At 42.4% G+C, this 104,070-nt stretch overlaps 8 protein-coding genes across 13 annotated transcripts; 3 read left to right on the top strand and 5 right to left on the bottom strand.

Moving 5' to 3' along the window:
- Nucleotides 1-6,308: 6,308 nt before the first annotated feature.
- On the bottom strand, nt 6,309-8,460 carry org (oogenesis-related gene). Of its 3 annotated transcripts, XM_006790345.2 has the most exons (7): nt 8,399-8,448; nt 8,183-8,281; nt 7,993-8,064; nt 7,705-7,924; nt 6,810-6,973; nt 6,508-6,612; nt 6,309-6,429 (listed from the first exon to the last, which is right to left on the bottom strand). In XM_006790345.2, exons 2-7 carry the CDS (start codon nt 8,255-8,257, stop codon nt 6,385-6,387), a joined length of 681 nt encoding a protein of 226 aa, XP_006790408.2. In that variant the 5' UTR covers nt 8,258-8,281; nt 8,399-8,448; the 3' UTR covers nt 6,309-6,384. The 3 variants fall into 3 exon arrangements, with proteins under 3 accessions (XP_006790408.2, XP_087692392.1, XP_006790409.2); XM_087836266.1 differs by having other exon boundaries at nt 6,309-6,446; nt 8,183-8,460; XM_006790346.2 differs by having other exon boundaries at nt 7,705-7,879; nt 8,183-8,460.
- Nucleotides 8,461-9,867: 1,407 nt separating this feature from the next.
- LOC148096018 (uncharacterized) lies at nt 9,868-10,746 on the top strand. Its single transcript, XM_087836298.1, has one exon. It carries the CDS (start codon nt 9,868-9,870, stop codon nt 10,744-10,746), a length of 879 nt encoding a protein of 292 aa, XP_087692424.1.
- A 3,496-nt stretch (nt 10,747-14,242) lies between these two features.
- On the top strand, nt 14,243-17,329 carry peak3 (PEAK family member 3). Its single transcript, XM_035907565.2, has 4 exons — nt 14,243-14,355; nt 14,516-14,640; nt 15,240-15,793; nt 16,096-17,329. Exons 1-4 carry the CDS (start codon nt 14,291-14,293, stop codon nt 17,164-17,166), a joined length of 1,815 nt encoding a protein of 604 aa, XP_035763458.2. The 5' UTR covers nt 14,243-14,290; the 3' UTR covers nt 17,167-17,329.
- A 357-nt stretch (nt 17,330-17,686) lies between these two features.
- Nucleotides 17,687-22,873, bottom strand: oaz1a (ornithine decarboxylase antizyme 1a). The gene is given in 6 exon segments (XM_006790343.3): nt 17,687-18,287; nt 18,888-18,973; nt 19,282-19,457; nt 19,550-19,636; nt 19,638-19,704; nt 22,673-22,873. Coding segments are annotated over 6 exon segments (666 nt in total). The 5' UTR covers nt 22,792-22,873; the 3' UTR covers nt 17,687-18,156.
- Nucleotides 22,874-24,194: 1,321 nt separating this feature from the next.
- On the top strand, nt 24,195-27,911 carry LOC148096017 (uncharacterized). 2 transcript variants are annotated; one of them, XM_087836242.1, is made up of 5 exons: nt 24,195-24,296; nt 24,600-24,639; nt 24,724-24,858; nt 24,995-25,071; nt 27,501-27,911. In XM_087836242.1, coding segments are annotated over exons 2-5 (330 nt in total). In that variant the 5' UTR covers nt 24,195-24,296; nt 24,600-24,638; the 3' UTR covers nt 27,618-27,911. The 2 variants fall into 2 exon arrangements, with proteins under 2 accessions (XP_087692368.1, XP_087692369.1); XM_087836243.1 differs by having other exon boundaries at nt 24,587-24,639.
- amh (anti-Mullerian hormone) lies at nt 27,393-31,141 on the bottom strand. Its single transcript, XM_087836241.1, has 7 exons — nt 31,006-31,141; nt 30,636-30,887; nt 30,394-30,563; nt 29,870-29,981; nt 29,692-29,791; nt 29,191-29,612; nt 27,393-28,423 (listed from the first exon to the last, which is right to left on the bottom strand). Exons 1-7 carry the CDS (start codon nt 31,085-31,087, stop codon nt 28,017-28,019), a joined length of 1,545 nt encoding a protein of 514 aa, XP_087692367.1. The 5' UTR covers nt 31,088-31,141; the 3' UTR covers nt 27,393-28,016.
- A 3,920-nt stretch (nt 31,142-35,061) lies between these two features.
- dot1l (DOT1-like histone H3K79 methyltransferase) lies at nt 35,062-63,606 on the bottom strand. 3 transcript variants are annotated; one of them, XM_035907438.2, is made up of 29 exons: nt 63,239-63,606; nt 56,948-56,991; nt 56,781-56,855; nt 56,463-56,526; nt 54,800-55,028; nt 54,467-54,561; nt 53,691-53,753; nt 53,508-53,563; nt 53,218-53,297; nt 52,422-52,490; nt 52,225-52,331; nt 51,550-51,591; nt 51,370-51,465; nt 51,042-51,261; nt 50,820-50,933; nt 49,486-49,577; nt 49,284-49,385; nt 45,109-45,246; nt 44,824-44,949; nt 44,155-44,594; nt 43,974-44,070; nt 43,713-43,862; nt 43,468-43,510; nt 42,471-43,084; nt 41,934-42,139; nt 41,646-41,719; nt 40,859-41,539; nt 39,485-40,279; nt 35,062-39,355 (listed from the first exon to the last, which is right to left on the bottom strand). In XM_035907438.2, exons 1-28 carry the CDS (start codon nt 63,317-63,319, stop codon nt 39,639-39,641), a joined length of 4,839 nt encoding a protein of 1,612 aa, XP_035763331.2. In that variant the 5' UTR covers nt 63,320-63,606; the 3' UTR covers nt 35,062-39,355; nt 39,485-39,638. The 3 variants fall into 3 exon arrangements, with proteins under 3 accessions (XP_035763331.2, XP_006790403.2, XP_006790404.2); XM_006790340.2 differs by having other exon boundaries at nt 35,063-39,355; nt 51,042-51,264; XM_006790341.2 differs by lacking the exon at nt 39,485-40,279 and having other exon boundaries at nt 35,123-39,355; nt 51,042-51,264.
- A 4,971-nt stretch (nt 63,607-68,577) lies between these two features.
- ell (elongation factor RNA polymerase II) lies at nt 68,578-103,379 on the bottom strand. Its single transcript, XM_006790339.3, has 12 exons — nt 103,154-103,379; nt 88,468-88,512; nt 80,595-80,716; nt 79,103-79,266; nt 77,841-78,091; nt 77,628-77,752; nt 75,058-75,133; nt 72,688-73,270; nt 72,304-72,370; nt 71,316-71,487; nt 71,150-71,194; nt 68,578-71,066 (listed from the first exon to the last, which is right to left on the bottom strand). The coding sequence occupies exons 1-12, from the start codon at nt 103,286-103,288 to the stop codon at nt 70,962-70,964; spliced, it is 1,890 nt and encodes a 629-aa protein (XP_006790402.1). The 5' UTR covers nt 103,289-103,379; the 3' UTR covers nt 68,578-70,961.
- Nucleotides 103,380-104,070: the final 691 nt, after the last annotated feature.

Here is a 104,070-nt window from a genome sequence, read left to right as displayed (position 1 = left end):
TGACACACAATGACACAAAACCACATTCTAATGGGGGAAAGGGGTAACCCTCCCCTCCTGCAGAATTTAATGCTCTTTAAACGGATCGTCAGGTGTCTGGTTTCATAATTCATGCAGCAGGTGCGATGGGGTATGAGTGTGAAAGGAAAACCGCTTTTCCCCTTCTGATTTCTTATCTTTTCTACATTTGTCACACTTTCATGTTTCAAGTTAAACAGGTTTTAATATTACAGGAACATAATTTGAGTAAATACAAAATGCTGATTTTTTTTAAAACAATTTCATTTTTAAAATAAATTCAAACCTAACTGTGTGAAAAGGTAACTAAACATGGTAACAGCTGTGCCGCCCTTCGCTGCCAGAACTGCAATCAAGTGTTTGTGATACCTTCTTTCACATCACTGTGGAGGAATTGCAGCAATTTTCTTTGCAGAATTTAATTCAGCCACACTGATGAAGTTTCTTTTGAATTGAACCGAAGCGTGCTTGAGCTTCAGGACATAGGGTGATGGCCGGACATCCTCCTTCAGGGTTTTCTGATATGGAGCAGAATTCATGGTTCCCTCAGTTACAGCGAGTCATCCTGAAGCAGCAGAGCAGCCCAGACCATCACACTACCACCACCCTGTCCACCTGCTGCTGGGATGTTCTCTTTATGAAACGCTGTTTGTTTGATGCAGATGTAACGGTACTCAAACCTTCCAGAAAGTTCAGCTTCTGTCTCGTCAGTCTACAGAAGATTTTCCAAAAAGTCTTAGGGACCTTTAAGCCTTGTTAAATCACTAATAAACTGTGGCCTGATCACTGTCAGACCTGCTGAATCACTTAAATAGAAGCTGTCTCACAAAGTGAAGCAGGCTAAAAGGTTTAAAGAAACAGCTGAGAAACAAAGTCACTGACATCCATCAGTCTGGAAAAAATTAGAGACATTCCTGAGGCTCTGGGACTCCAGTGAACCACAGTGAGATCCATTATCCGCACATGGAGAAACTGGGAACAGTGCTGAACCTTCCCAGGAGTGACCGGCCAACCAAAATTCACCCAGGAGGTCACAGAAGAACCAGAACAACATCTGATGACCTGCAGGCCTCGTCTGGCTTTGTTAAGGTCAGAGGTCATGACTCAACCATAAGAAAGAGACTGTGCAAAAATGGCCAAAACATATTTTAAGCACATAAAAACATATTACTAGAGGTGAAATCAGACAGAGCAAAAAAGTATCACCACATAATATTTTACTTACTATTCTTAACATTTAATGCAGAATAATTATTTAATGAATTTATGGATATTGCTTTAAGCAGCTGTTTGAGCAGTAATCTCACCATTAGTGATCAGTCTGTTTCAAATTCAGAAATCAAGCGAAAGTAACTTAAAAACATCTGTGTACATAATATGTGAACAGGTGGAGTCAATGTTGGCAGCATCAGAGGAAGCAGCTGTCCCTTTTCTAACCTGGTAGAATATAAATCCCATGTGTCTGTCTCGAAACCAGAAGCCGAGGTTATAGTTGACTGGCAGCAGAGAGGAGCGAATAGAAGGAGTTCACCCTCAGAGCTGAAGAAGCACACGCTCACAAAACCTGATTTTACAAACATGAAATAAATTTGGTGCAATGATATCAACGTTGGGAACGCAGCAATTTTTTTCTTTTGAGAGTTTTTCAGCCCAGAAACTCCAGTTTGTACCTTTACGCTCTCTGCTCTCTTCTTAAAATCACAAAGATAACCCTGCTCGTGGCGCTGAGGGGACCAATGCGGGGTTTAAAAGCTGCTAAGTTAGAATCTCAGTGTGAACGTGGAGCCGCGACCTCTGCTGCCGTTCAGGATAACGGTGGGTGGAAAGTGTCAGAGCGTCTTTATTCAAGAGCTGTGCCTACTGTCAGTACAGGTTTGAGATGCTGACATTTAGGGGTAAGAAGATTTTATACTATTCAGCTTTGACTTTGACAGAGTTTCTTACTCCCACTCACAACATGCTACGAATTTTATATTCCCAAGTAGCCCAAAATGCAGTCATACCGTTTATTTTAACAATATTTTAAATCCTTCTTCTTCACTTACTGGCCTTTTTCTAAAGAAAAATAGACTTGGTAGAAATAGGCAATCAAATTAATTTTAAAAGATATTCAATACAAATACCAAAAGTTTTATATTTGCAACATTTGGGAGCAGCTTACAGCACTGCTCAGTGTCAACAATAGAGACAGAACACATAAAAAAAGCTACTTCTAATATCCTCTAAGTCTGTAACGAGTCTAACACGAAAACAGAGCTACAGTATCTATGCTGCATTGTTGTTATTCTGTATCTACCTGCTAATAAAGTTTATCCAATACATTCACTGAGGAAGTGCAGGTTTGACACCGTGCCCGGGTCCATGAATAATTGAAATCTGCTGTATAAACTCTTCATGGTTATACTTCATATTCAAAACGTTACTCTGGCTTTGCAAAATCACGTCCAGACAAAAAACGGGGTTTTACAAAAAACCATCAGAGCGCAACAAGTGATAAATTCATTTAAAAAATGGATCTGAAAACTTTTCATCAAAGCTCAAATCACTGTTTTCCATCTCGTGATTCTTACAGTTTGGTACAAACTGCCTGATAAAAATTTGATGTTTGACCTTTTCAACTCCATCCGGCTTTTTGCGAGCCGAAAACGCCACGACTCCTGCAGCTGGTGCGAACAAACTGAATAAAAGAGTCAAAGGTCAAACCACTCAGAGCAGGAAGTCGTCTGCACTGCAGATCCCGATCGTGAATTAAGATCTACAAGCTGTCAAACTGAACCCCCTCTGCACACATACCACGAATCCACCAGTGGTCACGTGTCTTGTTGGTCTCTGTGCTCAGAATAGCATCCTAAATGTGTAAATGGATTTGCTCACTGCCATCAGCGGGGGCTGGCATCACACACTTCGGAGGCCCGATACAATTTGCTGGTGTGACTCAGAGGTGTAACCGACCTCCAGACAGACAAGGACAATCGCAACACAGATAGAAGCAGAGGCTTTAACTCCAGCCGGACTGTTCGAGAGGCACAGGGAGAACTAAAATACTATGATCCAGATGATAAGATGTGGTGAAGCTACCCGGTGACTCCGGTGGACTTGGAGGATAAGCTGGCCTCTGACGGTTCGGGGCACCAGATTATGATGTAAAATTATGTGAGGGGGATAAAACAGCATTAAGGAAATGAAAAATGCTGCCATGTCACATTATCCTTACTGGATTGTTTTGTTCCAGAAAGCTGACTTGATTTTGAGCGACAGCTCCCCAAGGCGGGAGCAAAAGTCGGCCCTTCGCTCATCCATCAGCAGATCAACGCCGCTTTTACAAAATCAAAATCTGCTCTTTTCTCTTACTTTGAAACTTTTTGAGAACCCTCACAGTCCTGGGCATCAAAGTGTACGACTAACTAAAGGCTCTGTCTGTCTGCTTCATTTTTCATGCCTCTTTTCTTCCTCTGCTGCTCTGAAGATGATGGATGCTCCTGAAATCTACGGGGACAGCCGGTCATTAGGCTTGAGGTAAAGTGAATCACGCTGCATGACTGTGCTGCGGAGGGTGCAGAGGGCCAGTAAAGAACGCTACAGAGAAAAAGTAAGAGACAAGGGAGTTGGTTTGAGCAGTCTTGTTGGCTGACATTACAGAGTCACATTGTAATGTGGCAGATAATAGCCCGCAGGTCAGGCTAGAGGCATGGAGAGCAGCCGGCACCTGCTGCCATTCACTCAAGGTGACAATAAGCCAATGTCGTCAAGTCCTAGATACGGCTCTGCAGTGCTCTGCCTCTAGGTTTGTGCATTTCAGAGAGGTTTTCGAACCATCTGTGCTGCTCACATAAATCCGGTAAAAATAAAAACAAAAAAAAAATAAGAAAGCACCTACCGCCTGCAACACAGCCACCCTGCATCTGAACTGATCTTCTCTACAAATCATACTGCATGCAACCACCCGTTACAGAACAAAAGCCCCACTATATTCTCTGCATGAGGCAAAAAGTCTTTGTTCCACAGCAGGTTTGGATATGCGAATGCATTTTTTTTTTTTTGTCCCTTCCAGACTTCATGATTTTTACCTTGCACTTGAAAGGCAAAGGCAGAGCTTGTGCTTTAAAAGCAGGTCTCCAGCTGGCTACAAACAGCAGAGATAGAGGTCGATGCTCTCTAGTGCTGCCTCCGCTGAGCGGTCTACCCTTCAAACGTTCAGACAGCCATGAGAGCCCCAAGAGACCATAAGTTCCTGTTCTGTAGCCAGCTCTCACTGCTGCTGCCCTTCCTGCAAACGCGCACACACACACTAAGCGTTTAATTCACATCAGTATGTGAAACTTCAATGAAGCTGCTTTTGCACCCCAGCATCACAGGGTGAAAAACACCTCTGAGGGAAGGAAAAAAGGAAGTCACAAACTTTCCTGTCAAAACAACCTCATGTGTTTTTAGGAATTAATTGAAGGCAGCTGGATTTTTTGGCACCAACAAGCAAATAACTAACTGATCTACCCTGGATCTGGCACCTCCCTACAAGTAATTTAACTGTAGCACAGGTCACTGCAAGAGGGGAGAAAGAACTTAAATGTTTACTGCTGTTTATTTTTTAACTTGCAAATGATAAATTTAAAGTGAAGAATACCTGCCCTCTCTAATAATCATTAGACCTCAATGAGCTCCAAAAAAAGATCAATTTAAAAAATAAAAAAAAAAAAAAGAGGCGGCAGCTTCGCAAACTGAATTTTCAACAGCCAAACATACAGTAAAAACTTAAGAGACATTTGTTGAGAGGCTGTTTTATCAGATGCAATATACACTTGGATCATTGGTCTTTCAAGTGCTCAGAAAATAATTCAACAATTGCGTAAACACCATCTGTTGAGGACGATCATGTGATATGACCGAAAGCTCCAGAGCAGTTGCAAAAATGAGCAGTGTGGTGAGACGTGAGGGACACCCTGAAACAGAGAGGAGGCAAAAATCAGAGCAGAAAGGGCCAGGACATCCTCACTTCTAGCACGGGTTCAGTGCGCTACAGTGCACTCCAAGTCTGTTAAAATTTCCAGGTCAGGCTTTTACTTTCCCTCATCAAAGCAGACACTGAAACTGAAAGAGCAAGAATTCAGTTGTTTTCCAAAGTGAATTCTTTATATGACTAATAAGTGACCTTTATGAAGAAAACAGGCGGAGTTCCCCATTTCAAATTACAGCACAATAACAGTTCAACACAGTGTTACTTTGAAGAGTGCTCCTTCCTCCAGCCTTGTTCGCATTCATCTGCAATTCAGGGAATGAAAACTGGATAAAACCCAAAAGCACAAAAATAAATGAAACCATTAGCGAGCTGATCCGCTCCCCCATTACTGACTATGCAAAATCAGTACAGCGGCAGCTCATCCGCGTGGGAGCAGATTGTTGAACAAGTACCGGTTCAGTCATTTTTCAAGAGGTTTTTCAGGGCTCTTTACAGCAGCTTCTGTCAGTACACCTCACACTCAGCAGTATACAGAGGGACCGTGCGTGCACACGGATAGACGAGGTTCGGCTCTGTGGGCAGCAGAAAATTACACTCATCAGCCTCTTGTGAGCCACATGACAGCAGCCGTCCCCCTCACCGGCAGCAGTCAGATGTGAGCGCTGTGGTAACAGCACTTTTTTGCTTGGATGAACTCGAGTCAAACTGCTGAAAGTCACCTGCTTTAATTCAAAAATAGTCCTGGTTCATCCGCCGTCACGGTTTGAGAGTGTCACACCTTTGATGTGCATGTCAGACATGAATTTCTGAAACCAAAGCTAAAATCCTTGTCTTTAAATACATGCATAACAGTAAGACTGCACACAATTTGTGCTAAGACAAACTAAGCCAACAGCTCAAAGGCTGATCAGAACCTCACTCGCGGCGAGCCCTATATAAAAGACTCTAGCACAATGATTCCAGAGCCCTCAACCTTCAGCTTGCCCATTGTTTGCAATGTTGAGTACTGATCTTGAAGAGGAGAAATATTTTAAAATACACCTGCACAACTGAAGCGCCTTAGATGTTTACAGATACGACATCAACATGAGGCTGAAAGATTTGAAGACAAGTGTGAGCATCTTATAAGTGCAAGCTACCAGCTGCAGAAAACCTACCCTACTAATATTCTTCAAATTTAGTGCAGAACATTTGCAAACCTGCAAAGTTTGTGTTCATGTTGTGTCGTACATGAACAGTAACATGTCCAAGCTGAAGTCCAGTTCCCCTTATGCTCCCAACTCTAGTTTTATGTAGCACTACTGCCATCTAGTGGTAACACACAAGCAGGCCGAGGCAAAGGGATAAAGTTTTATTGAATTATGAAATATAAACATACAGGAACCTGCAACAAAGACACTCAATATGACACGCTAAACAGCAGGGCAGGAGAGTTCAGGAGTGGGCACATCAACTCCCTGTAGAGACAAGAAAGCTGAGCTGATTCAGCCGTTCAACATAATTCGTTTACAGAACTGTGCCGCCACTCAGCTCACCGTGTTCACGTCGTCAATGACGACACCCTTCTCCGAAACCTCAAGGTCACTTTCTGTGTCATTGTGCGAGCGGTATTCTTCACTCTCCGTCTCTACAGAGCTGGGCTTTAAAAAGAAAGGAAGCGGCCATGTTTTAAGATGCACTTCATGTCTGTAACTAAAATTAAAGCCACAGGCTAAAGAAACCAAGCATGTGGTCTCTGGAGTGAGTTTTACAACTTTAAATTTACAGCTCAGCATAAAATGGGGGAGAAAAATACACAGCAAAGTTTCCTTCTTTGTCTCCCCCCCACAATACCAACCTCATAGTCAGGGTCAACCTCAGGTCCATCATCGTCAGCAAGCTCCTGAGAGAGCGCCTCCACCCAAGTCTGCTGCTCCTCCACATCGTCATCCTCGTCATCTACGTCATCCTGTTTTCTCTTACTGCCCTTGCCACAGGGCTTTGCAGGAGACACTCTGATTTCTGTTCACAAAGCATGATCTTTCATGACGCAGTGTTCACTCAGTTTCAGAGAAAACTGTAAAACCCACAAGTTCATTTATATTTAAACCTTCAAGCAGGAGAACACCACTTTAATTAAATCATGTACAAGAGTGTCCTGCTCAGAGGGGACAACAGTACAATCATAAGTTCCATATACTGTATGGCACATCCAAACACTACTCAAGTACAACCAACAATATAACACTTATAAACTTCAGGATCAAAGAATGAATACCTAGTGAAAGTAAACTGAACTTGCCACAAGTGTCTGAAATTCTTAGGTTTTGTTCAGTAAGTGACTGCAGAAGGCCAGACAATTTTTTTTATTAGACATAAGGCTGCTTAGTCAATCAGCTTTTTAAACAAGAGGTTCAGATAAACATTGTTTAGAATAATCATGAAACAAACGGTTTGAGCAATTCAGCAGTAAAACAGAGTCCCTCAGTAACTCTAAAACATAAATAATCTGTAGGCAAAGCTGCAAGCCAGCAGTTATTCACATTATCAGTTAAAGAGTCTTAAAGGTAAACGTAGAGCCAGTACAAGTACATTTGGCCCCAGTTTCAAATTGTTTTCTCTACTAATGTCACAAACTGTCATCTAATTGTCTCCACTGACTTATTTTAAGTATCAGCCATGTCTGTGTGTGTCAGTGGTATCAGTCCGTGTCCTGTTCATATTATTCGACAAAATAAACAACATGCACCTACCTGGGGACAGGGACAGTCCGATTCTGCTGGACACCGGATAGCCGAGGGCACTCTGCATCCAGCGGGGCAGGACGGACAGCAGCAGGCGGGTGACCCGGCTCAGGCGCTTGCGGCCTGTGAGGCTCTGGCGCCCAGGGCTGGAAACCGTGGGGTTAACGAGGACGTTTTCCTTTGTCTGCCGTAAGCCCAGCACCCACCAAAAGCCGCGGTATGCACGCACCTGCAAATCAGAGCAATGTTACTTTAGCTAAAGCTGGAGAGAGGGGTGTAACTTTGTCAGCTACGTACAACGATGCCAAAGGGCCAGAAGAGGCCGCGCAGCAGGGAGGGAAGCACCCAGTCTCTCCTCACAACTCTGTCCTGCAGGTAAGGAGACACGACCGGTGAAAAAAAACAAAACAAAAACACAAACAGCCTTCCAGCTAGTGCGAGAGGACCCGAGCAGATAGCAAAAGCGAGCAGTCCCCCTCTCCTTTACCTCAGTATTGTTAGTCTGGACCCGGACCTGATCCCGCTCCACCTCCACAACTTCGCTGACGCCCTCAAGACTCATTCTTCTGCGGGCTAAAACCTGAAGCTGGAGGGCTGCGATAGACACAGGACGAACTAAGAAACAACAGCTTGTGAAGGAGTTACAGCATGAAATGTACCCTGAAGCGTCAACGCTGCAGCCAATCAATGCAGACAAATGCACCTGCTGCAATCAGCGCGAGCCAATGAGCAAATCCCGCCAATTAACCTCCATCAGGCCAAAAAAGGCGGGCAAAACGGTTTGGGCTGGGAGGGATCACAAACGGGTAATGGAAAACTTAAAACGCAGTGCTCTGAAGCCATGAAATACACGCGTGTCTCTACAACTGAAAAATATATGTTTTCTATCAGCGCTTAAACATGCGGTCTGTAAGTCAAAGTTTTGGGTTTTGGGTTTCTGCTACATAACTTGATTTTCGGGGAGCCAACTTCTTGTTATTTTTACGTTACTAAGTCTAAGACCAACGCTAAAACTTACTTCAAACCCAGTTTAGTTAGAAAGTTGAAATGTATTATTTTATTTATTTATTTTTTAAATTTATTATTCATATATATCTCTGTCGATATAAAGCGGTCAGGGGGTGAAGGCCGGGTTCTTGAAAGATGGGAATAAACCATACTGGCCCCGTTAACAAAGACTGCCTCCAGACTGCAGGGAACTGTGCTACTGTTGGTAGAAGAGTGGATGTAAGATTGGGGACTCTAAATGTAGGGACAGTGCAGAAGGTTGGATGTCAATGATGGCAGGTGAAGCACTGTGGTGAGTCCTAAATAGAGCAGCTGAAAGAAGGAGAAGGCTAACATTTGTAATATAAAGTTATTTTCTAAAAAAAAAAATGTTTTATTGTCACAGAAGCTTGCTTTCTGCCCACCTCTGATCAGATCAGCCGGGTGACCTGTGTGTGCTGTTTTACCGACAGGGACGTTGCAGAGCGCCCCCTGGTGGACAAACATTCCAACATCAACAATCATAAAATACAAGTGTTTGTGTTTTCATTTTCATTTATCGGCCATTATAATTGTAGATACCGATGTATCAGCTAAAATCAGCCCCACTTATATACTGGGTGGGTTTTACAGTTTATTAATCAACAGAACAGTTTCCTAGAACCTTTTAAATATCACAGATAAATATTTACTTTGTAGAATTCATACATATATGCAGCTTAGCTGTTTGTTTTTAAACATCTTTTTTGCAAAAGCTGCAATTTTACAAAATCTAATTTATAAGGGAGCGACGGGTACTCTTCACTGTTTTATTAGTCACTAATAAAATATGCAATAGCACCTGCGCCACTGCAAATAAAAAACTGTGCAAATCTTAAAATGTTAAACAAGTTTCTTTTCAAAATCTAAACCCTTCATGTAGTTATGCAACATCTGCCCTGCGTGCTCCTTGGCACACAAAGAGGTTTAAAAAAGAGGCCCATCATTAAGCTTCCATACTTGACAGTTTTCCCTAAATGGAAACTGTTTCCGCTACCTGTCTTCGTCACATTTACACACCCTTTGATGCATTTGCTGGAGGACAAAGGGATGTGGAAAAGTATAAAAGGTGCCTCTCCCCACTCCTATTTCAAAATCTACAGACGCTCCAAGCCTGTTTGCAGAGAGGGTTAAAGAGATTTAAACATGAATAAGAATCCCGTCACCAGAACGTTCACCATTGGAGCTATCTGCAGTGGAAGCAAAGCTTCAGATGATTTCCCCACAGGACGTAGACACAGCAGTGCAGGGATCCAAGTGCTTTTGTGGGCTACCGGCACCGCAAAGTCCTTCGATTCCCATGAGAACATTTTTCCGAATATCCTGACTCCTGACAGCATCCCACAGTTCACCATTCCAAGTCTGTCTGTGCAGACTGGCTTCAGATCACTGGACAAGGAAAGTAACAAAGAGAGAGAAGGGGGCTCAGAGATGACGCCAGAGTCCTCTGTTTCTTCAGCTTGCGCCACGGTCTCATCATCTGCATCATTCTCCAGCTTTGCTTTAGTTCGGTCAGAGCGCAAAGCTGAGCGGTGTGCTTCAGACCCTTTAACCAAGAGGAGATCTCTCCTTCAGAGGGAGCTGCACTCTCCTTGCTCCTACAGTGAGACCCAGCATTGCCTTGACCCCGCAAGCAAAGATGCTCTCTCCCTGCCGCACTTGACCAAAATCACCACCCCCTACGGCTTCGTCACCTTAAGTCAGAGCCCCCAGATGGCGAGCGAGGAGGCACTTCTCTGCCAAGCAGGCCCGCACCGCTTAAATAAAGATGACAAGAATTCATACTGGCTCAGCAGAGCTCCCGGGAAAAGCACAGAAGACATTAAAGGCGAGTCCTCCCACCTGTCAGGGCCGGAGAAGAGGCTATCCAAACACTTGGCTGACTCACAGTCTAAGAGAGCACTACAGGCTTCTTCTGCCTCCTCCACCACAGTTTCATCGTCTCCACCACCAAGTAAACCAGATGAGAGGTGTAAACCCCGCTTCTACGAGGTCATAAAGAAACACTTCATCTCCCGCCATTAGAAACATCACTATATATTTGACTGTGTGGTAACAATGCCAAGAAAATATGCTATGTATTTATTTAAATTTGCATGTAAAAATAAAAGTATTTCTCCCGTGTAAAACACTGAAAACTAATTAAATTGTACCAGATTTTGTCACTACTCTGGTGTCACTTTCATATATCGATTTAATATTGAAGCACCTGGTTCTGGTTAACCAAATTTCAGAACCCGTTGGGACATTTTTTCAGGTCTTCTGGTATACCCACCACACGTCTGGTAAACACTTCCTCTTCTGTCTGCTTGTCATTGCACACATTGAATACACAGAATTTTTTTAAAAGCTTATCACACCGTCACAAGGTTTCGAGACAGTTTGTCCGTATACCTGCATGCGACTAAAACTCAGACATGATTGGTTAATACAACCAGACACAAAGCAGAAGTGGTTTGTTTCGCAAAGAGTTCAAAGTCTAGAGCTGAGCACAGAGGAAGATCACCTTTAAGATTCACTGATGATATTCCACATCACCCGTGAGGTTAAGGTTAATGGATTTCTCTACCGCTTAAATGTCAGTCACTCTCAGTTTGCCTGCTCCTATTCACTTCCTCGCTGAACACGTATTTATGAGCCCTGAGTCCTGCAGCGCTGAATGCGTCCTTCTGCCAGATGAACCAAGCGCTTGCTCTTTAGCATATGAAGAGACCGCCGGTCGCCTAATACATCCTTGGAGCATGCGTCCTTAACCCTCCCACACACTGAAATTAAGCAGGTAAATATCATTATGGCCCAGAGTACCCTTATCTAAGCCGAGGGCGAGGGAAACACAAAGCTGACCCTTGAACACGGGAAAAGATAAAGGTGATCTAAATTTAAAATCACCCGCCGTGCTGTTTCTGTGCATGATTTAGGCCGTTCCTCGTGGCAAACAGGGGTTTCAGCTTTAATGAAAGTAAAACAGGAGGAGATGAAAGAAAAAAGACATGCAGAACATCTGTGTTGATTAAAATAAAACAAGTTGGAGAGGTTCATATCGCAGTCCATCTGAATGTATTTTTATTGTGTTGTTATTGTATGTTCCTTAAATTGGACTCCACTGGTCAATATAACAATACAAGCAAAAGCTGAATATTATTAGTTGAATTTTTTATTTTTTTGCTTTATTTTAACATGTGCTGACTGTGGAGTTTGCATGTTGTCCCTGTGCGTGGGTTAAAGTCACCTTATGCAGATGCAAGAGATATGTTTGTATTTCCCGTCTCAGAGCAATGCCGAGAAACACGCATTCATTACTTCTAGGCTGAACTATTCATTTTATCAGGTCAATCCAAAACACCACAGTGAGTTTACTGACAGGGAGAAGAAGGAGACATATAGACAGACCTCATGGTACCTTATTATCCCAACAGAGCTCTTCGGTTTACTTGTCGTTTGTATGACATTTAAAAGTAAAATGAGAACCTGCTCCCAGTTTTGATTCAAGATACAGACAACTTCTCTACTTTCAAGAGACTTTAAACCTTCATGTTTGATAAAGCAACCTAGAAACCAAGAAACCTAAAAGATTCAGAGAGTTTCTCTCATCCCAACCGGTCGCAGCAGATGGCCGCCCCTCCCTGAGCCTGGTTCTGCCGGAGGTTTCTTCCTGTTAAAAGGGAGTTTTTCCTTCCCACTGTTGCCAAAGTGCTTGCTCATAGGGGGTCATATTATTGTTGGGTTTTTCTCTGTATGTATTATTGCAATAATAACAGTGTGCAATACAAATACACTTATTCTTCTTTTTTTATTACTAAGTTATTATACTGTGTTGTGTTGTTTGTGTTGCGTTGTGATGTGTCATATCGTGTCGTGTTGTGTTATATGTAGTGCCGACGTAGGACAGTTTTCCAATTTCATTGTACTACTGTACTATGTATGACTGTGCAATGACAATAAAGAGTTATCTTATCTTATCTTATCTTATCTTATCTTATCTTATCTTATCTTATTGTAAGGTCTACCTTACAATATAAAGCACCTTGAGGTGACTGTTGTTGTGATTTGGTGCTGTATAAATAAAATTGAACTGATTTAAAGAGGAGTGGGCCAACCAGATGTGCACAGTGACATCTGGATTTTGGGTTGAGTTGGGAGATTTAAAAGAAATCAAACCAGAAGATATTTTAATCCAGATGAGCTCAGATATTTTGGGCATTCTCGTTTTGACACTGTGTAAGTACACTGGCTTTAAAGTTAAATGTCAGCTGAGGAGTGTTAGTTTGGCAGGAATGAGGCAGCGTGACCCACATTGTATTTGTGACCCTCTGATGTGCGCGTCCTTCTTCATTTCAGTTCTCAGACAGAAGTGAAAATTCAAAAGAAATTGGTCTGGTTACTTTCCCTGAAAACACAGAAAGAGATTCAGCACTAACGTCCTTCGTCACCGCCACCGTGCTGAAAGTCTCCACGGACTCCACAGTCAGCCACGATTACACGCTTTTACATGTGTTTATCAGTGACCTGCTGACTGCTGCAGTGAGTGTAAATATAACAGATACTGAAAAACTGCTTTAAGCCAGAGGCATTCTGGGATAGGACTATGTTAAGGCAGCTTCATGGTGCAGAAACCAGCTGCACACAGAGATTAAAATATCATACAGCAACCTGTGTGTGTGCATGTGTGTGCATGTGAGGAGGTGTCTCCGTTTATCAGTTGCATCACACACGTTTCATCACGCCTACCTAAATAATCAAACCTTGTCCCCTGTAGTCAGGTGTTGATGCTGTCACACGGTTGTTTTTCTGTGCTGGCAGCGTGCGGTTGTAAGATTAAACTTTCTGCAGTCATTCATGTAATCAGAATATGAATATGAATTTCCTGTGTTTCCTGTTGCACTAATGCTTTCTCTTCAGGTGCACTGTAGTGTCAGTATTTGTGATCAGTAAACTATCCCTGGATCAAGTTAAGATTATATTCCAGACATTCATTCAAAGAGGTTTAAGGAACACCAACAGAAACACCGGCAGATGTTTATCAGAAGGCAGTTATTTGGTGTTTCCACCTGCACAAATATGTTTTCCTTCCATTTAAACCAGCGGTAGCAAGTGTTTCAGAGAACAGTGCGTGCATGAAAGCTACAAGTGCATCGGGCACATGAGAAAGCCTAAACAGCACATGCAGATCAACTGCAACTGACAGAAGGGAGCAAAAATGAGTGCATGCTGAAGGGGCTCCGCTGTAACTGCTCTTCCCCATTTTGACAAGCTGAGGTTAGCTCAGAGAACAGCTTTGCCCTCAGAACAGACATAACTTTTCCGGTGCCAACCTCAAAGTCTAACTAGAAACGATTAGAACGAAAGATAAGCAGGGCAGCCTCAAGAAGACACAAGTTTGCTTTAAAAATGTGCCACTACACGTGTGTGACTGTGAGAGGCAGCGAAACGCAGCAGGGGGAGTAACTGAAGCGGATGGGAAGTGTTTTATACTGACTGAGCTGGCCCCCTGAGCTTCACATGCACTCAGTTCAGTGACAGAAGCAAAGTGTGAGAGAAGTGGAAGAGCGGGTTAGGTGTTAGATTCCCAATGGCGTCTGCTTCAAGCAGCAGAGTGGACGAGCAGCCGCCGGCACTGCCTGTCAAACAGCACAGGTAAGCATTATCTTTCTGTGAGAAGGAGAAACTTTTATGGCTCCTTTTGACATGTTTTTTGTTGAATTTTAACAATATTTTCACTCCACACCCAAACATGACAATGGAGCAGCAGGCAGCTTTTGCTGTGCATATATTGCAATTGCATGTATTTCCTCAGGCATTCCAGCGTGGAGTCTGACTGCAGCCCTGTGGTACCACAGCATCAAAGTTCCGCATACAACGATGTCTTTCCTGAACCCACCGACTGCAATGCAGCCCAGTGCCCCATACACCAACGCTACGGTAGGTTTGGAGAACGATGACACCAAAATATCTCTGCAACAACAAATTAGGCAAATATCACTGTGGTTTACTGATTACTGAATATATGGCTCGCTGTGATGGGAAAAAAAATACTATTACATCTGGTTCTTTTTTCTCAGTTCGCCTTTCAGTTCATGAGAACTCGAGAGGAAGTCACCTTACAAAACTTTTACTTTCACTGAAAAGGCAAACAGGGTAAATGTCCTTATACTGAATGACTCCTTTGGAGGTGTGATTGTACTATGCAAGCAAGTTCCTCTCAAATAGGAGTGTCAAACTTTCTCTGGGCCACATGCATTCAGTTTCATATTACGTAGGCTGCACCAGAAAAAGAAACTACTACTAAACAATTAATAATGAAGTACATTCTTAAAATATTCCCATTTATTGAGCCAACCCTTACCGATCAGCTCATGAACAGTCAGTGTTGTTTTTGTAAACATAAGTGCAGTTTCAGCAGTTTGTCTGTTTTACAAAACTATTTTACCTCAGTGTGTCTCTGTATTGTGTTTAAACTACTTCCCCTTCTTTGCCTGCTGTTGTTGTCTGACTTTAATTCCTCTGATGGTGTTGCTCAGATCCGTGCAGACACCTGGAGAGATTTTACTCTGATATCAACCCACCGCCTGTCCCGAAGAAGAGGTTACATCGTGCTTTATCCCTCCCGCCCACCCATGTGCCTTCGTTGCCTCACACGTCACCCTTTTCTCCTCTGCAAAGATTCCCCCAGAACTTTGACAATCCGCTGTACATGATGGCACCCAAACAAGATCTTTTTTTCTCAGAGGAGCTAGAAGAGTTTAAACCATCCACGAGCAGTCCTGTCTCCGTGGTGTCCTTCTCCCAGCTGTCGTTTGACACTCCGGACGAAGATCTTCCCTACATCTTCCACAGCTTTGTCGACCAGGGGGTTGTTTCTCATGGGATTCAGCATCGCCATCTACTCTTTCTTAGAAGCATGGCACAGACTGTGGAGGCAAGGAATCTGCTAGAGGGCTCTAGAAGGGATGTGAGCTCATTAGAGCCTCAGGATTTCCTCTTGCATGAGGGCAGCCAGCCAAAGCAGATTGGAAACATGACTTACTACAGCCTGCACAGCCCAAAGTTCCCACAGAGAGTGCTCGGTTTAAGGGTAATGTTGCATGTCTTTTATTCATTTTGCATAGTTTACAACCAGCTCTGTGTGCATGTTGTGATTTGTAGTTGTTACATTTCCCTTGAAATTGTCTGCAAAACCAAGTGGTAGGAATGTTGTTCATAGCAACCAGTAAAACAAATATGATCTTTATCGGCACTTGCAAGTGCTACAATGGCTTGTGGTGGCAAAAACGCTTCCTCTGAACTATAGTATACCCACGGCTGCAGCAGAATCGACTTTTTTGACACATTTATCACTCTGCACTTCAGTGGTTTGATTGCTGCTTCTCTGTGCAGGTACACAAACACACCGATGAGGTTTTCTCCGCTCAAATCCAGCGGCAGCCGCCACACGTCAACGTGCGAGATGTTATTACTTATTTCCCATCCAGCAACAGCTACAGAACCAGTGAAACTCGAGATCCCGCAGCAGGCTCTCCTAACCCAAGGTCAGACTGCACTCCTGCTAATCTACCAGGTGGAAGCAGCACTGAGCATGCAGCAGAAGCCACGAACCTCTGCAAGCTCACAGTTCAGTCTTTCCTCCAGAAAGGTCAGGCCGTGAGCGTGGAAAGAGACCTGCCACACGCCAGCCTGGACGATTTTGTTAAAGACAGCAGCTCGCTGCAGAGCACAGACTCTGTGCGTTATTATAGACAGGTGTGTGCTCTGTTGCTGCAGATATTAATGGGTACGCACCATCTATACAGTAAGAGAGGCACTGCAGCTGAGCTCAAACCCCAGGAGATCCTTCTAGTGTGGCCCGATGGGAAGAGGGATGAGGCAGAAAACAACTTGAATAAGGACGCCTCTGAGGAGAAGGAAGAAACGGAGTGGGTGAACACTCCAGAAAAAGGGAGGATTCAGACGTTATGGAGGACAAGAGGCTGCCCTCGTGTGGTGCTAAAGCCACAGACTTTCGCTCAACCCCTCACCTCCATCAAATCTCAAATTACAGCTTTAATCCAGGCCTGCTGGCAAGAGAGTGCGACATCTCCGGGTTCAGTACCAGATGTTTGCAAATCCTCCTACCAAAAAGGGCTTCTTCATCTGTCCTCTCTGCTTGAGAGCGACAGCGGGGCTCAGATGGTGGACATGGTAGCCATGCTTCAGGTGCTCCTCTGGGGCCCACACGTCTCTATCTTCAACCAAGGAGGCCCTGCAACCACCGTTATACATAACTGGCTGACAGTCAAGCGGGCGCTGCTGGTTATGAAGTTGGCCGAAAAGGGGCTGATCGAGGATCGGTCTCTTCTGGACTGGGAGGACTGTATGTGCTTGCAGTATCTGTCCTTTACAGACTCTGAAACAGTTGCGAGTGTGGCCAATGAGCTCTGGCACAGAGTGAATGCTGAGCAAAGTTTATAGTCGATATCAAAGGAGTCTGCCGTTATCACCCGACTGAAAGTGAAAAACAGTCCAGATTGAGGAATAATCCACTTCAGTGCATTCTCCTTTATCAGCTGTTCATGTGCTGCACTTCATAATGTAAAACTAGTCTATTAAAAAGACCCCACTGGTTTAAAAAAAAAAAAAAGGCTGTTTTGTCAGCTTCATCTGACTCTTGTGTAAGTTTTTGTCTGTACACTTTACTTCTCTCTAGTTATTGGGTGGGTTTCAAGTTTTTAAAAAAAGGTGTGAAGGTGGGGCATGGTTTCTGTTCTCAAGACCTTCACAAAAATACTGTGTGTAAATGAATGCGACTTCATGCAAGTTGTTGACTTTCTGAAGGGGATCGACCTTATTCCCCGTATCCCAAATCAAGATGTTACGAAATGCAGCCAGGAGCTTACACAACTACTATTGGCTCTAGCTTTGGCTAACACAACTAAATGCTTTCTCCTTTTAGAGAGTGTAATTATGTTTCATGACACCACAGAAACCACAGTTTAAGGTGAGCACTTTTATTTAGTACAGTTACAACATGCACATCTCTATCAAGTGTATCGAAACAAATTAAAATCATGCACACATTAAAAAAAAAATCAACAGGAGAATCAACTGAAATCTAAATTTCTAATTACATGAGTAAGCTCAATATAACTCATAAATATATTTGAGATGATGAGGGTTTAGAGAGAACGAGCAGGAAGCCAACACTACACATCGGGGAAAGTATCACAGCAGTAAGGATGCATTGCCCAAATATTACGTGTCGCTTGATTTACATTCCTGACATATTAACATCTTACCCTAGTGCAAATCGTAATGAAACACAGCACGTGGCAGGTAAAACACACCTCAACCATACTGAGCTTGGATGACATTTTTATAAACAAAATTATAAAGATGTGGTTGTGGATTGAAATAAAAACAACAACAACAAAAAAAAAAGATTTGTAACTGCTCGGCGTAATTTTAATCATCATCTGAAGAGTCACGCTCGATGCTGTAAGCCATGAAGAAAGCGTCAGGGCGGGAAGGGACGAGGGGATGACCTGGTCTCACAATCTCAAAGCCCAGGAAACTGAATGTACGCAGCAGGGATGCTATGGAGGACGACACAAGGAGAGATGTCATCAGCAAGGCTTTCTGACCAGAACAGAGCAAAAGCAGCTCATCTTCCATGAACATATAGACACGACACTGCCGCTGTGAGTGTGATGAAAAGCCCCGTGCAGAGAAAAGCTCTCAGCACTGTAAACAGAGCAGTATGGACTTGGACCAGATGTTAGAATCAACACACTCGTGACATTTCATAATCACACTGTTCACTAACAGCATCTGTGGTGGTACGGTGGACATTAGTCTGCATAACATGAGTAAGTTAGTTAATTATTAGATAAATCAGCAAGACTGTGCTCAGAAACATCCGGCACGTGTTGCAACATCTGAGCTCTTTAACGAAGAGTCTGGCCTGAGTCCAGTGCTACTTATATTTGAAGTCGTGAGCAGTACATCACACATTTATTACAGGTCTGGAAACTAGTGTGAGGAGGTAATGAGGTTCATAACATCTGCAGGCAGTATGCATTTAAAACATGCTTAACAACAAAAACGTTACTCGGTTTCCTGATATAGCTCAGTATTTTATACAAAGCGTTAACAGTTTTAATTTGCATCAAAGAAAAAACAAACAAAACCCTCACCTCTATCATCACGGCTCTTATGAAAACAGATGAAAACGTGGTCAACCTGCAGCTGCTCTTCTGCAAACTCCAGCAGAAGGGCAAAACTGGAAAGAAACAGAGCAAACAAGAAGGGTTAATGATTTGTCAGAGGGTTGTTAATAATTTGAGGCAGAGCACATTTCACCCAAAGATGGAGACCCTTTGTTTATTTACTTATTTATTTCCAAATACCATTTTTTGCTTTTAAGATTTTTTTTCCAGTGTGGATGTGAATATTATTATACCTGCCTGTATACTGCATCAGGAAACACGAGTAGATGTGTGTTTCTGCTTTAGCAGTTACCAGTAAGTAAAAGTGTCTGGTCTACTTCCTCTTACTTGAATCACTTGCAAACAAGTTTTGCCTGCTCACCTGTCTTTGCTGCCCTCGGGCAAAGCTCCAGGAGGGATTTCAACGTACAGGTTTCCTCCTTTCAGCGCTGCCCTCCATACACAGTGCTTTCCTTCGGAGCGCCGGGGCTCAAAGAGTAAGAAGCGCACTCTGCTATTGGCAGGGGAAGGCTCCTCAAGAACCAGCAACTGAGCATCCTGGGAAAGTGTAGTTTAGGTTATGTTAAAAATGAAATTGCACATACCAGCAGGGAAATTTCTGTATTTCTTTTTAAGCTTTCATCACTTACAGAATAGAACAGCTTAGCTGAAAGATTGCGATCCCGTTGGTCATTCCCTCGCCCACCTGGGATCTTCAGGGGTGGGAGAGGGGCATCAGGAGCACCACAGAGGCCCCGGACACGGGTTACTGCAACAGCGGGAGCACCTCAAAGGACTGGAGATACTGGATAGCAAAACAAACGCACACACAGATGGAGCCATCATGAGCTGGGTATTCAGTCGAGATTCTGCTACCAAACACAAACCAAACTCTTTATGAGCAGCACGTTCAGCACACATTGAACCGCCGAGTGACTCATCTGCGATACTGCAGTAAAACATTTGCTAACCCCGAGTGAGTCTTCAGACACAAAAGCACAAGACTGGGGGAACCAGTTCAATCAATAACCGTTCCTATGTTGAGCACAGATGCGTGCATGACGTGCCGACGGATGAGGAACACGTAACGGAAAGGAGAAGTGGTTTATGTCACACCACCACATCACTGATGCCTCACTTAAACTGTTAGCAATTTTATGTCAGCTCTCAGTCAAATATTGACCACCAACTATGAGAAATTGTTTGCTTTTGTCTCACAAAGACACATCGAGGCTACGGCTCATGTGGGAAAGGAAGCAAACTTCAGAAAGCTAACGTTTGTCAGGCACACTTCTGCTGCGGTCACTTTAAGCTTGTTCCACGGTTCTCACAGGAAACCTGCCAGAAGAACGGGCTATTTTTTCCTCTAGCCACTAGCCTACTTTAGCCCTTCACTCACTGTGTAGCTCCAGTTTAAGAGACAGGGATAAACAATACTCAACAGCCGTTATAATCCAGCGCTGTGTCACAGCACTCCTCAGATTTAGCTTGCTGTGACTGCATACATTTACAGCTTTGAGCAAAGGCCTGTTTACTGGGATTCTATTAGGAACAAAAATAACAGCACCGCAAACACCATCACACACAGAGATGCTTCTCTTACGCAAATGCCACCAATGCGCTACATGCTGAGCAGAGGTGTGGAAACCAGTGTCATTCGCAGTGTGTAATATTCAACTTATGATCTCACAGAGGATTGGGGATTTTAACCAAATGCAGTTACTCCCTAAATCCAGTAATCAGATTAGGAAAGGAAGCCACTTGCCATCCTTGCAGAACCCCGTGTTCTCTTTAAATCGCCTCCTCTCTGGGATTTAAAAAGAACACGAAGTTCTCAGTCAGTTTCTGCCTTTAGCGTTCTTTGAGACTGACATGTGAACAGTAGGCAGCACCGCACAATGACACCCTGGGGGTCATCTTAATAAAAACAGCTGCCGTGAATAGTGTTTGTAGGAGAGTCTGTTGTAAATGAACATCATTGTAAAGGACATCTGCACTAAATCTCATGCATCCATCTAGCAGAGAATCATCTTTAATCTCATGTTCTAGCCTGCACTGTTATAATGAGACTCTTTAATGTAGTATGACATTTGCAATGTGGGTTTTGTTTTAGCTCACCTAACACGTTCTGGCTTTCAACAAAAGAAAAATTAGCAGGTTAAAACGGTAACAGTCTTTAATGCGGGGTTAAGTTTACACAAGTTTAAATACATTTGATTTAATCAGGTGGTCAAAGATGAAAAGAAAAGGCCTAGCCTTCTCTTAAGGTAACAGACTTTTTTACCTTAGGAGGGGGGGGGAGGCTATTAGCTGCTATAATAGATGTTATTTTAATGCATGCTTTAATGCTTTATTATTGGAATTTGTGGATGTTAAACCAGTCTTATCGTACATGATAGCTCTGTGTCAGCATATTTATAAAGGCATTTTTTTCAAGCTTTGGCTTAAAGAGAAACACTATTATATAATATACATACATAATATCTAACCATGACAATTACATAACTATATCCAACTTACAACCAACTAGTTGCCACGATAAGCAAAAATACATTAAGATTTGTGTGTAGGCCGTAACTTCCAAAATTCCCCACACAGCACCCACCCTGCCCCCCTCCGTCCCTCCTCCCCCGCAGTGGAAATTTCCTATGAGCGCCTTAAACACTATAGATCAGCACAAACAGAGCGCGTCAACAAATCCTGTCAGGGCACGAGTGGTGCAACCACAACCGACCACCAGACCGGGTTAATCGCTAACAACCAGTTTCGAGGCATCCACCCCTACCAGTCTCCTCACTTCCAGTCAATCGGTACTTTAACTGCACCCAAACAGGCACACGGCTGGCTGAAGAATGGCCCCGCAGCAGCTCGCATAAATCAAACCGAATCTGATTAAAAACATTACAAAGGTTCTTCTGAACGTCGGTAAAACGTATTCCCTGTCCGCCCACCTGAAACCCGTGTTTCCAGAAGTTACTGGGTGTCTTATCGTGGGTTCAGAAGGGCAAAAAGAAAAAAATAAAATAAAATAAAATATATAAATAAATAAGAAAATCCCTGAAACCACGAATTAATCCGTACAGCCATCATTTTAACTACATGGTTAGCTAACTTTATATAACCCCGCGCAAAAATTTTCGTACTACTTCTACATCACAAAAGCCACATCAAAAAAGATAGTAACGTGGTTTCAAAGCCATTGATCATTTTCATTGCCAAGGACGAAAATATGAACGCATCCGTCAGATTACCTAATGCTAAAGAGCTAGCATTTAGCTTAAATGTCTACGCTAATATGTAAGGGGGAAACACACCTAGTAACGATAAAACACTCTTATTCCGCGTTTTAACACGCAAAATTTGTATTTTAAAATGTTATAAATTACAATTCTAGTCGCTACCAGGTCTTAATAGAAAACCTTACGACACGTTAGCCCAGCCATCGATAACGCGAACCTGTGGCGTTTGACATATTAGCTGACGCGTTAGCATCTGAAGCTACCAAAGCAGCGCTGTCACTTCTAACATTTTGCTCATAATCCCGGTACTGCGGTGTATTTTAAGGTGATTAATATGCATCTTTTATGGAATTGAAATAAGCTGCCCGTGATTAATAATGTTCTCTAGAAATGTCAACTGAAATAAGTGTCGCTGTTATGTAAACATGAAGGGCTGTGCTAGTCGCCCCACAGCGTATGCGAAAGCTAGGCCGCGGTTTTTAAACGTAGCTTAGCTTAGCTCACTGAGAGCAGCTGACACGGACCACAACATACCTTTCACTTTCAGGTTTATTACTGGACTTCTCGATAACAGGCATCTCGGGTAAGTTTCTCTCTTTTTCTCTAGCAAAACAGTGACTATTCAAAATCGTCTGTAGGTTAGATTTAACCATCCGGCCAGCGTCCACACCAGCTGCTCCCTCTGTCCTCTCCTCGTCACCGTATTCTGGGCTAACAAGCGGGGAGCTGCGGTATTTGGCGGAGGCGTGTTCTGTCACTCTGACGTTTACCGTCGAAATGTGACGCAGTTACTCAGCACCGTCACTTCACAGTGTGATAAAATATACAACAATAAAACAACGCGTTCAGTATAAAACGATTTATATCACAAAAGAATATCTAAGTACTAATACATTGGGCTTTAGATTTGGATTTAGATTGGGCACATCTTTTAAAAACAGCTAAAGACATTTTTATATAGAAAAGTTTTTGATTAATTTGTTCTTACGTTGTTTTAATTGTTTTTTCATTGTTTTACCTTGCTGTTTTATTTACTGTTACATTGTTTCGTATTTCCATTTCTTGTACTGTAAATCACATAGTGATTTTTTTTTATCTATGAAAAGCGCTATATAAATAAATTTTACTTACTGCGTACCCCTGGTACAGACGGTCTTGTTTTGTGTAGAATTAGCATAGCTTTTTCTATTTGTCTTTTGTTTTATATATATATATATATATATATATATATATATATATATATATATATATATATATATATATATATATATATATAATTTATGCCAAAAATTAGAATTGAGTTGTATAATTTTTGCCAAGTCAAATGGCTTTATTGTCATTTCAACCATGTGCAGTGGTACAGTAGACCATGGTTTAGCTGAGTACATATTTGAGTAATAGGTTATTATTGCTGATCAAAAAGACTGGACTGCTCCGGTTGAGTAATTTTTTCAGACAAAGTTTGGACGTGTGCAGAGCAGGGATATGGATATACTGGACAAAGGCTGTTAAAAATGGAGCTGCCAGGCCGGAGGAAGGCCTGCAGGGAGTTGATGTGACAGGACGATGGTAGGTAAAGGATGAAATGGATGCAGATGATGTGCTGTGGTGACCCCTGAAGGGAGCAGCCAAAAGAAGAATTGAAAGAAGAAGGAGAAGTTATTACTGCTGATGATGCCTTTATTGACACTATATACAGCGATACACTGAGACTGCAGGTTCCCAATCATACACATCAGTGTCATGTGAATTTAGTAACATACAGAATCACTGAGGGTGTGGGTGGCTCTGGGGATGACACTGTTAGTGCCTGCTTTAATTTGAATTGGGACTCATTTATTATGTGATGAACTTTTAACAATGTGTTGTGTTTTAGGACCTCCTCATAATTAAGTAAACTTTTTAACCACCCTGGTAACTCTGGCTTATCTGCCTCTGAGCTGTGGAGGAGTAGGAGTGTTCATGGCACTGGAAGGCGGGTGTTGCTAATCCTCGTTCACCTACTGGCTTACTGCTATTAAGTTTGAGTGTCCCTTTCCCTGTTTTCACACCTGTGCCTGTCAATCAAGCAAAGAAGCAGGTGCAGAGCGTGTACGCAACCGCAGCAGCACAGCTCTACTATCCCTCACCTCTGTGGTTAAGCACAACTGAAAATCAGGTAAGCATATTTTTCTGTCCAGAGGTTCATATCAAACTAAACACTGAGCTCCATATTTGTCTTTCTAAAGAGCTGCGTGTGCCTATTTTAAGCTGTGTTAGTGTCACATGTTAGTGTGTGGCTTGGAAGAGGGTGCAAAAGGCAGTACAGGGGAAAGTGGAATATGATCACAGATATAAGATATCGAGGATTATACAAACCCCACGTGTGATCATTCTGTGTATTCTGTGTACTGCTATTTTACTAAATCTCAACCACACAGTCCTACCGAATCTTTCCTCATCTTGCAGTGTTATTTTTCAGCCTTAAGAAGCTGGAGCAGGCCTGTCTGAAGGCTTCACGAGTAAGACACATGTTTCACTAAACAGCCACCAGACTGATGAAACTGAGCATGGACTAAATGCGTCTGACTCGTGTCTGTCTGCAGTGTCTTATGAGCGGATTCTGTGCATTGAAAATCTGAGCGATGTTCCAAATCCGTGGAAAGGATTCACTGTGAACCGCTGTTTAGTGGCGGCACTGGTTGTGCTACTGGTGAGCTCAGGAGTTAACGAAGTGCATGGTGAGTGCCAGTGCGCTGTCTCTTTACCCACATCAGACATGTTTTGAGCTTGTTTCTGACAGATTGCTGCGATTTGTAACAGCCGACAGCTTCTGTGTAACACGCTCTCAGTCTTTCGTGCGATTGTGTTTTCTAGATGCTCTGGACTATTTTGTTGACGAGACAGGTGTGTGGTCTGTCTTTGGAAGTCTGCAGAGTGCTTCAATAACACAGGTATGGTTTCTCGTGATTCTGTCAGTTAGCCTGCAACTGTTCTTGTTTAAAGACTGAGGGTGATTTTATGTGTAATTTACAGATACAGTAAAGTTTTCCTCCTTTCGATGTGGAGGAGCAGCTGCTCCTCCACATCGAAAGGAGCCAATTGAGGTAGTTCAGGCATCTGACAAGGATGCCCCCTGGGCGCCTCCTGGGCGAGATTTCCGGGCATGTCCCACAGGAAGGAGGCCCCGAGGCAGACCCAGGACACGCTGGAGAGATTATATCTCTCGGCTGGCCTGGGAACGCCTTGGTGTTCCCCTGGATAAGCTGGAGGAGGTGGCTGGGGAGAGGGAGTTCTGGGATTCTCTGCTTGGGCTGCTGCCCCCGCGACCCAGCCCCAGTTAAGCGGAGGAAAATGGTTGGATGGATCGACAGTAAAGTTTTTTACTGTTTTCTGGATCAGCCACAGCTGAATACAGAGTCGTGTTCATTTCCAGCTCGGCATTTTAGTACTTGGACTTTTAGTCATATATCTTAAACATTATCCTTTAATGGGGGCAACCCTTCAGTTCATCCGCTGTGTGAAATGAGCCATTTTAGCTTTTCTGCCTTTAAAGCCGTAATCCATCTTCTCTTGGTGTTCAAGCATCTCAGTGACAAGCTATCAGTCTGAGAGGGCCATATTAGTGATATCTGCTTCTCCTGGCATCATAAAGCAACAACAGTAGGATAAACAGGGAAAAATGGAGAATAATGGGCCTGCTGTAAGTTCACAGAGATTTTGAGAAAGTCTTTGTCAGATTTGGAAATAAGGGAACCGTAAAGTGTCCGTTTGTATGGCTGAGAATTAACAAATACCCGGTCAACACACAGCTGATGAACCACTGGATGGTTCCGTAATCCCCTTACATGTAATCTTACTGGTTTAAACAATTTTATTCCTCTTTTTTAAAGACTGAATGAGCAAACCTACCCTCTCATGGCTGAAAAAATAAAGTTTTGCGAGACTGACAACAGCAGTATCTGTTCAACCCAAAGCATAAAGCATGAAACACTGTGTAAGGTGCACGTGTTGGTGTACTGAGCAGGGCTGCCTGGTGATCCTGTAGACTAGAGCAGTGAACAGCATTTGGAGCTTCTGTGTGTTAAAAAAACAACATTAGAAGTGTATCTTATAGTGCGTCTTATTTTACATACATCGAGATTGCTATGTTCTATAATCAAGGTCACATGTTTCTGATTCTTCTACATGTTTTTAAGCGTTAAAGACATCAGAGTGCATCCCGTGTCTAGATGACATCATCTGTGCACCCATCTGGACTATTTCGGTGTGATTTTCCCATTTTTGGAGATGTATGACTTAATGAGACTGTTGTGAGCAGTTTCATGCTGAAAGTATTTTCCTTTGAGAGAATTACAAATACCAACCAAAAGAGGTTTGCAGCTAGCTGCGGTTCAGCTGAAGGGGGGCGCCACGATTACATCCTGTCACCAGAGTTCTTATAGTTTTTTGTATTCTCTAATAAGTTTTTATTTTATTTTGACTTTTTGTTTTTACTGCTCGAAAATGTTTAGTTTAGTTTTTATTCGGTGCAGTGTTAGTTTTTATCTTCTATTGTATGTCAGAGGTAAGATTTAGAAAAAGCAGAGCATCTATTTCAATCAAACTAAAAGTTTTTGTCTGGTAAAGATCCAAAGTCTCAAACCCGTTTGTCAAAACCTCATAAACTTACAGGTTGAACAAGATTAACAGATGCTAAAACTCCACAATATTTCCTCTAGATTTTAATTTTAGTTATGTTACGAGCCAGCTCAAAAGCTGTAACATAAATATGGAGACCAACACCAGAATTTCACAGAGAAGATTTTATTTTTTTATTTTAAATTATATGATAAGTTAGCTAAAATAGCCGGTACCACTAAGACAAAGACTAGTGCACCTCCATGAAAACTTGCCTCAAGTATGTCTTTGTCCACACCGGATTAGGTGTGGTCAATTAGCAACAGGTGAACATTCTTGCACTGCCACTGCAAAGAGATCAGGGGCTGCAAACAAGTTAGTTTTAGTTAACAGTAATAACCTTGCCTATCACAGGTTAGTGTATACTTCTTTGGGTGATGGATGCCGAACCTTTCGCAGCTATTTTTGAGAGTAACAGAGTCATTATTGTATTTTTGGTACTGCAAGATGTGTGCTTAATAATTTTCATAAATGTTCCAAAGACAGCAGAAACGATACAGCCGGTTTCTCAAGCTGGACAAACAGCTCTACAGCTCAGAGGACCAAAAATAAACTGGACTTTGGATCATCTCTTTAAATATCATGTGCTCAAATATTATTATAAATGAGAATTTTTATTATGCAACAGTATAGGATTTCCACAGTGTTTAGGGCTGGTTGATATGGAATCACACGTGTCTTGTCTCCCATTGTTTGCCTCCAGATTTCCATATGGGACAGCTTCACCCAGTGGTGGGGATCTGAAGAAGTCGGAGCGATTAGAAGAAGGAAGAAGCCAGTTGCTAATAAAGCAATCCTGAAACCCAAAATCAAAGCATAAAACATATACTGTAGCTTATGTAGCTGTATGGCTACGAATACAGAACTTTAAACACACTTTGCATTTAATTATCACAAGTTTGAGAAGGCTATATTTCAACCTTTTAACAGTTTAACTTTAACACTCAGAAACATTATTCCAATTAAAAATATTTTCAAAATGACAAAATCTGATTCATTTTAGCATCACTAATTATCAAATATCTTAACATGAATAGCATTCACATTAACTTTGTAATCTTAAGACTTGTGATCTTTAATAAAGCATAAAAGTAGTTATATTTCATTAAAAGTACATGTGGTGTATTGTAATTGATATTTCATAACTGAAACATGCACATAACTAATCAGTTGTGTGAAAGTTATAAATGCTGGGGTAAAGTAGCAGTAGAGAACAGCTCTAGCGGCATCCACACTCTCTCGCAACCGCATCTGGCTTGATTGAGATGAAGGTCCCATCTGCGTTCCAGTCCACCACCTCCAGGGCTTCGTAGGCCACGGGCACGCAGCAGGGCGAACGCTCATCCGCGTTGCCGCTCTCGATGTGGGAGTTGAGCAGGATGGCGTGGTTGTTGCCGTTGGTCAGAGGGAACGCGCAGGAGCCGTGGCAATTGTTAATGTTTGCGCTGCTTGGGCCGACGAGAAGCTTTGTCAGGGACACGGTGAGAGCCCTCAGCCCACAGACGCTGCCTCTCACTGACGAACTGGGGTCTGCTCTGGTGGCCCGCAGTTTTCTTTGCGCGTCGTACGTTTGGGCCACCGTCTGCAGAGCCTTCAGCAGAAGAAACGCACGGAACTGACTCCCTCCTGGCGGACGCAGAAAGAAAACACACGCAGCACTTAAAAAGGGGATATACGTGACCTTTAGAGCGGTGACGACAAAATTCACGCTAAGCAAAAAGCAAAAGTGGAAATGAGTCCCAATTTGTAGAGTCTGTGGAGCTGATAAACTGATGAACACAGCAGAGCAAAATGACAAAATAACACAATCTAATCAAATTAAATTTAATATAGTTGCTCATCTATATATGTCAAAGGTCACTGGTTAATATAGATCCAAATTTTACCACTGACAAAACAGCAAATGATATAATAATAGAAACGAACGTCAGCCAAGCTCACACACACTCACATGATTAGTTTTCTTAAAGACATCTGCTGATATCTATCTAAATATTTCATGTCCAGGTTTTTAGTTCTTTTGATGAATGAGATCTAATTTATTTATTTTTTTAATCTGCCGTCTTCAGAACTCTTAAAATTTGAATAATAGGAATCTGTTTGTGCACAAGACTTAAAATAATCTGAACTCATAGGTCACTGGAGCCGCTGTAGAACTGAACAGACAGTCTGCAGCATGATTACTGTTTTCGGCCCATAAACCTTTGACTGTAAGGCCTGTTATAAATGGGGTTTAGAGAATCCGTGGCCACTCCCTCCACCCAACATCTCCTAAAGCTGGAAGCTGGAAGCTGCGGAGGGATACTTAAATGCACCCGACTGTGCAGCTGGGTGTTGTTTCATTAAAAAAAAGATGCTTCCTATGTAACTATAACTGTTCTTGCACATGTCACCTGTGGCATGTTCTTTCTTCTGTAACGCACTCAGTTCTTTGAGCCTCCCCAGGCTCTCCTTGGCTCCCGGTGAAACCTCTTCCTCTCTGATTATATCTGTCATTTGCACCAAAGTCTGGTCCAGTCTCTGTCTGAGCTCCTCTAACAGTGCAGCAGACAGGGCCAGCTCTCCGTGGCACACCGGCAACACAGAGCCCCAGCTCCTGAAGCCAAAGACTGTGGGAGCTGTGGAGTTGATCATTACTGCCAGCAGGGTCTCGCTGGAGGTTAAGCCAAGCGAGAGTGGAGGCAGAGACTGTAAGGAGTCCAGAGGAAGTGGAGGGGATGCAAAGTGTTCCTGAGGCAGAACAGCACCCAGGAAGCGTTTCATCTCACAAAGGAAGGAGGTTTGCAGAGATGCCGGGGGCGAGCCTGAAGCACATCTGGGAAAGCAAACAAAAAAACAAAGCTGAGCGCGTCTCTGACGACAGTGAATGTCAGCAGAAAGAAAGCCGGCCCGACCTCATATCAGTTCCCGTTCCCCCGGAGAAAAACAGAAGTGGACTCATGCTGATGTTACTTCCTGATTTTTCACCAATCAAGATGCTTTTTAGGTTTTGCTCTACAATGAGAGGAAATGTAAGGAGGGTACACAATGAACCAGAGATGGGGAAATAAAATGAAGAAGATGATATCTCACTCATATGAGGGGGTTTTGTCTCAGCAGTAATCTGCCACCTGTCATTAACGCTCCCCTCTGATGATTTTCCTGTCAGCAGTACATACTGCGTGTCTCCTGAAATGCACACAGCCTGGAAAACAAAGCAACACAAAAACCCAGAGTTAGAGATCTGCAAACCTTTCATTACATTTTATCACCTAAGGCAGGGATTGATGTAGTAGATGTGCTCCTTGATGCAGCTCGATGTGATCTTAAGTGAAACTCCTCTTTCAGTGAGTGTGAGAAGTTTAGCTGCACATTTCATCACTGAGACATCTTAATGTGAAAAAAACAAGTGCAATTTGTACACCAAGCCTCAGTTTTTGTGCATGACAGAGAAAAGTTTCGGTAGTAAATGAAGGAAATAAATGTGCAAAATTACAGAAAAACTTTCAGTAGCTCAAAGCCGTCTAGTGTGAAGTCTTTGCTGGGCCCATTCTGGCTCCCGGGCCTTATGTTTGACAGCAGCCTTGAAGCAGCGTTTGCACCTGAGCTCTCTTTACCTGCGTGTTTGGCTGCAGAGACCGACTAGTGAAAGCAACTTCCAGGTCTCCTCGTGCCAGTGGACTTTCAAAGGCCAAGAGCAGCACGGGGTTCGTCATGAGTGAAGGAGACCGTGGGAGGTCAAAGGTCAGCGTGATTGTTCCTTGCTCCTCTTCCTCTGATACATGCACTAAAAGAACAAAACCAAACAATTTACAAAGTGAAGAAAGAAAAATAGCAAGAATGCGGTTTCGCCTTTTACCTGCAGCTGGGTGCAGAACCTCCAAGCTGCTCTTCTTGTTAGCGAGGTCTAACGAGACCGAGGCTGACGAGTGGGCAGACTGCGAGCAGAATCCAAACAGAACCAAACTGCTGTTTGTCAGTTCGCCGCTGTCCCCCACACCCTCACGCAACACTGCAAAGATGTCCTCCACGAAGCATGGTGCAGCATGAGGCGCTGCTGCTGCTGCTGCTGATGGTGATGATGGGGTCTTCGCTGATGGGAGTGAGTACTCTGAAACGGACAAATTACTTCACACACTAAAGAACCAGTCTGAAGCAATAACCACATGCACGCATTTTTCCATTCAAAGTTAACGAGTTATTAATTAATCAGCCAAGCGGCGTCTGACCGGTTACTGTGGGGTCCTGGGCCGGTTGCAGGGTCCAGCAGAGCGTCAGCGCCTCGCTGTAAAGAACGAGCAGACCCAACATGTTTGCAGTGTCTGCGCGTGCGTCTATGTGGTCAGATCTCTCACAGGATGGGAGTTACATCCTCGGACCTCCCATTCTCACCACCTGGGGTCCCCTTTCTGCCAAAATAGCAGCACTGTGTGTCCTTGAGGACTGAGATTGTCAGTATTTGAGATATTTTAACCTGCCTGTAGAGAACATTCTAATATCAGACAGCAAACCGGACATGGATGCAAACAGAAGATGACTTTGGACACACTGAACATCCTTATCTAGCAGACACAAACAGGTTTGAGAAAGAAAGTTTCTCACAAACCTTTCACAGAACACGCCAGGCTGAAAGATGAAGAGTGTTGTTTAATGTTTCGTGGCTGCAGAGCTAATATGCACGCTGCTTCCATCACGTCGACAACAAAGGTCAAAAAAACTTTAAAGAAACACTTTGCAGTTTTGGTATATCTGCTTACTTGTTGCTTTGGACTGATGGCTCTTCCTCTTAGAGAGACTGCTGGCAGAAAGCCTTGAAGAGAAACTTCAGCCACATCCACTGTTTTTCATCTTTCTGTTTCTCTAAGCGGGGGATGTCCAACATCAGTCCAGAATCACCCACCAATGACTCCAAGCCAGCTTGCTTGAAGGATGGCATAAATTTTGGACGTTTAACTGTATTTTCTTAAATTTTATGGCTTTTCCTGCTCTGCCACAGCTGCTCATGCTACACCAAAGTGATTAACAATTACATGACAAAAAAGTTCCTGTTTTCTTTTCGCCATCTGCTCCAGAAATTAGTTTTTTTTTCTGTAATATTACACATTTATTTATTTATGATGGAACATTTCTTTGATTTCAAGATTCAAGATTCAACGTGTTTATTGCTATGTGTCCAAAGAAAAAAGGTATTTGTCTTTGTCTTTGCTGTCCACCCACAGATGACGATTAATATATACAATACAATACAAATAGTACAAATAAATAAATGAAGACAGAAAAGGAGACAATATAGTGAAGTGTGAAACAGAGATGTATGCAAAAGAGCTACAGCTTAATATGCAGGATGACCTGATGTGCAAAAAATTATTCATGTTCAAAAATAGGTCAGCTTGTTCAAGAGTCTGATCGCAGAGGGGAAGAAGGAGTTGTTGAGTCTGGATGTTCTGGATTTCACACTTCTAAACCTCTGTCCCGAGGGCAGAAGCGTGAACAGTCCGTGTTGGGGGTGTGTGGGGTCTTTGAGGATGGAGGCAGCTCTCCTTTGGACTCTGCGATGGTAGATGCTCTGCAGAGAGGGCAGCGGAGTCCTGATTATCTTCCCTGCAGTTGTTATCACTCTCTGCAGGTGTTTGCGGTCCATGGCAGTAGTGCTGCCGTACCATGCAGTGACGCAGCTGTAGAACCTGCTGAGGATCTTGGCCGACATGCCAAATTTCCTCAGCCTCCTCAGGAAATACAGCCGCTGCTGAGCCTTCTTGACCAGCTGTGTGGTGTTCAGTGTCCAGGTGAGGTCCTCAGAGATGTAGACGCCCAGGTATCTAAAACTGCTCACCCTCTCCACTTCAAGGCCCCGGATAAACAGCGGCTGGTGAGGCCTCCTCTTCTTCCTCGTGTCCACTATCATCTCCTTTGTCTTTTCAGTGTTGAGGGTGAGGTTGTTGTCCTCACACCATGACACCAGACTGGCCACCTCTCTTGTAAGCCACTTAGTCCCCTCCAGTGACGCGACTGATCACTGCAGTGTCGTCCACGAATTTCAAAATTATGTTATCTTTGTTGGAGATGACACAGTCGTGGGCGTACAGGGTGTAGAGGATGGGACTGAGGACATTTGACATTATATATGGAAAAACTGAGACGCAGAGTTGAAGTTGCGCTTTCTTATATTGAGATTCACATGTAGTTAAGCTTCTTTACTCTGACAGAGCGGGGCATTTCACTGGTCAGGGACACTTAAGACCAAAGTGGGCTGAATGTGGCCCACAATCCACAATCAGTTGGATATCCTTGCTTCAGGCTAACCATCTCCTGCCCCCAGCTCCGTGTGTACATGTATGATCACTAGTGACACTACTAAACACTGTTAAAAGGTTTTTATTCTACTCTAAATAAAAATCTGATCTGTTTCTATAAGACATATTATGAGTATAATAAAGAGTAGCGGACCAAGAACAGATCCCTGAGGAACTCCGACTGAATTTTGATTTGATCAACTAAAACATGAAACCTTCAGTACTTTCAGAGTCCATTTTTTTTTTAAAACTGAAGAAATTAACTATTACAGCTCATGAAAACATTACAGCAGTACCCAGAGTCATTTTAACATTTCTAAAATTACAACAACAATAACTATTGCAAACCGGGAAATAATCTGGTTTATAAGGACTGCAGTCTTTTAACACTTTTTATATTAATGTTTTCTAAGTACAAAATATAATGTCATTTGTTTTATTTTGCTTAATTTTCATTCAGTTAATATCTTTTTCTAATTTTTAGAGAAGCTTTGTGGAAAAGAAATCGTTCGGGAGCAAAATATTTCACAGTTCCAATCTGTTTTAGTTTGTTTCATAACTGAAATGCCATTCATTTATTTTCATCTATGTCAGATGAGAAACAACTGTTCATCAACTGTGTGGTCTGCCTACATTTTGGGTGAACTTACCATTAAAGGTCATGGGAAGAGAATGGGTTATCTTAATGAACCCACACCGGAGATCTGGAAGCATTCGCGCTGGAAGACGAACAGGAAACATGTTGTCAGAGGGAGACCTGAGCGGCTTCGAGGAGCTGTTACTCCCCTCAGCATTTTCACAGCTGCAGGCTTGTTGTGCAGACAGTCAAGGTCTCGGAGCCATTTGTGGACGTTTTCCCCCGGTGATAAAGCCAAGGTTCACCATACCTTATAAATCATCAGTGAGGAATGGCAGGAAATGTTCATTGTATCAAGGCGGTGTTTGAAGCACACCAGCTTGGATGTTTTCAGTCACACTTGTGGGAAACAAGAATTGCACTTTGATGAAAAAGTAATCAACATCTACACTCCTGTTTCTCCCCATCGTGTATTCACCTCTCTACAGTAGTACACTTAAGTTTTCCAGGTTGGAAAAAGGACAAAAACACAGAAGACATACATTTCTGAGGAATCTCATCTGTCCATGTTGTAAGGTTGTATCCTCATTGCCCCGAAGCCACAGGCGGTAACCGGGGAACTCCACAAGCCTGGCTTCAGGTGGAAAGCTTCAGTGCATGGGCCTTTTGGGAGGCTTTCTCTGAGGCATCACAGGCATTTGACATGGAATAAGGTAACACGTCTGTGAAGTGAAGCAGCAGAAGCTGTTGGTTTTTACAGACCTCACCGGACCATTAATCCTCAAGTGTCCAAGTTAGTGACTGAAGCGGCTCTCTTATGCAGGACTACATTTTTATTTACGTTTTTCTTCATTTATGCTTATTATAACGTTCTCCATTTCTTTTGAAAGCTGACATATTTTTAAAAACAATGTCATTAATTGTGGTTTTTAATCACCCATCAATTTCATATCCATCTCTCTGACTCAGGCTTGCAGGAGGGCAGGACCACAGTGAACAGGCTGTTAGTCTTTCTCGGGGCTGACACACACACACACACACATCACTAATGATGCTGACTTCTCAAAAACTTCAGTATCTTATACAGAGACACATTTTTTATCAAGTTATTTTACATCGCGGGCCACATGCAGGCCACTTTGAACTTACGTGAACCGGACCAGTGAAGCTTCACTATCCGTCTCTGAAGAGATTTACCTACAAATTTGATCTCAGAGACGTGTGGAAACAGGAAGCGCAGTTTCAACCACATATCTGTTTTTCTGCACGATAAAGAAATGCTGCTGTAATGAACTGAAGAAATCTGTCAGCACAACAGATACTGTGGACCAGCTGTAAAAAAAAGGAAACTGCAACAGTAGATAGAAAAAAGAAAACAGAATTTTCTTTAAGGGTTTATTTATTTGTTGGTTATTTTGTCTTTTCATTAGGAAAAACTACCAAACTTGTGAAAGTTCATATTTTGCCGTCGAGCGGGCCAGATTGGAGTCTTTGCCAGGCCAACTCGGCATTACAAGGTAAATGCCGCCGACATGTGAAGTCTACTAACTTAGGATTTAGGTAACGGGGCTCCAAACATGGTTCAGGTATGAAGATGTCAGCATGAAACCCTCTTCCGTCACAGCAAACCAAATGGACAAAGTTCACTCCAAACGCAAACTCAATATTATAAGAAACAATTTATTAATAATCATAAATTGCAGGGGAGAAAAAAACCATTAATTCCATTTTTTCATCATAACATCTTAGGATAAAAGCACCAACATCAAACAGTAACAATGTTTCCATGAAAAACCGAGGGCCTTTTGGAAAGTAGGTTTGCCATTATTGCACCTCAAACCTGCCCTGGCTTCACCAATCAGAGAGCACTATACACATCCTGTAGGTCACGCGTGTCCTTGAAGGTTAACCCCAATTCAACGAGGGATTCAAACAAGACACCGAACCTCCTCCTTAGAGACGCAAATCTAGACAGAGGCATTTGTGAGATGAGGAAGATGCTGAATGTTGTAGCCATTTCACAGCTTCTCGAGATCAGATCGCTCATAAAGCTCGGACTGATTGTCGGGGGTTGGGGTGTACGTGCCAGCAGGACTGCGTCTGAGGAGATCTGATGAGGGCAGCTGATACATTTTACCTTGAAATACACTGACTGAATGGTGGCCCTGGTCCTGAGTTGGGTCGTAGAGGGACTTTGTCATGCCACCTGAAGATAAATTAACATAAGATGCAGCAGATTACGAAACTTGTTCTTTCAAGCAGTGTGGGGAGTTCCTGAGTTAAGACCTTTGGCAGGATTTCGAGTAAACAGCCTTGACTGCAAAGCTCTCAAAGATTATCTACGAATAATGTACCAGGATGCAGTATCATGCAGAACTGCACAGCTTTAAAGCCAAATCACACCCCAGAAATACATTTAAAAACTATAAAACTGCTTAAAATCTGTATGTAATGAATGGAATCCCTGCCACCTTCCTCAAAGTGCTCTGACAGGCACGTACACCCCCCTCCGCCCGCCAGTGTCCCTCCAGATTAAAGATTGAAAGGTTAGACTGGGCTGTGAGAAAAGCCACCAGGTGAGCTTGTGTGTAAGATTCTTAAACCATAAAACCCTGCAGCACAACAGGAGGAGTAGTATTCATCAATAGCTGCAATTTCCTTGTTTTAAGTGAAGGAGAGCACCGTGCTGTCTGACTAGTAGTATTAAAAACTGACAGAAATCTGAAGACACAATCAAAAGCATAACATGTAACTGCAATCTTATCAAACACCAAGAATAAGAAAATCAAAACGCCATCAACAATAATTACAAAACACCTCTCAGTGCTGGTAACAAATGGACTAGTCTAATTCTAAAATGACTTTTTCTCTTCACTTGCACACAAGTGCACGGGACAGGAGTTTTATTTTTCTATAAAGCTTTGATTATTACACTAATATTCCCTTAGATATGCGCTGGCAAGTGAAAAATAAAAAAAAAACAAAAAAACAAAAACACACACGTACAAACTGAGCTTTAGTGTAATCCCACTATCAGAGGAAAAAAGGAAGCCTGTCTGATATCACGCACACTCACACACACACACACTAAGACAAGTGTTTCACATCAGCTCACGCGGCAAGGTACGGCCTCGTCTACAGGCGGTGTGTGTAAAGAGGCTGACGCGCAGTTCTGTATGCACCAGTGAAGATTTCGATTCTAAGGTCTGAACTGCCCTCGCTTGGAAACAGAAGCACCATTTTTCATGCAGAATCTGGGTTGGTAAAAAAAAAAAAATTAACGCCAAAAACAAACCAAAAAACAACAACAACAAATCAAAGAAGTGAAAATACCTGAAAAAAGTGATAACAGTTCTAGTACTGGAATCTGGTGGCGTTCGAGCCGTCGCACCTTTGTGTAATAAACACACAGCCTCTGAGTTTGTGGCTGCGGGGTGTGTGTGTGTGTGTTTTCAGGTGCTGATGTGCAGCCATGTTAAGGTCCTCTGGTGGCAATGCTTTGCTCTGCTTCAAGCCTCCTGTTACAGGGTGAATTTAAGGGTCACAATGCCAGCACCAAAACACCCCTTTCACATATATATATGTATATATATTTATATACTTATATATATTTATATAGACTGTATATAGTTACTTATTTTATATACCTTTCTGTTTATGACAGAGATGTACAATTAAAGAAAACTTATGTACAAAAACAGTGTGTCTTGTTCACCAACAGCGGGCCGATGTATGTTTAAAACATTAACAGGGGCCCCCGTGGCCGTCGCTCGGACCCCGAGCCGGCTGCACGAGAGCACTTTCATCCAAAGGTGGCGTCTACAGTTGTACACGATGCATTCAAAGAACGAGACAATAGCATATTAAATATGAGAAAGGAAATGCCAAAAAACGGCTTTACAAATGTCCCTGTGTACAGCACCAAGTACTCGACTTGTTTTTGATGTTTTCATTACAGAATAAATAAGATCAGGCATAGTCCAAACTTAGCACCATTGTTTTCAGACTGTGAGTCAAGTACACACACACTAATGCATTCTACAATGTCAACACAATTCAGGATTTAAAAAAAAAAAAAAAAAAAAAAAAAAAGGCAAATGGAAAGATCGACAGCATAAATATAATCATCTAAATTATCCACAACTATACAGTCAGAGAATGAATCACATTCACAGTACAAACATCGTTTACAAAAACAAATGACACCGTTTTTAAAAGCAAACAAAGAGGTGTGAAAAAAGTCCAGTAGTTTGTTGTGGTTATGGTCAACTATGTTTTCCCAGTGTGTGAGGATTTGCATGCATGACTCTGTGTGTGTGTGTGTTTAAACTAAACGCAGTAAAATTTCACATATCAGTCCACTTTCATTTAAACCTGCTTTTCCTAACAGCACGGATAAATATGAATGCATGGATCTCTACTGTTAAGCTTAGCTTACAAAGAGGAATATTTCTGTTGCCGTTTGTGTGACTTCACAACCCGACGGGAAAGAAACAGTTAATAAATACACGCAAACTGTTGTTCTTGGACACGTGGATTCAGCTGTTTGCTGAACCTTAACAGAGCAGCCACAGTGACGAGTGGCTGAAGAGCACCATTTCATTATTTTTTTTTTTTTAAACAAATGTTAACGTACTCGGCGCTGCGTTGCATTACTGGCACCCAAAGGCATGTTATTAATTTACCTTATCCTCAAAATAAGGCCAAAATCAACATCCGCAGATGTTTTCCTCATTCCTCTCATCCTTCGAGAGATTTGTCTGATTATTGCTAACATTAAATATCTGACATTAGCAGAAAAACAGATACAACTTAACTTTAAGGAAATAGCTACAAAATATTTAGTATTTTTTGAGACAGAAGGAGTCAGAGCAAGCCAAACAGACACAATCTAATTTATTCTTTGGCTTTGAATTAAGCACCAACAACTCATTGCAGTTTGTCACAAATTTAAATATGAAAACACAGTAAATACAGTAAATCATGAACATGGCACGGGTGCCAACTAACACAAGCAAGGGCTTGTACATCTTCTGCTACGTGAGCTTAATATCCAGTGCGAAGTTAGACCAAAATACGAAGTTCCTCATTTTGTTACGCAACCAAATATATTGCAGCAAATACAGAATTTCACCGAGGGAGGAAATAACGCATGCACGCAAAAGCAAAGGTGCTTGACGTCTGAGCAGAGTTCAATGAACCGGCTCTGTGTGTGTGTCTGAGTGTGTGTGTGCGTGACTCGTGAAGTGAAACTTTGGGGGGGAAGTAGACCCTGGTTTATCCGGTCGTTAAATGATAATTCTTTTTTTTTTTCTGATTTTGCTGAATCCCGGTTGCTATAATTGGCACCAGAACAAAGAAACTACATATGAACAGATTAGATAGCACCTTAAAGTCAAACACGATATTTAAGTTCACTCAGAGCTGGACAACACTACTCCACACACAAACATGACCAGTACCTATGAATTCTGCTCAGGGTGACCATAGTGGTGGTTAGTGTGTGTGTGTGTGTGTGTGTGTGTGTGCGCATGTGTGTGCGTGTGTGTGTGTGTAAGAGAGAGAGACAAAGATCCCAGTACAGAAGCCGGTCTTGGAGGCGATTGGGTAGTGCAGAGTTTGAAGCACCAGTGAATGAGGAGAGTGCCTTGGTCCACACCTGGACATTTGCATAGTTTATTTAATGTTGAGGTAGTTTCCATCAATTACCTGAAACATTCAAAGACAGACGAGGACATCATGAGTGATTCTAAGGCTTCCAGAAATAACACAGCAAAAACACAGACAGCTGATTGAGCATTGAGCCTTTACTTTTAATCTAACACCTACTTCTCTTACCTTGTTCAATCAGACAAACAGCTTGCAGAAGCACATGGAAAACAGGCATCCTGTCTCTCTCACTCCCTACCAGCCTCTCTCGCTCACCCTCTATCCACCCTCAGATTGTTCTCCGCCCTTCCCCTCTCCTCGCCCTTCCCCTCAGCCCCAAACCCTATCTAGGTCGGGAGCTGGGGAGCTGGGAGGTGGTGTAGGTACCATGCATGCTCTGAGTCCTCCACATGCTCCCAGCACCACCAGAACTGCTGGTCGGTGGCGGAGGGGGCAGACGGGGGGAGTAGTGCACTGCAAATGGACGAGAGGAGGAGGCAGAGGAGGCTGAGAGAGAGGAAGAGGAAAGGGGTGCAGCAGCAGAGACAGAAGCAGCAGAGGTAGAGGATGAGATGGAGAGGGATGATTGTGCTCTCTGGTGGTGGAGAGAGGAGAGGGACAGACGCGAGGAGTGGAGGGAGTCTGATCGAGAAGACGCTGGGGAGTCAGAGTGCGTGGATGTCGACGAGGAGGGGACGCTATGCAGGGGTGGAGGAGGGGGCAGGGAGAGCGTGGGAGGAGAGGGGCTATGCAGGACCGACTGCGTGCGGCTGTGCTGGGCCTGGGATAACGAGAGGGGCATAGGCGAGGACACGGGCGCCAGGCGCGTGGAGGCTGGCTGGGGAGTGGTGTGTTGCTGGGTTTGGGAGGAGGTAGAGGAAGAGGAGGAGGGGAGACTGAGCAGAGAGTTGAGGCCTCCTGAGGTGGGGAGCGTTGCCCCAAACTGATGGGAGGACACTGAGGGAACCACGTGGTGAAATATACCTGCAAATCATACAGCAGAAATGGAGGGAGGAGGAGGAGGAGGGCGAGAGAGTGGAGACAAGAGAGAGCAGCGGCAAAAAGAGCAGGGGGTGGGGGTGGGGGGACAGAGAGAGAAGCAAGGGCTGAGCCAGGTTGTGCAAAGCGCCAAGCAAGTCTGAGACAAGCACATAGAGAGCAAACAGAGTCAGTCCACTGGAAATGTAACGGAGCCAATTCAGCGCAGCCAGCGTAACGCTGCAGGAAGTGAAATGACTCTGATGCACTAACACACCCGGGGAAAACGCATGCGCAACAACGTGACCTCCATGAAATCAAACGGTCACTCACGCTTTGTTATTAAGGATTTCAATGAAAGTTTTGTGAAAAATGGCACATTTTCCGAGGGTGTTTCCAACTGCATCACCTAAGCGGCCAGTCCACGTCAAAGCAGGGCAGCACAGAGAGTCAGTCGAGAACACTTACCTGGCTCTTTCTCTTGCACGATTGGATATCAAGATGACCCCAAATACACAACCAAGCCCTCCCTCCAACTATTCGCTAATCCCTAGATAACATTGGCTATTAATCAGTGGTTCTCACCTCCAGCTGCTCCCCCTGTCAACCCAGCACTGGAGAAGCTTCCTAGGGCAGAGTGTCCGTTGACAAGCCGAGGGGTCCCAGTCACCGTGGATCCGCCAGTCTGGGCCCCAAACAAAGATTGCAAGACTGAGGTCCCTCCAAGTGGGAACTGGGCCCCCAGGTACTGCCCCACAGATGACCCAGTGCTCGAGGAAACAGCTACAGGACTGCCTCCCACTTTCCCACTAAGAATGCCCCCTCCACTGCTGGCGGCAGCAGAAATGAAGAGGTTCTGACTGGCCAGATTGCCGCTGTTCTTCAGCTCCCAGTCACGGGAGGCCTTCTGCTTCTGGAGGGTCTGGCGCTGGTCTGAACTGCTTCCTCCTTGAGCACTACCAGCACTGCTGCTTCCAACCCTGGTACTTGCCTCCTGACTGAGGAAAGGGTTTGGATTGCTGTAGCTGGACTCTCCATCGCTCCCTTTCCTCACCTGCTGCTGTTTGTGGTCAGAATCTGAGTCTGTGCCCCGACCCGAACCCCCGATGCCAAACGGAGAGCCCCCCTGTCTCAGGTCAGAGTTGGGTTGTTTGGGATCAGAAATGGGCGAAAAGGTGGATTTCCATTTGCTGGTAGAGGACAAAGATGACGATGAGGAGGCTTCACTGCCAGTGCTGTTACCACTGCTGCTTCCTGATTTTCTCCCTAGTGGAGGAGAAAGGAAAAAAACAAACAAACACACAGCTCTCATCATCTAGCAGAAAGGCAGAGAATGATGATGATTATTTCTTAATGTATTCATCATTTCTACCTCGTTCACCATCTCCGAGTCTACCAGATCCATCTCTGCTCTCCAACGATATAGTGGCTATTTTTCTTTCAATTCTGCAAAAACAAACAAAAATCTAAATCAAAATAAGCAGTAACAATATTATAAATATATAAATTTTCAACAGAGCTGACTGAGTCATATTTATAACGGTACAACTTGTGATTAAAATAAAAGCACAAACAGGAAATGCTGAATCACACGGTTATTCAGCAAGGACATTTAAATGACTTCCGATCGATGAAGACACCATCATAAGCTTCATATTACCGAGAACTGGAGCTGTCAACAGGATAACCAGAGTCCTCATCGTCTGAGCTGGGTGCTGTGGAATATCGACCCGTGCCGTTCATCTCCAGGGGGCGCTCTCTCTTCAAGATGGGAGGTTGGTCTAGGTCAGGCCCAACGGGGCTGCGGCTTGATTGCTCTGGAGAGGAGATGGCAGAGATCTCCAGAGGTTGGTTGATGTTGTTCACCTGTTGGCGAAAATAATCACAGTTTACAGTGACGCTGGCGACATCTGTGAAAAACAAAACAGACGGATGGTTACGCTGGAGCAGCAGAAGGTTGTCTGTACGATGGCTAAAGAGGATGTGGCATTGTTATTACGCTATTATTACATTTGTTGTACAGTTTCAAGATCATGCCGCAAAGTGTGCCTCTATTGAACTTTTAAGACTGATGAATTAGCAGTGTGCAGGAGCCTTTAAAACTGCTTATAATATTGAGTATATACTTAATATAGTACAATACTCATAATGTAACTTCAAAGAATCTCATATATGCTCTTTCGTCTCCAGTGCTCACCATGGAGTTGATATTGAGTGGCGATCCTGAGGAGTGGTTGCTGGAGCTGAGCCCAGGGAATGATCTTCTCTTTGGGGATCCACTGGCCATAACAGGCCCTGGGTTGCCACGTTTCCGTCTCCCCCGCTTGCGTCCCTCTTGAGAGCAGAGGCTGTGAGAGGAGTGCGATGACGACGTATGTGTGGGTGTGTGCGCGTGCTGCGTGCTGGGCGATTGGTGGTGGTGGTTTCCATGGTTACTGTGGTATCCCTGCTTGGCCGGGTTGCCGGTGTGGTGGTGGAGGCGAGATCCTCCGGCTGCGCTGCCCCCGCTGCCTGACGAAGAGGAAGACGAGGATGAAGAAGAAGAGGAGGAGAAAAAGATCCTCCTTCGCAGTTCACTTTCCTGGGCTTCTGCGTCCGATTCACCTCCTTGGCCCTCCGGTCCATCTTCTGGAACAATCCTCGGGGGTCCGTCGGCATACTGGAGCACCCCCCCAGTGCTGAGAGGGGGGCTCTGGATCGGACCGCCTCGGCCCACTGTTAAAGTGTTGCTGTGTGGAGGAGGTGAAGAAGTGCCATTGTGGTCCTCGGGGTGCAGACCTCCATTCATCATGCTGGAGATGGATGAATATCCTAACAAACACCAAACAGTTCATGAAGCTTCACAGGAAGATCAGACTAATATAAAACAGCCTCAATTCACATATTTAACCTTAAGTAAGCAGCAGTAAGTTTTTTCCCAGAGGAATTTTTAGCAGCACCCCAAGGAATATACTCACCCATTTTTAAAGCTGTAATAAAATAAAACCAGCTTTTTTTCTTTGCAAGGAGTTTATTTTGGTAATTATGCTTTATTTGTGAAATGGACAAAAATAATTGGAAAATGCATATTATTCCATGAAATCAGCAAACACAGAATCATCCCCTTTACTGTATGTGGTGACCATGCTTACGCTGCATAGTCAGAGGGCAAAACCGTGAACCGTAAAAGTGAAAAATAAAGAGTCCATCCTTACCATTGGTCTGACCGGTCTGTGACACAGGACTCGGAGTACTTCTCTGAAATCATGAATGCAGAGAATTTATCATTATGAAATCTGAAGGTATGGATTTATTTTGAACTTTAGACAATTACATTAATTAATTGACTAGATAAAAACCTAACCTACACATCTTAATCTTTAAACATAATATTTTTATCGTGCAGCGTTTCACAAGAGGTGCATCAGTGATGTACTATAGGAAAAGTCAGCACACTCACCAGTCTCTCAGCACGACTGGGTAGCACCACACTGGCCAGTGGGATGCTAACTGGTAATTTACTTGGGTGAACAGTGCTCAGTGGGATACTAATAGGAAGGCTTGTAATGCTGTTGTCTCCCTGAACAGATGGACTCCTCTCTTTAATGCCCTGTGTCACAGCACAAATGGGAAAATTACAGCAGTGAAAGACTCAAGGTGTGCTTAAATAAATCGCAAATAAATCGCAGTGAAAATGACACAGGGAAAGATGAAAATTCACCCTCTCTGAGCTTTTGAGGTTATTCTGAGCATCACATCCGTTGGGAGAGGGGCAGTTCTGTTTGGCTCCAAGTGGAGAGTTAACACCACCCAGATCCCTAAAAAGATAAATGATGCTTTAGGATTCAATCTGCAGACAGCAGAAATAAAAATGTTCATACATGTTTGTAGTAGGAACAAACCTATGTGTCGTCAGCCCTGGACCTCTTAAGTGAGCAGAGGCAGTAGGATCCTGGTTAAGGTGCCTACGCAAGGCAATCTTGGCAGGGGAGAAGCGCGTGTAGTCAGGAAGAGCATGAGAGAAGCTTTGCTGCCTCTGTCGAGCATCAGGGGTGGCAGCCACTAATTCATGGTCCGGGGATATGGGCAGGTACCGAGAAAGAAGCTCACCCTTGGAGTTAACACGGTCAAAACAAGGTGAGCTGGTGCCGTTGATAGTAAACTCTGGGCTAACACCGTTGAGAACTGGGGCTGAAGACAGGCCAAGCTTAGAAGAATCCACATCTGTGGAAGCGCGAGACTCCAGGTTTTTTCTATACGGGGAACCTTCGCCCGGGCTGTAGGATTTCAGCTGAAGTAGCTCCTGCTGCCTTTGACTTTTCTCCAGCTCCACAATGCTTATCTACAAACAGACACCAGGGGGAACTATTACACAGGTAAACAGGCTATACCGATGTTAAAATATTGGAAAATGTTTGTCACAATAGCTCATACACTCTTCCTGAAAACCACAGAGCAGTGAGGTGGATTAAAGGGTGGTGAGATGATAGCGGTAGCCGGGCACGCCTCAGAAAAGAGAGACCAAAACACCTGGATATAGATCCAACAATCTGAAGATGTCAGCTGTGTACCTGCAACTCCAAGCAATGTCTCTGCTTCTCGGAGATCTGTTTGCGCAGGGCCTGCTTCTCTTTCAACAAACTCTCCAGACACAAAGAGCCCCAGTCCAGCTTCAACTCCTCACATCGAGACTTCAGCTGAAAAATAACAAGTTACTGTTACTCACACTCTCTCTCCCATAATGCCGCCAGCCTGTTCGTCCAGCATTGCGCAAAAGTTAAACAGCAGGTACGATGACAGGTGAGAACCGCTGGAGACAATGCTGTAATTAAGGGCTGGAGGATCTGAAGCCTCACCAGCAGCAAGCTGTGGTCTCTCAGCAAAGCCATATCTCTCTCAAGTTGCTTGGTTTGCTCCTTCAGCTGAAGGTTATGGGCTGATATCTCCTTCTGGGCCTGAAGGAGGTCCTCCACAGTCAGGGCTTTTACTCCCAGCTATTCAGCACACACAAAAAAAACACATAATTTTATCAGATGATGATAAAAGAACTGCTCAAAAGAACTGCGTCTAAGTGAGTCTTTGCAGACATCTACTGGCTGAAGAGCTTTCCCTGCTGCAGTAATGTCAAAGTGCATTTTACATTCTAAGTGTTCATATACAGTCACACCTGATGCAGGTGTGCATCCACTCCCCGTTTCTTTTACTCAATTTTTATTATAATTTACAACATTGCAACTTGTACTTGTCAATGTTCACAAGTAGGACAGTTACAGGAACCGCAATGCAGAAATACAGATTAAAATAAGAACTGCAATTAGGAAGCACAAAACAAAACTGGGAAGCAAAACAAAACCCAAGCAAGCCAGCAAACAAACAACAACAAAAAAACCCCAAAAAACTTTATGTAATATTAAATAACATGTGACAATCTTAGCCATAAATGAACAAAACAAAACAGACCTATGCTAAATTATTGAAACAGTAAAGCATGTATGGGTCGCCAACGCTCAGTAAACAATTCTCTCTGAATTCACAGAGCATATGTTATTTCCTCCATTTGGTAGGTGGATCAAGATTCAGCCATTTAATAGTAATACACTTTAGTGCTGCTGTAAGCAAGATTCTTAAGAGATACTTTTTATTGTTTCCCGCAAAACCATTTGGTAATACCCCTAAATTGGCTAGCTGTTGGTCTTTTGTTAATGGTTGTTGGAAAACTGCATTGATTTAAATATGTCATTCCAAAATGAGCAGATTTTTGTGCATGACCAGAATATATGTGAGTGGGTTCCTAAATAAGTACCACAATTTTGCCAGCAGGTATTAGGATTTGTAGGCTTCATTTTGGCAATTATCTCTGGGGTTCTAAAATATCTCATGACCACCTTCCATTTAAATTCTCTCCACAGCCCAGAATTAGTCACAAGATGGGCTTCACTGAACACCTCTTCCCAGGTGTCCTCTGAGATTTGAGTGCCAGTCTCGGCTTCCCACCTTGCCTTAATATCCAAAGTTGCACTTGTATTGAAACTCATAAATGCGTTATAAAAATTGCTGATTAATTTTGGGGAGGAATTACTTTGAAATATTTTTAGAAATTTTCCTCAATGGGTGAGGGCTCTAAAACTTGCCTCCATTCTTTATGTTTTGTCAAAAATCTTCTTAGCTGCAGAAATCTAAAAAAGTCAGATGAAGGAAGCCGAAACTGACCTCTCAACTGTTCAAATGAGCTCAAGTGCCCATTCCTCACAACATGACAAAATTTATGAAGCCCATTATTTGACCATGCTCTGAAGCCAGAGTCTTCCACAATAGGAGAAAAACCCTGCAGGGAGGAAACTTGATCAAATTGAAATTTCTTTTGGAAAACCAAATGATTGTTTGATTCTACGCCAAATCTTTAGTGTGACCCTTGTCCATTCCCCCATATGCAAATTTTTAATTGAAATGTTAGAAAAAAGCAGGGATTCCAATGATCTTTCACACATTGTCTTCTCAATGTTTAGCCACTGAGTTTCAGACAAATCCCACACCCATACAATCAGGGGTCTCATCTGAGCTGCCCAGAAATAATATTTCAGATTTGGAACAGCCAACCCCCCTTGCAGTTTTGACAGTTTTAATGTTTGGAACTTGATCCCTTGGGCGTTTGCCTTGCCATATAAATAAAAAGTTTATCTAAATTATCAAATGTAGAGTTGGGAATGTTAATAGGCAGCATTTGAAAAAGGTATAGAAGTCTTGGCAATACATTCATACGTATACTCTCGATCCGACCCAAGAAAGACAGAGGCAGGACTGTCCATCTCTCTAAATCTTTTTTTATTTTTGCAACTATAACTTCATAATTTACTTTAAACAAGTCTGATAATGAGTGAGGAATTTGAATTCCTAAATACTTGATACCTTCGTTTGGCCATTTAAAGCCACATCGCTCCTTGAATGTTTGTGAAATGTTTCCTCCTATATCCATTGCCAATGTTTTGTCAATGTTAACTTTGTAACCAGAGACGTAACCGCATTTACTAATAATTTCTTTTAAATGAGGTACACCGACTGCAGGATTAGAAATGTATAAAAGTACATCGTCTGCATAGATGGACAATTTATGCTGTTCTCCATTAATTGAAAGGCCCTGAATTTCATGTTCACCTCTAATCAACTGCGCCAGAGGCTCAATACTTATATCAAACAGCAGGGGCGACAGTGGGCATCCTTGTCTACACCCACGTTCCAGTGGAAATCTGGCTGATATTGTTCCATTTACCCGTACAGTCGCCATTGGGTTGGAATAAAGAATCTGTATCCACTTAATTAAGTTTGGCCCAAATTTGAATCTTTCAAGTGTATGGCCCAAGTACTGCCAGGAAACCCTGTCGAATGCTTTTTGCGCATCAAGAGACAGAATCATTGTTTCTTCTTGTTTAGTTTTAAGTTCAACAATCTACAAACATTGTCCCCATAGTGCCTTCCTGAACCCCGTTTGATCTGGATTTATAACATGTGTAATAATTTTACTAAATCTTTTGGCTAAAATTGTGGTGAGAATGCGCAAATGAGTATTAAGTAATGAGATTGGCCTGTATGATTGACAATTTGTGGGGTCCTTGCCCTCTTTATGGATTACGACAATTGTAGCATCGTTCCGTGACGGCGCCATAGTCCCAGTCTCCAGAGCGCAGTGGTAAGCTTTCAGTAATAAGGGTGCGACTTTGTCCTTAAGTTTTTTATAGAATTCGTTAATAAAACCATCAGGGCCAGGACTTTTTTTAGTTTTAAGGTTTGAAATCACCTGTAAAATTTCTTGTTCTCGAATTGGTTCATCTAACTCCTTTGCTACAGATTCTGGCAGTGTTTTTAAATTGATCTTTTCTAAGAAATCAGATAGTGTATTTTCATCTTTACATGTATCTGAAGTTTTATATGACTCGAAAAAATTGGCAAAGCAACTTGCAGTTTGATTTGGTTTAGTAATTAGGGTTTGATCTGACTTCAACTTTTGGATCATATTACAAGTTTGCTGTTTCCTGAGTCTTACTGCCAGTAATCTACTAGCCCTACTACCCTGTTCATAGTACTTTTGTTTAATGAATCTTAAATTGCCCTCAATTTTCTCGTTTATTAAACTATTAAGCTCCCGACGTAATATTTTAAGATCGGAAAGCAAATTGGCTGTCTGTGCTTTTTTGTGTTGTTGCTCTAGGTGTTTTATTATGGCCTCCAATTCACCCCGCCTAGCCTCTTTTCTTTTTTTCCTGGCACTTGCAAATGATATTATGCAACCTCTAATGTATGCCTTGGCGCAATCCCAGAGGGTTAAAGGCGATATCTCTGGAGTTGTATTCAACTCCAAGTAAGTATTTAGTTCAGTATGTATGAACTCACAAAACTGGCTATCATTTAGGAGTGAGGCATTTAATCGCCAAAGTTTTAGTTTTGGTGTCAAGTCCCATGAGAATGATAACGGTGCATGGTCAGATAGTGTAATTGGTAAGATTTCAATATTGTCAATTCTATGCTCTTCTGGGGGAAACCAGTACTCCATCAATAGAGCCGTTGACCATAATGTACCTCCCATGTGGGTCTCTATATGTAGTGAGTGGGGTGAAGTTTATCGGTCTGTGTACTAGGATAGCCACACCTCTTTTCCTGCCAGAATTGTGAGATGAAGGAACTTCATCTCACAAATCCATAGGAACTCTGTTTAAAAGTTTAAGATTGTCTTTGAGAGCAGATTGGTAACTTAAGTGCCTATTATTGATGCAAATTAAGCTGGAATGTGCAGAGGCTCTGAAGTAAGCGTGTTCACTCCATCGCGCTCGCTAGCGCCCCCCCGTTTCTTTTGACCATGTTTATCCTCAGGTGGGACAGAGACGGCATGAGTTTTAAGCCCGTCTACAATTCCCATCCGTTTGATAATCTGCAGTTTTTGAATATACATGCTATAAAAAGTTGAATGAAGCATTTTCTGTAGATTTCTACTAAAAAGTGTTACTGCATCAGGTGGGAGCAACATAGCATCACTTCTTACCTCATCCAGTTTAGTCTGAAAGAGACCTTTGATCTTCTCCTTGTGAGACTGACAGACCAAATGGAGCTGCTCCGCCTGCCCTGATAGGTCCCTGTGTTTTTGCTAGAGTGAGTGGAAAGCAGATATAATAATATAAATGTATATACAGAATTTAGCGAGGTGAAGATGACCTCACTATGCAGTCTGTTGAGACAATAATTACCTTCTCTTGGTCTAAAAGTTGTTGCAGGTTGGAGCGGTACTGAGGAGTCTTCATGTAGGCCATAAACTGGAGGTACTGAATTTTGATATTGTCTGTAAAAGAAGATCAAAGTTGGAGACAGAGAGAGACAGACAGTTTAACAAATATGTTTGCTGTTGATTGGAGAACTGCAGAACTGTTGTTTTGTTTGCCTCTTCACGTTTTGGCCTCATTCTATAACGTGTGCCTAGAAATATTCTGACCCTGTGCACAAAAAAAGTGCACATGCAAAAATGACTGCTAGAAATAATGAAACATGCACACCAGCTAATTTTCTTCTTGTCACAGTTTAAAATGTGGATGAGGCTCAACATGTTTGTTCGTTTGTTTATTTCTGTAAACACGGCTCATATCAGTCTCTGGTGTTAGCTGGTCACGTAAAAGAACAACAAAGATGCAATAAATGCTGACATGCAACTGAAGTTGAGGATGTGGAGAAAGCCCACCAACGCTTTTATTTTTTATTTTTAGTGTTCTGTGGTGAAATGGCTGCCACTTATTTCTGATTACTGTTCTTTTGTCAGGGACCACAGACAAAAACAATGATGGCATCAGAGTGAAACAGGCCAGGTACCAGACTTAGAGAAAAGCTTATTTTCATTTGCACATTTACAACACAAGTATAATAATATCAAAGACCATTCATGCAAATCCTAAAAACTCAATTTTTTCAAGGGATTAAATAAAAAAGGAGAACTGTGCAAAAGCAGAGCTTCTTTAGGAGCCCTCCACTCATCCTCAGTGGCGACCTTAAAGCTAAGTTCTTACAAAGTTCTTACAAAACCTTTCCCAGTTGGACGTTCAGTATTGTGAACTAGTTTGACAAGATTACCATTTGAGTACAAAATCTGGTTCTCAAAAATAAATATTCTGTACTTCCAATACACCTCTGTATGTAGGTGTGTGTGGAGGCGGAGTCACAGCTATGAGTGGATAGCTCACGATGTGAATGTATTCACTGAAAAAGATCTCATCCAAAAGTTCAGCACAACGAGAATCATCCTAACCAGCAGGCAACACACAAAAGTCAGATCAAGTTCTCTTTTATTAAGTCTTTAGTTCACAACCACAAACAGAAGTGGCGTTAAAAAGCTTTAGGCTTTGTTAAATTTCCTTATAGATCCATCACACCACACTTCCCAGAACTTCTGTCCATACTGATATATAAAAGCTGTTGCTTAAATCAGTAACCTGCATTTCATATAACCATGTGTATATCTGGTATGGTGCATGTGGTTTTTCAGCATCGCAGTTAAAGAAAAAAAAAAAATCAATCGGTGTCTTCATTGACTTACCTAGCAGTTTTTCCAAACCAGGGGGAGTTGGGCTCAGCAGAAGTTGACTAGGGGTATAGTGCTGGACCTTGGGAGGTAGCTGGTAGAAGGGACTCTGAGGTGGTCGGTATGCATCTGTACGCATAGTAATATTTTCATTAGTAACATCAATAAAAGTCCTGTTTAGGAAATAATACAGACAGCATATTGTGTGTGTGTGTGTGTGTGTGTTAGCGCTCTTACCCTGAGGGGGTGCTGCAGAAAGGGTCTTGGCATGCAGCAAATCCAATGCACTCTGATTCTTCTTATTTTTCTTCTCAGCAGCTGGGGTAGCTTTCTTGGGTCGACCACGTTTCTTATTGTTCAGCTTGCGACCTTTGGCCAGGAGTCGCGTTCTTCTCGGTTTAGCGGAGGGCTTGACCACAGTCACCAAGCTAGGACGCTCCTCTTCACCACAGGAGTCCTGCTTTATTACACAAAGAGATAACAGTCACATAGAGAACACAGAGACCTGTCTCACAACGCTGACCGGCTCGTCCGGGTTTACAGAAATTAATTCTCATTCTTGTACCTTGTTTGGTTCCTTGGGTTTTGTAGGCGTGGTACTATTGCTTTTACTGTCCTTCGTGTCCTTCTGCTGACGTCTTCTAGCTGCCTCTTGCTCCTCCTAACAGAAGATGAATCAATTTACTAGTCTGATCCAAAAAACGTAGTAAATACAGGGACTGTCAACACACTGAAGAAGACTCACCCTGAGTTTAGGATTTTTGAGACTAGCAAAGTAGTTTTCAAGCTGGAAGATGAGAAAAGGAAAATGTGGGTATTAGATTAAGAGTCCTTATTTACACGTTTGTAACAACACTTAAAGAATCAGGTGCATGCTCGTTTCACACTTCTGACTGAAAAAAGCAAACACACTAAATAATTAAATTTAGTACAATTGGTACGTAAAATGTGTTTTGTGTCATCGCCAAATAAAACTTCATAAAGAGTGAGACGGAGAGGGCAAACGGCATCAGGTGGTGACAAGAAACACATCTGCATAATGAGACTGTCACAAGCATTTTCCAGGCAGCCTGCCAGTTTTCTCACTGGGATTTCAACAGGTAACCAGGGATTACTTTCACCAGTTACTGGGATGACACATATGTCACGGTAATCTAATAAGCACATGTCTGCCTGTGAAACCTCAGATTGCTTACTCTCAAGATACACTACTCATTAAGATGATACCAGCTGTTATTATGGCAGCTTATCTCTTGAGTTTAGGTTACGGTTCGTCTCTAATGGATAATTTATTTGTGTTGCTTTAGTAGTCAATTATTTTTTATTGAGCTGACGAGATCCTCTCTGTTAGGATTTCACGTGTGGGCGCCTGGGATCACTTCCTCTCATTACAGAAACAAAGAGAAGCATGGGTGCTTACTATGGTGCGGTCTATGGTATGCAGGTAGTAGGAAACTGGCTTTCCAGTCCAGGAAACAGAGCCTCTGAGTGGAGAAAGCTCCACCACACGCATAATTGTGCCAATATCTGCAGGACAGAAGAGAGGAATATCACACGGAAGTCTAATTGACCCTTAAATAATATTTATTTATTTTTTTAAATAAATTGGGTGCTTACCACTCAAGTTTCGACTGTTGATTCTGAAGTTTAAAGGTGCAAAGGGTTTGGAGGATACAATTTTCCCTCCTGGGGAAATAGAAAAACAAATGCACATAAATTCCTTACATGTGTTGTACACACCACAGCTTTTTCAGCTCATTACTTGACGCACGCATGGTAATTTACACAATCACTTTAACTATCTATGGATGGATCTCATGAGCCATTTTTAGCTTAATTAACAATGAGAACAGCTGAAGAATTAATCACTACCAACACTACAAAAACATGATGCTTTATATAAACAAAATACTACATGCACCTGCTTTCAAACTGTTTTTCTATCTTTGATTAATTTTCTCTAGTTTTCAATAAAGGGTTTCAATTTAGTTTTGCTGGGAAATTTGAAAATACCAAATTAACAGAGAGCAGATTGTGGAGATTAAAGAAAAAGTGGACACATCTCCTCAAATGATTTTTAAAATAATGCTCTGATCCAAACATGACATACAAAAAGTGGTGGGTCTGAATATAATGCAGAAATTGTATGTTTGTGACTTTGAAGCTGAAACATTGTTGACTCTATAGAACACAAATTCATCAATGTGCCTAACAGACCATCAGTGCAACATAATTTATGCTCAATTTTTCTGATAATTCTGATCAGAATTTAGTGATGATCTATATATTTTCCAATTTAAGAGCCTTGTGTATGTCTGAGTCTTTTTTAACTGAAAGATAAAATAACGCAGATGTTTTAAAGTACAAACAAATAATGAGTAAGTAGTGTAGTCATTAGCTGAAAAGTACTAACCTTCCTTCATGTTAGCAAAGCGCTCCTTCAGCTGGTGATCTACCTCTGGACCAAAGGCAAAGTTATTCACAAAAATAATACTGGAAAACAGACAAGAGGAAATACTTCACAGTTCAATTCACAGTAAAAATGGTTACCTCAGGATGTAATGAATGACAAAAACAGTTAAGGAGGCGATTTTCTGATTATATTTTGATTAGATTCAGATTCTAAACGGCCTTATTTGCAGAAAAGCATAAATGGAGATTTTGTCTTTCAGTCTGTCACTGTGATCAGGCTTTGTACACCACCTTGTGTTGGCGATTCTTTCTTTCCACTCTTCAGACAGAAAATCACCTCTTTCCAGCTGAAACAAATTGTACGGTTATGGAAAAAGTCCTGAACACCTGTGAATCTACAGAGCACCTGAATTGGTTTCTTCTGAACGTGTGCGCAATGAAAGTGCAACTTGTGTCACACAAGAACCAACTTACTGTGTACTCCCCATGTTTCTTCCCATACCATTTCATCCATTTTTTAAACTCTTTATCCATGGTCTGAAACAAAGAACAGAAACAATATCAGAACACTTGATACAAAAATTCAAGTTTTTAAAAGTCAAAATGATGATAATGCGAGAGCTGTGGAGGCATTTCTAGAAAGAGAGGAAGTAAACAAATAGCCCCCAGTTAAAGTTTGGATACTGGGTTCTAAAAAAACGCCCTTTCAGTTACCAGAATGACTCGAGCATGAGTTTCACACTTACGATTAAAACTAAGACTTTGAGTTGAATTTCCACCCAGTCGGGAGACATTAATTCAAAGCAGGGATGTCTATCTGAAGCTGGGGCACTACTCACCAGTCTGTTATCTGCTATATAGTCAAACCGGCACTGATTGCAGTCAGACACTACAGTCACATTATGATAGAGCTGCTGGAAGTTTGAAGACCGCTTAAGGTTCAATCCAGCTGCGTCAGACATTTACAATCTTAATTGAACTCAGTTTAGTGCTTTAGTGCAAGTGTGGAACAGGTTTATGCACCTTGTTTGGTGCAGCGCGACAGGGCAAACAAATGCTAACAAAGAAACCAGTTTGAAGGCTGATCTGAAGAGGAAATAAACAGCAGGTGCTCTTTCTGCTAGACTACGCTCTAGTTTAGAGCTGTCTATAGTAATCGGTGGCTTTTCACTAAAACAAATTTAAACGCAGTGATTTTCAATCCCGTGCTGCTGGGTCTGTATATCTGTCATGTGAGATAATGGAGTTACCTCTGCATAGGTAGCTGGAATGTCTGCTTTCTCTACACCGTAGTAGTGTTTACAGTTGGTTGCTGCTGCAACCTGCAGCACCACCTGCCCTACTCCTGCAAATATGAAACAATTTCTTTAAAAATACATAAACACACCAAAGCTGCCAGACTTGCTATTTATGCTGGAGTTCTGAATCTTACAATTTCAGACATTTTCATAGTTCTTAATTAGCATTTTTATCCAAGTAACCCCAAACACACTTTACTGGAGTACTTTTAAGAAACAAAGACAAACCTCAGGTGCTTCTACTAAGTGGTTAGTATAGAATGAAATGTATAACAGCAAACTAACCACTGCCAAGGTCAACAAAGGTGTCTTCTTCCATCATTTCCATTTCATCAATAATCTGGGCCACCAGGTCGAAAGAGGTCTCTCCGTAAACCTCGGGGGAGAAGGGTTCATAGTTGTTGAGTTTCTCTGGGTCGGTCACTGAGTGGTTGTACACCTGCTGTAAGATATGTCTCAGCAGCCCATTGGAAGGACGCTTGTTTAGCTTCATGGGCTGGGTGGTCCCTTTCCACTGTAAAACAGGATTTGCATCAATTACATAGCGCCCCCAGAGAGTGCACTCCATCCCTTTTTATACCTTTTAGGAGTTTTCAGACTCATTTTAAACAGTATCATCTTAACGTATTCAATTATTTTTCACAATTAACCTGCACACATGATAAATACAGGCTTTTTGAGTGGTTTGTACAACTGTTAAAAATAAAAGACTAAAATATCCCATTTCAATAAATATGTGAAGCATTCACTTAATACTTTTGCAAAAAAAGAAAAATTCTTTTGGGAAAGATTCCACAAAGTTGGCAAACCTGTCCTTTAGATGTTTCTCCATTTTTATGGTACAGTTATTTGAGCTTAATCCCGGTGGATGGCAAGTATCAGTGAACATTTTACGTTTCTGTTTGTTTTATGTAGTTCGGGTCCATAATTACCAAAAAGCAAAGGATGCACATCCACCATTTTTTAATTGAATAATAAATTTGATAAATTGCTTCTCTGCACTTTGACACTGACATAAAAAATACATTATTGAAAAATATGTTCAGCTGCCTTTCTAAGGGGTTACGAGTCTCATGGACAGGATCCAGCTTGGCTGACTTTGACCACAAGTGCTGAGAATAAACCTTGTTCTTCTCAATGAGCAGCTCCTCCTCACAGGTGGTTTCAACTGCCAAAAAACAGCTACCATAGCCTATGTCAGTCCAAGACAGTGGTGTTGGAGTATGACGGGCGAAGAGACTACTTGGAGAGGCAGCAAAATGATTTCGAGGGCTGCCAGAAAGGCACCCTGGTCTGCATGTTGGCAGGCAAAGATAAGACAGGAAAGGCCCGGGCTTAATTAAATAGCAGAGACTACAGTTTACTAGTTTTTACTCTAATATTCATCAGCAGCTGTAAGACCTTACACAGACACATATCATATTTATGACCAGCTGATTTCAATAGCCCTGTGTTAGCCTTAAGATGGGCTTGTGAGGGTATGTACTCTGACTTCTACCTTTCAACAGCTGGAATGGGCTCCAGCTCTCGAGGAATAAGCGGTTAGGGAAATGTACTGTTGTATGGACAGATGATTTAATTAGTGCCAGGTAGACTCCAGACAATCTTTAGAAGTTCCTAAGTGATCTCTGACAAAAGTAGCATGCACCAGAAATCAATAGCAAAAGGTCTGAATACCTGTGTAAGTGGAATATTTCTTTAATTACTGCAGTGGAATGTAGATAGGACAGCGCACTAAAGAGTTCTTACCAATATCCAATAATTGAAGGACAAAGATAGACCACCTTAGAGAACACTGGCTCTGATATCCTACTATAAATACTCAAAACCAGAATAAACAGTTAGGAAAAATGATTCACAAAGGGCACAGATTCAAAAGAACCAGGTTTGTGACTAATGTGTAGCCTTCTCCTACAAAACAGCAAGGAACTTTCACATATGGACTCACCAGCTGATGAATGCTGTCAATGGCCCTGTTGTACTTGTCACAAAGTCTCTGCATGCTCTCAAAGCTGGGAGAGAGAGGCAACACATATTAAATATGATCTCTATAATTTAATTTAAGTAATAACAGCACATTTCTGAGTGAAATAATACAGCTCACATGGGTTAACTCTAACTATCATGACCTAATTTGTTATCATGGCTGGGTGAAATTAATCAAGTCTTTAAATCTGACTCATAAACTAATTATCAGAGACATCAATCGAACCTTCTGTCTGACTCACAGACTTTGATTTTACAGATACTGATGACATTATTTTACCTCTTGGTGTCATAGTCAATGAGTACGTAATTTTCCATTGCCAGTTTGAGGTCTGGGATTTCCTCACACACCCACCTATTAAATAAACAAACATAAAATCACTACTAAATCAGGTCTTTGACAGTCATGTGCATGTATGAGTATCGCAGGACGGAAACATCGCTTACCGAATGGTCTCGATGATTTCATGAGCAGCATCATGGTGTTTATCCTTAAAAGGGAGGGAGAAAATATTACAAAAACCACACCGAGAATAAAACATTTCACTCAGCAGCACCACAAATTACAGCTTTTAGATGTCCTTAAACTCCAAACACGACCACTCAAAACCAGTCTAAACAAAACCTCAACACTGCTGAAGCCTTGATAGTTTTAGAAGACTGATGTTTAACTGGGGTGTATATAATAAACTGACAGCTGAAAATAAAATACCCTAAACTGTCTTCACATCTGACCTTAAAATACCACAGCTCAGTAAATCATAGGTCAAAACACTAAGACAATCTCATCAACTGGCAATCATGGGAGGGATGAACTCCCTTTTAGCAGAAAAAAACCGTCAGAATCAGGCTCAGGTAGGGACAAACACCTACAGCGACCAGAGGGAGTGTGAGGGGAAAGAGAAGACAAATATTTAAATGGACTGATTCTTATATGGCGCTTTTCTACTGTCCGGGAATACTCAAATACTAAAATAATACTCAAATATTACTCTATACAACATGCCACATTCACCCATTCACACAAGTACTGTCATCTATGCTGTTATGTGCTTACTACCACTCACTCATTCATACCCTGACGCATGCATCAGAGAGGAACTTGGGGTTAATATCTTGCCCAAGGATATTTAGGGGGAGCCAGGGATCAAACCACCAACCTTCCGATCAGTAGATGACCTGCTCTACCTTCCTGAGTTACAGCCATTTACTACACTGAGTATTGTCGTAGTGATCATAAAAAGAAGGAGGAAGTTCCTCAGATGGTTCAAGGTCACCTGATTTAAGCTACATTAAACATTTTATGATGTAGCCTAAATCAGGCCTAATTTCAGAAGCACAGAGTCTCTGTCTCCTGAACCCAAAATGTTAGCTGGTTCCACAGTAGAAAGACATGATAGGATGAAAGGTGGTGCTACATGTAGGCAAATTGCTGACTGGCTGAAAAGCAGACCTGAACAGGAAAAAGAGTGAATGGACTGGTACTCATATAGTGCTTTTGTACTGTGCACTTTTTACTACAAAGCTCCTTCACCCATTCCCACACACAATCATACAACATCTAATCACACTGATCGAAGCACTGGGTAAACACACGACGCCAGTATCTTGCACAAGGATGTTTCAACATGCAGCCAGATATTGAACCACGAACCATCTCGCTGACAGATGACCTGTCCTACCTCCTAAGCCACTACCACCACCACTCAGTTTTTTATTGTTTGGGAGATTCTGAATGTGGATTAGGAGGATTATGTGAATGCCATCGCAGAGAAACAGGGGTATTGCTTCATCACAGTAGCTAACCGCAGGGAAAAACTCCTGATATGTTTATGGGGAAATAATCAGTTTAACAGAGTGCTTGCAGAGCCAGTATTGTACCGAGCATGCATTTTGTGTTAGTATAAACAACATGTGTGTAAATATATGTTATGTCTGGTGATGTGCGTATGCAATGAAATGCTGATTAGCCATGTGCACATGCTGCTTATGTTAATTAGCCACGAGGAACTGTTCTGGTTATTAATGCATGTTAGTCTGGAGAACGGTGTAATGTTTAATGTTCAGAGTTTCCTTTAACCAAATCATGATCCTGTGTGCAACCCTGCAGCAAATGCATTTATAGCCCCTAAACATATTTTATGACTCATGAGTCTTGTGCTGCATTTTGCTGCATTAGCTCTGCAACGGATTGTGTAACAGACCCTGGAAAGGTCGGATTACCTGCTGAGCGACAGTGCCTGTTAAAACAGCATTTCCAAATCCAGCAGGAATTTTAATTAAACCGTTTTCTATTAAAAAAAAGACATCGAGTGGAGGGAAAGTAAATATACCATGCACACTAATATGTGTGAAGGTAAGGTATAAAACTGCTGAATGGGAGTTTTGATCATTATAAATATAATTAAAGAGAAATTACAACAAAGAAGAAGAGAAAGAGATATTGATTGCTCTCTTATTTCTTATTTCTTGTCTCCACAGCATGTTTGATTTGAAACTAAGGATATTTCACATGTAAGGCAAATGTCCTAAACATTACACCACAGAGCCACAAAAAGACCTTATAAAGTATTTGAATCTTACTACCCAGTTAACGTGTGTTTAAAATAAATTAGTATATGTATCTGTCTTAATGTACTGTTCTAAGATGAGTTTTTATGAATTTCAATAACATCTGTTTGAGATGTTAATGCAGATTGTATGTGTCTATTTGAATGTATATAGGAACTTGAAAAAAAATAGCTGATGCTAATGGGAACCCTAATGAAACTGGAGAGGCTGAAGCTATGCTCATGCTACATCCCGTGTCTCTGAAAATCACCCTAAGTTAGTCAGAAGCAAACTTGAATAAGATAAAATCTATTGTATTTTACACATGCAGGGAAATTATATTCATTAATTTTAGCAGGAGTGCCTGAGCAGCTCTCTGTGAGTAACAGGACTCAAGTTGCATCCAGCACACAGGCTGCCTAAGCCTGTTGCCTGAGCTGACCCACTGACCCACTTTCCGTCTCCTACTTTGCCAAAGAGAGCCTCTGCTGGAGAGAAAGAAAGTAGAAAGGGGAAAAAAAAGAAATCTGAAGGTGAAAGAGGACAAAGGCAGGGAAAGTGAAAGCGAGAAGCGAAAAAAGAACTGCGAAAGGAAAGGGGGCCTGAGAGAGGAGACCCTGCTATTTGTCAGCTGTTTGAGGCCTGGCACAGCAGCATGAGCTAACGGCTCTCAGCCCACAGCTTCCAGCTTCCCGCTCAATACTACCCGCCAATACTACGCAAACTTCCGCCAAAACTAAAACATGCATGCGCACACCCTGAAAGAACCATGGCTAGACAGGAGATCTGTTAGCGGAGCACGGCAGTTAACTACATTATGGAGCTAACTGTTAATGATAATGAGCTACAAATCTTCCTAAAACACACATGAGCAAAGCACTGTGTAGCTCTTAATATGGAAGCTATACAGAGTATGAAGTGAGCGAATCAGATGCAGCAGGGGGAGGTCACCTGCTCACACAAAGACGGCACACAGCAACACCAGTACAGAGCTGCTGCTAAAAATAAACGCCGTCTGAAAGCTAGACTCAGACAAAAAGAACAGAGGACCCTCCTCTCCTCCCCACTGTGGGTTCAAGTGACGCACGTACTACTCCTCCTCTCCACGCTACCTCTCCTCACAGACGCACCGTGGGTGTAGGGGTTTTACCCAAAACACTGCTCAACTATCTACACCTCAGCACCCAATGAGAACAAATGACCAAAGTCAGGCTTTGTATAGAAATTTGAATACATTTTATTTATCAAATGGCAAAAAAAGTAGTAAGATGAAAGAGCCTTTTTGTTTTAGCTATATCTAGACTAATCAAGCTTATTTATACCTCCATTTATGCACATAAGAATTATGCTCAGTCACCACTGATTTTGTAACAAAGAAGATCAAACAGATATATGAGTCAGATGTCAGTATCAGCATTTACTGCCTAAGAGCAAAAGAGATTAGAGCTACAAATTTCTATGACCAATCTTTATCTGTTGTGTCACATCAATTTTGTGCTGGCTAAATACTCAGATGATGCGACAAAGAGCTGAAAAGCTTTAAAACAGCTTGGTCATTTTTTTAAATGACATTTGTTTTGTTTTCCCAGCACAAAAGGGCCAATGAATAAAAGCTACTTTAGTCTGCTCCCTTATTCACAAGGGGTTGCCACAGCAGGTAGCTCTACATGTTTGATTTAGCAGTTGTTTTACGCCAGACACCCTTCCTGGCACAATTTTAAAGGCATCTGTGTCTCCTCTGAGAATCAAACTGGTGATCTTTCACTTATTAGGCAAATGTCTAAACCACTACAAAAAGGGCAATGAATTAGAAATAAAATAAAAACTGGTGCCAGTACTCCTCACGAGTATAGACAGCATAACAGTTGGAAATAGCCACCTCAATGTCATCCACTGGTTTGTGAAGTCCTGTTATGAAGCCTCCAGCTGAGCTTTTTCACCGTCGCCATCTTGGTGTTTTGAAGCCAGATGTGACGAGCAAGAGGTGAATATGACTGATCCTTGATATGCTCATAGCTTATCATGGCCCTGTCTGACTCTAAATCAATTTTTATAAATTAGGCTCAAAATGAATCAGTTGAAACTAGACACTGAAGCCATCAGTCTGATCAGCACAGTGTGTACCGAGCTTCTCAATGGAGAAGGAACCCATTTCTTCCAATCTTTTCTGGTATTTTTGCAACCAGACTTAGCCCCCTGGTGTTACAAAGAACACAGGCTTAAGGCACTCTAGCATCACACTTTAGACAAGGCAGGCGTGTCCATCTTTGATAACATCTGTGGATATCAGCCAAACTCTTAATAATGATATCAGTGGTGATACAGAATTAAACATTCCACACATTCCTACTGATCATACACCAAAAGTACTTAAAACACCAGCGTATCTCTTAAAAGTGTTGTGTGGGGCTGCTTAGTACCAATACCTAGAACCAGATGGATAAAGAGCGGCACCACACCAGAGGTGCTCTTCATATGGAAGCATTTACAGATGCACAGATGTGGGGATTTAGTGAGCAAACAGCAGATGAAAGACTAAACAAAAGAGATCAGAGAACATCTTCTTTGGATTTTTTCTATGGGCTTGGTTCACTAAAGCACAACTTACACATCAAAAGCCTGTAACAGCAGCCATGTTGTGTCTATCATACACAGATAGCAATGTGCTCATGCTCTGTAGGTGTGATAAGCAATCCTAATGTGGTGCAATGTAGGAGTGAAGAGTAAATGGAGTGGGATCTGCTATTACCACCAAAAAGTTCAACAAAGGGAAAACACAATGAGTTTTAAACGTGACTGGGAACACATACTGGTATGTGAATTCTAATAATACAGCATTGCTGAACAGGGGCAGGCTCATATCTTCCTCCCTGCAGACTTGACCATATGGTCAAGAGAGGAAGGGAGAGGAGAGGGGAAGTGTTTCCCCCTTTGAAAACAGGAGGAGAGCACCGCATGAATGGGCTCCATATCACACAACTCCACATGCATCAGCTGTTTCTAATTCAACACATGACAGTATAAATAGCTCACGCAGCCCAATGATGTATTAAATTCCTGACATGTTTGTCCTCCTGTTTATCTTTGCAGACCATAACATAAGGAAATGGGAGGAAGAGAGGGAGGAACTGTGCGTGTTATCAGAGTCTGGCATAGTGCAAAAAGGGAGGGTCAGCTCTGTCAGGCAAAGCAGGGAGGGAGTGCCTGATTACATCGACAAGCAACTCTGACTCAACAGAGACTGAAACGGGTGATGGGACAAACACACTATGATGGAAGTGAAATAACCAGACTGACAGACACAGTGCAGCGTGGGGGTGGGGGAAAGCGCCACAAAGAGACCCCACACACGCATTCTCCTAAACTCCGCTATCTTCTCACCGCAATTACTATAAATGAGAAAGATAGTTCAAACTAACTACACATCACTGAAAAGGACCACAGAACTTACAACCGCTTCCCCTTCCGCTTATACTGAATGAGTCAACTGCAGGCACTGACGTGCTGACAGCTACATGGAAATAAAATTAAGAGAAGAGAGAGAGACGTGTCTCTACCAGGCATGATTGCTATCACTGCACAGAGCAGACTGACTGATGGGGATGGGGGTGGTGGGTCCACCTCACGTACAGAGTTAACCCGAGCAAACACAAGTCAGCTGCTCTCGCTCCTAAAACTATGCTAGGATAACACACATACACACACAGAAGGCACTCTAGGAATGCCAACACTGCTATTCAGATGTGTACAGACAGGAGTTCAAAAACCTACTGTGTAACCATCGGAGATATGGTGTGGTCTATGTGAGCAGGGAAAAAATGTTCGGCCATAAAATAAGTTAGGGACAGACTAACAAAACGGTGGTCCAATTTCAAAACAACCTCCGATCAGTGGCTGTCACTGTTAGTTTTACTAGATACGGTCAAATGTGCCGTAGGATCTAAGTGTCTACAGTGTGACAAGGAAAGAACGGATTGAAATAATCCAGGTATGCCATCAGCCATGGCAGAAGGCTGATACAGCACGTCTGTCACCATCCCAACCAGTATGACCCGATTCTCCGGACGAGCGTGCCACGGCTCTTTCTGCTAGCTAGAGTTAGCGCACAGCTAACGCGGCTAACAAAGACTAAAACAAAAGGCAAAGCTTAAAAGCTACAAAAATTACGTTTTAAAGTTTAACACTTACATATACTGGTAACGGCCACGGATACCCAGCGGGTTCTGCTCCAACCGGCGATTTGAGCTTGAGCTCCAGCTTTTCTCCCATCCTACACTTCACGGCGGCTTGGCTGTGGTGGATAGCTAGCTAGTAACTGCTCTCTGTTAGCCAGCTGGTCGGTTAGCGAGGGACTTACAACGAGAACATTTTGTAAGAAAAACGTTCAAACGCGTAAAATTAAAAAAGACGTCGACGCTGGTTACGTGGCAGATACACTCACGATGCGTTCAAGTGTATAACTGGATATGACTCGCTGTTCTATTTTAAATAAAATGCCTTTTTTATGCCCACTGGCAATAACACCGATTCCGTATCGCCGCCATCTTGCCCGGCATGAATACTTATGGCAAGGGGCCACTGGCAGCGGAGGGGACGCAGACGTCACTGAGCCAGCTCACGAGCAAACCACCCCTTCCCAAGCTGCGTGAGAACACCGATAACATCACCACTTTTTTCCATATTAACGCAGGAATATTTACGCAGAGCCGGCAGATACATGATAAATGATAACAGTTCGTTTTAATATAAACGCTAAAAACACATTCGACTCTATTTCTCAACATAATACACTTTTATTTACCCATAAATTATAAATATAAATTATAGCTTTAATTAATTAAATATAACGCAAATAACAATGCAACGAGTACTAATAAGCACATTCTGTTTTACACAACATAATTAAGGACACGTTTTTATGTACTAGGTGTTGTTATAGAAAGTTTATATACAAATAAAATGTAAAGCATTGGAAATGAGACCTAAATATTATTTTACCAGCCTTTAATTCAATTCAATTTTATTTATACAGCGCCAAATCACAACAACAGTCGCCTCAAGGCGCCTTATATTGTAAGATAGATCCTACAATAACACAGACAGAGAAAAACTCAACAGTCATGTGACCCTGTATGAGCAAGCACTGGGGCACAGTGGGAAGGAAAAACCTCCCTTTTAACCGGAAGAAGCTGGCTGAGGGAGGGGCGGCCATCTGCCGCGACCAGTTGGGCTTTATTAATTACTTAATAAAAACAAGTCCTAATTTAAACAATAATTTCGATCTCCTGAGCTGTAATTAGATGAGTTTAATCAAATTCTGCAAAAATATTCTGTTTTTGGTTTGATATTACTGAAAGTGTTCCTCATGAGAGGAGCCGCACCAAGGCTCACTTTCACCCTCATACGCCCAGCTTAGGGTCACAACAAGGGCATACTGCCACACACGTTTACATGCTGTTATTTACAATACTGTGCAAAAGTCTTGAGCCACCCATCGTTTCTTTATATTTTGTTTCTTGGAATTCTTTAGAGTGGTCTTGAACAATGATTCGTCAGGCTTAAAGCGGTCATATAAATGGACCATTGTGTTTTTCTTTCCACAGCAGGTCTCAGTGCAACAGCTGTTAAACGTTCGCACACTTGCATCAGTACACCTGTGTCATCTGCACACACTTGCATTTTGAACCAGTGGCAATACCGAAGAAGATCATGAACATAGGCTGTAGATTAAATAATAAGGGCTCTTACACATATCCCTGAGGTACACCAACTGTAAAATGCAGTTTGCTCATTTCCTAAGAACAGCTAGAAATGTGTAGGGTTGTATTTTGGAATCTGTATCGAACTCAAAGAGCTTTCCAACTGTTTCTCTGTCTCTACTCGGGGACTCTGTCTCCCAGTGCTGATGTTTTGGAATTTTAATTAGGTCTTTAATACTACTACTGATAATAATAGCAACTATTTTCCTTTGTTATCATTATCTATTTGAAGACTACACCTTGTTAGTTAATTTGAGCACAGATCTGTAGCTGACTATAGGCAGGAACAGAGATGTGCAAACACATGCAATATCAGCAGCCCAGAGTCTGGATCAAAGGCCTAAATGAAAAACTCTGTCAGTACAATATTTACCAAAGATTGCTGTTATTCACAAGACTTACAGCTTTGCCCAGGAGCCTTAAACATCTGCATGTAAAGACTTTAAACGGCCCGAGGAATTTCATTTTTTTATATTTTAAAACTAGTAAGTCGGTTGGCTGGAAAACAGTTTTATAGAACAAAACCAGCTGTTTGATATGTATGACGGAAATACAGAAATATTTCTTAAGGAAGTTCTTCAGTATTTATGCAGGCAAGTATCTACCTACGGCTCTTTATCAAACAGTTGTTTATACACTTCTGTGCACTTGCAAAACAGTTAAACATGGATATGATGTGTAAGAAACTGGGCACATCTCATTCAAAATTGATGGTGTAGTTGGGGAGCTAATTATAGTAAAATTGTTTTTTACTTTATTGCATGGCTGTGAAGTGTCCACAGTGAGTGATGATTTATAATGGACTGTGTGGTTGAGGAAGGGTTGGGTTACTACCCGGTCACCATATCATTTTCATAATCTGTTTGCCTGTCTTTTTGTTCCCATGCAGCACGATGTTTGCTGAAAAACAATACAATGCACTGAAGGATGTGCAGAAGCATCTATACTACTGTAGTCATGTGAACTGAGGGCGGTTATGGGAGAGACATTTATACTTTCATGGGTTATGTTGCTGTATTTTTTATTGAATGAGAAATTACATGTGAGGATAAGTGGATGAGCGAGTACATGGTTTAAACGAAAGAGAGCGAAGAGAGAAATAACCTCAGCTCATTCACAGAAAAGTTGGCTGATTCAGCTCAACAGAGCCAGCATTGTTTACAAGAAGGTTCAGTCATCTGTAGCCTGAATGTGAACCGAGACTGTAGTTCAAATTTCTGGCCTTTAGCCACAAAACTGCACGGTACCAGATAGACTGACAGGCTATGGTATCTTGATTTTGAAAGCATTAGATCCAAGCAAAATAGCTATGCCTGGTGAAGTGGGATGTTTCTATTATACTCAAAGAAGTCATATATTACCATATAAATGGGAATGTGTCTGCCTGGTGCTAGATGTGTCTTTTGCCAACTGACGATGAGGATGCAGCATCTGGAAGAAGATCAGCAATGAAGGAAGGAACCTCCTGATATTAGAAATGACCCTGAAGGTCAGGCAGTCGATATGAAGCAGAAACCCGTCCATAATAGAGGAGAAGACGCAGCAAGCTGCAAGTTTGGCTGGTGCTGCAGAATGAATAAGAGATAATCAAGATGGTAAACTCCCAGATCAAAGAGCACTCAAGAGAGTATTATGGGAAAACTAGCTTTCCCTGGTGGACTCTGTGGTTAAGACACAAAAAAAATAAAAATAGAAATTTCAGTGAGGCGAATGCAGCTGGTCAAAGCTTGAAGGCTTAGCAGATGTTTATCGCTGCTTCACGTTCGCCCGTTTTGTCTGAAACCATTTGCACTAACCCTCTCATGAATCTGAGAGATGAGACTTTTCACACCTATGTCAGAGCAGACTTATAGTGCCAACTTTGAGGAACCACTGATGCATTTCAAAAATGCAACTTCCATCACACACATCAGCTGCTAAAATCAGCAATGTTTCAGCCGGACTTAGGTGTGAAGACACTTTCTTAAACAAACGTTCAGCTAATGGTAAAACAGCTTATTTGTTTTTAGAATCCTCATTAGCATGAGCTTTAGCTGTAGCTATTATAAGTGTCCGTATACTTAAAGGAAACCAATTATGCTCATTTTTAGACTTCATATTTTCATTCCTGGACTCTGTATGCTCCTTATTTATCTTAGCAGCCCCTCAATCCACCCAAAGTAACCAGCGGTTACCATTTGAGGGCTCCGAGTCCACCCACTGTCAGAAATAAACTGTTCTAGCTGCTCCGTTTTTAAGGTCAACCACCCTTCTTCTGCTTGGCTGCACTTTTTAAACGAAAGAAATAAACACCGAGTGGGTGGGGCTTCCTCTGCTCACCTGGTTCTATTAAATTCAATATAATTTTATTTATACAGCACCAAATCACAACAACAGTCACCTCAAGGCACTTTATATTGTAAGGTAGACCCTACAATAAATACATACAGAGAAAAACCCAACAATCATATGAACCCCTATTAGCAAGCCCTTTGGCGACAGTGGGAAGGAAAAACTCCCTTTTAAGAGGAAGAAATCCCAGACAGAACGAGGCTCAAGGAGGGGCGGCCATCTGCTGCGACCGGTTGGGGTGAGAGAAGGAAGGCAGGATAAAAGATGACTCAATGACATCACACAGAGCGGAGGGCAGAAAAAGCTGGTCAGAGCAGTGTGACGGTGGAACTGCTGGCTCACATGAATTATCTGTCTTTGAAACTCTGGCCACCTCTAATATTAGCATCCACCACTGCAACAGTAAGGAAAGCATAATAAAGCCTTATAAATTAATCAATTATGTCATGCCCTCGAGTTTAATGCCAATTACCTTCAATAAGAGTCAGCCCTTTATTTCAACTACGGCCTACATTTTCACATGAAAGCACTAGCTCGCTCTGTTAGCACAGAATCTGAATAGAAGCAGATCCCTCTGCAGTTTTCAGCACAGAGAGAGGGGAGGAGAGACCTCTGTGTGTAAACATGTTTGTGTATATGCTGCTGTATGTTGAGGAGAGGGGGAGATGGCAGCTTGCCACAGTGAACTCTCTGACCAGCCCCCCTCCCCTCTAGCTCCCTCAGCAGCTCTGAGGCCAGCTTCGGGATGAGAGCCATGCGCAGCGAGGCTCAGGCACAGCTCAGCCCAGCCAACTGGAACACAGTCGCTATGTAGATTTCTGGGATCTTTCACAGTGTGTCAGATTACAGCGAGCCTCGTCCTGCGCTGCCTGGCTGGAGCATCCTCTGCTCACGCTGCCATGCCAAGGCCTTTTTGGGATCCACGTTTAAGTGTCAGCAAACACACATTCACAAATTATAAGAGGATGCCAATTAGACACAAGACACACGTAGACTACAAAGTGGAAGCTTTTAACTACTTCCCCTTGCAACCAAATGGATCCCCGAGAGTGTTGCCGAGCACACGTAAGGGTTTACCGACGAAGAGAAACAAAGAAATCTGGGACACCGCATGGATCTAAATATTTCTAGTTAATCTGCTGCCTTCATGGACAAAGGCGAGGCATGCCAGGACTGTGTGGAGGCTGTGGAACCCAACAGTGTGAGGCTGCTGCCATCCAAAGGACAGCTGCTGTATTACAAACCAGTTGATTCAGTAATAAATGAGGATTTCCTTAATTAGAGAAAGTGCTTCAGTAATTTGAACTTCCACAAACATGTTTGAAAAATGACTTCATTATCTGTATGATTAAATATTCCTGACCCCATGTGGAAACAGCAGGAAATGTAGCACCATTACAATAAAGGGCAACAACAACGGATTCAGAATTTCACAAATAAAGATTTGAAAGAATTTTATTATTGAAACAAAGATCATCTCAGTCCCAGTCCCTTATGGTTTTCAAAAAGCGTGCTTTGGGTTTTAGCGCCAACATTTCATGACTGTCCTCCAAAGCCCTCTTTGCTTATACAGCAGCATGTATATACTGAAGGGAAAAGAAAAAGGGAAAAAAAACCTATACAAACAGATCATTTTGGCACAATCAACTCGTACATGGTAATCCTGTGCTGGCATATTATTACCAGTTTGCTTTCCATTGGATCAAAATATCTTTCACTGAAACTCATTCACGATGGATTTTGACCAGAGAGGGAAATACAGTAATCATGTCTGAATCTTTGTAGAAAACAAGGTACAGTAAGAGTGACTGAAAGTCTTTGTTAAAAGGTGTAACGCTCGGTGTAACGCTCGGTGTAACGCTCGGTGTAACGCTCGGTGTTGATACCAGTAACAAAACATTCCTCCTCACAGACTTCCGAGTCCCAGATCCAGCCTCGGTCTGAACCCGGCAGCGTTTCTAAGCTCTGAACTTCATGTAGTGTTTGCATTAGGAGCAAGATGAAAATCTGAAACCTGACAAGTCCAGTGCGAAGCTCTGACCTCTCTCACAGGGAAACACTGAAGAACTTCCTACTGGATGGTAAATCATAGACAAAATTAATGAGAACTGGAAGCGGGGAATTCTGTGACAAGTTCCTTTGCCAACATTTGGTAGAGCGTTTTGTGTCATCCCACTCAGTAAGCACTTTGGTATACATGCTGGTCAGAGTCACGTCTACTCAATTACATGATAATACAGTCGGACTAGGCCTCAGCGTGGATTTTAATATCCTTGGGCAGTTTTTTTTCTTCAAGTAAAGATACAAAGACTGTTCATTGTAACTCATTCATAAAGCATGCACTCGGATGGACAAAGAAGTGTGTCGATTGGACAAAACCCCAAGGTAACAGCAAGATCAGAAGAAAAAGTGCAGATTCTCCATATTCACGTAAAAAGATCGATATAAGAAACGCACTTGCTGACGGCGCTCGACGTTTCTCGGGCATCTCGACTCGATGCTGACCCGGGAAACTGATTTTTTGGGTCGCTCCCTGTAAATACTTGACATCACACTTGAAAAAGGCAAAAAGTGGTCCTCCTCTGAGCAGGAGGTCCACCGGGCTCCACTCGGAAGATGAACAAAAATGGCTTCATCTTAACAGTCGTCTCAGATGGACTAGCATGCGGGAAGATTAGCAGACAAAAACAAAAGTAAACGTGATCTGAACACAACTGAAAGTGATAATGGTGCACGAGCCAAAACTTCCGAAACGCCCCGGAGATGAAAAGAAAAAGGCTGTAGGTCTGCATCCCGTCTGCTTCAGCTTACAATTCAAGGATCTTCCGTAGTGCGAAGAAGGGTAACACTGACACCGAGCTCCTCAGAAAACTCGGACACATTCTGTTGCTACAAAAGCCGTAATAAACGGGAAAGACGATTCATTAACAGCAGAGAATAGTTTCTCACTGACGCAATAACTGAACCACAACTTAGGACCACCGCAGGAACCGAGCTCGGGAGTTTGTCCTGAAGGACCGCAAACCCGAGCCCCCCCCTCCTTTAATACGCGTGCATATGATTTTAGAAACGAAAAGCTGAACGCACAAACCCGCGTGTGACCGTGCGCACCGGTTTCAAATGAACAGTAATATCTGCATCTCTTTAAAAGAGATAAATAAAGAGAATAAAGTTATCCCAAAAGACTGACAGACGGGCAAGGCAGCTTCTGGATAAAATACAGGCAGACATTCAAAATGTGAGAACAGAAGTTTTGAAGTACTGATACAGAGGAGTGTAAAACAGACTCATCCCCCATTTTAATATCCAAAATAAATACAAAGAAATAGGTTCGACATCTCAACCATTCATTTTTCACTAAGTGGGGAAAACTTTTTCATCATTCGTTCAATTTTTTCTCAACTCAAAAACAAATTCATTGCATTTGGCATTCAATCTGCAGCTTTCATCTCCGTGTCCCTCCTGTTCCCAAAGCAGGAAAAAGAATTTGGAAATCTCCCAAGAACGTGGCAACGTTTCCATGTTTGACACTTTCACATCTCTGAACTATAAGCAGGGTGTGTAGAAAAACAGACCTGCACAGAGCCAATTTTTTGGGATGCACACCAGGCTTCGCCTCATCTCCACAAAAGAAAAAACAAAAGAAAAACAGAGCGTGTCCCGCTTAGTTCCCACTAGAGCCTTTGGCCCCGATGAGAGGAATACTCCCTTCATGGCAATTTTTTTTCTTCTTCTTTTCTCCCCACACAAGCAGAATCTGGAGCTTTCCACCATCTGCTCGGCTTCCAGAGATAACAGGGAACACAGTCTAATAACCACTTTTAAAGTTGCTGTTGATCGTACTCCGCAATGAGTTTCTTAATGTGCGCCAGTTTGTTGTGTAGATATTCACAGCGGTTCTTCTCTTGGCTGTAGTTTGGATTAGTCTGCGATGGAAAAAGCACAGCGTCAGAATCTGATAAACCGCTCACACACTTCATCATCAGCGTCAGTCAGAGCCACAACCTACCTTTTTTATTTTACGATACTCTTGAAGTATTTGATTGTGAACCGTCTGTTAAAAGAAGGAAAGCGTTTAAGTCATTTGTCTTCACATTAAAGGTAAAAGCGTCGTGTTTATTATACGGTTACTCGTGGTGCCGTGGAATCTTTCGCGTCTCTCTCGGGGTATTTACCTTGTACTTGTCTGTGCCGTGTTGGAGCTGTTTCAGCTCATTATCAAGCACCGTGAACTGCCGGGTGATGCCCTCTATTCGAGCATGTAGTCCCCGGTACTCGCTGTACTCAGCGTTGAAATCATTTTTATACCTTTGACGCTGCTCCGGAGAGCTGATCACTGTATATTTCCTAAGGAGACGAATACAGAAAAAAATATTACTGAACAAGAAGAGCCAAAACTACCAAGGACACTCCCTGTCTGGGCAGCATTTACTTTGGATTTTCTTTGTTTTTTTAAAATGTACTTTTACATTGTCTGCAGTAAAAAAAAAATCCAGATGACACAACACACAGCACAGTTGTAAGAGTCAGAGTTTCTCAGTTATAAGGCTTTTGTCAGTTTTCCACAAATAAATCATCGAGTTGACCTCGAAGACCTCAGTGGATGCGAGCCAAATTTGAGTGCATTGTTAACATGACCCCAACGTTTTATAAGAATTCTTTCAAAACTGTGTTTACAGACAGAAGGACACACAAACTTTACCAGAACCCAGAAATATAACCTCGCTGGCCTCGGTAATTAAAGGATTTTTAGAAAAGTTCCCACAGTGCACATACAGGACACCTGAGCTATTGAGTTCAAGTTGTGAGGAGTGAGAAGAATCAATATCGGCTTTAAAGTCTGACGCTGCGGGAAAAGTGCAACTTAAACCATAACCCAAAATATGTGTCATCACGTCTGCGTTCATGTTTGAGTTGTGGCTGTGAGGAGGAGGAGTATAATTTTTGTGTCTCAGCCACAGCTATGGAGCCGGTTGGCAAAAGGACGAAAAAGTAATGAGCGCTTTCTGAACACCAGCACGCACCCGTCTCCTTTACGTCACGTCTCACCACCAATGGGACAGTGAACTATCTCCTCTCCTCATGTGTGACTCACGGTGGAGGCCGTCTCATTTATTCTGATGAGTTTAACAAGAAGAAGCTTGTCAAAACTTGAATACTCACAATAAATAGTCTGCCACTTCAGGTGAAGATGAAGGAATACTGGTACTGTTACACATCCCATTAAGATCTGAAACGAGAATACGCATTTGAATAATCTCAATGTGTCATCTGTGCAGGTCTCTGATGCAAAAGCAGAGAAACGTCAGTATGACTGGTATTTGTGTTTAACTATCGTCTGTTTTCTGCCAGTGAAATTAACAGGCGTGTATTTGAGGCACAAACTCGAACAGCAGGGGTCTCAGTTTGTTCGATAAGAAATGGACTCGTAACATGATGCATCACCTACTCACAGTGATGACTAACTGGAGAGCATCCAAATATCAAGTATCACTTTTATTCAGAAATCCACATCTAACGCAGTAAAATACTGTGTGTTGCTCTCACCTGTGCTTCTGTGTGGAATACTGTTGCTTTTGAGGTTTCCTAGGCTCGTCTCACAGGCTCTATTAGGCTCTGGCACACACTCGTCACGACTTTTCCTCTCGTTTTCCTGCTCCTTCTCCCTCACCTTCTCTTTATCTTTGCTCTTCTCTTTGTCTTTATGCTTTTTGGACTTCTTTTTAGACTTGGTGTTTAAGGAGGAAGAGCTCTTGTCCCGCGGGGCCTCCAGGACCGTGTGTCTGGGGGAAGATGTTTGAGGGAGCGAAGGCGGCTGACTGAACCTCTCGGGCACCGTCGATTCCTGAGAGTCACAGTCGCGTCCATTGTTGCTGGAGTCATTGCTGACGTCCGACAATGCTTCAAAAGGACGGGGGATGTCGAGCATGGGCAGCTGCTGGGAGCCGGACGGCGTGCCGCCATCTGGCGCTGAACCCACCACTCCCGACTGCGCGCTGCCTGCATCGCCTCTGCCATTGGAAGAGCTGATCTTGCCATTAACCGGGGGTGTTGCAGCCTTGCTAGCGAGGTGCGATATCCTTGGCTTTTTGTTGGCGAGTGGGTCGATGAAGTCGGCAGCGGGCCGTTTCTGGCAAAAACAAAACTGTTTTAGTTTCCTACCTTAAAACAGCGTTTGATATGAAATACTGTTCCAGGTGAAATCAGACAGGGGAGAGACTCTAATGAGAGCAGAAAGCAACATAATGAAAACGACAAAACTACAGAGTATTTGAGGAAGAGCACTCTTAGCAGCAAAGACACAATGATGACTGTGCTTCCTTTTCACAGCAGCAGAGATTAGATTACAGACAGCCCTGTTTGACCCAATCCACTCTGAAGACTTTGGGAGTGGCAGACTCGATGACTTTGTTTGCTCTCCTCACTTGGTGGTGTGAAACAAAGGCAAAGAGCCAGTGAGGAGCTCAGCTTGAACCTCCCAAGCTCTTCTAATCTTCTCCACACAAAGCACCTTTGACACCTGAGATCAAAAGTCTCCTGAGATGACAGCCGGAATGAAAAGACTTCTTTATGATTAGCCATGATGGAGGAGGCTAGATTTTAAGTTTCATGTTCATCAGTGTGGATATGCCTTCCCATTGTACTGTAGCCTGATTCAGACCAGACCCAGCTCAGGTTTATGCTGCATTACCTGCTGTGATTCTGTCTTTTTACCAATGCAGCTAAAAATGGAGCCTGGAGGCCTGTGTGTGTGTGTATTCATATCTTTGTGGGGACCAAAAATTGTAAGTTTACTATGCTTGTGGGGACTAACAACCCGTTATAGGGACAAAATGCTCGTCCCAACGAGTCTGAAGGCAATTTTCAGACTCAAAATGTGGCTTTAGTGTCAGGGTTACAATTAGGTTATGGGCAGGGTTAGGCTGAGGGTTAGGGTTAGGGTAAGCGGCTAGGGAAAGCATTATGTCAGTGAGATGTCCTCACTAAGATATGGAAACGTGTGTGTGTTTACAGAGGGAGTGAGCAGAAAGGAAGGGGCAAACAGTAGGTGTCTGAGGCAAGAACAGCTGAGTGGAAGGAGCTATTAATAAAGCAGAGCCGCTTCTCCTCCCTCTGCTTAATGGAAGTGTAAATAATGGTAAATTTAGATGTCTATACAGACCTAACAGGACAGGCAGTATGAAAATATCAAAAAATTGTTTAGGCAGTAAGGCGGGAAAACACAATTTCACGCAGATATAGTATACCCAAGAAGATATTTTGTATAATAACAAAAGTTAAGTATTCATGGAAGCGTGTATATTTATTTAAAGATTCTAGGGGAGCTTCTAATATCCCTTAATGCGTAATTCTGACCAACAGCAACCACTAAAGAAAACATTTACTCCAAAAGGCACTTTGGAAATTCACAGAGAAGGATACTAAGAGGAAACATTTATACTTTTGCAGACAGCCAGATGATTTAGAAAAACCCTCCTTGGGAAATACCAGACACCACCAGACTACTACAACAACAGTCCGGGGGTCAGGCTGCAGTGTTTGGTAAACTGGTGGAAATGGAAAGAAACGCTCCAGTACACACATTAGGTGGAAATAATCTTACCCCTATTCCTCCTGCCTTTCTACAAGGTTGCTGGAAACATACAAAAGGCTTAAGCATGCTTGGGTTACACATTACGCTTTGTATTTACACTGAATTTTTTTTCTGCCTGGTCTGTATCTCAAACAGGGGTTTTCTATTCTTACATGTAGCTTACTCTGTCTTAACCAGCCATTTATCGTGGTCTGATCACAGGAAGAGACTCGTTATTAAATGTTCAGTCAGTAACGAGGAGGAGGAGGCAGAGGGAAATGGCAGATGAAGCTTTAGGAAAATGTGTGGAAGTGAGAGACGGGTTAAAGGAAGAGGAGGCTCACTTGAGATGGAGAGCAGCTGGCCAGCTCTTTCGGTGGGCTCTCTGGTGGAGGTGCAGAGCTGTTCTGGGCTTGTTTCCTAAGAGAGTTCATGCACACAGACAGAGACAGAGCCAAGAAAATTTAATACAGTTTATGCATACCTGCAGTGCATTCAAACTCTTATCTATCCAATTATCCTGGTGAGTTAAAGCAACATATGCACTGGCAGCAATGAGGGGCTTAAAGTGCAGGAAAGTGATCTCTTTCGACCTCAGCGTTTGACGAGACACTTCCACACTACTAACACGCTTCTCAGGTCTGAAGCAATCATGGGCTCATAAAGTGTCTTTGAAATGACTTAAACCCTTACAGCTTAAAATCCCCTTTTCTAAGCATACACGGCAAAAAACAGAAAAAGAAATCTAGCTGAAATTTATTCTGTGACAAGCAAATTGTATGTACGAGGACTTCAAAGACCTGAGACAGTCACACTGAGAAGCTCAGAGGGTAGCTATGACAACTGAGTGAAGGAGGAGGTACTTGAGAGCAGCCTTTAATTATGTAAAGAGAAGGCAAAGTTTCAATAATAAAATCTGTGCACATTTTTAACATTTAATGCTTCTTAATCTCTCAGTCACTGCAGTGTGTTTATTTAACGGCTGAATGGTTTTGGCAGCAGCTCGTGCACGATGAGCGAGAGAGTGCCACGACACTCTGAAGTGACAAAGAAAGTGGTGCTGCTGCTCACTTGGGGATGGACGCTTGTTGTGCCGGGTTACATTTATAAAGAGGTTACTTTTGCATGCTCCGACAATAACAGAACGCCGATTTAAAGGCGAACGAGCAACATTTACACGCCTCCATTACCCACGAATCATTGCACGGCCAGGTATGAACAAGGATAAACGGTGCATGCTACGTGCAACAACGTACACTTCCTGAGAAGTGTAACTATGCGTTAGATTGAAGCATCCCACGGCTACTGCGATTGGCCCGTCGATTCTCCCTGTGCATTTCCAGCTACGTTTAACGTTGAAGTACGATATCAGTGAGACGACAACAATCAACGCCTCAGTATAAGGAATAATCATCAGTGTCAATATACAGAGGGGAAAAGAGTCACAGGATTTGTTCCTATCGACTGGCACTGCACGTGTAACAGCAGGACACGACAACAATGTTGACCACTTAGGTAGAATACATCACAGGCTCTACAAGGTATTCCCCACAGATATATGAATCAGTCCTTAAAGTTGCTTTTTTGAAGCGGAACCTCAGTCCGCTGGCTTAAACACTAGCAGTAAAAACAGAATTCACTGGACAAACACCACATGTGGCCATAAAAATAAAGACGCATGCAGAGATGCTCCTGCCACAGCTGAGGACTTTATCAGTAGGGGGCAGTTAGGTACACCAAGTCTCGTCAGTGCCGCGCCCTTGTAAAAATCACGGCGTGTGTTTGTGTGAGTGAGAGAGAGTGAGTGTGCAGCTGACACTCAAAGGCAGGCAGGAGTGAGAGTAGTGAGACAGCGGGCTGAACCTTGGACAGGTGCCACTTCACACACAGATTAGCATGTGCTGGAACACTTGCATCATGTACGCCTCACTCATGTTGCTGTGCGACTCCTGCGTGACTGACTGCATTAGCTCCAAACACTGGAGGAGCCACGGAGGGGGAGGTGGTATTTAGGTGGGAGGCTGTTTGCTAGTCAGCTGATAAACTCCCCCAAAAAGAGCTCAAAGTACAGTAAAGACACAAATGGGCAGCAAGCATGTACGGATGTTAAAAAGAAAATACAAGAGCACACACACGAAATACTGACTAGACTTTCCGACAAAAACCGGAGAACTGCTGCAGTGCATGAGACTGCGTGTTGCACGGTGTTGCATTATGAACACTCAGTGTTAATATCCTGGCTGCCTTCAGGTGTGGGCACAGTTAAGGTTACTGTGGATAATTGGAGCTATTCTGGAGTCCACTACATAAACACAAACTGAGGACTGAATGTTGCTGGTCTATATATAGCCGGTCGGGCGCTCGCTCCCTCGCTGGCTTGCTTTTCCTCGGCGTTCCAGACCATGAGAAACCAGATTTTTCCACCGGGACGGAAGCCAGCAACTCACGCTGTTAACAAATACAACACTAAGAGGAAATTCAGTGGAATGCAGCAATCTTCCTGGGGCACAGAGAAAGTCGAGCACATTCATACCTCCCAAAAAAATCCTGAAAGAAAATAATTTCAATCCAAAAATATCCTTATACATGCAACGATCACGTCTCATAAACGACACGAGGAACATATTAAAGAAAAATAAGCATGCATAGATATTAAACATTACTTCAATGCGCCATAAGACTTTAAACTCATAACCATCATTCTGGTGCTTAACTCTCGCCAGAAATACAAACAAGGTGCTTTTCAAGATTTTTAAGCCACAACATGTGAGATGAAACTTAAATCTACTGATTTACCAGAAATGCTGCTGTACAAATGAACACTGCTACAGTATCAGAGCCTTCTAACTGCTGTCATGCTATCTCACTGAACACACGTACGCATATTTATTGTAACTGCAGACTGCTGACGTACCTGAACAGAATTCTCTTGAGAAGCTGCTGGTCTCCTTCTGTGTAGCCTGGCCAGTCCTTCTGAATTTCCTTATACAAAAAGTCCTTTAATGTGAAAGTGTTTTCTCTCCCATTCAGGTTTGCGACCTATGAAAGGAGCAGAAATCTCAGGTGAGCCCAGCTACTATCAAAGTATCAGGAAATTTACATGATGGCCCAAGAGTGTGTGTGCGACCTGTTGCAGGTGGCTATCCAGGGAGTCTTTGTCTAATGGCGAGAGACCATCCTTCTGCAACCTCAGGATCAGCTCGGGCTTCTTGTAAGGCTTGAGAGCCAGCAGGTGGACGAGGCGCTCTCGGAGCGGCCTGTGCTGAGTTGCGCTCTTCTTCAGCGTACTGCTCGAGATGATGACGGGTCGAGACGTCCTCCGTGAGGGGGCGACGTCTGAGAGTCCAGGTGCCGGTTTCCGGATCTGAACCTTCTTACCTGAGAAGAGTTAAAACGCACAGACTGATGTTACACATTTTAACGGATCTTTCAAAGAGCCGTCTTAGGAAAACTGTCTGCAGTTTATTTACGAGTTACGACGAGACGCTCGTCTTATGATAATTTTAATTATAAGGGGTATTTAGCGAGCTATGCTGTAATTTATCACAAATAAACACAGTGTTAGAAAAATGAGTCATCAGGTTGCTTTTTGGTTGACGGCCAGTGTATTTTATTTTCTTAAGAACAAAAACTGCAGTTTCATCACAGCATCTTTGGACACAGTGGCTGTTAAAGGCTGGGAGAGCTTGCAGATGACTCATAGGTGACGCATTGTGAAATGATCTTAAGTTCAAGTCTGTGTGGCAACACTAAACTTCCAGCAAACAGCGGTGATCGCCATCTCCCAGTGACACCTTGCTTTCGGATTACCTCGTGGGGTTGGTGTGATTACCAACACCCCGTTTGCTTCCTAGCACGCAGACCGAGCCTCATGCTGAACAGGCTCACACTAGATTTTTTTGTAGGCAGCGAGGCAGAGCCGCTGCGGCTTTCTGCTTCGACTGACGCTCAGGGCACTGCGGTGCGGCTCTGATACCAAAACAGAGATTCAGGAAGTGGACGTGTTATGTGTGGATGTGCCTGGGGGCATTTCCTCCTCTGTGTGTTTTTAAATTACATTCAAGGAGAAATGGATCAGTGCATATGAGCCTTTACAGCAAGCACGCATGCTGTTACTGTGAAAGTACACTGCCGTTCAGACACAGGTCACTTTCTGTTAACGCTTCATTCAGATAACCACAGCGAGGAAGCTCAAACAAGCCGTCTGGTCCAGTGAGAACCCATTCACCAGCAGAGCACGGGCCAAGTGTGGGTGTTTGCAGGGAAATATCGCTTCACACGAACCAAAAGCTCAACACTGGTAGTCTTACTAGTCTGTGTGAGTAGGAGACTCTGAAAATGACAGACCAACAGTTGGTATTCATGTGTCATAGTATCGCGTTTTCTCACCTACGTATCGTCCCCCAGGCTTGATGACGATGGCGCTCCTGCTGCGAGTCTCCTCCTCAACCTGGGCCATGCTTTCCTTGGCCTTCTGGTAGGAGTCGTCTGTGGCACATACTGTAATCTTGTCCTGGATCCCACCCAAACAATCCAGCTGAATGCTCCCTTCACTGCCAAAACAAAAAGGAGGTGGTGAGAGAGGAAGACTGAGAATGAATGGACAGAAGTTTGAACTGGAAAAAACCCCATTAGAATCCCTTTTATTGGAGATGTTGAATAAGACACCTGTGATACATTTAAACGAGTCCTACTTTAAAGTACTGCAACAGTGTATTTATAACATTAAGTATTAAAGACTATTTTCACTACTCCACCCCTTCACCGTGCATTCCTGCCCACATGAGAGCCATTAAACCCCCCGGAGGGCACAACTATTATTTTTTCAATTTCCAGCCAACTGTGGGTTCCCACAGTACGACTCACTGCGGCATCAAATCCTATTCTTTCACAGACTTTCCGGCTCCCTTTGATTCCCTTCCACTTTGATGAGGATTTGGCAGAAAATGAGATGGCGCTAGCACAGTTGGTGGAAGCTGAGCTCTGTCATTTGGGTTTTAGACTGCAACTGGAGGTTGACGAGGATCAAGTCGGAGATTCGAATTAACTCCAGCTGACCCACTTTTTAAAAATACTTTGAGAACAATGGGGTCAGAAACTTGACGAGTACAAGATCCTTGTAGTTCCTCATTCTGTTCCTCCATTTCCTTCCTCTTCGACGCACACGTCTGCCGGCATTAATTTGATTCAGTCACAGTTTGCGGACGTTATGTGTTGAGTCTTTCCCACGTCTACTTGCTGGGATGGGCCCGACCACCCATGATTGAAGTTTAACTGTACTGGAACACCAGATAGCTTAGGTTCTTACCTCAACATTATTTTGCAAGAATATTTTGTTTAATAACTCAATTTTGGGTTAACTCGACAGAACAATGTCGTCACTCAGCTCGCGGCACCTTTTCATATTTAACTGGAAAAAGATGAAGAACGATTGAACCATTTACCAAAGTTCATAAACGTCACAGCGTCCCGGAGCCGAAGCCCCCATTGTCTTCATCTATGCTGCCTGTAAGGTGGTGAATTGAGAGACCTGATGATTGGCCTCAGGTCCCGAGTTCAACAGTATTTCCAAGCAACAGTCTGCCTGAAAATACTCATTAGATAATTGAAGTCCAAAGACTGCTGACTATTTACACATGGTTTAAATATGTTGACAGAACATGACATTACATCTTGTGTGTTTATGGAGTGTTCCTAGTGCCAGTCCCAAGCCCGGATATATGGGAGGGCTGTGCCAGGAAGGGCATCAAATCAAACATGCGGATTCATCTGCTGTTGGAGGACTGACTCCTTGGGTAATACGCGAGCGACCGTAGGCACCTTCGTGTATTTACATAAGAGAAATTAATAAGAAAGCACTGCTTGTATTTGCGCTCTTCACCTGGTGATGTACTGCTGGATGCAGTCGAAGCTGCCCTGCGGGTTATCTCTGCCCACATTCGACAGGTAGAAAGTAAAAGTTTGGAGTTCGCTTGAATTTTCTGAGCGTGGTATTGAAATTTTCTGTTGAAGACAAAAACAAAACACATGATACATTAACTCAGCATGAAAGTAAAAAACAGACAAACAAACAAACCTCAGCAGATTCTGGATTTCAAAAAGATCTGATGCATATTACAAACACGTTTAACATACTTTCCAGACACTTTTCCTGTATGTTGTTTGCATTGCTGTAAACAGGATGTCACTGTGGTATATAATATTTAAGAGAAAAAAAAAAACTTATAAAAGCTCCAGATATTTTCTGCTCATTTAAAAACCACACAAAATGCAAAATGCATGTAAATCTACCACCTTGTGTTTCTACGGCATTCATTCACAACTACAGAGTGTTTTAATTGTTGTCCAAACGCACCATTAAAATATGTTAGCAGAACAACTATGGTAGGTATTTCTGCAGTCTGTGGCTTTGGATGTAGTTGCAGTGCGCACATACTACTCTGCCCCCACAAAAAACCCTCCTCTAGCACTACAGGTGTCGGTTATAAAAGACTGAGGTGAACGTAGAATTAACCACCGTCATCTGGCTAATAAGCCTCTTATCATAAAGCAAAGCTTCTGGATACTTTGGTTAAGTACAGGAAATGGTTTTAGAAGAGAGCCGAGATTCAGACGTTGCGTTTTTCCTTTAAAGTAGATTGGGCACTATTGCAGTTATGCTATGTGTGAATACAGCTGACATTTTAATGCAGTGCAAAGAAGCAGGCTGGTAATCTTCTTAAAGGGCAATGTGTAGAGTGAGCGGAGAAAGCACGGGGCGACACCCAAACCTTGGCTGACACATTTCTGATTCATCTCAAAATGATTTTATTACGCTGTGAATTCAACAGCGAATTGATTCGTCGTGTAAAGAAACTTCTTCACTAAATGAGCGCGAGCGGAGGCAGAGGTTTGTGTTTTCAGCACATCTGACCAAATTCAAGTGGTGTCACCACCAAGGACTGTGCATCACACTGAGCCAGTGCGACAAAAGGCTGACGTTACTTATTTGGTGGTTTTGGACACCTAGCAGGTCCTCTTGATTGGTGAGCAGGTTACTGCTGGTGACCCAGCCTCGATCAGAGTCTCTGCCTGTGACTCACTGGCTCCTTAATCAGTGCTGGAAGTCACATGCAGGCGGCTAAACCATTTTACCAAAGACAAAGTGTGGAGGCTGCAGGTGACACAATCACCTGTATTTTCCTACCTCTAAAAACTGTTCCATAACTCTGAAAACAGCTGTGTTAACAAAAGGGAAAATGATCATTTAGAAATTATAGCACACTTTTTCCTCGTTATCTGCATTAGCCCAGTTAATTAGCAGCAGTAACACTAACCACCCTCCTACACTGTACTGCCTGTATTTACAAAGAGAGAGCCGGGACAAGATCAGGTGTAAGAGGAGGGAAACTCAGAAGTTCCTTTCTTATGGAACAAAGTATGACTCAAGTGCACAGCAAGATTTATGAAGAGTGAAGTACACCGCCTGAGCTCAGAAAACAGCACAACTGTAAAAAACACATCAGCACCATCTGGTGATTGTGCTCACATCCACGTTTGTCCCGTTTAGGAAATCTGGCCCTATATGTACTCAGTGTTCTTGCTCCATTTTGTAATGAGCTCCGACCCCATCGCTCGTCTTTACAGATCAACCAGCCATTGCAACAGAGACAAATGGACGCAGCCCCATTATAACTCCAGCACCCACATACTTGTACCTGCAATAAAACTCTGGCCTACAGCAAACAGGAAAAATACAGACTATGCAGATAAAAGAAGCTTACTCTAAGATCAGTAAGGGCATTTCTATTGAGCGTTTCACGCTCGAAAATGTGTTGCCATCAAAGCTAGCAAGCATCTCCAGGCTTTCAGCACATAATAAAACCCGTTACGGCAGTTTAAGAACACGAAATGCACGTGGGAAGAAGATCAACAATGATACAGTATGTCATGGTGTTGAAACACACCTACATATCCAGTTTAAACATACTGTACGTGTGTCACGTTTAGTTGAGAGAGCAGCAGATCGATGTGTTGACTGTGAATCCAGATCTAATTAAGAGGCACCGGAGCTGACTGAGAGGCAGGGCACAGGGGAGTGACTCAGTGACTCACGTTGGAGAGGATGAAAGAGTGAGAAGAGGCTCCTCCACACCAAATGGCTCAGGCTCCACGCTAACAAACTGTCGAAACCACCACGTGGACGCCTGAACTTACTCATCCATGAACGAGCACCGCTTCTAAAGAAAGTTATCACTTTTGAGATCAAAACCTGACAAGAAAAGCCTCCCTCACAACCAAGAAAACAAGACAGAGTCTGTGTCACCTGTGCATCTGATTTACCAACGTGCCTTTGATCACACTGAGCAGGCAGGACTAGACACGGATGATTTTAAAAAAATAATAAAATCTTTTTTTAAAAAAAAATATATGCATTAAGTAGAGCCAACATTTTAATAATACATTAAATAAGTTGTGAACTTTTAACACTCGCAGGAACTGAAAAATGTGACTGCAGATCCGGTTTGGTCAGAGTACCCAGAGCTCCGGTCTGCATCAAGATTAAGAGGCTAACTGGGTTAAGCTTTATTTGCATGGTTAAAACCTTCCAATTATTAAAGCTTTGAGAGCTTTAGCACAAATCAAAGGAATACAAACAAAGAAACATTTTAAAGAGATTACCCATCACCACCTTGTGGGACCGTCTGATGTTCAACACATAACCAAATTAAGTGCAGTTCTTTACAGTGTTAAAAAGGATCTGAACAATTAAATTTAAAAAAGAGAAAAAAAAAAAAGTTTTACAGAGACGGGGATGCAGCAAATTCACCAGTCCCTTTCATTATTATTTTTTTTAAATCAAGCCAAAACCCCACAAACTTGATATCCACACCTCTCATCAAGATGAGAAGAGAAGAAAGTCTGTCAGTGTCAAATCTTTGGCTTAGAAAGTAAGAAAAAAAATAGATTAATAAATTGGAGACCAAGATTAAATGGATGACACTATTGACTTGTTCAGCTTCAAGCCAGCCAGAGAGCTGTCCAAATCCTCTCCAACTGAGCCGACTATACTTGACTAGAAATCATGGTGCATGGTGGCCGATATCAGGAGCAGAGCAAGAAAGTCATGAAAAACAGTGATTCATGAGGAGAGACACGATGGATCTGGGGAAGGATAAGAAAACAATAATACCCCCGCCCCCGGATCTAATAATTGACCCTCCAAGTCCCTTGTCAGAGGGCACAGCAATCAAACCCTGAATGGAAATCTGAAGGGCGAATTCTGCAAATCCACAGTTACCCTGGGCACACCCACGAAAGAGCAATACAACAATGAAATCTGGAAACATGAGCCAGTCCTGCTGCTGATACATGTGCTGATAGTTTACAACAGTGTGAGGTAGCAGGCTTATCTGTATCTGGTCGACTAAGATATGCATAATGATAATTTTTCCTTGCACTCTGCATCCATAACACAAACAGGCACGGTATTTTTTTACACGTGCTGCGGGGGGAGGAGCCAGAAACGCCGCTCGTCGAGCAGTTAATGAATCCATTATGAGAATTTGTGAGTATGTGGGAGAAGCACAACCTGCAGCAAAACGTGTTTTAAAAATAATCTGGGGACAAAGCTACTGAATGTTTCACCATTTTCAGATTTAACTGTCCTTCCTGGCTCTAGAAGATCCTGTGAACATGAGCACTATTAAGCAATGTGTAGTCGTGGGTTTAATTAATCTTTTATCTATCTTTGCAGCAGTCTGTAATTTCTGCACATTTGATAAATAGACAAAATCAAACAAGAACAAGTGATTAAAATGTTTTTAAGCTCAATTCTGATGACTTTGCTTTGTGGGATGATCAGTGTGCAGGAAAAACTCTGGTACATCCACCACTTCTTCTGAAGAATTCATAACATAAAAAAAAAAAAAAAAGGAAAAAAAAAGGAAGTGTGTGTCACTTTTACCAAAACTGCATTTTAGGACAGAATATTTCTGCAGCCAGAATGAAATGTGAGGGAGAGACGTCTCATCATCCAGATCAAAGTTTTCCATGTTTTATGCAGCCAGCCTTTGTGTTTTTTGGCCATTTAAAATATGAAACCTGTCTGGAAAAATGTCTCCCATTTCGTTTCTAGCCTTTTGGATTTTTCCCCACTTTTCTAAAAAGTATGTGTGCAAACTCTGTCAGAGCTGAACCAGATGAATGAATCTGAGTGAATGAATATTGGATCTCTTGACAGCCAGGCCATCTGTTCTGTAATTCAGCCACTTTCACACTTATGACTTGCATTCTCATCTTAACACCAACAGATTTTTTCCCTGAGCGAGCCTGCTGCATCATAACTGCAGCCTGAAACGACCGGCAACAGACAGCAGTACCTTCTACAGAACACGTGACCAAATGTGTGTTAAGTTAAAGACAGGTGGGTAGGTAACGCCTACCATGACGCTTCTTATAAAAACTGCAGTGTCACATTGAATAATCAGCCTGTAAACTGGAGATAAAGCCATCTTTCCACAGCAGACGTGTTCACACATAAAATAAATGAGCATTAAATGAAAGAGCGCCTGGCTCCATGGTTCTGCAGTGCACCAAAATACTGACAGCAGGCAGGAAAGCTTGCTACAACTTTAAATACAAGGCTATTGTGCATAATGTTATAGCAAGAATATTAGTTCTAAATTTTAAAAACAATGCAAGCTGAAATACTAAATACTTGGCTACACTTGAGCTACAGCAGTGGTCCCATCTGCTGCTTTACAGGCGTTTATAAGACTACATACATAAATGATGATTGGAGAGCTTCTGCAGACTCTGGTCTGTTTGTGTACATCAGGAAACAACTCGTGGATACAGTCAAGCAAAACTTCTCGCCCTGAAAATATTTTTATATTTAGAGCATTAAACTTCCATAAGGAGACACATATTGGCAGATGTTTTGCTAGCCAGCACGTTAAAAAAAAAAAAAAAAAAAGTTTTCAGTGTGCTGTTAGAAAGTATACCAGCCACCAATCTATTTAACTTTGTCCATCAGCAGAAATTTAAGTTCTGCAATTCAGTGATGATCGGCCATTTTATTTTAACCATTTTTCATGTTAAAGTTCATTCATTGTGCCTGCTGAGACCTGCTGATATGGGAACTGTAAAGCTTATGGAGGAGGCTGCCTGAGGTTACAACGGAAACAGTAAGACACATTTTAACCACATTTCTCAATACGGTGCCAACCTGTGCCGGAGCTTTTTATATCACGTTCAGTGACCGAAGATAACCTGGTGTCAAAGCCTTTACATAAAGCCAACAGCCTGGGGTGCAGACGAGGCAGTGCCAATGAGAGCGAGTGTGTAGGAGGGCAGGATTAAGACAGATGTATGAAGCATCATTATGGATAAAGATGCTAGAAATCTCTGGTTTTGTGGGTATTGTGACCACGCTGGCAGAACAGAAACACCACTTGGGACACAGATGCACTGCTAATAAAACATCCGGGCATGGCAGACAGTAAGGTTTCCAAAGCAGAAGAGCAAATAGACAGTGTAAGCATGTCAGACGGGGCAGGCTGACACATGTCAAGTGGGCATGTTGCCTTTAATGGAAGAAGCTGCTTGTGCAGAGTTCATCATTGTCGGACAGTTAGCTGCTGATACAAGGAGCGCTGGCACCACGGTGACATTTTTATATCATGGAAAGGCACAATTAAATTATAGGATTTGAAGGAAAACGTCAGTGCGTTCTGCTCACTTTGTTTACTTCACTGTCCGCTACTCGCTTTGCATTAAGAAAGAAAACTGGGCACTTTGCATGGCACTGCTTGCTGTACCATGCAAACTACACCAATACTCATGCAAAATATTATCAGGATGTCCTAAAAACTCCCTGAAAAGCCTTCAGTTAATCCAAAATGCTGCAGCAAGAGTAGCGACAGGGACTAGAAAGAGAGAGCATACTTCTCCTATATTGGCTTCCATTCATTGGCTCCCTGTTAAATCCAGAATTTAAAATCCTGCTCCTCACATACAAGGTCTTAAATAATCAGGCCCCATGTTATCTTAATGACCTTATAGTACCATATCACCCCATTAGAGCACTTTGCTCTCGCACTACAGGCTTGTTGTTTCTAGAGTATTTAAAAGTATAATGGGAAACCAAGCTTTCTGTTTTCAAGTCGTTCTTCTATGGAATCAGCTTCCAGTTTGGATTCAGGAGACAGCCACTAGCTCTACTTTTAAGATTAGGCTTCAAACTTTCCTTTTTGCTACAGCATAGAGTTAGGGTTGGGTCAGGTGAGCCTGAATCTTCCCTTAGTTATGCTGCAATAGGTGTAGGCTGCTGGGAGATTCCTATGATGCATTGAGTGATTCTTCTTCAGTCACCTTTCTCACTCACTATGTGTTAACAGACCTTTCTGCAGTGAATCATACTTTTTATTCATCTCTGTCTCTCTTCCACAGCATGTCTTTTATCCCGTCTTCCTTCTCTCACCTCATCCAGTTGCAGCAGATGGCCGCCCCTCCCTGAGCCTGGTTCTACCAGAGGTTTCTTCCTGTTAAAAAGGAGTTTTTCCTTCCCACTGTTGCCAAGTACTTGCTCATAATGGGTGACCTGATTGTTGGGGTCTGTATTACTGTAGGGTCTTTACCTTACAACATAAAGCGCCTTGAGGCGACTGTTGTTGTGATTTGGTGCTGTGTAAATAAAACTGAATTGAACTATTAAGTAGTTCAATCTGACCATTTTTCAGTTTGGACAAATAAATCTAACAGTCTAATAAAATAAAATCCGAAAAGCCTCAACTCTGGTTAAAATAAATACAACTAATTTTTACAAATTTCAAATAATTAGATGTAATGACTTTAATAAGCGCACTTTAAACTTTAACTCAGTTACAGTTTGTACCAGAGACAAAATTCAAAGAGATTTGGAAAGTGGAGAAGATCAATGTTAACAGGACATTCGGGGTCCTGTATGATACTTAGATGATAAAACTATCAAACATCATTCATCAAAATTCCCACTGTGGACAAACACATGACTGACAAAGAGTACACATGAAACACAAGCCTTCCTTTATCTTGCTTTCATAACATGTCTGAATATAGGAATGAAGACAGAGGCAGAGGACATGACGCTGCAAGAGGTTTCGTTTTCTCCCCTACTAATCAATTTGGTCAGATCACGTTATTTGGAAGGAGAAGCAATAGAAAACAAATTTACGTGACTAACATCACGACAGGGTCAAACGGCTGCCTCAAGTTCTGTGGCAACAGTGCTTTAAGGTTGAGCAGTGCTTACACAGCACATGACACAATGGCAAGGAGAGCATCATTACATTTAACATCTTTTTAACTTCTCACACTCACACACAGTGTCATGCTTACAAAGAAACAGCAAACTTGTTGGGTGCGTCACCATTGAAATCATCTTGAAAATCTGAACTGCGTTATACAATCACCTGCCATTCTGTTAAGTACACCTCACCGTCTTCAGAACGAGGTCCTCTGCCATCGATAAAGCATTTATCACCCAGAGAACTGCCTATTACTGAACCTCTCCGTGCCTAAACGAATCCAATTGCTGCCACGTGGCTGATACCCGCATTAACAAGCAGATGGATAGGTGTACCTAACAAAATGACTGATAAATGTGTAATAAAGACATCTTTTGAAACTGAAAGTGGCAAATACCTGCGATAATTCAACAAGGTCAACTGTAATAAAACTGAGGTGATGATGTAGGTATAGTAGCGTGTTTACGAAGCGGAATACATTCTTACCCCTTGGTTTCCATTAAATCTTATCAATGGCGATGATGACAGGACCTGTGAAAAGAAACAAAAAGATTAATTAACGTCAGCCAAGTTACCACAAACACCTTATAGGTTTTTAATTAACTGCTCATGTATGGATATTAAAACTGTTCAGTGAGGGCAAAAATGTGATTTTGAAACCGTCAGCAGTAGATTAAATGGTAACAATGGTAATAAACGGTAACAAAGTAAAGCCATCATCAATTCCGTCCTTTGTCTTCAGAAAAGATACCAGACACTTTGCTAGCTCCTGTACCCGACCCGGTTGAAATCAGTTTATTCCAGTGTAAATGAACTGTGATAGATGGGGAAGACTGTGAAAAATCCACCCAGCGTTGGAGAAGCAGAAGCAGTCACGGGTGTAAATGAGGAAGAACAAGAACAGTAAAAAAAAAAAAAAAAGAAGCTGCCTGCAATCATGTGGTCACCTTATGGCTCAAGTAAACAATACAGAAGAGAACTTTTAAAAAGGCATGCTATGTGCCGCAGACCACAAACACGTATGGATTAGTTTTTATGCTGAAGAGTTGATGGTCACATCAATGGTACTGAAAGCAGTAACGCACGAACACCAGAAATAAACCAGAACAGACCATTTCACACTTTCTAACAAAAAAGACGTGAGCGAGACAACCCATTTAATATCACAAAATTAAACTGACAAAATTGTGACCTCCCACAAGCAGCAATAATTTTGTAACCACGGGAAAAGCAGCACAGAACAGAGTTTCCAGAATGCTTTCAAGGGAAACTGCGTTTCCTCACGAGTCCATTTCTTATAAATGTAAATTCTTTCAGTTTAACGATTCTCAAAAAAGTGGAAAAAAAACAAAAAACATTACAGCATTATAATTCCCGGATTTGGGGGATTTAAAAAATAAAAATAAAATAATAATAATAATAACAATAATAATAATAACAATAATAATACACGTGCATTCTTAAAACAAATCTGGTGCTGACGCTAAGACAAAGCAGGGAGTGGCACAGAAAGCCAAAATTAATCAATCAGCTGTTTGCTTCAACCTAAACTGGACCTTTGACAGTGTCGGTGGCTCCAGATGAAGCCTTTTTGGGGCGTCAGCCTCACAATTACAGGTACTGTGGGTACTGTAAGTACCGTTAAACATTTAAACAGCACTTTGGCTTTTCTGATGCTGCTTTAGTGGATTAAATGTGATCAAGTGAGAGTACTAAAAAGTTCAAGAGAGGGTAAGCCTATTAAAGACACAACATGCTTTGTATTCTTGCCTGATCCTGACCCAGAGATCTAGCACTTGCATTTAAAGATAATTTAGTTGCTATTCTGTGTGGTTTCACATAATTTCATTTTATTTTTTAATTTCAGGCCTTAATAGTATGGACCACATTTCTAGCATAAGGGCCGGTGCAGAACAACTGCACATCTCTACCCATTAAAAGCCTACTGGGAGGAACTCTTGAAGCTTTCTGAACTGAGTGGTTTCTGGCATATTTCTTATGGACAAAGTTGATTGGCTATGCCTCAGACGCTAGTGAGGATGGTCTCTGCCTATCCAACTACCTTTGGAAAAGCCCACAAACTATTCTGATGTTCATCAAACCACATTTTGATATATACACCATGGTGACGAACTCATCGTGAATGGTACTGAAAGAGTTTAAATACAAAAGAAACCGGTCTGTATAAAATTGTGGGAAATTTTTTTCCCACCTTAGTAAAAGCTCTCCAATGATTTTATGGTGTTAGTCACTAGTTTAAAGGTCTTCTTTAATACTGTAAAATGTTCATTTTGTGGATTATTTTGTCCTATTTAGAGCTAAACAGCAGACAGATACGCTTTAGCGCATGGTTAACTCGTCTTTGACAAGCCTCTACAGCGTGACAACACAGATCCATCCATCCATCCTTTACACATCAGATCTGGTTTTAAACTACGGCGATTGCAAAATAATCAGCTCAACATTTGAAAATCACCAGTGTGACGTTACTTCAGCTACGAAGATCCTTTATGTGCTACCTGGCTTATATGCCTTAGGCTTGTGACACGCCCATGCACACTCGGACATGTGCCTGAAAAGGTTTATATTACTCCTGCAACGCTCGCTGTCCAATCACAGCACACACACCCCTGCAACGTCCTTAATTCCTTCCAAGAAATGCTGGACCTTTGGAGCAGGTTTAGACAAATGCTACAACCTAGGGGTGGGCGATATAAACGATATACGATAGAAACGATATAAATTTGGCCAACGATAGAGATTTTGACTATACCGCTCTATCGCGATAGCGCATGTTGATGATGTCATCAAGTCGTGCCTGTTTTGGTCGAAAGCATCGCAGCGGCTACAACCATTATCAACTGCAAATTATGCCGGGCGACAGTCATAAGCAAAGAGATGAAGCACTTTTGAAATATGGAGAAAGCCAAAAACTGCGCTTCCTCCACTTCCATAACATTGATTCATTAATGCTGAATTCTCTCGCAGCTGTTCTATTCCCATGTTGTTGCAGTATATTAATAATTAACCTCGTATTGTGGATGAATAATCTCAGTTGTTCTCCTGACTGAAGTTTGGCCCGTGTATAGCATCCTGCTATGCGATTGCATTTGTCCCTGACCACCAGAATCCCTCACATTAACTTTTATCGAGTGGAAAAAAAAGTTGGCGTCCATGCTCCATCTTCACTGTGCTAATGTTATGCTAACATAGCTGTGTCGCTAGCAATCACGTAGCACAACATTATATACCAGGTAGTCCAACTTCAGTAACCCTGCAAACGCCACTCCTGTTTAGTTTTCTGTCTTCATTTATGTTGGAAGTGGTAGCAGAGCTGTACGTTTTAATTAGTTTCAAAAATCTCTCAGTCAGAACATGGTATGTCATGTTTAGGTGGAAACTAGCGAGCTAACTTCCTGTTAACTTGTAACTCCGTTAAATTTAATAAATTCTGTTTTCATAGATGCCTGGATGTTAAACTTAATTGTTACACTTGGTAAAGCAGCAACGCTGATGATTTTATTAAGGATGAAAGAATTTAGACAGTTTTTCACTCTCAGTGTTCGTTTGACTTTGGGACCTGAAGCAGACGGAGTTTTGGAGCCAGATTACTCTGCGAAGCTCCTCACTACGGCAGCCATAATGCTCTGACAATCCAAGCGGTGCAGCTTACCAAAGTTGTACTAAAACATTTTTTAACAGATTTCTGCACGCCAAAATCGGTTCGAGGTCAGTAAGCACAACCAGAATTCATACATAAGGCACACTCTCGATTTTTGAGAAAAGGATTTTACGTGTGCCTTATAGTGTGGAAAATACGTTATACAGAAGAAAATAATATATCGTGATATATATCGTTACCGCACATGCTTCAAATTATATCGCGATATGGATTTTAGGCCATATCGCCCAGCCCTACTACAACCATTAAATTAGTTAATGGACCTTATTATCTTAACTGTTTTTACACATAAAAATTGGTGAAAAGAACTATTTAAAAAGTAATTAATTAATTAATTAATTAATTAATTAATTAATTAATTAATTAATTAATTAATTAATTAAAGGGCATAATCAACTGCAACAAACTGTACTGAACCATCCTGAATGACTTAACCGTTCAACTAAAGCCGGGCCTTTTTCCATTCATTTCTGTAATCCACTGTAATCCAGATGTCAAACACTATACTCAACTCCCAAGCAACATTTCAACAGCATAAAGGTCCGCCTCCTCTGAGGAAAAAAGAAAAAGAAAAAAAAAAAGCTGCAGTTCAATGGAAACAATTCTGAATTCTGGCAAAGGATTTTCTCCATTTTATGAAGGAAATCTAGACAAGTTGTACAAATCCTGCCCAAACCCTTCTGCCAGAACTTTGGAGGCTTCAGCTGGTTTTGCTAACTCTCCTGGTGAGTGCGTTTCTAGCTTGTTTTGACACACACACACACGCGTGCATGCAGGGATAACACTATCCCTGCTAAAACGATCATTGAGTCTGCTGTAAAGCTGATTTATAGTTATTGCTTAATAGCTCAGCTGGGAGTGCAGGATTCAAAGAAACTGTTCTGATGATCCAAAATAGAAATGTGTTAAATACCTTTTGGCACACCCTTCAATTTCCCTTCCCTTAATCGCAGCCATTCTTTCAAGAATCCATCCACTCCTGTAAGATTCAACGGCGTCTGAAAAACAGCCTGGGCACACATTAAGTTGCGATATGTGGCACCTTCCCGACGGACAGCCATCTGCCATGTTCAGTTCTGCCAAAGAGTTCTTCCTGTTAAAAGGGAGTTTTTCCTTCCCACTGTTGCCAAGTGCTTGCTCATAATGGGTCACCTGATTGTTGGGGTCTCTGTATTACTGTAGGGTCTTTACCTTACAACATAAAGAGCCTTGAGGTGACAGTTGTTGTGATTTGATGCCATTTAACTGAACTGTACTGAATGCGGAAAAAGAATGCAGTCTTTCCAGAACTGGTTTCTGGTAACAGCTTTAAAAACCTAGCTTAACCTCGCTGTGTGTTCACTGTTTACTAGTTAAACATAATGCACTGTAAAAAAAAAAAAAAGAAAAAAGAAAAGAAAGACTGCTACTTGAAGCAGCAGTGTCTCAGAGACTCTAGTTCTATTATTTGAAGTTAAAGACTTTGTTGCGGAACAAAGGGAACGAAGCGAAGTGATCCTGGCAAAGCAACTCTGCTTATACTGTACTAAACTCATAATATTGGAAACCAAAAGAAAGGAAGAAGAGGGGGAAAAAAAAAGCAGCACAGCCTATCCGGGGACACCACACCTTTCATGGAGCCAGTCTCCCCCCTGCAATGTTTAACGCAGCACCAGTTTTAGCACCCTATGCCCTCCCCCTCCCAGCAATGCTAACATACTGCTACCCTCAGCCTGTTCGTTTGAATGGGCTGCTGACATGTCACTATTCTCTGGGACCTGAGCCCAGAACGTTCCACAGAGCTAACCTTGGGGACACAGTACAGCTCCTGGCCTCAGACCGAGCATGCGGATGTCCCCACACAGTGCCTACTAGCAAGGAAATGAGGACCAGCAGGGACTTGGTGCCAAAGAGCTAATGAAGAAACTAAAAATCTGTCAAAATGAAAGCTTAACTTCTGAGTGCTTATTTCCCCCCTATAGTATTAAAAAAAGGAAATGATGATGTAAAACTTGATTTCCAAAAAGTGTGTAGAACGAGTCCTTTTCAACTGTAACGTATGATTAATGGCCAGCTTTGAAGCGACATCCCCATCCACAACACAAACAAAATACATAGCTAACGGAGTGCTACTTCACATTATCGCCGCTTCTGTGTTGGACGTGCAGAGAAGCAGGACACAGACTAACTTTTGCCCGTCTTCACACCTCATCAGTCACTGCAGAAAAGTGTTCAAATCTAACCACATGTGCTCATTTCTAAAGAAAGAGGAGGGGGAGGAGGTCAAAAGCTTTTTATGTTATAACCTCAACTGGGGCACACCTGATTTTAGTACAGCTCCGTTTTGCACTGCATCAGAGTATTACTCAGTCAGAATGGAGTCTTTCATACATTATGCAATGTTTACATCCAACAGTTAGGGAGTATCAGAAACTATGTGAAAAACAATTCATGAAAAACATCTTTTCAAATCTGATTTCCAAACATTAGATCAAGTTAATTGCAAATTAAGAGTTGGGGTAAAGAAGGCTTAGCTCCTTTTATTGATGCCACAGCTTTTGACTGCATTAGACATCCTCAGAAGTTATCCAATTTGTCAATGATCAGTTCAGATATTTGTTCAGTGAGAAGTCCTCGGCATGCTTATAATTTGCAATTGTCCTCCTTAAAAGGAAAAACAACAGTAAACCCTGACCTGAGCTTTTAAGATCTTGTTAGTGAGATTTTGGCATTTCCTAATCAAACCTTGCTCAGAGTTACTAAACATTTCATTAAACACATCATTAGCCTGCTTGGCCACAATCTGCTATTAATCACAAGCTTAATAACAAAAATCTAAAGGGGTTCCTGACTATTAATGTGACAGGGTCAAAAACTAGATGGCACACAGGAAATTACCACCCAGATTAACGCAGAAACTATGTGAATTTGATTAGTTACACAAGTGCAACTCTCCAACAATGCAGACTGCAGGGGAAGTAAAGGCATGTCTTTGTTTGGTTGTGAATGTGCACAGGAATAGCCAGCACTAAATCCCCATGGGTAGGACTGCAGTCAGGTGTTTAGTTGCATCACTGTCACACTTTTAAGGTGCTCCACCTGTCTAGGATTTCAGAGGTGGAAAGAGCACTATGTGCCATGTACTCTGCAGGGGTAAACTGGTACTGGGTGTTCCTAGTCATAATACAAAGTGTGCGTGCATTTCTGCAGTGCTTCTTTTGCATGTCTAAACCCTGAAAATAGACGTGGCAGATGAGCAGCACAAGAGCACACACGTATAATTGGGCTAACTCTGTGTTCCATTTACTGTAAGAGCATCTTCACCTCTAGAAGGAAACCCTTTGAAGGGTTTAAAGTTTTCCATCTTTTGATGCAGAGCTTCTTTTGATTGCGTGCTTGAATCGAACCATTACTTTACCCCTGCAACAAAGAAATGGTGCACACATAATCTGCACATGGCATCTGACAGGTTTTTTTTTGTTTGTTTTTTTTAAACATATGCTTATGGCACAACAATTTAAAAACAAAACAAAACACAAGACTACGCCTTGTGTCACCCTAAGCTTTTATTCTCTGTTTAATTACTACATGTATGTAAAACTTGAGTATAAAAACAGAAAGCAGTCTCATCACAAAGAGAGACATTTCTCTGAAAACTGAAGTGAGCAAAACAAACTAAACTCATTTAAGATCTTAATAGAAGTTCTTCAAATAGTCTTCTTCTTCTAAGGCCTTGACAAAAGTGATGTGAAAGTGGAGACTCAGCAGGCATTCAGAGGCTCCAGAAGAGCAAAAACAAGCAAATGGGCAAAACAGTAAGTTTACCAATTATGCAGAAAATGTTTCATTTGTCATTATAAACCTTTTACACACTTAAGACCATTTAGCTGGGCTGAATTCCCTGGACTGATAACTAAGATTTGATTTTTTTTAAAATAAACAGGATCATTAGCAGTAGCTGGACTTTTTAATTAGTGCAACAATATGAACACTCAGGCTGTGCTGAAGAGACTGGTCGCCACATCTCACACCATGTTGATACAGCCAGCAACAAACCACATGTTAGATTTTTTTTTAAATACTGAGATTACTAGTGTAGCAATAAGAGAGCTTCCAGCAGTAAGTTAATGAAATCTCATGATAATAGTGTTGCAAATTAAACACTATGAAATATGTAACCAACGGTGATTATAGTACCAGTGTGCAGGGAGTTCAGAGAACAGGTCTACAAAAATGAAAATGGTAAAAACGTGGTCATTCTCACGTTTAAGGTCATCATCTCTGGCATTTCCTGACAGTTTTCCAGCCTGGGTGATATTTTTAGATCCCTGGAAATCCCTTTATGACCACTTGGGCTGTGACCTCTATTTCACCACAAACTTCAACTTCTCTTTCACACTGACCTGAATTTGTACAATGGATCATTTCTGGTGATGAGAGGCGGGCTTCCAGCTTTGTTTGAGAAGTTTTACAATTTCCAAGCAGGAATCCAGGGATTAATGCAGATGCGCAGTTTTGAGGGGATCTCATAGAACTTCAAAAGTTCTAAACCTAGCAGCCAGAGACTTTTATCATCTCAGGCTTTTGTTTTTTTTTTATGGACCAGAACTTTTCAAACACACCTCATATGGACAGTTTTCTATATCGGCCATAGCAGGCGGCGGTGTCCACCTCCAACTCTATGTGTCATGGGAAAATGTATGCAAGCAACAGTAAGACAGCTATACAAATCACCATGGTTCCGCAATACTTCAATTAGAAAATGCACAGCTGTACACTCACTGGACACTTTATTTGGTATACCTTGCAAATACTAGCTTGTACCGTGTTTTACGTTGAGACAGGCCTTTGTGGCAGAGATTCAACAATACTCAGAACAGCCCATCTGGCACCAGCAACCATGTTCACAGTCACTTAAATCACCTTTCCACCCATTTGGATCCAATCAATTAATCATTTATTTGTCAAAATTGCCCGTACACGTTGCGTGTTACGCGTAGGACTCAGGTAGTATTATGCGTAACACGTAGTACACCCAGTTTGAACTTCAGCACACTATCTTGACCACATCTGCGTGCAGTACATTCAATACATGTTTTTAATAATGCTGCATCATTGGTGAAGAGTAAAAACAGCTGGACAACCCTCGGTACAGCTTTGTGACAACCACTGCTATGCAAACCACATTTGCACTGTTCTTCGTTTCCTGGCTTTTAAAAGTAATCTGTCCGTGATCTTACAGTAATATATTGAGTTTGGGAAGTAGCAATGATGGTGGGAGGTAGCTCAGAGCTACTTATTTAAATTTAAAAAAAAAAAAAAAAGTGTAAGAAATGAATGTACCTCATTTGTGCAACCGACCTGTGAACTGTGAAGTAGGGGTGCAACGATAAACAAAATTCACGGTTTGGTTTGGTTCGATATTTTGGTGTCACGGTTCGATATTTTTTCGATACAAAAAATGTTCATGCTTTTTTTAATTATAAATATATATTTTAACTCAAAAGTACAGTTTTTAAATTTAATGTTGCTGAAACAACAAAATAATAAATCTATCTGATCGAGAAATCACTCATCTTTAGAAAAGAGAGTTTATTACAGAGGAAATGGCTCTTTCCAAAATAAAAGCTATACTATACGCTTCTTCTGGGCTATATTCTCAGCAGCATATTAAACATATCAGGTCCCCATAAGGAGAATCATGTGCTAACGGCTGTCTAAATGACTCGGGTAAAGTTTGTAGCATGCGTGCTTGTTGTTTTTGTCTACTTCCACTTGTCTTTACACTAGGATGATGTCGGCGTAAATGTGCAGTCATATTCGTTGTGTTCCCACTAGTGCTGTCAGCGTTAATCTCGTTAAAATGACATTAACGCCATAACGCTAATGCGTGGGGCTGGACGGTGTCAACACGTTAACAAGCTAACTGCGCTAATGCACTACTTCCCACCAGTTGAGCATTGCGTGGCACATCCGACATACTGTTTTACTTTTGTCCATGACGCGCTTACCATCAGGGTCATGCTTCACATGAAAACCAAAATAGTTCCAAAGGCCAGATCTGAATGAGGGTGGGGGAGGTTCAATTTCGGGTAGCGTTGAAGCAGTTGCCATGTTGCAACGAGCTTAGCTTCTGTCTTGCTAGCTTGCGCTGCGCTCAGTGGATCTGCACTCGACAGTGCAGCCTAGGCGGAGTAGTCGAACGCAGATCCACTGAGCGCTCAACACAGACAGCATCGTCAGAAGAAAAGTTGATAAAATAAATAAAAAAAATTTGTATTGTTCGATACATATGCGTACCGAACCGAAAGCACTGTATCGAACGGTTCGATATAGATACGAGTATTGTTGCACCCCTACTGTGAAGCCTGTTAATTTTAACCTGTGTGAACTGATCTTTGAGCTAGCACATGCAAAGTGTAAACACTGTCCAGTGTATGTAGTTAAGCTACATTGACACCCTACAGATGGAAAAATTCAGTTTTCTTTCTCCAACAGCATCGGAGGTCCAACACGAAAATAATCATTGTGTGTGTTCCAACCTGCTTTCTGAGGTAGAAACACACACAAGGATAGACGTGAACATAAAAGAGGAATCTCCTTTCAAACTCAGTCTTTTCAAATGTGGAAAAGCCTGCATTGAATTGGCAGATATTTCTTCAAGGTCCAGCCTAATTCAGGTTTTCTGAATTGATGAAGCAGTCTTTCATGTATTACGTCTGGGCATTTATTCTTTATCGCTACAACCCACTGAGCGAAGTAACACCTTTAAAAACGAAGGTTATGTGTGAATAAAACTCAAATGTGCATATAATTTGTTCTGGCGCCACAGTCACACTACTCATTTGTGCCTATTTTAAGCATTTATGATGCACCACGTCTGATTAAAAATTAAAAGACCAAACCATGACCCATGCACTACTGAGCTCTTGGAAAGGACATACCAGGTCATGGAGACATTGTCACTTGTGGTAACCTTGCCACAGGGCACAGGAACACCATGACATTTAGAGTCATATTTGGCCTTAGTGGTTATGGTCATCTCTTGCAGTGCCCCATGCTCTGCTGAAACTGAGGAGTAAGCATTCCTTAAATAACCGTAGCGCTGGTATTAGCCAACTGGATTCATGCAACAAAATCCCCACCCAGGTTCTGTTACCTCCCCTACCGTTCCCATAAGGTCTGAGACGGGGTTAGGTGGCCAAGCCCCCAGCTTACTTATAACTTCCTTAGTTACAAGTGCTTTAATTCAGAATTCGTCACCGTTAAAACTTATGCTCACAGATGAAAAACAACAGAAAGGGTGTCAATTTTTCACCCATGATGGAGAAATTCAAAAGTTCTTTATCTAGAGAAGAAATTTAAGTTCTGGACAACAATTTGAGCAATTCAACAACTTTCTATCCTGACAATTCCGAAGGCAAAACATGCTTTCGGTTACACGTATCAGACAAATGCCGCTTTAGGTTACAAAGAACTAGACTTAACGGAGCGCACTCACATCTCATACAACTCTTTATAAAGTTCAGGACTTCAAGCGAATAAAATGTGGAATATACTGCACATAAATCCAGACCATAGATCATCATGGGACTGATGCCAGCACTGATGTTTGTCCTCATGAATACAAAATTCATTCTTTTCCTCTCACTACAACACAAATGACTTGTCAATGCCACTGGGACTAGCTACCCCTCACCAGTATTCCTGGTTTAAGTTATTATCATGCCAAATGTTTTTATAAAATCTATCATTACCGAATGAAGCTTGGTTCCCTGTGCAGATACTGTGTGAAAGTCTTCAAGTCGTTACACCTCATGACAGTGGTGTAAAAGTGAATTAGAAATGAGTTTGTCGTTAAGACGAAGGTCAATTGGGCATTTCTATTGTCAAAACAGAGGGGTGAGGTGGGTCTGTGTGCGTGAGAGAGCACGCACCTCTATGGGGGCTTTTGAACAAAAGGCTGTCTCTTTGATGGATGGACATGTTAAGTTTTGAAACTGTCTTTTGAGATAGGAAAAAAACCTAAAACCCCCAAGTACTATTTCAGCACACTAGTCAAGCTGTTTTTTCTAGTACTGTGCTATAAAAGTCATGCAGACATAATTCAAAACTTATCTGTACTCTCCATAACCTTTAGCTCAGTGATGCCAGGTAGCCTTACTCATTTCCTTGCTTATGTCACAGCTAGTAGGGAAAAAAAAAAAAAGGCGAGTGAGTCTCTGCTGGCAGTCCCGTAGCAGAAGCTCCAGTTCACCATGTCCTCAGACGTACCAAGAAAAAACCCCAGCTGACAGTCACGTCTCATTCAGCCAGCAGTGCAACAAGACATGTTTTATTAGACTAATACAGCATCTAAATGAACTGAATCAGCTTTCCCTCTGGTCCTGTGTTTTGTATTTTGTTAGCTTACAGAGGAATGTGATCAATAAGCCTTTAAAAATTTCTTGCTCTCCCACAAAGCAAAGCGTGTAGTGACTTCACTATAACACAATTAAGAGTTCACCTCTCTTCCTCTTCCATCTCACCCCAGCAGTTGGGTGCCAGCCAATGTTAGAACAATCAGGAACTCTAAGGGGGAAAAAAGCAACACTGAAGGCAATTTAGGCTCAGGTTTGGGGCAGTGGCATGAGTGATAGGGATGTTTCTGAGAAACAACAGCAGAGATAGACCATACGGACCAAAGGGAGCGTAAACTGCACATAGCTTCAGTCTCAAATGATCCTGTTGATTTCTTTTTATTCAAATGAAGGCAGAGTTCTTATATTTATGACCTAATGAAAACGGATAACAGCCAACCACAGGCAAATACGAATCCCCAAACTGACGTCAGTCCAACAACTCTCACCACAATTTATGCCATGTGAATGTAGGAAGAGGGGGTCTTCAGTTGAGAAGAGCACCGCTCCTGAGCCCCAGTGTTAGCCTTTGTTTGGATTTCATTCCAGTGCTTTTAAATATGTAAAGCTCTCATTTGTGTAATTAACACAGCAGACACCTACATTACTAACATTATAAGACTGATTTATCTTCTTTAGAGGACACACGTGCACACCTATGCCGGACTGCTCTGTGTCACATGGGTGGTTTAATAATCTCTCATCATCTGTCCAATGAACCTGTTGAAGTCATAAAAACAGTGCTTAACTGCCTCTGCAGTCCTGTGCTTATTGGCATATAGCAATCCCAAAACTAAGCAAGAGCTCAGAAACTGCCGACCTCAGAGATGCCGCTCAACACAAAAAGTTTGAATGCGAATCGTGAACCGTTGAGCCCGCCAAGAGCCAGCATCCCCACAATGAGGCAGCAAAGTTTCTATCACCTTACTACTCCAAAACCACTCACTTCTCTATATCGTCCACACATCTGATTAGTCAGTAGCACAGTCATTCAAACTGTGAGTAAGGGTTAAGTCAAATAGCAGGGAAAGAGGTCAGGATGAGCTCACAATGAGCTATACGAGTTTAGCAACACGTCTGCACGTCAGTTCAAGGGCCACTTTCAGGAGAGCATCTTCTGGATTGTGAAACATGTTGTCAATTCCTCTGACATCCATGTTATCAAAAGAAACTTCCAGCTGACCAATTTCCTGTGTACTCTGAGTCGTTTAATGCAAATTTGAGCCTTTGCAGATTGGATGAGCACTGGGCAGCAGTTTATCCTCAAAGCTCTGCCAGTTCAGTGTTTGGAGCCCATTTTGGGAGGTAGCAACGACCAGCTGCCTCTTAAGGGAATTTCTAGTCCCACAGTTAAGACAGTGTTACCAAATCAGTAGGCAATGGCACTCTGTGACCTCCCACAGCTCATAGAAAACTGCCATAACATTCATCTGGCCAACGAACGTACTAGAAGGGCAGCGGTTCTCCCCACTGGTGGGTTATAGAGTGATGTTATTGGGAAAAATACATGTGGAAAATTCAGCTTGGTTGTCAAACAGAAGAGTTTGACATCCACCGTGGAACAGGCACCGGACACAGACAGAGCTGTGAGGAGAGCATTTTCTTAGATTAATGGTTTAATTAACTCGGTGATAAAAAGTTAAAAATCAAATAAATTGCCAGATATTTTCTGGCAGGTTCACCCATCGATAACCATAATATTCAGTTAAATTAGCATTTCTGCCAAATAAATACCAAGTGTTCCACAGTTTTAACAATTTGCTCGACTAATCTAACATATTCATATCTACAATGAACTCTCAGCTTAAAGTTTTGTTTTTTTAACCCGCAGCCCTGCGGGTTAAAAATACCTGCAGCTGCAAGTTGTGGTCAAATTAAGAATCCAGTTCCACAATACTGGAGGCAGATGCCAGATGATGAAAGTTTTCATGGGAAGCAGTCAGGCTGGTAACAGCAGTGGACAATCGGTATGGCACGTTTTCAGCGGGTAACGTAAGAAAGCTCACATGGCATATGTTTTGATAAAATTGTGGACAAATGCACTGCTAACAGATCTCTAAATCACAACACAAAAGTCCTAAATGATCATCATTTCCTAATATAACCATCACAGATACCTTCTAATGCTCATTCCTTCCATGTGCCTTGTATTTGATTAGGCAGACCTCTTCCTACAACTAGTGGCCACCCAATTACCTGTCACAGTTTACTGTTGTGGATTGTCAGCTGCACACAGCCACTGAAGCTGGAGATAAGGCCCTTTCCTCCTGGCCTGTCAGCTTTTCCCTGTCAAATATTTATAGAAGCTGAAACGTTAGATGCCACCATCAGAGTTAAAGCTGTGGACGAGTAAGAGCAAAAAGCAACCCAGAAACCAGAAACCCACGAGCTTAATCTAGTGTCCAGTAACTTCAGACAATGTCTAAAGCTGTAAACTGAACATGATGAGCATTTACTGGATGTGAGGAGGGGGGTTGGGTAAAAAAAATGCCCATGTTTCGCATGAATACCGAGTACTTTTCCAAAATATTCACAGCCGAGCCAAGGCTTTGAGAGAGGTAACAGCTTAAAATGAGCGGACAGGGCTCAGATAGCCGACGGCACCAGATACCCTCATGTGTGGGCAGTTTGGTGGCTAGTTTAGCTAGCCACCAAACTGCCCCCAACCCCCCCCCAAAAAAAAAAAACAGAAGGAGAGAAATGACAGGGGTACCAAACTTTCTGGAAACATCTGTACACGCGCCATAAATGACTCATTTTCACTGATAATTCTTTTACGTTATAAAAGACGTGTTTAAGCAAGACAAGTGGCCGATACCAAGTTTACACAGAGAGGCTGAAACAACGCGATGAAGTAAGCGGGCTGCGGGTCCAGTGGCACCGGGCTGGAGTGAGGGGTGTCTGGGTGTAGCTACAAAAACACGGAAAACCCACCGAGCACCCGGCCACAGCCGGGGCTCGCTAAACTACACGCTCATCAAACCGAACCGGCCGTGGACCTCAGCGTGAAGGCAAGCGGAGCGGGGACCGACCTCCCTCCGCCTGTCACAGCCGCCAGCACGGACTTCGGGAGCCGACCGGGACGGCACGGAACCGAAAAGGCGCCGCTTACCCTGCTGCTCTGGTAGGCTTCGAACGCCTTCAGCGCGCTGTCAGTGAGTTTGACGTGAAACACGGAGACATTGCTGCCGTTGCTCACTCTTCCACAGGACAGTCCGTAACACTGCTCCTCCTTCAGCGCCGCCATCTTGCTCTCGCTCCCACCACCACGCGCACGGACGCGCTCTGCCGTAAACCGAGAAGTCCCGGTGCTTTTCAATGAATATGCAGTAACGAGCCGGGGAGCGAGGAAGCCCCGTGGGCAAAGCCCGAGTGTCTGCTCAGAAATAATAACGACGACGACGACACTTTACAGCGTCACACCTGTGTTGCTTTTATAAGTTTGGTAACTGAGCGATGTTAAATTGTTTCAATATTTTGAACACTTAAAACTAATTGATATTTTAGATGACTTTGATTTTTTTCTGAATATTTTGTAATTATATGTCATTTTATTAACGACTGAAAAATATACACTGACTATATGAACCAGCACTGCCCAGCAGAAACGCGTAGGTAGAGGGAAACGATAGGTCATCAGATTACGTCAGCGAAACGTCAATGTCTGAAGGCAAGAACACACACACACACCATGATGGTTTGAGTATAGTCACAACACCCGAGAATGTCCGCTTGTAAACCAATAAAACATGGACAGTGACTCTATCTCTGATTTAATTCATTTAACCGTCTCTGTGATGTTTTGGCTTCATGCTGAGAAGGAGCACTCCAGATGTGTTGATGGAGAAGGAGCTTCACCGTGTCTTGGAGAGGAGATGAGTGTCAGGAGTGACTGTATGTGAGAGAGGTGCAGGACATGTACAAGGAGCAGGTGGAGGTATGCACCGGAGAGAAGCGGAATAAAAGTCAAGAACAAGAGAGAATACCTGTGTGTGAATGGGAGGGGGTTAGGTGGAACAGCGAAGCTGC

Source organism: Neolamprologus brichardi, chromosome 23 (genome assembly GCF_056152115.1).
Source record: "Neolamprologus brichardi isolate AB-2024 chromosome 23, ASM5615211v1, whole genome shotgun sequence".
Taxonomy (NCBI): domain Eukaryota; kingdom Metazoa; phylum Chordata; class Actinopteri; order Cichliformes; family Cichlidae; genus Neolamprologus; species Neolamprologus brichardi.
This window is presented reverse-complemented; position numbering and strand designations above follow the sequence as displayed.

Bases quoted from the DNA above. Each gene is read 5' to 3' on its own strand.
- org (XM_087836266.1), bottom strand. From the start codon at position 8,257: ATGAGTCTTGAGGGCGTCAGCGAAGTTGTGGAGGTGGAGCGGGATCAG. The intron at 6,974-7,704 runs GTAGGTGCATGT...CTTTGTGAACAG, and splicing joins CGGACTGTCCCTGTCCCCAG to AAATCAGAGTGTCTCCTGCA. The intron at 6,613-6,809 runs GTTGGTATTGTG...TTCTTTTTAAAG, and splicing joins AGGTTGACCCTGACTATGAG to CCCAGCTCTGTAGAGACGGA.
- LOC148096017 (XM_087836242.1), top strand. The intron at 24,859-24,994 runs GTGAGTGCCAGT...TGTGTTTTCTAG, and splicing joins AGGAGTTAACGAAGTGCATG to ATGCTCTGGACTATTTTGTT. The intron at 25,072-27,500 runs GTATGGTTTCTC...GTTTGCCTCCAG, and splicing joins AGAGTGCTTCAATAACACAG to ATTTCCATATGGGACAGCTT.
- ell (XM_006790339.3), bottom strand. From the start codon at position 103,288: ATGGCGGCGCTGAAGGAGGAGCAGTGTTACGGACTGTCCTGTGGAAGA. The intron at 78,092-79,102 runs GTGAGAAAACGC...AACTCTTCTCAG, and splicing joins GCCTGGGGGACGATACGTAG to GTAAGAAGGTTCAGATCCGG. The intron at 72,371-72,687 runs GTGAGAGCAACA...TTCTCGTTTCAG, and splicing joins TATTCCACACAGAAGCACAG to ATCTTAATGGGATGTGTAAC.
- peak3 (XM_035907565.2), top strand. From the start codon at position 14,291: ATGGCGTCTGCTTCAAGCAGCAGAGTGGACGAGCAGCCGCCGGCACTG. The intron at 14,641-15,239 runs GTAGGTTTGGAG...GGTGTTGCTCAG, and splicing joins CCCCATACACCAACGCTACG to ATCCGTGCAGACACCTGGAG. The intron at 15,794-16,095 runs GTAATGTTGCAT...TTCTCTGTGCAG, and splicing joins AGAGAGTGCTCGGTTTAAGG to GTACACAAACACACCGATGA.
- LOC148096018 (XM_087836298.1), top strand. From the start codon at position 9,868: ATGAATAAGAATCCCGTCACCAGAACGTTCACCATTGGAGCTATCTGC.
- amh (XM_087836241.1), bottom strand. From the start codon at position 31,087: ATGTTGGGTCTGCTCGTTCTTTACAGCGAGGCGCTGACGCTCTGCTGG. The intron at 29,982-30,393 runs GTAAAGAGAGCT...TTTGTTTTCCAG, and splicing joins CTCTGCAGCCAAACACGCAG to GCTGTGTGCATTTCAGGAGA. The intron at 28,424-29,190 runs GTGACATGTGCA...TGCGTCCGCCAG, and splicing joins GAAGAAAGAACATGCCACAG to GAGGGAGTCAGTTCCGTGCG.
- dot1l (XM_006790340.2), bottom strand. From the start codon at position 63,319: ATGGGAGAAAAGCTGGAGCTCAAGCTCAAATCGCCGGTTGGAGCAGAA. The intron at 43,511-43,712 runs GTGAGTGTGCTG...TCATGATTTCAG, and splicing joins CCAGTCGTGCTGAGAGACTG to AGAAGTACTCCGAGTCCTGT. The intron at 40,280-40,858 runs GTGAGAACCACT...TATGATTTGCAG, and splicing joins GACAGGGGGAGCAGCTGGAG to GTATATTTCACCACGTGGTT.